At 45.2% G+C, this 109614-nt stretch overlaps 2 protein-coding genes and 1 long non-coding RNA gene across 5 annotated transcripts; 1 reads left to right on the top strand and 2 right to left on the bottom strand.

Annotated features, from left to right (window-relative positions):
• Nucleotides 1-4686: 4686 nt before the first annotated feature.
• On the bottom strand, nucleotides 4687-76612 carry LOC119440532 (tudor domain-containing protein 1). 3 transcript variants are annotated; one of them, XM_049661816.1, is made up of 19 exons: nucleotides 76434-76612; nucleotides 75208-75345; nucleotides 68565-68628; nucleotides 66585-66676; nucleotides 58480-58615; nucleotides 58011-58095; nucleotides 57792-57829; nucleotides 56723-57005; nucleotides 56366-56462; nucleotides 52978-53119; nucleotides 46657-46812; nucleotides 43030-43116; nucleotides 40464-40654; nucleotides 35045-35325; nucleotides 22619-22952; nucleotides 21183-21594; nucleotides 16697-16878; nucleotides 14274-14682; nucleotides 4687-4939 (listed from the first exon to the last, which is right to left on the bottom strand). In XM_049661816.1, exons 2-19 carry the CDS (start codon nucleotides 75336-75338, stop codon nucleotides 4829-4831), a joined length of 3231 nt encoding a protein of 1076 aa, XP_049517773.1. In that variant the 5' UTR covers nucleotides 75339-75345; nucleotides 76434-76612; the 3' UTR covers nucleotides 4687-4828. The 3 variants fall into 3 exon arrangements, with proteins under 3 accessions (XP_049517773.1, XP_049517774.1, XP_049517775.1); XM_049661817.1 differs by having other exon boundaries at nucleotides 35045-35315; nucleotides 40457-40654; nucleotides 76434-76610; XM_049661818.1 differs by lacking the exon at nucleotides 75208-75345 and having other exon boundaries at nucleotides 76434-76611.
• Nucleotides 65161-66456, top strand: LOC125943200 (uncharacterized). Its single transcript, XR_007465644.1, has 3 exons — nucleotides 65161-65591; nucleotides 65770-65831; nucleotides 66009-66456. It is a non-coding gene; the product is annotated as an uncharacterized LOC125943200 (long non-coding RNA).
• A 10231-nt stretch (nucleotides 76613-86843) lies between the features above and the next one.
• Nucleotides 86844-100641, bottom strand: LOC119442031 (methyltransferase-like protein 25B). Its single transcript, XM_037706746.2, has 12 exons — nucleotides 100494-100641; nucleotides 100295-100407; nucleotides 99835-99959; nucleotides 98285-98400; nucleotides 97426-97590; nucleotides 96085-96213; nucleotides 95190-95234; nucleotides 94919-95046; nucleotides 92452-92588; nucleotides 90691-90820; nucleotides 89697-89884; nucleotides 86844-87001 (listed from the first exon to the last, which is right to left on the bottom strand). Exons 1-12 carry the CDS (start codon nucleotides 100602-100604, stop codon nucleotides 86886-86888), a joined length of 1503 nt encoding a protein of 500 aa, XP_037562674.1. The 5' UTR covers nucleotides 100605-100641; the 3' UTR covers nucleotides 86844-86885.
• Between the last annotated feature and the right edge of the window lie 8973 nt (nucleotides 100642-109614).

Below are 109614 nucleotides of genomic sequence, written 5' to 3'. Positions count from 1 at the left end.
TAACAGACCGTTTCATGCCCTAGTGACTTTAAAGCAGCACTGACACAACCTCTTTGTTCCTCATTTTCTTGGCTTTGATCAGCAGCTATGTTAGTAGCTAGGTGCCCACTAATCGTGAAGTTACAAATTCTCTGTGCCGAATAATCAATGGAAGTGCAGCACAGACAGCTTATAATGTAAGTCGCCAGAATCTTAAATATCCGCACTATAAGCAGTGCCACACTAAATCCAAACATTTTTTCTATGGCTGCACACATGCAATCCAAGAATATGCACAGAATTCTTGGATATGTACGCATGCATACATGGAGTTATATGGGAGGGTAAACAGGAGTTGGAGAAAACCATGTTATAGCGTTCTGCACTATAGGCTGTTACATTATAAGTGATTTGAACTGTATCATTAATTATTAATTATGACCTGCACTGGCTTAACTTCAAAATGAGTGTCAAAACTGGTAGCCCGCTGAGCACCAAACAGCTATGATCACTGCCAATCACGTGGGCTCACAAACCAGTGAACCAATCGACAGCACCAGTTCAACTACCATGCCACAGTCGTGCCAAGGAATCGCACCAAACACCTCAAGTTTTAAATTCTGTATCAGTACTCTCTTAAAATTCTCAATGTAACAACGCAACAACTTTTGCATGCGAGACAAGGTTCCAGGCATTCTCGGTGCACACATGCAGCCAGCATGCAAATCGCATAAGTTGTTGCCACATCAGCTTGTTGGGCTTCCTAATGGTCTATTACTTGGCAGTTCACCTTCGACCGCCTCGCAGGGTTGCAAGAACATAAACAGCGAACAAAGTGAACGTGCAACCACAGAGAAACAATAGCAATATTGTGGTGCACTCACTAGGCTGACAGAGGCGCGTGGCAGAGGAAGTGTTGAGGATTTTGCTTCGACGCAAATGCAATGCGTGACATCAGCTAAGTGCCAACAAAAAATAACCGTATATACTTACGTAATGAACGCACTTTTTTTCCCCCAAGAATCGAAGCAAAGTTGGGTGGTGCATTTATATATGTGGGGTAAATTTTATGGGAACTTTTTTTGAAACAGCAAAAATTGACAACTGAGACCGTAATTATTTGAAAAATGCACAAGATAACTTATCCTTGCATTAAAAATAGATGTAAACTATTTGCAAACTGTAGCAGCATTTGTATTGCCCTTCACTACGCATCGAAACCACAACCAGTTGTCCAGGTCACTGGCCGCTTCATCCACATAGTGGTTCCTCAACAGTTCCTCCTCGCAGTCGCTTCCAGCCGTCTGCCCTTATCGGAAGCATCACGTTGAAACGCTGCTTTTCAGCAACTGTTTTGACAAGCTCGCAAGCACCGCGACCTGCCGCGCATCGCGCACGCACATTCTCCTTGTCAAAGTAGAGTCCGTAAACAGCGTTAATTACTGTTGCAGAGAGCCAGTTGCCGGTTTTCTATCTCTCTCTCGAGCCTCCGTGGTGCCTTTGCGCTGGCACTGGCGGCAAGTATGCGAAGAGCACGCTGAGCGTTATCGCGTTCGCTGCTTCCGTCAGGTCCCAAGCAACTGTGATAATGCACAGCCTTTGCTTACCGCATGCTTCTCGCCAGTGTTCTCTCGTCACGACTTTGCCATGGACGGGCATCGAGATTAAGTGTGCTTGCTTTAAAAACATGCGCGGGAAAAAAAAATCTGATTTTTCACGACCAATTTGGGGGTGCGTTTAATAGGCGAGTGTGTTCATTACGCGAGTAAATACGGTATTACCACTGCCAACATAGTAGCTGTCGCAAAGATGTTCTTTACTTTATCAATCACTAAAAAGCCACTGCAGAATGCTTAAGAAATATAAATATCTAAGCAAGCATCAGCACCCAAGCCACTCACTCGGTGATTTTTAACCCTCCTGTTGCAGTAACATTATGCAAAAATTCATTATAAGTTTAACTGTACAGTCTGACCCAAGCTTCTTTAGTTCTGCTGTCGTTCTATCAGACAGAATCTTCCAGGAAAGAATGGAATGTCTACCTCGTAAGCTGCTGCGGCAAAGAGTGACAAGGCATTGTTACATTTCCTGAAAACAAAAAACCATAAGCATTATTCCGTGTTAACCGATTCCTGTGCTGCGATTATGAACTTCTGTGGTTGTTTGTACCTGTGTAGTATGTGTCTATTTTATTATTTACATCTCCCTCCCTTATCCCCTAAACCGGATTTCTTATTCTGATAAACTCCTCTGCTTGTTTGAATTTTGTTTCTGGTCTCCATCTCCAGAATAGAGCCCTTCATATGGAGCTTCACAAATAATGGGCAGTAGCAAAGATCCCAACGTAAGGGGGGACATGGGTTTTAAAGCAATCTTCCCTCATTTTTGAAATGAATTGGATAATAGTTGGCATGCTTTTTTAGTTTCTTCTGATTTTAAAGACTGTATTTTTTCTGTAGGTCCTTTATTTCATGCGATAATTAAAAGAAAATTTCTTGCTTAGAGCAATGTACAAATAACCACTGCACACGTACATATGACAGATGGATCAATACTAGAAAGCATAAGACACACAATGATGGAAGCGCTTTCATGATTGGGTGATTATTTCTTCTTTTATAGCAGCCTGAACACCAGTGTTTTGAACATGGCCATGCAGTGGTCACACAAAATACAAATTTTAAGAACAGTAAAACAAATTTTTAAAGTTTGCTCCCATTGTCGTGTGCTCCAAACATTTAGCCTCAAGCTTCAAAAAGAATTTGATTCTATCTGCGATAGGTACGGCTGTATGAAAGTAAAAGGCTTGCTGGGTGGAGGAAATTAGTATATTGAGAAAATAAAGAAAACAAACTAATCACACACCCTAAGTAATAACATTATTATATTACAGTTTAAATATCGACATACCGTGCTAAGAAACTTGTCAGATCAAGAGAATAATAGATGCAGAATCCAAAAATATCAATTCTACAAAGCCAGATTTTTTGGTGAATGTTATGCTAAACCCCTTAATGTGGTTTGGAGTCCCCTTGGTTCACCTTAGGGCGGACGCCTCGAATGCATTCATTGAGGCAGGTGCCATCCTTGCGTTCGAAGCGAACAATCGGCACGCCTGCGCGCGTCTTGTCCACTTGCACAGCCGCAAAGGGCTCCTGCTCCAGCAGGGCAGCCAGTCGCGGGTCAGCCGGACGCACATTCTGTGGTACCACACTGATGGCAAACAACGGTGCCTCCGCAAAACGTGGCGGCAGTGGACGCAGCGAAGACACTGGTAGCTGCTCAGAGTTACCAAAGTCTATGAAGAGCACCATGTACTTGCCGTCAGGAGACCTCTCAGCGACCACCTGCGCAGAGGAGCACGCCAGCACGTTGAAGCATTCCCACACACACCCAAAAAGAAAATCAAAGTTACTCAGATCCACAAACTATGTTCCTTAAACAACAAAAAGTGAATGTGTTCACATCTTCAGCTGCTTGACTACGCTGTCTACTGCTGACTTCTCGCTGGCAAGCATATGAAGGCAACCTGATAGCAAGAACAGCTATGAGTGCTGTGCTAGACTAGTGGCAGAACACAAGACTATACTTGAGGCTTAAATTTTTTTTATTTGTGCCAATTTTGCATGCCCTGAATAATAAAATTAAATGTGCTAGTTTGACTCTTACGTGCACAAAACTCTGACAGGGCACTATAAATGCAGGGGCAGACCAGACTGCAGGGGCAGTAATTATGACCTCGTGCAATCACAATAACTTTGCATCTACCTACTAGGATTTGACCAAAATGAGGTAAAAGGTAACGAAATCTGATACAGAAAGCAAAGGAAAAACTGGTGCAGAAAAGGATGCCAGTGCAGGCTAACGTCATGGAAAAAAATAAATAATAAGTAGCGATGTCAGGATGCAGTGGTAATCAGCATGCAGCAACTGTACGCACTGCATTGGTTGTAGATTCTAACACTGCAACCAAGGGGCATTCACGTTGCGAACTTTGAATATCAAATCAAATACCGAGTATGTCTAATTTTAGGACAAAGTTAAACATAAACGAGTCTATTTGGCAAAAAAAGGGTTGCTTATGCCATGTGATACATCTAATGCCAGTTAAGGGCGGACACGGGTCTTGAGAACCATGAAGTCGCGATAGAATCTAGATTTTGGAAGTGTTATTTTCGAAATCTACAGCTATTTTTACACCTATCCGCCAAGTTTCTCGTTTCTAGAATCAGTATTTTAGCCGAAATAATAATTTGCACGATGAGTTCCGGCTGCCGTGTCCGGCTGCGTATCGCTGCCACCTCGGTCTCATTTTAAAGAGCCGTCTTCCTGCTTAAATTTCCTGCCACTGCCGCTCAGTTTCGTCCATTGGTACATGAAAAATAAATCAATAAAGAAGAGCACAGTATTTGTTTCCTATTGGCTGCTCGAGCACAGGTGAGAAGACCGTGCTGACCGGATTGGCGGAGCTGGCTGGTGTCGTCTGCAAGGCGAGCCGGCCCGCGCGCTGCCGTTTAACATTTGTTAGTCGGTGAAAAGCAGTCACCGGTGAAAGATAAACATGTACACGTGTCAATACAGTCGGTTTCATCTGCACAGAAGTCTTTACATCGTCCATGTTAGCCGAGTCAACTAATACTATAAAGAAGCACGGCTACCTGGCCTCGGTACCAAGTGGCATCCTCGCTGAACAGTGCGCAGACGTAGTCCCCCTTGGAGTACTTTGCGACAGTCGAGTGAGGGCTCTCACTCTTAACCCAGGTGTTCAGTGCCACCATCATGGCCTGCAACTCCGAAACCAGATCCTGCTGCTGTAGGTACAGCACCTCTGGTGTCTTCCAAACGGGTATCATGGGGCACTTGGTCGTCGGAAGCTTCCGCTGTGGCACATGCAGAACCTTGGCGTCCATCTTGGGTCCGATGGCTTGCGAGTAGGTGGAGCAGGTGGAGAGGTACTAGGCTGTGGGCAAATTGAATGCATAACAATGAATCAGAGCAATCATTGTATACAAAGAAGCAGCGTGGCAAGTGATTCGTTCATCCTACCCAGCATATTGCAGCTATGTTCAGTCTTTGTGCTCAGATAGTTCCAAAAACCTCCCGAACAAACTACCGTTCACAAGTTCCAGCATACAGATACAACAAAAATTAAAAGTAGTTGCCAAGAGACAGTGCACATCCTTGGCACTGTGACTAACGGGCTTGCAATCAATGTGTTACAGTCCAGCTACAACTTAATGAGCACTTCTGGAAGTAAAAGATCAAAATGTGCAAGGAAGCAGGCACAAAGCACACAAGCCAATGCAGAGCTGTCCTTTGGCACGGTGATAGGTGGCTTGTACTTTTCCAGTACGAAGATGGCAAGAACCATTGAAGTTCATACAGAATGTTGAGCACCTGGTAACACTAATTTGCCATAAGAATTTAGCTGCAGTAGCAAATGTAACACTTCGCAACCATGCCTGCAGCTCATATACCGTATTTATTCGAATATAAGGCGGTCACGATTATAAGGCGAGGGGGGAGTTGAAGGACCGCAAAAAAGGAAAAAGGTTTGCACACTAATATAAGGCGAGAGATTCCGCCAGAAACTTGATTTAAATTCCCACCTTTGAAGTTCGCGAAATTCAGCCGTGATACCACATAATCACGAGCTGTCATCATCTGAAGCATCACTGCTTTCCTTGTTGCTGGTGCACTCCCAAACTTCGCTGTCGTCAGTGCCGTCCAGCGAGTTGGAAATGCAGCACTTCTTGAAAGAAGCTGCCACCATAGCGTCGGGTATAGCTGCCCAAGCGTCGGCTATCCAGCGAGCCACTACCGACGGAGATGCCCGCTTCAAACGGCCCGACGGTGTCAAGGCCGTTTCGTCGGAAGCCATCCATTCGTTGTGGAGGCGTCTTACATGGTCCTTAAAAGGCTTGTTAAGACACACGTCCAGTGGCTGCAGCTGGCTCGTCATGCCACCGGGGATGACAATCAGATCGGTGGCTTCTTCCTGTAGCTTTTTCTTGTCCCCCTCGCTCAGATGTCCCCGAAAAGCGTCAAGGACGAGCACCGATTGGCGAGCCAACAGTGCCCCGGGGCGCCGGCACCACACAGTTTTAATCCAGTCCATGACGAGTGCCTCAGTCATCCAGCCTTTTTCTTGGCAGCGGATGTGCACACCCTTAGGAAAATTTTCATTTTTAGGCATCGTTTTCCTCTTCAGCACCACGTAAGGCGGCAGCTTGTGCCCGTCGGCGGTGCACGCTAGCATAACGGTGATCCGCGCTTTTTCGCACCCTGCGGTACGTATGTGCACTTGGCGATCACCTTTCGTGTGTACCGTTTGCGCCGACGGCACGTCAAAAAAAATCGGGGTCTCGTCCGCGTTCCCGATCTGGCTGAGGAAGAAGTTGCGCTCTCTTCGCAGTCCTATGACATAACGTTGAAAAGACAGCAGCTTTTCTTCGTAGTCACGGGGAAGCTTTTGCGTAATGGAAGTCCGTCTTCTAAGTGAGAACCCAGCTCTCTTCATGTATTTCTGCACTCAGCCTCGGCTGGCCTTGAACTGCGACCCGGAGATGCCGCGATCTTTTGCGAACTCTCGGGCCTTCAGCTGTAGCATTTTCGTCGTCACAGTCAAGGCGCGGCTCCTGGTTTGTCTGACGAATTCAGTCAGACTTGCCTCCACTTCGGGAAACACACCCTTGCGCGGTCCCCGGAAAGCTTTCCGCGTCGCAGCACAGGCAAAGAGGGCCTCCTTCTCTTTTCTCCAACGACGCACGTTGTTTTCTGGGACGCCGTGCTTTCGACCTGCAGCGCAGTTGCCCAAAGCTTCGGCATCGGTTATCACGTTTCTCTTGAATGCCGCATCGTAATGACGACGACTTGCCATGATCACTAGTCGCAACGGAAAGGTTCCCGTAGGTAATCCAGTCAAATGCCACTGCCGAACGAAGGTAGCGTACACTCTTAACAAAGGTCACGGGAGGCTGCCGCTACACCAGCGAGGGAACACAAAAGACAAGCGCGTGCAAACGCACATGGAAAAGTGGCCGAATAGCTGGCTGCGGTTTTGAACTCGGCTTGTGGATTAAAACATACTGGATTTTCGCTGGCTGTTTTTTACTTTTTATGACTTCCCGCGACGCGCCGTTGCTGATCTCGGAGCCCGCGACATTCTCGGCCGTTGCCTTTGCGAAGGCAACTGCCGTCAGATCGTTTTCTTTTTTTCCCCCGTTCTCACTGACGATGACCCATTTGATTGCAGCACAAACATGTAATAGCGTTATAATGTTAAATATTCAGAATTTTTACATTTTCATGCAAAGAAAATATTAGTGTGCCTTTCCCGACTGTGAAGCAATGATTGATGTTTACCTCGAATATAAGGCGGGGGTAGACTTTGAGGCCGCAGTTTTCGGAAAAAAACCTCGCCTTATATTCGAATAAATACGGTACTTTGGACATAGTACAGTGTAGACCGCTTATAACGTAAGTCGCCGGAGTCGTGAATATCTGCACTATAAGTGGCACCGCACTATAACCAAAAATGATTTTCAAGCCCAGCACGTATGCAAAACATGTAGACCAAGCCGCCGCGCATATCCGAGAATCGAAGCGTGCGACTGGGAGTGGAGTTTTGCATCCGTTTAAATTCACGAACGTTGAAAAGGTTAATGTCCAAGTACCCATGATCTTCTCATGAAGCACACAAAGTAATAAAAAAAAAATGTCTCAGTTTCGCCCGAAAGGCAAAGCATCAATTGCGATAGCAAATTAGTAGAGAGCTAAGGAGTAGCGATAGTAGTTTTATTGGCTGCATAAACTTGACACATTAGCTTACTAACTGAATTAACAAGCGTGGTGTCAATGCGCACAAGCAAACATGAATAGACTCGATGACCGCAGACAACCACTGTCAAAACGTGGCCGCCACAGGGAGCGAAGGTTGGTGCAGTCTATCGCTTAAACGGAAACTGAGCGGCGTAAGCACAACGCATACAAAGGTCAGAGCCGTGTGGAGATTGCTTTCAAGATACGGTGTGTGTGGCGACAACACCGACCGGCACAGGCGCGAACGCATTTGTTGGCAGAGTAGAAGCCTGCCCCCCCTCCCTCCTGCGCTGCCTTGCCGCTTTGCTCCTTTTCGCGTGGGAGATTGCATTGACAGTTCCGCTTGCGCCCGGTTGAAAGATACGCATTTGGTGCCGCAGCACAGCGTCGCCCCCCCCCCCTCCCCCCTCCCCTACCATACCCTCACGGCCTTTCGCGCGATGGAAGTCGCGTTTGCTCTCCGTGAAGGCACGTGTTCCCTGCGCGCTTTCGCTCGCACATACGGCGCGTGGCAACGATTTTGTCACCCCTAGACTCACGCTCCACGTCTCATGCTCCTCCTCCGCATCGCCTTCGTTGATCTCCTCTCCCATCGGTGAGCGCACCTCGTTGAGAAGCGCGCTCGCTACCGTCCTTGCCGGCGAGATTTTCCCACGGAAGCCGCATTATAACCGGTATTTCGTCTCACACGGCTGCACTGTAAGCGGTATGCGTATACATGGAGTGCTATGGGAAAATTAATGGGAGTCGGAAATGACCGTACTATATCCCTGACCTAAGCGGTTACGTTGTGGTTACGTTATAAGTGGTCTATACTGTATTATCTTGAACGGAGGAGCAGATAGGTGAAGATGATTATCACGATAGGGTTGGCGTCGTCGAATCATAGAGGTGCGCCTGTCAATGGCTATGTTTCTTGCCGAGGCCAGTATCCCACCTCAATGCATTTCCAATGCTTATTTGTATAGGCACTACCGCACCCGCACCAAAACTGGAATCATTAGGCATGTTCAATTAACTTGCACCACCTGAACCAGTTCACGAGGTGCTGCACCCAACCACTCATTTCAGCGGTGCAACAATGCCACCCACTGAACCAAGCCATTCCTTTCAAGGTGCAGGATAGTGCAGGGCTGGTTCACAATGATGCTGCACTCTCTCAACCATCAGTGCCGACTTGGTGCGAAGCAGACACGTAGCATACAATGCAGCACAAGGGCGCAAGCTCCATTAAAACTTTGCTTACGCACATCTGATGTGTCTATGCAAGTTTGGGGTGTATTTATGCCTCAGAAGCCAATCATACCTCCAGTTCAAGACCGTCAAATTTACACACTCGATGCGCATTAGTAGTCAGCCAAAACATAACGCACGCACTGCATTTACACCTCGGCATTCATTTTGAGTGTCGCGTTGTGCCTGCACAATAGAAATCAACCTGCACAATTTTCTAACTTCTCGTGCACCGGCGTGGACTGGTTCAGAGTGCTGCAGGCGAAACGAATGAACCCAATGGTACACTGTTCTCTGCGCTTTCCGACGAGGTGGAAGATCTTATGCAGCACAGCATGTCAGCCACACCGTGAGTCCAGGTGGTGCAGTTACCAATACACGACAATAAGTCATCATTGTAAGCATCAAACGTAGGCATTCAACAAGCCACTACAACTTGTAGTGGCTTGTTCCAACATATAAGGTTCTATGGAGAGTAATAAGAGTGTCCCACAGGCACTTTTGATTGCATTTCCAGACCGCAATGGGCCCTCATAAGTGCCTTGCACAAATAAACCAAGCACCAATAAGAAATTTGATGCCAAATGGGCTCGATCGCGATCGAAAGTGCACCCATATTATAATGACTAAACCCAGAAAATGACGAGAAATAATGACTGAATTTTAACTATTTTCCTGATTTGACAATTTCGGGCAGCTCAGCCTAGAAAAATAACACTTCCACAGAGATATTGTCGAAACTAGCCTCCAGTGCCCCAGCACTTGCATGGATGGATGGATGGATGTAAAACTTTAAAGTCCTGAGGTACGCGACTCAGCGGGCTGCTCCCACGTTGGGACAGTCAGGCCATGCCCGACCGCCACATCGTGGTCCCTCTGGAAAGCCCATAGTTGCGCCCCGGCATCGGGGCTCTTGATAGCACTTCAATAAAATGACAAAATTTACTTTGGTCGACTCTGCAACATAATTTTTAAATGGCTGCAGCAATGAAGACAGAAGCTTCTCTTCGGTTGTCTAGTTTCTGATCCAACGTCTGGGCTGCTTTAACAATGTCTCAAACAATGGCAGATGCTCATGAGTGCGTGTTATGTTGATAATTGTGTTCCAACTAATATCAAGTGCAACTTTATTAAGCCAAGCTATAGGCAATCTACCAAGCCAACGGCCGGTATATGTGAAGAAGGCACACCTGAATCATTGAAATGATATCTGCATATGTACAGACTCAGTATAAACAGCTTGGTTCATCTAATCAAGAAATAATGTGTCACGTACAAGCGAACCGACACGGATGATCGACATGTACGGAAACAAATACACTGGGTACCAGGACATGCGGGTATTGAGGGAAATGAGGGGGCACAGGAGGTGGCAGTGCATGAAAGCAGTACCACCTGCGCCGCCACTCTGACCCTGCCTGACCGCTTGCCACACATGAGCAAACGAAACGCCTTTGGACCAAATCCAGATGTATGACCCTCACCAGGAAATGCGGAAACTTGCTAAAGAACGCAAGGCTGCTATCCGTGCACTATAGTAGTACCCATTAATGATTGTCCGTTACCATCGGGATTGCCAGGAGTCGTAAAGTTACTTCTTCACCGCCTACAATCAGGGCTTGCCCTAACATCCGATGTCAATTGGCGGCTGTAAGTCCTATATCCCCAAGGGAAGATGAGGGACCCACAACGAAGACAAGGACACACCAATGCAATTCTACCATCAGTGCCCCGACTGCCGCACAGCATGCTGTCCCACAGCCAAACACCTCTCCTGGGAATGTCAGGCTCATGAAGAGGCATGTCACAAATACCTAGACAAGACGACAATTCTGAACTACGAGGCCTCGATCCGACCAGTGGATGCGCTCAATAAGCGTTCCGTGTACGACTCACTTCTGGTCTTCGCTGGAGAGTCTGGTTTGCTGTAGCTAAGGCACATGAAGAAGGACAGCTGACTGACCATCACAATTTGCTTACCCCTCCCTTTCCACTCATTCCCAAACCTGAATTCCCCCCCACCTGCCCCTCCACTACAGGCCAAAGAGCCAGCCTTTCAATAGAGATGTCATTCATTATTTTTCACACCATGGGTTGCTTTTATCCATCAGCATTTTAACAGCCTATGTACAACGGTTTACGAGCAATCCTTCCCGTTGTGTGGGGTTATTACTCATACAAGAGCACCACCAGTCAATTTAAGACCGACCTTTCACTGAAGCTTTACTAGCAATCTAATCTCTTACAATCTGACCACCACCTGAGCAAGTGCTCTTATTCATGACTGTACAATATTGTGCAACACTCCAATTTACTATAAAGAACAGTAGAGGAACTGAACAAAGCACGTGGAGGCTCCAGATACAGTTGAACACACACTAGACATCCTTGCTTGCACAGAAAAGCTTATCGAACGCAATAATCAAGTATGAGGAGGCCTGACAACTATTGCTTCGCAAACCTAAAGACTGCAGTAAAAAGCAAACCAGGTGCCTGCTGCAATGAGTAATAATAAGTGCTCCCTATACAATAGCAAGTGAACCTGTTTTCACATTTGCGAAGCTACTGCTTTTCTGCATAGCATGGGCATCCCTATGACTAGTATTGACACCAACAAATCCCCCCCCCCCCCCCTTTTTTTTTACACGATCTGACTTACAAAAGTTAGAAGCAAAACGCCAGGTGCATATTTTGCGTAGTTCAAAATTTTTTTGCTCTCAGTACTTGCCCTGCAAATAGCAAAGTGTTACTTTCATTCATGTTCCTTGAGGTGCTTCTTTGAAGTTCCACATTAGAGTTCTAAAAAACTTACTAATTATTACGCCTTTACATCAATTAAAAGCATCAGTGATCAGGCTGTAATTTTATGAATCGTGGTATACGTTAAGACTACTCTGTCGTAAAAAAAAATGTTAAACATAAAAGCACTGAAAATTATCACATTTCTAGCAATAACAAAAGAGTTAACGAGGTTTTACCATAAACACCGCAACATGTCTAAGCAGAACCTTTGTAGATTGCACAGGCAAAGTTTCATGGCACTACGTACCACTTTAAATCTTTGCACGACACATAGCTTCAAGTAAGCAAGAAAAGTAGAGCGCCTCACATGCTTCATGAAGGTCCACACAATTCGTGACCTGCCTTAGAATGTACGAAAAAATTTCTTCGGAAAAGAACTTTGCTTCATAGAACAGTTGATATTGAAACAGGGTAAAATAAAACTCTTTTCCTCGTTTCTAACTACCGTTTATGACAACGACAAGTACAGTAAAACTTCTATAATTCGAACTCAGTCAATTCGAAATTTCGGTTAATTCGAAGAACTTGAGTGGTCCCGTCATTTTCAATGCAAATTCTAACAGATAATTTGAATAGCCCGCACAGCTCTATCCGGATAATTAGTAATTTCTGGAGACTCTTGGGTTAGGGTGCTCCATACAGTCGCCAACCGATTTTCCGCACCTCGCGGGGACCGAAAAATCGTCCGGAAAACTCGTTCGGCAAAAAATTCTGCTGTTTAGCGCGGCTTAAAAAAATCTCTAATGAGGCTCTGCCTCATACTACACTTGGAGGGTATCAGACTTGCTTGGATTTGCGCAAGACTTGCGTCGTCTCAGTGTACAGTCGACACGAGCGTCAACCACATCGGCGATCTCCACCAACGGAGTTCGCCATGGAGATCTAAGAAACGAGCTTCGCACCATTTGGCTCTCGCAAAGGCACAGGAGGTGGCGCTGATCCCCGAGAAGCGTCTCCGAGACACCTGCTCAGTGTACACACAACATTCAAAATAAGAACTGATCCCACATTAAATGATTATGATGATCGTGCTGACAGCTAAAAGAAAGAATAAAGTGCCATCCTCTGGAGCGTTTCGTCAGCCAAGGAAGAGTGGGCATGGCCTCCGAGACTGGAGGATGGCGTGTGCTCTCTATTGATAGCGTGCGCCTCCCAATATTGGAGGCTTTACAGCGGGCCACTGGAAGCCAAGCAAGTGAAAATCCAACATGGCGGCCTCCAAGATCAAGTAGCGTGGCTCGGAACGAGCGATTGCATACGAAAAATCAAACTTTGGGGCCTCAATTCGTCCAAAAAATCGGTTGCGAAAATGCATTAGCTCAATGGGACCCTGATGGTGCATTTTTGAAGTCCAGAATACCCAGCAAGTCCGAATTTTTGAAGTCAAGCACCAGCGTGCCCGCATTAGCGGCGGTTATTGATTCTGTGAACATCGTCTGCAGCTTGAGTGCAGCGGGGGTGATATTTATATGCTACGTGTTGTGAGCCAGCTGGAGAACATGGCACTTGGGGCAGCGAACTACCCCGCCAAGCAATGCCGCAGCAGTGATTACTTCAAGTAACTTTTCTCGAACATGACAAATAAAGGCGATTTCTTCCTGCGGCAAGTTCTTGCTTGTTTTCGTTTTTTATTCATTTCGGTTAATTCGAAAATCCGCTTAATTCGAAGAATTTTCATGGTCCGGCGGCCTTCGAATTATCGAGGTTTTACTGTACATACCTATTGCATAGTGAACAGGTAAAATGAGATTTCCAATCTTAAAACACAAACCAAATTGGTTGAAAAAGCTTTAGGAGGGTTTTCGAAGGAGTGAAGTTAGAAAATAGGCCATAAAATAAGAAAGCAAAATTAGGTGACTTCTGGTCAATATAGTAAAACACTTGGGGGGTAATGAGCTTTCGTAATGAAAGCGGTGGGTTGTCATCGCCATTTGCGAGTCACTGGCCACAGATATAAAGCACACGGGGGCAGTATTCTCGAGCGATCACTTGATATACTGCTGTCACTTTTGCTGTCACTTTCGCAAGACTGCATCGGACTTGTGCGAAGTACATGCTCGACAGCATTCCTGGCACTGTGTGTAGACAGCGAGCTTGGCACAGTGCCAGGAATGAAGGTGGACGATTACGCTGAAGCATTCGATGCCAAGTCGTGCAAAATCTCGCAAAAGTGATAGTATCTCCGGAAATTATCGCTCAAGAATACTGCTCTAGATCGTAGCCGGGCACAAAATGAACCAACAGCAACCTTCGCAAAAACATTCTCTGTTCCAAAACCGCAAAGGCAGTTTTAGTTTAGCATCCAACTGTAACACGCAGGGAGCCATTTTCATGGAAAAATGTGCGCGTTACATTTGCGTAAGAACGGTACTTTTTATTTGGTTACCTCTGGTAAATAAGCGAAATGAATGGTTTGTGATAACAGAGAATTGCCTTACGGGAGTGGCTCGACCAGCTGCAGGTTTTTGTGGAGAAGGCGACACCACAGGTTCTCCTGCGGCGGCGAGACCACAATTCCAGGGAGCCAGAGCAAACGTGCCCATCTTTGTGCCATCTTCCTCTGAGGTGGCAGTTCCTCGTACTGTGCCGCCATCTATAGACTCAACTGTGAAATTGAGCAGCAGCCCAACTCTGAAGGATGTGGGGTCTGATGCCAGCACGGAAACAGCTGCAGCAGGTACCAACAAATGTGTTGGTGCAAGAGGAAGAACGTCCGTATTGGACTCATCGTTCCCGTAATCCAAGTACCGTACTGAGTGCCCACTGGCAGTCTTCTCAGTTATGTAGGCCCGGTACCAGCGCTTGTCTTCCAATGATCGGGAAGCAACGAAATCACCACAATTCACCCTGAAAAGGCAACATAAACGTTAAAATTGTGTGACGACAACAGAGCAAATCACTGCATTCAAGGTGAACCAATTAGAAGGAACATTCATGAAAATGTGGGTTAATAAACAGACTTATGAGCCGCTGCCGTTATTTACATTGTACATCATACCTATGAATCGTGCAGCCTTCATTTAACTTGACCCCCACCCTATCAGAACAAATTTATGGCCCCACAGAGAACAGCAGGCACTTACATACCATTGAACCTTAATACATATCAGGTGGGAATGTGGTGTAACTACACACTAAACGTTACTATGCACTAAGTTGCAAATATACTATAATTTGCAACTCTTTACACATGCCACCATAAAAAAAAAAAGCGACGCTCCATAATGTGACTTTCAATTTGCACAAGGTTTCTTTTCTTTTTTTTTTTCCAAAATGCAGTTAAAAACAATGCCTGCTTCCTCGCAGTAATGCGATTAAGCACAGGCTTTTCTTTGTGGGTGACACCTTTTATCTGTTGGATGATACCAAGTAGCTTAAGAAACTTCGATATGGAGCACAGTGGCAGAGTGAACAATGCACCAACTTGTTCAGATTTTCTTTGCATGTGTGTAAGTTGCAGTTTGTACATTGACCTGCTGTGTGAGAACCAACGCAGCTTCACTGAAACACTGTAACCGCTGCTGGATAATGCCAATCATCCTGTGCAATTTCTATGCGCCATGTCATCTACTAAACACACACTGGCCTTGTGCCAAGATGCTTGCTGTACGCGTGCATTTGCTGGCACTATGCTCTGCGTTTCATGTCAGTGTCTGTACAGTGAGCTGCATGTGTGCTTGCACCCCTCTTGGCCATGCACACAGTGCACGAGAGCAGTGGGTAGCTTGTTAAGCCAATGCGGCAACTGCAAGCTGCTTTCATTTCTGCTTCTGCAAGTGAGGCACACTTAGATCAGCCCCGCTTGAAGAGGCAGCCGAAAATGGCAGCGTGTTTGGTTTACCACCCATTAAAAGTGTGCAGTACACTTGCAACAGCAGATAGATGAAGATACTCATTGCCATGGGGTTGTTGGTGATACATCACACAGGCGCACCTGTTGGCAACTACATTCTTTGATGAGGCTACCACAGTGCCATCACATGGCCACGGAGCTTCACACCCGTTGGACTAAGCAAAAGAATGAAGTAAGACCACCGAAATCGGAGCAGCCAAGTGAATGCGGAGAGAAGAGACAGCCAGTCAGGACAAAGGAAGGATCCTAGGTAAATGTCTAGTTCCTTCATCATTCCCTGCCTTTGTTTGGCGTACGGCCAAGGCAAATGTCTCCGCCGCTACCAGACTGCATTCCAGTAAAACCTCTCGTTTGCAATAAACATTGTCATTTGTACAAGCATGTTGTTGTGTTTGCTGCTTGGCCTTGCACTGCCGAAGCCTGGTCGTGCAAGGTGAGTGCTCGGGAGTTGGCCATCAAGTCTATGACTGGTATCATGCGGTGCACTTTAGATTGCGACTGAGCCCAATCGGGATCAAATTTGCCCCTTGCGATTGGCTACTTTGCACAAGGTGCAGGAGGGAGCCAATTGGGATCGAGCTCGACTGTGTGACACCGGTATAAGCCTTTATGTGGAAAGGCAGTTAGCGAGAACCCCTCCACAAAGTTCAGGACAATACTGACAGCATAAATGTAACCAAATCAACGAATGTTCATTCCTGCTTTCAAGCACCAAACTAGTGTCGGGGCAAACAAAGCAATTGCCACATAAAGTCCCTGCAAAACATTGGGGCAGTACCAGCTGTCTAAATTCCCCATAAGAACCCTTCCCTTTTCTTTATATTTTTATTCTATTGACAGTACCGCCAAGTCTAAAGTGCCTGCAGAATCTGCAGCAGCAGATTCCGCAGTGCATGCCACCACATGACAGCAGAGGGCCATTGAGAAAAGTGAGTAGGCCCTAGGGAGTTATTGCCCAAAGCCCCGGTCACTGAATAATATAATTCCCAGTTGAGGCAGTTCACTTACTTTTGAGTCACACTGTCACCAAGCTTACTGCCCTCATCCTGGAGCCTTTGTTCAATTTGGAGCAAAGGACCAGCAACATTGGGAGTCATGGTGAGGCACCACACCATGTTTTTGGCAGACACAGTCACTTGCATGGGCAGGCTGTCGCCAGGCTTGACATGGCTCAGAATTGACTCCAGGCGCTGGGGGCAGCATAGGCAAGACCACGATAAGACACGTAAAGGAGCATCTCAATTCATGCTGGCACTGACATTGCAATGAAGGTTCATACAGAACATATGACTCAAAATTCAAGGACAATTCAAGCATTTCAAGGATGCCAAAGGCCGAAATTCAAGGAGAGGGAAACAAACCTTATTCGTACACATACACTAAAAAATATTGAAATCTCCTTTTGTTTAGCTGCTATTTCTTTCAGCTAAGCTGAACACGCCCTTCAAGCTCCTAAGGTTGCTTTTCTAAATCGAGATTCCCATTGCAATGATGTCAACGCATTCTCTAATGAGGCCCTGCCTCATACTACGCTTGGAGGGGATCAGATTTGCGTGCATTTGCACAAGACTTATGTCGTCTATGTGTACAGTCGACACGAGCGTCAACCACGTCGGCGATCTCCGCCAACAGAGTTCACCATGGAGATCTAAGAAACGAGCTTTGCACCATTTGGCTCTCGCGAAGGCACAGGAGGTGGCGCCGATCACCGAGAAGCATGGCTTGTAGTGATGGCTTGTAGTGTCAGACTTCAGCCAAAGATACTTATCGTGTTAAAGCCAAATGGCTGAAACTTACTTTCCACAGGCATTTCTAGAGTCTAGGGCATGAAAACTGATTTTTATTGGAGTTTTGTCTAGTCAACCTGGCCCCTATTGTGCAATCTTCCTATTCTCTCTGTTTGCATCTTTCTCCTGTCTCTTTACTGCAAGGACTAGGCTAGTTTCTTAAGGGGAAGTTTTACATCGGGCCCAACTTCGATGCCGCATATTCAAATACAGGTAAAACGCAGAAACGCTTTTCTGACATAACCACTTGGCCAATTTAAATGAAATTCGTTGCATTTGAGAGAGAAAGTTAAATTCTAGTGACTGTTGGAAGCAAATTTCGTTTTTAGGGCCCGAACTTTTTTAATGAAATTTCTAAAAATTCGTAGCTCTGCATCTATAACAGATATCGTAGTTCTGTAAACTGCATCCATTAGAGCACCCAAATTGGACAAATTTGATATGTCAATTTATACCTTACGTGAATTTTTTAGATCGTTTCTACTCACAAGTTAGTGGTCTATTTGAGAGCCATGTATAACATACCAATTTGGTCTGCTTTATATGTACCATTAGCCGCAATTTACACAACTAGGGATATCATTTTTCATTGCTGAGTTAGAGTTGTAAACTTGATAGTTTCGTTTTCTGAAAATTTGCAATCTTTGTCAATTTTTATAGAAAAATTGACAACCTAAATCAAAAATTCGCAACCAACAGTCATTTTTTATATGCTTAACCGCAATATTTTGCAGTTGCTTCCCCGCATAACACACCTCAATCGCAACGAAGCCGACTATAACGCAAATAAGATATTTGCAGGTAGGTTTTAATGGATACACACTTTTTTTATGTGCTTCACCAACAGCTCTGCACACATTTTTTCCCTTGCATGCTCAGCGCCTGGCTTGTGAAACTTCAGTCGCTTATTGCAAGCTTCGGTCGCCTGCTGCAACGTGCGAGAGGAAATTTTCCCTCTGCATTGCTAAGTTCACGTGAACGCCGCATTGAAATGCAACGTAAGATGAGAGAACATTACAGAATGGCAACGTATCAAATCATAACATATTACATGGGAGCCAATGGGATTTATGTCTACAAAAACGTGACATAGCAGCCGGGAAAACACAACAGTGAGAAACGTATCATAGGGGTTCCACTGTACTTGTCATTAAATCCACCATTGTCTGCCGCTACTGGCACACCTTTGTCATCCTTACGTAGTCATCGTGCAGTCATATTATAGAACAGTGTAGCATTGTGCTTCTAGCTTACCAAAGGCCACACCTGGGCTACTAGGGATGCTGTTAGCGGAGAGCTCCAGATTATTTGCAGCCTGGGGTTCACACACTGAAGTCTCAATACACAGAAGATGTTGCCCTCTTCACCTCCTTCAGAATGCGGTCGCTCCAGCCAAGAATTGGACTTGCAAATGCATGCTCACCAATTTATCAAGATGAACAGGTTAACGCCTCAAAACCTCAAAGATGGCCAAAAAGAACCCCTAGAGGGGCTACGTGCAACCCATGTCCATTTGCGTAAATTGTTTTGTGGCAGCACATCATACTGTACTTAAAGGCCATATACCGACCCCGCCTAATTTTTCAGACACCCGATTTAAAAAAAAAAAAACTACTAGATTATTCGGACTTTCCTGTGCCGCCACTAACAATTTCGTAGAAACAATCTATAACAGCATCAGAAATTTCTGATGCTATATAATGTCTCACTCAATTTTTCAAACTGATCTGCATGCGCAATATTGAAAACATGACAGCTGCAGGCATTGTTGCCACCACTAAGGCTGTCACTCGTGACCTCACTTTCGTAAATACCGTATTTACAAGATTGTAAGTTGGCTGGAATGTAGGTCGAGCCCCCCAAATTGCATGTTTCAAAAAAAAAAGGGGGGGGGGGGAAGCAAAACCACGCGAGTGCATTTCACACAAGGTACTGTGCATTTCACACCTCACTGGTACTGCTGCCATCATAGCTGCTGCAGTCCCACAACACGTCGTCATGAAGTGTGAGTCCACACTTCACGTACGACCGCACCACGACATTGCGCGGTACAGCCGCCCACGCAGAAAGGACCCACCCGCACACAGTAGCCAGGGAGGCCAAATTTCCTCGCGCTGAAGCCGCCACTGACGCACCACACGTTCACAGACTCCAAACTTGTGTCCTGCTGCGCTGTTGTTAGTTTCCTCGGCATGGAGGATAGCAACCCGTTTGAACGCTGCTGTGAACGAGCGCCGAAAGTTCTTGGCACTCATGACAGGCACAACGATTCAGCACAACAGCAGAAGTGACAGATTCGTGCGGCCGTCGAAAACAATCGTATCTCAAAGAAAAGCTCTCCGCCAACTACTAATACCCCCCAAACGACGGCTCTTCCACCAACTACCAATACCCCCCAAATGGCGGCTCTTCCAGAGCTGCGCGCTCGTGGTGTGTGGAATAAAAATGTATGCAATACGGTAAATTAATACGCTACGCTTCTACCGTAATCATGGAAGCGTAGGTGCAAAGTTGTAACCACGCCGTAGCGCCCCTGATTTCTTGTTTCTCTTGCCGTTACTAGCAGTACACGGTTCGGTTTCGATTCTAAGTCAACCCCCAACACATTGGATTGTCAAATTTGAAAAAATGGATCGACCTACAATCGTGTAAATATGGTTATGTCTTCCTGTGATCGTAAAAGTTCAAGTTCAACAGGAAATGAACAGGAAGCACGCATTTTTTTTTTCATTTGCCTTGAACACAAACCTTTTGTGGGATACATAGGCACTTTGTTAGCGATTGCTTACCTATAAACCCAGCACACAAACAGCAGCAAACTCGCAACACTAAATACTGAGTGACTTTTTCAGCAACATTGCTGGCGCGGATTTTGCCTGCTTCAGGAAAGTATTTGTATGACTTTGATCAAAGCAAGTACTATCTGGTTTATATAACGCCTTGCACAGCTGCCACAAGAGGGCGACGCAGTTACAAACACAACTTCTCTTTGAATGCCTTTTCTCTCTCTCTCTCTTTTTGTGACCAGCTGCATGTCTGTTACAATAATAATAACATGCTATCTAATCAGCCGATTGTCATACATGGGCAACAAACCAGGGGGCTTGTTTTTGTTGTGTTGAGTTTCGAAACAGACTTCCTGCTGGTTATAGTCGCTTCTCAGCCGCCCTAAAAGGTCAGCGCGTCTCTTCTCGCATGCCGCTCAGCGCTGCTAGCACCTCGCAGCCTTGGTTATAACAATTACCAGTTATAACAATGGAATTTTTGTGCCACTGGGATGCTGTTATAAGTTGGTTGGACTGTAATCATATCAGCAAAGTGGCAAGATTCTCAAGGCGGTTTGCCGCCCTCCACCACACTGTCCAGCTGCGAAGTTTTGCCACAGCATTGGCCGTCACGCCTAACCAAAGCTGCTTTGCCGAGCGTCAACAACCAAAATTATGATTTGGTGCTTAGTTGATGCAGATCTGTTCACAGCAGTAATACGGCTCGCCGAAAGCACGTGTGATAGGTGCAGTTTGCGATAAGTTTCAAAACTGCTGAAGTTGTAAAAAACAGGAAAATCTATTTTACCTTCAATATTTTGTTTTTAACTGCTTGGTTATTCAGACATTCTGGTGGCCCAACCCGTGTTCGAAAAATCGACCAGCAAATGAATCGCATTTTGCGCGAGTGTAGTGTGGGAGAGATACTCAGAATTTTCTTACCGGAAGAGCTGGAGTCGAGACAGTTGCAGGTTTTAAAGCAGCTGACACCACAGGTTCTTTAGTGTCCAGACCAGAATTCCATGCAGCCAAAGCAAACGTGCCCATTGTTTTGCCATCCTCTTGGGAGGTGGCAGTTCCTTGAACTGTGCCATCATCACCAGCAGACTCCACAGAAAAGCTGAGCAGTTGCCCGACTCTGAAGGACAAGGGGTCCGAGGTGAGCAGGCGCACCGCTGCAGCGGGAACTGCCAGGTGTGCAGGTGCAAGAGGAATTAGGTCTGTGTTGGACTCGTCATTTCCATAGTCCAGATATCGCACCGTGTGCCCACTGGTGGTCTTCTCAACCACATAGGCACGGTACCAACGCTTGTCTTCCAACGATTGGGAGGCCACATAATCCCCACAAGTCACACTGCGAGGATGATGGAGAATACTGGATTATCGCAAATGCCTATTTCTTTCCACGCATCACGGACACACCTGCTTATGTAGGTGTAGGTTTTGGACTGTTTCAAGTAGCAGAACCTACACATCTATGGTACATTCAGCTGATTACTAACGTGTTTAACCAGATTGCAGCCAGACAAAGCATGCCTGAGCCGAACATGCAGCCACTTACCAGAGCAATCCGAGGCTGGAAGAGGAAACATCAGCACTTCTGTTGAAAACAAACAAGGCATGCAGGTGCCGTGCTTGGCATCGAGGCATCCATCCGCCAACTAACACAGGGCAGATGCCACACCAACAGTGCAAGCTGTAGGAGCCAAGCGGCTGGAACTCTGCCAGGTAGAAGGTAAGAGCCCCTACAAACGCTCTGAGCTGGAGCACGAGGCTTCGAAAGAACCAGCTGAATGCTTCCCAAGTGCTCAATTTCAACCAGCTGAACCTAACTGAGCGCTCTGGAGCACTAAGAAACGACCAGCCGAATGTACCATTAGTGAAGTTCAAGTTCTGAAGTTCAAAACTTATTCAAATTGTATGAATACATGTACACTTCAGGAGAAGGGCAACAGACAAAATGCCTGACGAGGCCCATCCCTTACAAACCGTCAACTCAGCAGCAATGCCACTTCATAATAAATCAAACATAATCTTATGATATCTAGATATGGAATCGCTTTCTAAAGGCTCAGATTCAGCATCGCCACCTAGCACCACTTACACTGAATATGTTTGCTACTTCCCGTTATTCTATGACACTTTTTTTTTTGTATGGCTTAAAAGAAGTGCATTTATAAATAAGATTTTAAGTGTGTTTGGTAATGTCAAAAAAATGTATTAACTGGAGTTGAACTGTTTGCACACCATAAATTGTAGACCGCAGTGCCTGAACATGATTTCGAATGTGACTTTAGGTTTGAAATCATTTCACTTTTATTATCAGCTGCTTAGCTAGATATTGTTGCTCTTTCTACCAGAGGCTGGAGTCCACTTACCCACAAGCAGCGGCCTTGTTGCCAGGTTCTTTTCCTTCTTCCTGAAGGGACTCCTCCAATTGGACCAAGGAACCAGCAACTTCCGGAATCATGGTGAGACACCATACTACATCTTTAGCAGACACCGTCACTTGCATGGGCAGGATGTCCCCAGCCTTGACCACATTCAGTATCGACTTCAGGTGCTGTGGACGCCGCAAGCGCGAGGCCAATGTATCCGCAGCTGGGGCTACAATCGGCGTAGCCTTGGGAGCAAGTGCTGCTGCAAGGGCAGCTGCCGCTCTGCGCTCAGCAAGTCCTTTGGCCACTAGCTGCTTGTTCAAACTCTGTCCACCTATAGCAGGAAGATGATGATTAATTAGATTTTTTTGGTGTAGCTGCCGTTCAGGCTATAATGTGCCACACAAATTTGTTAAATCTCTTAAGAATGTGCCCACCCTGAAGCACAATTCTCAGGCTCAGTCTTAGTCTTAAGTCATGCTTGATTCTGTCCAACAGTCATCGCCAACACTATCCGTTACCTGCCCTGGTGCTCTTCGCCAAAAGGACACCACACCTCCACCAAAAAGGGGCACAGTCGAAACCACTTATAACAATACCGGTTTTAACAATATATTGGTTGTAACAAAGAAAAGCTGCTGCACCGTCAACATTTGTATGTTTTCTATGGTGAAATAACCAGCTTACTACAATGCCCCCATGCCACGTCATCGGTTATAACGATAAAGTCTGCCTACTGGGTGTTCGTGCCGAAAGGGAATGGAATGTGAACTCCTTGAAAAGAAAAAAGACAAAATAAAAGAAATTTGAGCCGGTGCACACCGCCGCATGTTTTTTTTATCCTTCTCTGCATCATCAGCCCCGCGCGCCTCTTTCCCGTTGCCCTTCCACCCCTCCGAACACGAATGGGCTGCGCCCATAGCTCTAAGCCGTGCCACCCTCTGAAACACAAATGTACCACACCAACTGCGCTGGGCTGGCAAAGAGCCGCAAATGTGCGATGCAATAGAGCCAAAACGGCGTTGGCGTCCACCAAAACGAAGCGACAGAGTTCGCATCACCATAGTTACCTGTGAAAATCGTACTCGAATGACATCAATGCCGGAACGCTTCGTGCCTATTTGTAACTTTAACGCCTTTATTCTTGTGTTTACCGCCATGTATAGCACCACGTTGGCCGCGTGCTTTTATGACTGCATAGTCATATCCATGACCGCGGCAATAGCGGCCGCGATTTCATCCGCAGCAGTTGCGGCAAACAGCAGTTTCGTTTTGGCTTGGTACGCGCGTCCGCCGAGTGCCTTCATAAGTGAGTAGTCGCTATCTATGATAGCGTCAACAGCAACCGCAGTTTCGTCTGCAGTTGCAGCAAATGGTAGTTTCGTTTTGACTCAGTGCGTGCGTTGGCCGCACGCCTTCAGAACCGCAAGGACACCGTTCATTATCGCGTCGACAGCAGCCGCGGTTCCGGCAAACAATAGTTTCGTTTTTACTCAGTGCAAAGCTGACGAGGATGAAGAGCACCGTCTACCTCACCACACAGGCGAAAGAATAATCGGGATGTGCGCGCGGCAGTGAAAAGCGTGTCTCAGATAAAGACGCGTGCCGCGGTCACGAGGCCTTTGCCGCTGCAAGTGCAAATCAGTCACGAGATGACGAGAATTGCAGCTTCCACACTGCTTTTGTGCAAAATAGAAACAGGATTCTGCTGATTAATTCAGCAAATAAAAGCCTGCTAAACAATTATATGAGTCAACACAATCAGCAGCCGGATGGAGGAGGGGGGTGGGGAAGGGCACTGCCCTCTCTGCCACTGTAGTTTTCTGACAACAGCTCTGCCATTCCCCCCACCCCCCTTTTTTTATGCAATTGGTTATAACAATTATCAGTTATAACAATGGAATTTTCGTGGCACTTGAATATTGATATAAGTGGGTTCGACTGTACATGGCAGACGACACAAACCAGCAGTCATGCGACACGCAGTAGAAGAGCTAAAAGCTCAAGCGTCTGACATTCATGCCAAGCACGGGCGATCTGGCTGGCTCAGGCGCTGCACTACAGGAAAGGGCAATTTGGCTGGCCTTGTGTGTGCAGTATGCTGTATATGGCTGAGCATAACAATGGAAGCTTGTGCGGTTTCTGTGGCCTTTGGGTATTCAGAAGCATCATGTGGGGCAAGAGGTCCACTGACCAATATATGCACGGAATGTAAAAAAATTCTGTACTATTTATAAAAAGGTTTAAGATGTACCTATTTCTACTTTGCTGATACTGGACATGTTTTAAAATGTGCAGTACAGATAAAACCTCACAGCAACTCTGTCATATTGGCTGTGGTTTATGATTCAGAAAATATCTGCACTCTACAATGGTGTGGCCAATACCTAGTGAACAAAAGCACATCACAAAAGCTCTGTGTGAAGACAACTGCAACATTCTCATACTACCGATACTGTGACATAAAGCTTATTTTTCTGCTGGCCCCACAGCTCCTGCCAGTGACTGCAAATTTTAGAATGTGCTTTCAATCTAGCCAAGGCAACCAAATACTGTCAGCTGTGAAGTAATCTGCTCTGTTATTCTCATGGATTTTAACACAACCAGGAACCCACCAAAAAAATGACATCTCAGCCTACATTATGACATTCAATACATAATTTTGTACTTCTTTCAGATAGTTTTTATATGATTGGTTAGATATCACAGCAGATAATTTAGACATACAGTAGCCTCTGTGAAAAACTTTATGCTTCAAATGCGAGTGGGTGCGTGACAAAATGCCGACAAAAATTGTTGTTTTTCATACCGAAACTGAAAAGAATGCCGCTGTAATGACTTGCCGAAAGTGACATACAACTTAGACTACAGAGCAGCACCACCCATGTCGTCTGCTTCCCTAACTTGTACCGTTCCCATGTATCAGCGAACAGGTCCCGCACGTTTGCTAGCCACAGAGCTTTGCTAGCTGCTTCATATGCTGTGCCCATGCCTTTGCACACCCACAATGTTCTTTTAATGTGAAGCATTTTTTTTCGAGTCAAGCTAGTTTTCTGTATCTGGTTGTCTACGTTCAACGAGCAGAGCCTCGATGAGTTCTCTCTCTGCTCCGAGATTAAGAGCGAATTGGGGTGACTACTATATTTACTCGAATCAAACCGCACTTCTTTCCGATAAAACGAGTCCAAAAATTGTGTGCGTGTTAGAATTGAGTACGAGCCTAAATCTGCGTTACCATATCGCCATCGGTATTTCAGGATGGCCGCCTCATATGTGCTTCGAGTCTAGCCGCCGTAGTTTCCTCCGCGTCGTCTCCTTAGGCGCTATTTAAAGACTGCTAATAAAAAAATTTGATTATTTCTATCCCTGTTGTTTTGCCAAGATTACAAAGATTACATTGACAGTACAGTCGAACCCATTTATAACGATCTATCGGTTATAATAACCACATTACAGTGCATTTACGATTTTCCAACCTTCCCTATGGAAGCTGCTTCCAGATATCAAGAATGTTTTTTAAATCGCTGTAATGCTTCAACGAACGCATCGTACCTGTTCACTGTAAAATGAGGGCACATAAGTGTCAAAGCACGGAAGCGTGACCAAAGTGGGCGCATGGCAGCGAGCGCCCTTCTCCAGTCCAAGTGCGACGATCATAAGGCCTTAGAGATGAGCAAACGACCGCCTCGTGTGGATTTCGGAAGCCGCGAAGGAAGTCTTGCATGGTCACGCGTTTTGAAGGCACGCCTCCAGGGCGAAGGCGTGCATAAACAGCACGGCGCGGTGCGTGCGCCAGTGTGATATCGGATGCCACAACGGCGTCACTCTTATTTTCGTGGGGCACCATATGCATTACGCCCGTTTCATTGATTCGGAACGACCATCTATGTCTTTCCACCAGGGGAACAACGGCCACTCCAGCGTTCCTGTCGACGCAGCGCGAGTTGCCAAGAACACTGCACCACGTGCTGCCGCCACGCAATGTTGCAAAGGGTCGACGGTAGCTACGCCGTTATCAAGAGTTCATAATGGTTGCGCTGATGTTAAGGTTGGTATAGTTGTTTTTTGAAAGTCTAAACCGAACAGTTGACGATGCTGTGCAAGAAATCTAATGATGCGATGCGGCGACATGAATAGAGCGAAGTTAAATTCAAGGAACAAAGTTTACAAGAGGGTGAAAAGTCACAATCATAACGGTGACATATAGACCTTGCAGCTTTTTTCTGAACTGCTTCCAGTCTGTTAAACTCGCACTGCTTATAAGGGTTCCAAACGACAGGTGCGTAGTCAACAACAGGACGGATTAGCGATTTATATCGGGTGTCCCAGTTAACTTGGACCACGATTTTAAAAAAGACCAAGAGCTCTAGAGAAATCTTACCGACTGCATAGTAGCAACAGTCGTGTGTACTTACAGACAGTATTTTTATTAGCTTTTAATTAGTGAACTTCTTAATTATTGCTTGAATCACAAACATGTAAATTACAAAGTTGTAGGGCACCTCAAGAAACCTCCGAATCAAGCATTTATTTTGTGCTGAAGTGTGCCTAGTTGTTTTTTCTAAGAAAAACAAAAGCCCACGAAATATGAAATAGATGCGCGCTCGCGCGCCGCTACTCAAGTACCTCCAAGCAACCTTTCAAAGCTATACGGATGCATTCACTTATCGCCGCATCGTACAAGGCTTCGTCATGTAGAATGGCTCGAGAGGTATCGCGACCTAACTAGTATGGTGCGCGATAAGCGTCACATCTGCGCTGTCACTGTTTCCCGGCTTCAAGATCCCCCCCTACGGCTCCGCTACGCTTATCAATGCGTCAACGGCGTGTTCTCATGATGCCGCGAGCATCAAATAGTGTGAAGCCCTGTATCAAGCTGCCGCCGCTAGCAAAGTCGTGTATCCATGGCTATTCGCTTGGGAGCGCCTGAGTAGCGGCGCGCAAGCACGCATCTATTTCATATTTCACGTATTTCGTGAGCTTTTGTTTTTTCTTAGAAAGAACAACCAGGCAGACTTCAGCACGAAATAAATGCTTGATTCGGAGGTTTTTTGAAGTGCCCTACAACGTTGTAATTTACATGTTAGCGATTCAAGTAATAATTAAAAACTTCACTGATTAAAAAAATTATTTAATTGTTACTTCGTGATGAAAAAACACTGGCAGTAAGTACACACGACTGTCGCTACTATGCAGTCGGTACGATCTCTCTAGAGCTCTTGGTCTTTTTAAAACCTTGGTCCAAGTCAACTGGGACACCCGCTATAACAGTAGCTTAGTATCTTTTGCAGAGTTGGATGCGTAAAAATGACACCAAGATACTTATTCTCGGAGATTTATTCTTAAGGCATAAATACATGTCATATGCAATTATGAACACCATTTGATCGGTCTACACAAATACCAGCGCGCGAAGTAGTACGAATGACCCTGCCAAGCAGTATCGCAAGCAGTTTCCAACGGCGCGACCTTGATGCCGCCCAATCCACTTCTATCACAGCGTTGTCACAGTATTTTTTCACGTCGGGCACTTCACTGCAAAGCATGCGCCACCCCAGGCGCTCGTCCCACTCAACCGTATTCTAGTACACTATAGCCAAAGCGCAGCCACGACCGGTCGTGAGCGCATGGATGAAGTAAATGGAAAAAGAAAGCTTCTCGTTGCTCCATGGTGCAGCGTAATGCGCTGCGGCTAGACGGCCGGTTAAGAACATGCGCGCAATCATGGATGGACGCAGTGCCATATTTCAGCGGCATGACGAATTATCTTTTCTTACCAGTCATCGTTTTACCAATTCGCCTTTGAAGAATCGGCAAGTCGCAAACGCGCTTGCACCGCGCTGAAAGCATTAATTACATTGATTTAAGTAAGGAATACAATGGCATCCTTTGGTTTGAGGCGACTTCGGTCTTTCTGGACTTTTACGTTCTGTTCAAACAGCGCAAAATACGACGGAAGAAGAAAATGGAAGTGCACAGCAGTAGCACCGCTAGCTTCCAGCTGTGCCGGGGCAACAGGTTTTTCAGAGTCGAGACTCACGAGGATAACTCGCTGCACATTACATGCACACCACCAGAAATTCCGAGCCTGGACAGGGCCCGTGTCAAAATAACCGAGCCCCGCCCAGCCCGGGCCCAGCCCAGGCCTGGCCCCGGCCCGTGAAAAAAAAATGTCAGTTTCGCCCTAAGGGCGAAGCAATGAATGCGATAGCAACACAGCAATGCCATACGAAGTAAGGTGAGCGGCTTTGGTAGCAATATGAATTGTAGTAAACATGAGCTGATTAAGTAAGCAGGTGTGCTGCGCCGTAAGTAGACCGACATGACGAGAGACTCGATGACCACGAGAAGGCGCAAGGTCGATTCACATAGGTCGCGAAGCTTCGGGCGAAAAGCGGTTCAGAACGAATTGTCACCGACATCAGCAAGGGTGGTTATGGGAGCAGCGATTAAAGCGCGACTATGTTTGGAGGGAACAAACATTGGGAAAGAAAAAAGTGTTTTTTAGGTAAAGCGAGACACAGTTAGATTCACTGAACGAAAATAAAGTTCCTTAATCAATTTTATATACGCATGGCGAGAAAAGAAGAGACGATTTGGTTTTACTTGGTCATTATTAATAAATACCTTTTTTTCAGCGCCCACCGTAAGAGCGCCCATTGATATAGCGGCGGGCGTTCACGCCGCTATCACTTGCAATGCAATGCAGCTCTTGAAATGTGCAGAAAGGCGCGCTCGTAAAGTTCACCTGTTAGAATACGCCCCCTCACATGTTGTGTTGTTTTGCTTGCCGACGTTTATCTAAATTTGGTGACGCGGGTAGTTTCATTCTTTTTTAACCTGTTCAGGCAAAAGCACTAAGTTGCGACCGCCAGATAATTGTTTAATTTAGTTGTTTTCGTGCGACAGCGTTGGCCTACGGGCTTGGCGTCCGACGAAAGGACGAGCACTCTACGCCCAAAGCGTTCAGCGGCCTCCAAAGAAAGTATGTTCTCTGCAGGGATGCGATTTCGACACCCGTACGGCTTACCTTTTCCTGCATCGCTTTCCGTGCTGAAAGCTCGGAACGCCCATGAAGTCGTATGGCGGGGCATTTGAATATACAGCTGTAATGGCAGACATCCAAAAACAAATTTCGCGCCTTGGAGAACAAATGACGTCACTTCTGTTTTTAACGGATATAACGTCACATTATTTTTTTTTCCGCCGGAAGTCTTCCCTCCCTTCCTTCCTCACATAGATGGCGCTAAGCTCCATGAACCGGCGATGAGCCGCCATGTTTTGAACGTATGGGCTTCTATGGAAGCTTCGCTACCAGGTATATCTACCTTGGAAGGCGCCTGTGAAACGGTGGTGTTGATGAGAAGCGCTTCCCGTGGGCAGCGCGTGCGAAGGGACACACCTGTAGCGCTGCACTGCCGATCCGGGTAGCATTGCATGTGTAGCGTGCGTTGGAAAATGTGGCCCGACTATTACTAACTGAATGAACAAGCGTGGTGTGAGCGCGCACAAACAAACATGAATAGATCACACTGAATGACTGCAGACAACGACTGTCAAAACGCTGGCAGCAAGCAGCGGGCGAAGGTACGTGCGGTCTATCGCTTCAACGGAAACTGAGCGGCGAATGCACGGCGCATAAAGGTCAGAGCCGTGTGGAGATAAGCGACGGTGCGAGCGAGCGACGAGCGCGGTTGCTGGCAGAGTAGAAATGCGCCCCCCCCCCCCCCCCTCGCTCCCTCCGGCGCTCGCTTCCCGCTTCCTTGCTTGCGCGCAGAAGATTGAGTGCGTTCGCTCTCCGTGACAGCGTGCGTCCCCGCACGCTTCCACTCAGGCATACGGCGCGCGGCGAAGATTTATCTATACGGAACCTCACGGCGACGACGACGGCAACGGCGACGGCAGAAATCCGGTGGAAGTGTCCATATAATTGCTATCGCAATAAAAACTACCCTACCCACGGCTCGGTTATTGAAGGAGTAATCAAAAAAAGAAGATTAGTTATAGAAGGGCATAAAGACGGTTTTATCAAAAATAATGTTTATTTGCCAGGTATTGCACCAACAGTAAAACCTTGCAAATGACTCCTGGAGGTGGTAATTATCATTAGAGCAGTTAATCACTTCATAAATAACACAGTCATCAGCGTAAAGACGAATGTTAGAAGAGATGTTAACAGGCAAATCATTTATGTAGATTAAGAAAAGCAGTGGACCAAGAACGAAGCCTTGGGGCACTCCAGATGTCACATCAATAGCAGTAGAGTCGGTCGAGCTGTGAGAAACGAACTGGGAGCAAAGTGAAAGAAAGCTTGAAATCCAATGAACCAGTTGAGGATTATTTAGCACAGCGATAAGTTTAGCAAGGAGTTTAGAATGTAATACTGTGTCAAATGCTTTCGAGAAATCTATAAATAGCGTCAACCTGGTTGCTAACATAAAGGTTAAAGAAAATGTCATGCGTAAACTCAACTAACTGCGTTGTCGTACTAAAACCGTGCCTAAACCCATGCTGCATGTTAGATAGTAGATTATGCTATTCCATAAAAAGCACGATGCATTTTTGAATGATGTGTTCCAAGATTTTGCATGACTGTGATGTCAATGAAATCGGTCTGTTGTTTGACAAAGACTGCTTATCACCACATTGATAAAGAGGAAGCACTTTAGCTAACTTCCATGAGGAAGGAACAGTGATAGATAAAGATTTGTTGAATATGGCCGTCAGATATCTTGATGACCAAAAGGAATAGCGAACCAACAAGGCATTGTGTATCTCGTCCGGACCGGTGCATTTCTTGGAAGCCAAGTTTATTATAGGGCTAATAATACCTTCATTGTTTATGTCAACCTTACTGATTGCTTCAGAACAAACTACATTGGTGAGAGAATGAATGAAGTTGTTATAGGGAAGAAACACCGCCTGAAAATATTTGATCAATCCATATTATCGACGAATCGCTGATGACGTCATTGTCAATTTTGAAAGGAATGGGTGAAGCATCGCGAGGTAAAAAAGAAGACCAAAATTTACAAAGGTTAGTTCTTATCAGATTAGGCAGTTGAACGCAAGAAAAGAAATCTTTAGCCGTTTGCAGCCTAAAATTAAGCTAATTCTTGGCCTTGTGAAACCTGTCCAGGGTTATGGGAACGTAGGTTCGTTTAGAACGGACACGATGAGATAAATGCAATATGTTGCAAGTGATCCAGGGAAGGTTAGCATTACTTTTCTTAGTTTTAATGGGCACAAATCGTTGGATACATGACTTGCCAAGATCCTCAAAGTAATTAACTAGACAATTTACCTCCTGTCTATCTGACAAAGATCAAAACGTATCGAAATGATCAGCTAATAAGTCCAGGATAGAATTTCAACTAGTGGCACTAGAAACAACTTGAGTGAGCCCAAAGGACAAGGAATTACTTATTAATTCATTACAAATGGCCACATCACGACCTGTTGCATTTAGTGATGGCCAGTGGATGCCAGGAGTGTTGAAATGACCCCTGCAGATAAATTGTACGTGAAATTTGCAATAGTACGCAGGACATTAAGGGAAGAACCGGGCAGACAATATATAACGCTAGTTACAATAAACTGATTATTCAGTAAAATTTGACACGACACGGGTTCTGTATCTGTAGCAAAGGCAAAACTTAGAAATGAAGATCCGCACGAATAAGCAGTGCGCCGCCGCCGCCAGTTCCGTGAATCCTGTCTAGGCGCATGGAAATAAAACCGGGTGGTCGTAAGTACAGTAGAACCCCGCTGATACGTTTTTCACGGGACCGGAAAAAAAAAAAAAAAGCAAGAGCCAGGAAAACAGGAAAAATTGAGAAATGGGAGTAGTGTTAAAATGCACACAATATTATTTTAATTCTTACGTGTGAAAAAAAGTCGTAGTTTCGCCCGACAGCCGAAGTATCGATTGTGATAGCAAATTAGTAGTCAGCAATACAAAGTAAGAATAGTAGTTTTATCGTCAATATCAACTTGTCAACATTTGCTTATTAAATATATTAACAAGCATGGTGTCAGCGCCCGCAGGCAAACATGAACACATCACACTCGATGAGCGCAGACACGCGCTGTCAAGCGCTGGCGTGAGGAATTTAAGCGCCACTGCAGAAGCGAGCGAACTGACTTTCGTGCTGTTGTCTATCGCTTCAATGCAAACTGAGCGCCGAGAACACACAGCACGCACAAAGCTACGAGCCGCCAACGCACCTACACTGCGTAGTCTCTGGCCCCAACGCAGATCGCTTTCAAGATACGTCCCACGCGACCACGCAGTACGCAGTTGATGCCAGAGCACAACGCTGCCTGCTATCCCTCCCCCCTCACTGGTGCCTCGAGCGTAACGGAAGAAGGCGCACCTCCTCCCTGCTTTTCTTTCTTTTGCGCGCGAGATTAGGCGCGGTCGTCGGCTTTGAATGAAAAGGAGGACTTAGTTTTGACGTATTTGTGCACCATAGTGCTACGTACGAACGGTGCGAGTCGTGAAATATCGCGGCGCGCAAGCACATAGCGAGAGAGGCCCCCGAAACTGCCTACGCCGGCCAACACTCGCATCCCAATAGCGCCTCGTCCTCTTCGCAACCACAATCTCTCTCTCTCTCGCATCCCAATAACAGCAGTGAACAAAACTTCAGGGAGCGGCCCGCGTCGGCACGGCGACGCGCGTGCGCGTGTCGCGGAGACTGTCGAAGGTGAGGGAAGAGGGCGGCAGGTAAGCGCATCAGGCCTCGGCAACCCCGTCGCTTCGGTGGCTCCCCTCGCCCTCCCTCTCAACTCCCTCATAGCTCCTTCACCTTCGACTGTCTCCGTGCGCGCCCGCCGGCCCGGCGCCAGCTTAGCCCACTCCAATAAGTTTCGTTTTCGGCCGTTGAAGCGAGCATTGGCCGATGTGGGCAGTTTCGTTGACCGGACTGGGCCTCCGCGTTGCTTCCCTCTGCGCTGCAGCCGCTGCGTTGGCTGAGACGTCGGCACGTACACGCGTTTGCCGGCGCGACGCTGAAACGGCGACCTTACCATTTGAGAGAGCAAATTTTCGCCGCGGTATTTTTACTTTCTTTTTTATTTCTCCGCGCGGTGTTGAGGGGTCTCTCCTAAGCTTTTGCTTTATGGCGGTGTAGGAGGATTGCCAGTCAGAGGCACCACCACGTGATTTGGCGTATTGCTGAGAGCATTGTCAGTGCGCGGTTATGTTCGAATTAACCGTTGCAAATGCTTTCGCGTTCGAATTACCGAGCGTTCTCGCCCATTGGAATACACATAACTTTGACGGGACCACATCGTCAGTTCGAATTAACGAGATTTGACTGTGACTATGTTTTGCAAGAAATGTTTCTGCCCTTCCACCTCAATATGGGCTTGTCAGTTTCAATTTTTACTGGATTTGGATCGTACGTTTTCACGGATCGTACGTTTATTTTTCGCGTATTTTTTGAAAACATATGAACGAGGTTCTACTGTATGTAGCCATGATTCAGTGCTGCCAATAACAAAAGAGGAATAAACAGAAATAAGAGAAATTAGGTCTGGAAGTTTTTTAACAATACTGCGAGCGTTGAGGTTAACGAGATGGCCAGAACGTGGTCAGGTAGAGGGTGAGCCAAAAGTCAGACACAGGCACGTAACGTAATGCTTGATTAGATACTTTTACTAATGTGTTTTAACAGTCATCCCAGTTATATCGAATCATGTCAATCAACCCATGATTGTATCTTAACTTGACGACAGAACTGTTATTACGAAAAGGAGTTGATGCTTCCCAGATTTTTTTCTGCACAGGTCTAATCCTTGCAGAGAAATCTTCTGTAATGAAGAAACTTGAGCCTTGAGTTCATAAAATAAATCACAAGCTCTCGAATAAAAAATGCCGGCTGCGCTTGCAGTTTCGAAATGACAGCTAGATGATCGGAACCCGGTGCCATATTGAAAGAGCTACACGACACCGCATTTCGTTCTTTAGATGGACGTTTTTAACGGAAGTTTGCAGCTAGGTGCAGGGACGCACCAGGAACACCAGGAAGCGACACTGAAAATGTGGTTTTCGAACCGTGCTACCGAATTGTAACTGCTGACGCCAGCTTCAGAGCGGTTAATTTCTTAGCACGTTTAAGGGCGAGTCCATATATAACAAACTAAACTACTGATATAACGACCACTTTTCACAGAACTATCGAGTTCATTTTAAACAGGTTCGACTGTTTATGCTACACATTCACACACAACTTAGCCCAAGTGAAATTTCCTTGTCGCTGGCCTTTACCTTCAAATGCATTACTTGACTTCGATAAAATGTGGTTCGGAGCACTCTACCTCTACTGGCATGTTTCCCATTGTCTGGTAACATAAAACCATTTTCACTAAGCCAAGATTCACACTGGGACTAGCTGGGGAAGGAAAATGGCCGGCACGCACCTTTACTTGGCTTCAGTTCCACTTCATGAAAGCCCTCCGACAACCTAGACACATTGGCAACTATTGTGCCTTCTTGGATCATGGAACCAAGCAGGGAAAATGCTTCTTCAGACCAGCCAGCCGATGTAGATGCTGGACGCAAGTCATGAAGCCGACAGCGCACTGCCTGTGCTGGCAATTTCTTGCACTGCTCCGGAAGTTGGCAAATGCTTTCAGACGGCACTTGGGCCACATTGCCATAGTCAATGAAGTATACTGTGCAAGCAGAGTCCTGAAAAGAAGTAAAGTAATCAAGAACCATAAAAACAGCGCCACACCTATATTGGAACAAATAAAAATCACAAGACAAGAGCAAATCTCTCGAGCTATGTCTGGTAATCTAGTGAGGCCAAACGGTAGCCACGGCTCGAAAATTTTACCATTTAACAAAAGTAGATTTTTTTTATACAGAAACAGAAGAGAGAGCTGTCATTACTGCTCACTGGTAGTGTCGCAAAACTCGGGATGCACAATTCCTCTGCATTACCAAAATTAGGTGGCATCCATGGCTGTCCACAATGTGCTGAAGAATCTCTAAGACGACGTGCTGGAAATGACATCATATTTGCTATCTACCACATGCATGTCAACTGCTTAGGTGCTATTTAGAAGCTGCTAATAAGAAAATTATGCAATTCCCAGCCCTGCAGCTTAAGTAGCATACACAACTCATTTATTACCTAGGGGGGGGGGGGGGGGACGCGGCTTACACATGACGAAAAATGGCCAAAAATACATTTTTTGAAAATCACATTTTCAATTTCTATAACTTTTTCTATCTGATTCCGAAATATCATCACTATCAGCCAGGGTGGCGAAAAATTTCGCAGAGATCACCAAAGAACAGTGTTTTTCAAGCCACAATATCTCTGGAAAGGCAAAACTGAGCGCCGCCGCCATCTTGGTCTCGTCGGAAAGTGCATTTCTCCGTCTTTAAATCTGCCCCTGCAGCTATCTCCTACATAAAGAAACAAGTGCACAAAAAGCATATGATTGAAGGTCGTTCCGGAGTCTCCAACTGACCGCGAACGTCACGTCAAGTCAGCGCGGTTCGCCATTGGTTCGGTTCTCGCTCCAGGATGGCGTCGTCTCCTCGGCTCGTTGCGGTCTTAGCACCTTGCGAGCTCTCAACGAGCGTCAAAACAGGCGCTACGAGGATATCGCGGTAGCGTGGTTGATAATGGCCGATCCTTCCGTTTGTGGACATCTCTGACCTGCGGCTAAGCATCCCAGGCATTGGTTGGCGAAGCGGACTTCGCGACCAAACCTTGGGCACGGAATCCTCGGACACCCGTACGGTTAAGGGGGGAGGCGGGGATGAAAATTAACTTTTTTGTTTCTTGGCAGAAAGGGCTGAAATTTGGCACACACACTGTACATTGCAATAGAGAAGCAAATCTAAAATTTCATTACGATATCTTCATTAGTTTTTGTTTGATAAGAATTTACAAAAGTTTACAAGTTCCTTGCTCGTGGAAAGCCTGGCACAGTAACTAAACATGACAGGGAGCTGCCTTTAGTTTTAATCTTTGCTCAAAAGAGCACTACAGGGTACAACAGTTTCAAAATTTTTTTAATCCCTTTATTTTTTTTTTACACAGAACATCATGTTCACCTTCACTAACTGTACCAGAACTTGTCACTCACAAAATAGCATGTAGAAAAAAAAGTAAGCCATCAACAAGATATTGAAGACTGTCATACCCTCAAGCACACTTCAGGGAATACATAAAAACAAACGGGATCAAAATCGGTCGAGCTATTGTTGTGCTATGCTTTCCACGAGCCTGGCGACCGACAAAAAAAAAAAAAACACACAATTGAGAAAACGGGCTGCAAAGTTTTGCAAGCAGCGCAGATTTATTAGAACGCATCAAGGCTGTAATATTTGGCATCATTGCTGTCAGGCATCTTCTTGTACCTTTGCCTCGTCGTTTGGTGGGCGTTTAAAATTTCATAGCCTGGCTGGTCCATCAAATTGAGCTTCCGTTCAGTTGCAGACAACGCGCTAAGGGAGTCGCGAACGCTGCATGCTCGCGCTTCTGCAGTCACCGCTGACACGAAATACGGCTCGAGGCGCATCCGACTGGTGCACCGTTCGGGCGACTATTGGTCTAGTGAATCTTCGGTTATCACACTGTAGCTCGTCGATGGTTGGGGTTCGCTCGGAGGCGGCGCGTCCGTGTCGCACGATGCATCAGAAACTGAGTGCACCGTCTTTACCGGTGATGGTGACCTTCGACTCGCGTCGACACGATCTCGGCTGATTCGCGTGGCCGTACGCCGAGGCGCGGGAGCCTCCGTTAGCACGTCTTCCGTCAACTGTGTTATCAGTGCCGATCACACAGGGCGATTGTCGGTTTCGCTGCTCTAGTCACACGGTGCAAGCACGTTCAGTTGGGTGCTCCGCCGCTTCTCCCACTAATTGCCCTATTTTTCTCGCCGTAGGAGGCTCGCGCTTCCGTATTATTAAGGCGTGCTTCGTCCAAAATCTATTCTCGAATGAGCGACGATCCATCACTAACCTGGGAGCTCTCAGAAATCCGAATTCTGCGTGTCAAGTGAAGACGCCGGCGTGGTTTGCGAAGCGGACAACTGCGGTCACCATCTTGCCCGCTGCCACAGCAGTAACCAATGGGGAGGCGCCTTTCAGCACGGCAGCCAATCGGAGGCCCGCTTTCATTGGAGGGCCTGTGTGACTACCTTCAGCAGACCGCGCTTCTTTTGTGTTTGTGCGTTTGTTACAAGATGGCAACAACCAACGAATTGAGAAGCGGAACGGCAAAACTTTGAGCTTTCAAACGATACCAAGATGGCGGCGCTCGGTGGCGGGAAATACGAGATATGGCTCCGTGAACTGCGGTGATGTTGCGCGATTTAAAGCTGTTTTCTCGCCCTGCGCACTGACAAATTAATTTTTTTCGGGCACTTTTCGTGCGTTTTCAGCCAAACCATTTTGATACAGCATAGATTAGGCGTTGCAGATACCGAAACGCGTGGTTTCCAAAAATCGATTTTTGTCGCGATTTTCGCGATGACAAATTCCCGAAAAACTTCGTTATAAAGAGGATTTAGTTATATGCAGGTTCGGCACGAAAATTCGAAAACGAAACGCTTACCGTATGTACTATCGCTCAAGATTCAGTCCCAATACACTAAAGTTTATGAACAAAAAAGTCCCAGTTTCGCCTGCAAGGCAAAACATCGATTGCAACGGCAAATTAACAGACAGCTATATGAAGTAAGAATAGTACAGTCAAACTTCGTTAATACGTACCCACTTAATGGGTAATTGCGGTTTAAACGTAGTTTCGAAAATTCCCCCACCCAGCCCCCATTGAACCTCATGTATTGGCTGACCGCTTAAGCTCATTGCCCACCAAACGGTTAGTGCGTACTATTTTCCTTGTTCTACACGCACAGGCACAAAATTGGCAAAATATCATGTGTGCAGACGTTCGATTCTGGAGTTGCGATGCCCGGACGACAGTCGCCAGCGATAGTGAACTTACAACATGTCCACCATGACGCATTTCCTGCTCGTACAGCTGCCGGTAGGGGGCACGAATGCGCTGTCGCTGTCGGAGAAGTAACCGCGCAGAAGCACATTGTATTGCGAAGCGCATTTGTGCCGTTACCGTGGACGTCGCTTTGAGGTTCCGTGTAAAGTCCAAACACGGCAACATCGTCACCGCGCGCCGTACGCTATGTGTGCGAGTGAAAGCTTGCGGGGGTCAACCAACTCAATCTCGCGCGCGCGAGGGAGAAGGGGGGTGGAAGCGCGCTTCCATGCTAGGCACAGAGGGGAAGGCGTTTACTTCAGCGGCGGCCGGCGTGTCTTGAAAGCGATTTGCGATGTGGAAAAAGTGTGTGCCCACGCGGGCTTATCTTCAAAGCGAACTACAGACAAGGTCAATATCTTGCGTTTCTTCGTTGCAGCACTCATCCTTGGAATGCCATACCAGGTACTGGATGCGTGGATGTGTGTCTTTTCGCACAAGCGCGAGGCGTCGGAAACTAAGAGCGAGCGACATGATGGCGTCGTAGCGTCGTATAGTGTCACCTAGTGTCAGGTTAGTGAAGTGAAGCGCAGAGACTTGCACAGTAACCAAAAAGTGGCGCTGCCAGCGCATAGAAAAAAAAAACACTTTTTTTCCTTCGCCCACATCAACAGGAAAATGAGAGTGCCGGCTCGGCGGGCAAGGCCAGCTGCAGTAAGCGGCGGGATCAGGTTTGAATGAAAGGAGGGGGAAAGGTCACGCCTGCGACGCCAAGATAGGGATGCAGGCCCGCCTCGCGGATGCTCGCACGCACGCACATGTGTGCTCAATCTCGCCTCGCAGTCGCAGTGAAATAGAGCGCGCCGCCGCCGCTTCGCATTCCATCGCGGCGGAGAAGGTGCTTCCGGTTGCTGCTCGCGCAAAAATGACAAAATTTGGGTCAAAATTTCTAGGTTGTTGGCGGGGAAAATTCGTTATTTCGAGGGGGTCTCCCGCTGCCGCCACATCGTTACGTAGAGGTCTCAAATACATGTGCTTCTATGGAGTTACGGTGGGGAATAGAAAAACTTCCTTATATCCAGGAATTCGTCATATGTAGGTTCGTTATATGCAAGTTTAACTGTATTATACACGAAGGTCAATTCGCTCGCTGCAGCTGCTCCCACACTTCCTCACTGCAGCGTTTTGAGAGCGAGTTTGCGCGATCATCGAGTGAGATGTGTTCATGTGTGCTTGTGCGCACGTGACACCATGCTTGTTAACATAGTAAGCAAATGTTTACAAGTTTATATGGCCGATAAAACTACTATCCTTATTTCGTATAGCTGTATACTAATTTGCTATCGCAGTCGATGCTTCACCTTGCGGGCGAAACTGCCGGCTTTTTTTTTTTTTATTCATCGCCACTTCAGTGCACGGGAGTAAATCTGTTTTTCTAAATTGAAATAAATGAAAGAAATAATTTTTTTTTTTGTCATGGAAAACAGGCGCGTTACAATCGAGGGTGTGTTAGAATCGAGTAAATACGATAACTCAAAATAAGTGACCTGCAAAAAAACAAAATATTACTTGAAATCAGTATGAAAAACTGAACAAGTATGCATAATGTCATCAAGATTATTTGAAAAGTAAAGAAAAAAACAGCTTCAAAAGCAGGCTGCCCTTGCTGAGAAAAGAATAGTGCTTTGAGACAAGCACGTGCACTCATCACACCAGCTATATGTCATATTTAGTTAGTAATCGAATGTTTACTGCAATTTATACTGTCCAGAATATTAAGAGCCTTACTTTATGTAAGATTATACCTTGCTGTCACTGTCAGTATTTTGCGCTTAAGGTAAAACTGCAACATTTTTTCAGCTGAGTAACTTACCAGTGAGGTGACCCTCGCGCGATACCACTGGCCATCATCAGCAAAGAGTGCTGCACAATATTCTCCCTTGGTGGGCTGGAGCCTTTCGCTGGTTGCACACAACGTCTGCAAAGTGGCCTGCAGATGCGCCAAGTCTTGCATCTCGGAGACATTTTGAAGGAAGAATTCAGACAGGCTGATGCCATAGGAAAGGGCCACCTAAGCAGTAGAAAAGAAGACAACTCTTTGAAACATCAGTGAAAACAGGAGACTTCCATACTATCACTTTAATAACCTGCCCCTCTATATACAGTCCCAGACATAATTCGGACTAGACGGGGACCGCCAAAACATCCGAATACAGTGGAACCTCGTTGATACGATCTTCGCGGGAACCAGACGTATAATCCAAAGCAAGCCCCAAAACTTACTTGGTAACACTCGCTAGCAAAGCTTCCTATGGGGTCGAGTGATACTACTCCAGAAAATAAGACATATAATCCAAAGCAAGCCCCAAAACTTACTTGGTAACACTCGCTAGCAAAGCTTCCTATGGAGTCGAGTGATACTACTCCGCATAACACGCGTGCTTTGCGGCGCAGCAACACGACATTACACGAACCGCAGCCAACACACTTTTATTGAGCAACTTTAAAACAGCTCATCATTTTTCGCTCGACTTTCTTTTTTACAAAGTCCGTAAACAAGTTCTTTTGAAAGATAAAAAAAGCCGCCATTTCCTCACTCAACTGCGCATTTGCGACGAAGCCCCAAAGAGCGTCTAACACTGCGAGTGCGTCACCAGCAGTTGAGCACTAGTCGCAGCAGCTGTCAACCCCTCCTTCGGTGCAGTCATCTTGGTCGTCATCACTGCCGTCTTTGGTGCTTTCATCTTGGTGGTCGGCATCTTCAGTGGTCGCCTCTGCAATAATGTCTTTCACACAGCGCAACTCGCATGTCGCCAGATGGTCATCCGCACACACCAACTCTGCCGAAAACCGTCCGCATTCAAGTGATCCCAATCCGAGATCTGAAGCATATTGTCGTCTTCCTGGCCGCTCGGTGTGTCGCACGCATAGTAAAATCCACATTTTCTAAAGCAGTTAGCGATGCTTTCTGGCTTGACACAATCCCACGACATCGCCAAAAAGTGAATGGCATCGAGAAGGTCAATCTTCAAGTTGCTGTCCTTCCTCTGGATCTTGGCCAAAAGCCATCGCACCAGCAAGCTTCGGAAATAAAATTTTACATTTCAAATAATGCCTGCATCGAGGGCCTGCAAGTGGACTGTGGTGCTAGGTGGTAAAAAAATCACCTTAACTTTTCATAGCCAGCCGCCATCAACCGGGTGCACGGCACAGTTATCAATAAACAGAAGACTCTTTCTGTTTTTAGCAGACACCTTGGCATCCAGAAATGTCAGAAATTCAGTAAAAAAAAAAAAAAAAAAGCACCAGTCATCCCCACGCCTTCTTGTTGGCTTTGTACGTGACTGGAAGGCTTGGATTATGCGAGAAACATTGTGGCTTCCAGAATTTGCCAATAACAGTAAGCTCAGCTTCTCGCTTCCGTCAGCATTGACACAAAAAAGCACTGTCACCCTTTCCTTGCTCTTTCCTCCTTGGCACGTCTCGCCCTTTATGCCAAGACATTTCTCAGGCTGGAGGTTGATGAAGATGCCAGCTTCGTCAGCATGACTTCATGATACTGAGATATCAGGGCTGGCAAAGTTAATACCCAGTCTGATATGATTGCTGTGTCGACATTTTTCCCTTCGCTGAAAAATGTCTTGTAGACCAAGCCACGTTGTGACTTGAACAGATGAAGCCACCCATTAGAGGCTTGGAAGCTTTGCACACATAAGGACAGCGCGATGTCATCGGCCTTCTCCTGTAAAACTGCGATCAAGTTTAACACCTGCCGCTCTCACCTGCTTAAACCAAGCCAGGAGGATGTCTTCCATTTGTCCATGTTGCGAACTTTTTATCTGCTTTACGCTAGCGCCGAAGACTTATACATTTCTGCATTTCTCTTCACACTTACAGATGATGGTGTTCAATGTTGAAACCGGCAAACCAAGTTCGCTTGCCAGATCCACACGCTTTTTTTTTTTTTTTGAACTTGCAGATGATGTCGAGTTTTTCTTTCGCACAGATCCGCATTACACCAGTTTCCTGCGCCAGGGCCAGTGTAGAGGCGTGTGCTTTCTTCCTTCTTTAAAGAGCGAGCGCGCCTCCAGACCGGCCATTACCGCGTGTACGTCACTGAAGGGAGCAGCTCTGATTGGTTCTGCTTTCCTCGCGGCTCGTTTCCCGCCAGGGTGTGCGGCAAATTATACCGTGTGTCTCTCACTTGATCCGGCACTATGGCATGGCAAAACGTCTCGCATGCTGCAACCGTTCTGGTGTGTCAGACGCCATATGGAACACCGAATTGCACCGTACGTCTCCTACCTCACAACAGCAAGTTTGGCATGCAATCATTATGCGAGTAAATACAGTATAAAACAATTATTTTGTCAACTGTTCTCTGGTACCCTTCTGAGAATACACTGTCAGCTTCTCAGTAAAGACATGACAATGAGATGGACTCACCTCAACATCCTCTCCGAGCGGCAGGGTTGGGAACTCCAGGTGGCGTGTGCTCACTGGCTTGTCGACTCTTGTATGCCCTTGCGGATGCTGCAAAATTTCAGAAATAAGCTTGCCAGAATCTGGACAACTTGGGCCAGCTACAAATTGTGCGAGACTTGGAATTCCTAAAGCTAGGTGAACATTAGGTCAACATTCTATTGACTAAAAGAATTTTTTTTTAGTACGCTTATGTAAGAACAATAAATCCCGACATATTACTTGCTCTACTTAATGTCGGCTCACATGTATCGCTAAAGCCCATATAAATTTTTATACAGTTGCCGACTGATAATTCGAACATGCACAATTATTCGAACAGCTTTGCGGTACTGCACTGGCCCATAGATATAATGTAAAAGGATGTCCAAAATTTCGGACACTTTATAGCATAATGTTCCATAATTTGAACTCCACTGACATGATCCTGAGCTAATTCAGCCACAGAGTCAAGCAGGAAGAGCTATATTTTTGTTACGAATCATCTCCAACCTAACACAGGCCATGTCACACTAGCACCTTCTCAATACCAAAACTACCAAAGCCTAGTCAATCCAGTAGTTGTGAACCGTACCCAAACCACAAGACAAAAGGTGATAGGAGAGAACGGATAAAAAATAGAGTGAGAAAAACATTAACACATTAACGCGATCATCCAGCATGTCACAATTTCAGAGTCACCTGTACAAATCACAAGTCCTTAGATTATTTCTATATTCTAAACACCGAGGTTGGGTTTTGAGTTTCGATGCTAATTACTCTCCAATCTAAGTACCTAGCTTTTATTACAGCACTCTATAGTACAACAATGTACAACAACTATTTGTCCTAGAACCACAATAATTGAGCTTTTGGAATAGGCACATAAATGTATAGATAAACCACCGTAAGCTGCAGAACACAGGCTTAGGTGTTTGAAAAAATATATTACTAAAAGGTCGCCCCTGGACTTGTGTACTGTACCGGTCCTTGACACAGTCTGAATTGTCATCTGGCAACACATGGTAGTCGCATGCCTCTTCGCATAAGCATCGCCATCACCTCATAGCGGACCAATGCTATCCGACCGATGCTACCGACACCATCTACTCTCTTTATTCGGCTAGCATTCCGGGCATTGTTAATTTCACAACCTGCTGAAAAGGAGTACTGGTACACGGCACCAGTTCGTTGCTGCATTTAAAAATCTATGGAGTACGCAGAAATGAACGAGAAAAAGTTCGCCCAGTGGGACCTAGGCGTCTCCGGGGGGGGGGGAAGGGCTGGTACTGGCGAACGCAGAAAGGAACGATCACTGCATGCAACCCACGGAAGACGTCCTTTCACAGGCACCGCAGAGTGCACCCTAAAATTGAGGACAAGGTGGCAGATTTTGTCCGCAAGCATCGTGCCAGGTCCCTGCTGGTGACAGCAGAGCTCATCTGCAGCAATGCCATCGAGCTCGCCAGTGTTGGCCAGGCTGTCAAGGGAGCAATTTAAGAGCTCCATCTATACCGAGTTCTTAGCTTCATGCGACGCAAAGGTTTAGCCGTCATTCGTCACAGCCTGCAAACACGAGGCAAAAGAAGCGAAACTGCTTTCATCAGGGAACAACCATTCGCGCTTCACAGTGGGCCTCTTTGATTATGCTTTGACAGTCCTGGACTGTCCGCAAACCGTCTGTGGCTTCGGGTCTAACTAGCCCCGACGGAAAAGTGCATCACAGTCACGTGTTCTAGCCGTCCGAGACTGTCCGTGGCTTCGTTCGAAAGCGCCGTGACCGGAAGTCACTTTCCTGGCTGCCATCGTCTGCTCTTAGCTACTCATAGATAGCCCCCCATCCAGCGAATTGATTAGCGTGGCTTCCAAAATCATAGTCTCAGAGGCCACATCGCCAACTCAATCATAAAACTTCATAGTGGAATCGCAGCCCGAGCACGCATAGGACGTGTTCGCAAAGCGCAGTTTACGTTGCGCTCTCGCACTTAGTACCTCTTAATGGCTGTATTTAAGCTAGCTCAGTGCCTGCAAAATAGCAGAATTCCCACACAGACATAAGCATAATCGTGGTCGTGCCACGTCGCTGTTCATGCAGAAAGCAACCGCCAATATCCTGAAAGCTTATGAAACCATCTACTAATTAAAGGCTTGATGCATGTCTGGACAGAGCGCGTGTACACCATCTACTAATCCTGATCGTCAAAAAGTAAACGCTCAAACTTGGCAACAGAAGGGATCAACATATATGTCAACGGCAATTGGTGAACCTCCGATTGTATACAACCCTATCAATAGCAATATGATATGCTTCCTTGCACACCAGTTTCACTCACCTGAAAAGTGAAATTTAGCTGTTTACTACACATATAGCAATGAGCACGACAGATTTCACGAAACGCAGTGCTTCTCCCTGAGCGCAGTGCTTCTCTCTTAGAAAACACGGAGACTAAAGCTCCAGCAATTAGACTGCTCATGAAAAACTTGCACGATGGCACACAAAGCACCGGTATAACAGAAGCGATAGCTCAGTGCACAGTATTTGCCGTCTGGAATGCGCAATGTACGCAGAAACACACAGCATCTTTCACAACGTGGCATCAAATGCCACGCGCGTCTTTTTAAGACAGCCGTCGCCTGCCAGCTGCTTGCGTTTGTGCGAGCAAAAATCTGCTGACAGCTCCAAGAGTTTGCGGACACTCCGCACACAGTCCGCAACTCCCAGTCCATGAAAAACTAACGCAATTGTGGCAGTTCCTCAAAGCTGTTCCAAGAAAATCGACTGTGGGACAGCAGTCCCAAGCAGTCCAGGACTGTCAGGGACTGATAATCGAAGAGGTCCCAGTGATGCTCGCACGCACTGCTGATTGTTGAAAGATGCCCCATTTATCGTTTTCAAGTGAAGACGCTACCATAAGAGGTTTTCACGAGACATCATCGTACGCGTGACCGAGTGGACGTCATGCTCGACAAGCCTTTTAAAGATTGTCTGCACAAACTGTACAACCAGTGAATGGCCAGCGACAACCCGAGGACCCCAACCAGCAGGCTGTGCAAGCTGCTTCTCGTCACTGTGTGCACATGGGTGTCCCAGGCTTGGTGCTTGCGGCCCGACGACATGGTAATGTGCGCAATCAAGAAATGCTGTATTAGCAACTCCCTGGACAGCACGGAGGACGACATGTCATGGGATGCTGCCAGCAAAAAGCATATCGTCTTTGGACGAGAGTTTTGACAGTTCGAACGAGTGAGCAGCTAACGAGTCGAGTGCCACCAGTGCATAAAACAAAGTTTTGTGCGTAATATTTTTTTCGTTGACTTCTTTACCTCAAGGTAAGTGTGTCGACCTATAATCAACCTCGACCATATTCCGCATTATACAGCATGTTAACTTGGTGGAGATCTACCTATCTATGCACCGTCTCAAACTTTAAGCTTTGTCTGTTAAGTGGTACCCACCGCCTCCACGCCTCCCTGTGAGGCTCAAGAGATCCATTAAAATGATAACAAGCCCCATAAATTCAGGCATTATACACAACTGAGGAGCAAATTTTTCTCATATTCAGTAACTGCCCAACTTTTCAAAATTAAGATAGATCCAAAAATAATGCACACCTCTGCAACAGCAGACGGCGCCGGAGACTGCGACTGCGGTGGGCTTGCTTGAGGCCTGTTTGGAGAGTGGGGTGCTGGTTTGCCTTGGGGCCTTCTGAGCGAACCAGCATGCCCTGGCTTTCCAAAGGCCTTGTCCTTCGCTCCACCAGAGAATGCCTAGCATGAGAGGAATGGGAAATAAAGGCAATAAGTTTGCTATGCACAAAAAATGGATGGAAAGAGCTGAAAGGTTACTTCGAGAGGACAGCTAAGGAACAAGCAAGTTAGGGGCGGCTGTGTAGAAATCAGCACCACCAGTTGCCGACTGATTTTCCAGATTTCGCGGTGACCGAAAAATAGAACAGTTCAATAAACTCATTCACCCGAAAAAATGATAATTTATTAGTCTTAGAGTAGCATAAAAAAAATCTTTATTAATGCCCTGCCTCATACTACGCTTGGAGGCGATCAGATTTGCTTGGATTTGTGTAAGACTGACGTCGTCTCCACATACAGTCGACAAGAGCGTCACCGCGTTGGCTATCTCTGCTAGTTAGAAAAAACGATCCCCGTTACTTCGCACGTGGCCTCCGTGATCAGCTCCGGCAGCGCGTCATCCACTCCGGCCTTCCCATTCGGCAGGACCTTGAATAAAGTTGATTTCATTCATTCATTCCTTCATTCATTCATTCATTCATTCCCATTCGGCGCGTAGCCCAGCGAAGAAGTGTAATCTTGCCTACTCCGTAACGGCTCAGCAACGGCGCGCTGCCAGAGCTGATCGCGGAGGCTACGCTTTGCACCACTTGGCACAGGAGGTGGCGCCGATCCTAAATGCGAAGCCGCACACGTCTCCGAGGTGCGCACACCACGTGCAAAATAGCAACCAAACTTTTAAAAAATAATAATAATAAAAACGGATTTCCCGAAGTGATTATGACACTAGTGCTGACTGAATAAATGGAAAAAGTGCCATTCCTAGCGCGTTTTGTCAGCCAAGGAAGAGCGGGTATGGCCTCCGAGACGGGAGGATGGCGCGCGGTCTCGTGCATCTCCCAATCTTGGAAGCTATACAGCGGGCCACTGGAAGCCAAGCCTGGGCAAGCCGCGGAAAATCCAACATGGCGGCTTCCAAGAACAGGTAGCATGGCTCAGAACGAGCGATTTAGTCCGGAAAATCGAACTTAGGAGCCTAAATTTGTCCGAAAAATTGGTCACGAAAATGCATTAGCTCTATGGGAACCCTGATGGCGCATTTATGAAGTCCGAAAAATCGGTCGGCGACTGTAAACAGGTCTTCACAGTGCATTAGAGAAATGGACCCAATTTGAGTGCTGAGATATAATAATGTCTGAAAAAATAACTGCAGGTTGGCATTCGCATAACCTGGGGCCGTATTCTGTAACGCTTTGGTTTTCGAAGGATTTGGTTTGGCGGTGGTGTCACATTGGGGCGGTCCATTGACGTAATGAAAACAAGTGGGAGGACAGAGGCCAATCGGGGTTTTTTTTTTTTTTTTGTGGCAGTGAACGTCACAAACCGAGTAAAAATATAGCAATTTACGAGCACTTCTTGGTAAATAAAGATAATTTGTTCATGGTATTGATGAGGTTTATATTTTTCATTATGAAACGTGTGTGAGTTGTACTGGCAGTGAGTGACTTAACGAATTTTGTTTACTTCGGTTGACCCATTTATGCCACTAGGTAGGACGTCGTATGCTAATTTCGCGTTGTGGATCCAATACACATTCAAGTTCCTCAGCACAGGCGGAGCGCTGTCTCTTTCGAGAGTCTGAATTGTCGCCTGAATTCCTCGTCCGTCATCTCAAAGGCCTCTTGTCGGTGTCGACGTCGTCGCTGTCTCTCACACAGGCTCGCTAAAAGCGCGAGAACAGGCGCCACAGACACCGGACACGCTGCCATTTTGCTCCGAGTGCCGCGATCTCGCCCGTGCACACGGCACGCACAGGCTCTGCACACGGCACACCACGCTTCAAATCAGACCGAAGCAGCGCGCGCGGCTTCAATTCGTAGCAGACGACAAATTCGGTTTCCGCGTGATTGACATGTGCGTGACGTCATCACAAAATGCGTTTGCGCCCTAAGGCGATGGCGTCACCCAGGCGGCGACCAATCGCTGCACGCAAACCGAATTCTTCGAAAACCTAAGCGTTACAGAATACGGCCCCTGGTTCCATCTACTATGCAAGATATTTATATTCATTACAGTCCAACCACATGAGAGACTAGGCAAAGCAAACTTGAAGCATCTGGCGTCATTTTGTGCAAGAACTTACGTAAGATGCTGCACTGAATTTGCATAAATTTGCAATATTCAGCATTCCTCACTCTGCCATCTACTAGCTTCCTGGTTAACTCACGTGGTACCAGCGACAGTCCAAGAAACAAACCACTCGCTAGTTGTATTCCCAGGCCACAGCAAACTTTTTTTTTTCAACTACAAAGCTTTCTTAATGAGAAATCCATATGCATCTACTTTGTAGTTTTGTTCTACTTCTGGGTGGATGACTTTATTCTACAATATTGCATGTCATTTGATTCTTTTTGTGCTCCTTTTAATTAAGGGTACATACACAACAGGGTACATACAGTGTGCACATAAGGTAAGAAAAGTTTTATTTAAATTTTATGATACATAATCTAGCAATTATCACGCACAATGTGCTAAGCTAAACTGCCACAATAGAAATGGTAGTCAAACGATTCTGCAACTTCCTTTCTCCCATAGTATCCGACACAGAATTTTGATCTCGGAAACATTTACCATATAGTACTTTGCCAAGTATTGACAAAGAACTAAAGAATCTAATACAGTAGGACCTTATTAACGCCATTTACTCTACACAAAACCACTGCTTCTGCTGAATTCCTATGCTTGCTATGGCAAAAAAAAAAAAAAAAGCCAATCTAGCAAACAGTCAATACCTGCCATATTAAACACAAATGAATACCTTCCTGGCCACGGCCATCCATGCCTTCCCAGAGCAATTGCAGGGCTTGGAGGGCAAACTGAGCTTTGCATTTTAGGCAACACTGTGGCCGAACTCATAAGGTGGTTTTGTGAAAAGTCTGTTTAGTCGCCATCTGCAGCTTAAATCCACAATTTTCACCACTGCGTTAACTACTTAAATGCCCCAACATAACCCACAGCTTTTCTGGTGACCCTTTTGTTTAACTGCTAACAACACCTTATAAATTGAAGTATTTAGCTCGGTCACAGATGTTTTATTACAATGAAATTCTATTGCACTAAAATGTCTAGGTACAGTCGAACCCACTTATAACAATATTCAAGTGCCACGAAAGTTCTATTGTTATAACCGGTAATTCTTATAACCGGGTTGCATGAAAAAAAAACCCCCAAAAATAGTGGAATGGCAGAGCTGTCGTGAGAAAACTACAATGGCGGGGAGGCCAGTGCCCCTCCCCACCACCTTCCTCCGTCCGGCTGCTGATTGTGTTGACTCTAACTGTTTAACTCTGCTTCCCACGCGCTCTGATCACATGTAAAGAGTCGCGGCTGTCGGCGTTCAAGAGTGGCACTGCTCTAGTAAAAGCTCGTTAATTCGTATTTCACGATACCAAAAAAATGTAATTATTCGAATGTCGAGTTATCGACGGTATCAAGAAAACAACAAACAGATGCTTTCTATGTCAACACACATTTATTTACTGAATGAATCAGCAGAATCCTGTTTCTATTTTGCACAAAAGCACTGCAGAAGCTGCAATTCTCGTCATCTCGTGACTGATTAGCGCTCGCAACGGTGAAGGCCTTGCGACTTCTGTCACAGTGCAGCCGCTGCACGCGTCTTCATCTGACACGCGTTTTTTCACTACCGCGCGCACATCCCGATTATTTTTTCATCTGTGTCGCCAGGTCGCCGCCCATCGCGATGTAGACGGTGCTCTTCATCCTCGACAGCTTTGCACTCAGTAAAAACGAAACTATTGTTTGCCGCAACCACGGCCGCTGTCGACGCGATCATGGACGGCGAACCTTGCAGTTCGGAAGGCGTGTGGCCAACGCACGCACTGAGTCAAAACGAAACTACCATTTGCTGCAACTGCGGACGAAACCGCAGTCGTTATCGATGCGATCATGGATGGCGACTACTCGGTTATGAAGGCACATGGCCGACGCGCGTACAGAGTCAAAATGAAACTACTGTTTGCCACAACCGCTGCGGACGAAATCGCAGCCGCTATCGACGCAATCATGGATGGTGACTATGCAGTCATGAAGGCACGCGGCCAACGCGATGCTATGCGTGGCGGTAAACTAAAAAGGCTTTAAAGGTACAAATAGCAACGAAGCATTGTGCTGTTGCTGTCATTCCAGTACAATTTTCACTGATGATTATGGCAATGCGAACTCCGTTGCTTCGCTTCTACTGCGTCGCACATTTGCTGCACTCCACCAGCCCAGCGCTTTAAAGGGACACTAAAGAGAAACCGGAAGTTGAGCTTAAATGGTAGATTATCCTTTCACGATCACAGCCATACCATTCTTACTGTAAACAGATGTTTAATAGGCGAGAAAATAGCGAAAAATTGAAGGATAGGTGCTGACGCCCCTTCGAATTTCCCGCACTACATGTTCTGACGTCGGAGATTACAAATGCAGGCCGGTCGCGATTGGTCGAGAGCGATTTATCGCTGTTAATAAAACAGCAAAATGAAATACACCTTAAACGTACATAAACAGCATTTGCCAACTTTTTAAACCGTTTCAAGCGAGGAAGTACAAGTTTAGCACAAAATTAAATAAATAAGAAAAATGGCATGGCGATACATCCGGTCGTGATAGTTTCGTAGTTTCGTTTTTGGTCAATGCATCGTCGCGCGCGCCTGTTCCGCTCTACGGTGTTTGGTTGCGTGTTGCGTGGCTCAAAAAACGTTGACTTCGCTGGAAACAGCCAGAAAATGCCTCGTGTGTGTAGTGTTGAGGGCTGTATAAATGGCCCAAGGTGCTTGCTCAAGAGCAGCGGCAGTGTTTACTCGATTGTGTCCTTTCATGTGGTGTCGCGCGGTGAGCCCCGGCTCCCCGGCGTTCGCCCAGTGCTCTGCCGATGATAAAACGGCAAAAGAGCCAGAGAAACCGATGGTGTGCTCTCTGCATTTCTCGCCCTCGGATTATGTGTATAATCCTGCCCTCGAAAAGTATCTTGGCGTGCCCCAGAGGCCAGTCCTTTCTCGAGCAGCTGTTCCCTCAATGCGGCCTTCATCAAACCCCCTTCCGGTGCCCCTGCAGCAGCAAACTGGCGGCTCGGTGAGTGCTGAATGTAATTAAATAAAGCCACGAAATAACCATACCGATTATGTGCGCAACTTTCTACGCTTGCTCTGTCGCGAACATCGTCGCCTGGCGGACCGGACGCTTCGCCTTCCGTCGACAAAAACGAAGCTCTCCGCCGGCGCGGCCGGCGGCTCACCGCCATCGCACGCGGAAACACCTACCGCTCGAACACGGAGGATCATTTCCGCGCTCCGTTTCACTGAATATCGCTGAAATGCAGTCCTACTTCCCTGGCGAGCTCTTCGTTGCAAGGTTCAGCTGCAGCAACGATATCCATCTCGGCGAACGCAAACGCAGCGACCATGCATGCAGCCATGATGCATCCAGTGCCTCGGCCGTTTACGCAAGCGCTGACGTATCATGGCGCATTCTGATTCGCCGAGAGCAATGAAATCTGTGACGACACTGCTTCAGCGCCAAATATGGGGTGAGAGAAATTGAGGAAGAGATATTTGGTCTTTGCTTACGAATTTCTCCGCTAATAACTCATATTTTTGCACCCAACAAAAACTGCATGCATTCCTGAAGGTCCCTCTTTTATTCCAGCTGAACTTCCTGTTTCTCTTTAGTGTCCCTTTAAGTGCGGTTGGCGCAGTCCATTCGCGTTTCGGAGGGTGGCGCGGCGTAAAGCTATGGGCTCAGCCCATAAGTGTTCGGAGGGGTGGAAGGGCAACAGGACAGAGGCGCGCGAGGCTGGCGATGCAGAGAAGGATGGAAAACAGAGCAGCGGCGTGCCCAACAGCTTATTTCTTTTTTTTTTTTCTTTTCAACGAGTTCACATTCCATTCCCTTTCGGCACGGACACCCAGTAGCCAAACTTCATCGTTTTAACCGATAATGCAGCATGGGGCATTGCAGTAATCGGGTTATTTCACCATAGAAAATATGCAAAAGTTGACGGTGCAGCAGCTTCTCATTGTTGTAACCGATATAGTATTGTCAAAACCAGTATCGTTATAAGTGGGTTCGACTGTAGTTGACAAAAGTTGCCAGTAGGACTGTTCGCACAAAACTACATACGTTGCCTTGTTGACCACTTGGCTTTTGAGGGGACGAGACTCTCTCCTTCTCAAGAACATCACTGTTTCTCTGACCACCTCGTTTTGGTGACGATGTGCCCTTATCCTTCTCAGGCAGTTTGTTTTGAGGTGTAGGCAGCAAACTGCGAGAAACACAAAGAAGACAGGTGAATAAAAGGCAAGAGTCACTACACAGGAGCAGACAACCAGTTAAAACAAACATGATGTTTGCTGCAGCAGCTTGGACTGGCTTAACTCCTTATAACACCACGGGATTATCTGATTGCCATAGTACCAAATGGCCGTTCATCTTGCAGTGCTTCAATGGTGATCATCCTCAACGTTTTTCAAAGGACCACTCTAAATCTCTCCCACGCAACTCAGCCAACCGTCACTCTACTCATTCTCTATTAAAAACAGACTGTCCCAATGCGACTTTCATATTTAGAGCAGCCTGCCCAACAATAAAATGTTTTTCAAACCCAACAGGAAGGCAGTACAAAGCTGTGTCTCATACTGAGCACGAAACTGACTACTGGCAAGGTAATTGACGCACACAATCTTGTCACCTGCAGCTGTAAACTAGCCAATGTCTTTTTGAGTGCAAAAAAACATAACACACGGTACTACACAAAGCTGACTGCCATCTACAACACAAACCCCAATCTTCACCACAAATTTTTATTGAGTAACACAGAATTTTTTGATACTCCCCTATATATTCCTCTTTTCTTTTTCTGCTAAATATATGGACACTAAACAAAAGCACTAAATCAGTTTAGACCACTAAAGTATGCTTTTTCACATCCATCCATCCATCCATCATCTATCTATCTATCTATCTATCTATCTATCTATCTATCTATCTATGTTCGTTAATTTCATGTGATATGTTTACTATTAAACGAAAAAATGAAAGTCACATTTTGATTTAATTTCACGTCGAAACTCCAGCACTGGTTCTTCATTGTGACGTCATGAACTTCAGTGTACTTCATTTTATGGCCATTGTGGCACAGTAAATGTTCTCAAAACTAACAAAATTCCCCTTTGGCTTCTTTACAATACTCAGTGGTGCTACAGCACAAAAAGGAGTTGGAGCAATCTTGGCAGGAAAATCTTGCTTTTGGAGCAGGAATCCAAATTTGGAGCAGGGGAAGAAAACACTCCGTTTTGGTGCACTAAATCCCAAATTTGGAGCAGTTCCACAAAGAACACTTACTCATAAAACGCCATAAAATTTACCCAGCATAATAAACGCACCTGCCAACTTTACATTGGATTTCTGGGAAAAAAAGTGTGTTCATTACGCGAGTAGTACATATACGGTAATTCACATTAGTAGCGTAGGTGATGGCAGGGGTGCGCGTGTTCAGTTTTGCCATACAGGGTTGACCTAGGCCGCGACCGGCGAATTTGAAGGCGCGCTCCAAACAACGATCTCGATCGCACCCCAGCAGTGCACTGCTCGCAACTTTTTCCGCCAAACATGTGGAAAGTACACAAGTACGCGAGTAGTTTCCTTTTGTTTTTTTGTTTGGCAATGTGTCGCGACGTTCCGGCGGTAGTCGAAACATGCAGCGACTGTTTGACAATCTATTGGCGTTCTGGCGGTGTACAGCGAAAATCGGCACCGTTTCATTAACGATGTGCCTGCTGCCACATGGAACCGAACCCTTGCAAGTTTTGTGCATTGCGTCGCCTACAAAGCTGACGGCGTCAGTGCCGGGTTGCTTTCTGTACCGTACAAGCGAGTTTCCCGCGGAGCATTCGTAACCGCTCCACTCGTGACCGCGTGCACAGATACAGCGAGGATCTTGTTGAGTTGACGCGGCTTATGGTGAACTGCTTTCGTTACTGCAAGCAACGTGCACTCCTTGTCTCCACGACATTTTACTGCATATACAACACGCCGCATTGCAACCAGCAGCGAAAATATTCTTCGGCACCCACCACCAAACACGACAATGTCTCGTATGGGCATGTGCTTAGATATGGTGGCTACCGTAGTTTAGATCTCGCCTGCGCTTTAGATCTCGTCTGCGCTACTGGATCAGACTGGATTGGATGGCGATGTCCAAGCTGCAGGTTGCCAACACGGCTTTTGTTTCCCGCTAAAACTAGCATAACCGAAAAATTTAGAGGCTGGTCGGGCGTTTTGGCGCAGCGTGGTGCAATTACAACATATACCACGGTTTTGGCGCAGCTCCGCGCAAAAATACGAAATTGTATCAAAATGGCGCAATTGGCGCAGATGTTGCACCCCTGAATACAGTGTAGTCTATCTTTAGCGATAACAAATCAACTAGACTCAAGCTGGAGCCTTCAAAGTCCATGACAACACGGAACTACAAAGCAACGTCCCCACCAGTCTTTTGGTTCTGCGTCTTTTCTGGCCTACCAAGCCTCCTCTCACTGTTAAGAGTGGCTTTTTCTGGTAGGTGCAGAAGCACAGTTTACCAATACAGTTCAAGTAATTTTCCTCTTTGGTGTCTCTTCAATCATCGTGCCACAGGAACTTTTCGCATTTATAAGCAAACTTTCCCAAAATTCATTTTGCCAACCTACTGGGATCAGAGCCAATTTTCACAGCAGCAAATAGGACATGTACAGCCTGTTAGTTCATCTGTAGAAGGTAGTGTCACCACAACTGTAATTACAAACTGTAAGCCGCTTCCTTAAGCCTTTGTTTCATGTTTATTTTAATGATCACCACAGACATCATCAGTTAGACTAAGTGCAATTAAAGACAGCAGACTACACAAGTAGGACCATAAGTTATGGTTCACAAAGTAAACAGCCAAAGTAATCTTCCGGCCTAGTAAAAGCTCAAATGGGATTAAATGAAACGAGTGCAGTATCCATACATCAAACTATGATACTATGTACAAGAAACATTTACATTTATTGCATTCGCACACCTTTATTTTGAGAAGAAATTGTTTACCCTGCTAGTATTACAAATTTATGCAAGAACTTCAAAATTGTGTCAACTCTTGCGAGTGATACAAACTTGCAATCTGTCAAGAGAACCTGCACAATGCACCAAAATGGTAAATGTGGTCGTGCTGCACTGCAGCACCACCACAACGTGCATCTCTTTATTGAAATAAGCTCACTTAGGACACATCTCAATTATTTTGTCATCAGGTGAGCTGGCCACAAATGTAATTGTCTGCTGTGTTGTGGTCGATGGATCCTATGCTACCAGGTTGGCCACAATGTCCAATGCCTTTAAGATTAATTCACCAACAGATTGTAGCGGCAAGCAGCTGATTGCCACTACATGACATAGTGCACATCAATGTTACAACAATGTCAAGCGCGCACACACACATTTTTTGCAAAGCTGTGAAGCAACTACCAAGTGAACTTTATAATCAACATACCCTTTCTTTTGGCAAATCCCCTTGTGTGAAGGCCAGTCCTTCAACTGACATTTTGCTGAGCAGTAGTATACCTTGCAAACGTGACACAAGAATTCAGCTGAAAGAAAAATGCAACCATTTCACTACAGATGCTTTAAATTACTACTTTGTTTTGCTTCATTCCCTCAAATCAAATGGATGAGCCTAGCCAAGATGTTGCACTAAAACAAATAAAACTGCAACCTTTAATATAAAAAAATACTTTGAAACACTGGCACTTACGCAATTTTTGATGAGAGGAAAGCTTAGTGACACACAAGATAAAAGCAACAACTGTCCATATGATAAGTAGAGAAACAATAGAAAACCAGTACTCACCAAATTCACCGCAGTAGGCACACTTCTGATCGGGCAAAGTGGTGAGGTCACGGACAATCACTGTGCGTGTCTGCTCTCCACTAGCATTGCCTGTAATGACGACCTGCAAACTCTTATCAACAAGATCAGTGTCATTGCACGGATACGATCGGCAGGTCTTAAAAGAGTCATCAGATGAGCCGCTGCTGCTGCTGCATTGACTACTGCAGCCACTACTGCTGCTGCTGCTGTAGACACGCCGCTCGCCTGGGCGTGAACCCACGTCCACGTGAATAGTTTTCAACTGCAAAGGAAGAAAAAGTGCAGAAAGAAAACCCTGTGAAGCAATCAAGACAGCAAAATGTACTATATTGGCAGAAATATTCAGCATTTCTCTTTTGCCATTACTGCAAAGCCCATCCCATAAATTATAAAAGACCCATGCTGGTTTTTGTAAAGTTTGTCCAGAGCCTGAGCACATCTATCCATCCACACCTTGAATGTTTCCTAGGCATGCTTACTGTATGTCATGTCATGGTTCGTTCAATTTGTCCTATGAAAGTCCGAGCTTGCAAGTTAACAAACGCAAGTTAAAATTTCATAAAACTTTATGAAGCATTCGTAAAATTCGATAAGCCTAATTGCGAAACTTTATAAAGAATTCTGGAGAGCTGGCAGGTAAAAACTAATAACTGCTAATAACTGTGTTAAAAATTACCCATGACTGCCAGTTCTCCCTTAGGTCTACCAAGTCAGGGGCAGTGTTTCCCTTCAACTGCAAGACCTTTCCCATTAGGCTAAGCTTCAAAACTTTCCCATTACACTCCCTCATAGTCTCTCTCCTTCCTCCATGCATAAATGTGTTCTGTTGCAATCTTGTAACCATATAACTTACGTTGGCTCTGATGCTAGGTGGTTGCATATACCCTAATGTGATTCTAGTTTCATGTCATGCAGGAAAACCCATTTTCTCAGAAAAAATGCTGTGCTTTAGAATTGGAGAAATATAGTAACTTCAGGAAATGTTTCCAGTGGCAATTTTAGGTGAAATATATTAATTATTAAGATGGTTTCCCACAAGTATACCTACATCTTCAGGTGGAAAAGGTGAAGATGAAATCCCTTGCCCTGCAAAAGAAAATGTAACGAAATAGGCAAGTGAGCAAATGCAGCAATGTAAAGATTTTACAAGTGCGTTTTTCCACACAAATTTAGAAGAACCGAGTTCCCGCAACAATTAGCACTTACGAAGCAAAGCAGCTGAGGACACACAAATTACCAACAGAAAAACAGCCCAATTTTCCCCTACCTCTGCCAACACCTGGTGGAGGACTGATGTATGCAGGCACACCGTATCTTTCCTCAATCCTTCGACGTACGTCATCCAGCTCTTCCTGTGTGAACACAATGAAAGAATCTAACACACATTGTAGGCATGACATAACCATAGTTGCACTGCTGTAACTGTTGCCGTAATCTACAACTGGCATGTTTTGATTCCATGAGATCCCAAACTAAATGTGCAATGACCCCCCCCCCCCCCCCGCCCCTCATCCCCCATCACAGCTGAATCCAGAGGGTGGAGGGCACTAGGGCTCAGGCCTTCCCCAGGAGATTAGCACTTATGTGGCTTCAAAATGAATTTAAAGAGCAATGGTCCAAAATTAAAAATATGATTATCAATGAAGTTTAAACACCACAAGTTTAATGTACAACAAATGCTGAACTAGGCAACCAACAGCTCAGTTCTACAAAGCAACCTCCGTGACATCACCTACCTTCTTCTTAGTGTCAAACCTAAACCTGTCCGATAGAGACATGCTGGCAATATTCACTTTCAAATGGAACGGAGGTTTTTCGTGAAACGTTGAAATCGCAACAAGCGCTTCTCTTGTTGAGCGGAAATCCACGAATCTACAAAGAAAAGAAAAAATGTTTGAGCCTGAAGCCTTTCACACCACTTTCCTCAGTGACGAGTTCGATCTAACAATCCACCAAAATTTGCGTTTAAGAGGAAGCTTTAACTCATCAGTTCCTGTCTAAATACGTGGGAATGCAAAAATATTTTTTCTCAGCAACCACTACACTGATTTTTAAGGTATGTTGCACTTAAGAATAAGTGAAAATCTAGTAACTATCAGCTGTATGTAGAAAATTTTTGAAAAAGTCGTATACATTGTAACAACTTCCGTAAGCTGCAAATTCATTAATCAAAATTGTCAACTTGAGATGCTCTTACAGATGCAGTTTACAGAACTTAGATATGCATTTTTAGTGCAGAGTTATGGATTTGTAAACTTTGTGCTTCCATTTTTTTAGAACTCGCCGACTTTCGGCAATCTTTCTAAAAAATTGGAGTTTCTAAATAAAAATTTTGCTTCTAAATGTGCAGATTCACAGAACACATCATAGGTGCAAACAAACACAAATTGGGCGACACGACCGTCCAGGATAAGTCGAGAACAGTCTCCAGCTCGCGCTTCTTGCATTGAGCTAGCGATGCAGCTTTGGAGCGTGCATCTTCTTCGCTGAGCGTTCATTTTTTTCGCTACACTTCCTACAGTTTCTAGAATATAACTTTCTCAAGTGTAACAAATTTGATTCAAATCAGTCAAGCCATTGTCAAACGAAAGCATTTCTGCATTTTACAAGCATTTGGATATGAAAATATAGTTGGCCCAATAAGCTAAAGCTTCCTCTTAAAGGCCAACTACAAAGAAATTTCGAACCACGTAAAATGCGCAGTTTAAGATAATATATGAAGCAGCCTATAATATAGATAATATAGGTATTGTGTTCATAATACAGTCAAACCTCGTTAATACGTAGTCGGCCGGGAACAACATTTAGGTGTGCAGTAAACGATGCACGGATTAACCACCGATGTCAGTTTAGCAGCTACAGTGAAATCTCGAAGATACGAATCTCACGGGGTCAAGAAAAATATTCGTATTAGCCGAAATTTGTATCATCGAACCACAATTAAAACTAGCTAAATTAAAGAGTCTGAGGTGAACTCACGCAGGCACACGCACATAAAAAGCATTTACAGTATAGACCACTTATAACGTAACCTTTTGTAGTGCAGAACTGGCTACAACTGCGGCCTTTTCCGACTCCCATTTACCCTCCCATAGAACTCCATGTATACGCATACCGCTTACAGTGCAGCCGCGCGAGATATACCAGTTGTAATGCGGCTTCCGCGGGAAAATCTCGCCGACAAGGGCGGCAACGAGCACGCTTCTCAACGAGGTGCACCACCGATGGGAGAGGAGAAAACGAGGGCGATGCGGAGGAGCATGAGACGCGGAACATGAGTCCAAGGGCGATAAAATCGTCGCCGCGCGCCGTATGTGCAAGTGGAAGCGCGCAGGAGGACGCACGCCTTCACGGAGAGCGAATGCACGGCGGAGAGCCAACGCGATTTCCGTCGCGTGAAAGGCCATGGGGGTATGGGAAGGAGAGGGGGGGGGGGGGGCGAAGCTGTGCTGCGGCACCAAATGCATATCTTGCAACCGGGCGCAATGGTAACTGGCACGCAATCTCCCACGCGAAAGGAGCAAAGTGGGAAGGCAGCGCAGGAAGGAGGGGAGGGGGGGGGGGGCGGCTTCTACTCTGCCAACAAATGTGTTCTTGTACTTTGCGTCTGTGCCGGCTGTCGGTGTTGTTACGCGCACCGTATCTTGAAAGCTATCTCCACACGGCTCTGACCTTTGTATGCGCTGTGCTTACGCCGCTCAGTTTCTGTTGAAACGATAGACCGCACGAACCTTCGCTCGCTGCGACGGCCGCGCTTCCCCACGCGGACACAAAAGCAACAAAAGCGCCACCGCTTCAAACTCTTAGCGCCCAGTCGCGGCCTCCGCGCTGTCCGGCGCCGCGTCCACGCCTCCGAACCAAAAGAGAAAGGGAGAAAGCGCATGACTGCGCGCTGTTCTCTTTTGCAGCCATCGGTGGGGCGGCGTTTATTCGTATCAACCGACGCGGGTCGAAAATCGATTCGTAACAACCGTTCTCTAGCACGTTGCAAAGTGATGGGGCTCGGCCGGGACCACAGAAAAATTTGTATCATCCCTAAATTCGTATTAGCCGTGATCGTATCATCGAGATTCCACTGTACTTACCGGCCAGAAAAGAACAATGTCACGATGCTCTCAAACACACATTCTCAGACAGGATTTATTTGCGGGTAGGCATCAAAAAATCCGTTATCTTCACTTGTCGCAACGACGGCATCTTCAAACAGAGCCCTACAACAACACCACGACAGCAAGCAAACTGGCGAAATGAAAAAAAAAAAAAAATCTCGCAGTTTCACTCGATAGACGGAGCATTGATTATGATTGCAAATTAGTAGACAACTATACGAACTAAGGATAATAGCTTTATCGGTCGTATAATGTTGTAACATTCGCTTACTAAGTTAACAAGCATGGTGTAAAGCGTGCGCAAGTAAATATGAACACATCTCTCTCGATGACCACGGAAACTCGATTTCACAACACCAGAGTGAGGAGGCGCGGCAAGAGCAGCAAGCAAATTGATATTCGTGCCGTCAACGCGAACTAAACGTTGAAAGCACAGCGCGCACGAAGCTACCGGCATTAGTTGCACTTTGTTCACATCGCAGATCCCTTTGAACATGAGGCCCGCGCGGACGCGCACTTTCTCCCCGTCGCAGATCGCTTTCAAGATAGGTGCCCGCATGGCCGCCGCCGAACGCCCTACTTTCTCGCCTCCCCCACTATGCCTCGCACGTAACAGAAGCACGATTGCGCCCCGCCTTTCTCCCTCGCGCGCGCGAGATTGGATTGAGCCACAATCGTACGGCGTATGGAGCGTGGCGACGATGTTACTGTGTTTAGACTTTATACGTGACCGCAATGTGACGACCACAGCAGAAATGCGCCTGAAGCGTCCATGAGATTGCTATCTCAATAAAATGTGCTTCTGCGCGGTTACTACTTGAATTGGATTGGATTCGACGGCGACAGCGAATTCTCACCTCCTACCGGCAGCTTCTCCGCGTTACCATAAGCCAATCTCGAAGGCCATGTTCTTGTGCGCTTCATTTGGCAACAGCTGTATGAGCAAGAAATGCGTCATGGTGGCCATGTTTTAAGGTCCCTATCGCTGGCGGCTGTCGTCTGGGCATCGCGAGAATCGAACGACTCCGCACATAATATTTTGCTGATTTTGTGCCTGTGCATGTAGAATTAGAAAGCAAAAAGTACGCACTAACCATTTGGTGGCAAATGAGTGACTACGGCTTAATTGGGAAGGTAATAATACATGCGGTTCAATGGGGGCTGGGTGGGGGAATTTTCGAGACTACATTTAAACCGCAATTACACATTAAGCGGGTACGTATTAACGAGGTTTAACTGTATCCAAGAAAAAAAATCTACACTGAAAGAGTTAAGGAAGTAACTGCAACAACACGATGCAGAAAAGAATGTTAAAAGCACAAGCAGAGATGAAGCACAAGAGGGTATGAACTTGGTATCCCAAAAAACAGGATAAAGAGAGTACAGTGGAATCTCGATGATACGATCATGGCTAATACGAATTGCCGGATGATACGAATTTTTCTGTGGTCTCGGCCAAACCCCATTACTTTGCAACGTGCTAGAGTACGGTTGTTACGAATCTATTTTCGACCCGCGTCGGTTGATACGAATAAACGCCGCCCCACCGACGGCCGAGAAAGAACAGCGCGCAGTCACGCGCTTTCTCCCTTTCTTTTTTGGTGCGGAGGCGCAGACCTGGCGCCGGACAGCGCGGAGGCCGCGACTGGGTGAGAAAAATTTGAATCGGTGGCGCTTTTCTTGCTTTTTCCTCCTTTTCGGCGGCCGCCCATCAGACGGAGTGGCTGCTGTGCTTCGGGCCGCGTTCTTTGTGTTTGCGCCATTTTGCCTAGTCGCAGCGAGCTATGTCTACCGAGATACGATCTCGGTTGATTCGCGCGGCCGAACGCCGAGGCGCAGGAGCCTCCATTGGCGCGACTTCCGTCGACCGCGTTATCGGTGCCTATGGCACAGGGCGATTGTCGGTTTCGCTGCCGGAGTCACACGGCACGTAATCCACGGTGCGAGAGCGCGGCACGTAATCCACGGTGCGAGGTAGCACGGCACGTAATCCACGGTGCGAGGTAGCACGGCACGTTCAGTCAGGTGCTTCTCCGCTTCTCCCGCTAATCGCCGTATTTTTCTTGCCGTAGGAGGCTTGCACTTCCGTATTCCGAAGGCGTGCTTCGTCCAAAATTTTTTCTCCAACGAGCGACGATCCATCACTAACCTGGGAGCTCTCAGTAATCCGAATTCTGCGTTTCAAGTGAAGACGCCGGTGTGGTTTACGAAGCAGACAACTGCGGTTGCCATCTTGCCCCTGCCACAGCAGCAACCAATGGAGAGACGCCTTTCAGCACGGCAGTCAATCGGAGGCCGCTTTCATCGGAGGGTCCGTGTGACTACCTATCGCAGACCCGCGATTCTTTTGAGTTTGCGCGTTTGTTACAAGATGGCGACGACGGACGAGTTGAGAAGCGGAACGGCCAAACTTTGAGCTTTCGAACGATACCAAGACAGCGCTCGGTGGCGGGAAATACGAGATATGTCTCTGTGAATTGCGGTGATTTTGCACTATTTAAAGCTGCTTTCTCACCCTGCGCACTGACGAATAAATCTTTTTCGGCCACTTTTAGCGCGTTTTCTTTATTTTATTTAGGAATACTGCAGGCCTTAGAAGGCCCAGGCAGGGGGGGAAAGGTACATACAAAAATGAAAATACATTAGATTGACAAAGGAGTAGAAAAGCTCCGGAAAAATGTAATACAAAGTAGGAATGCATGATGAGTGAAGCGCCTAAATAACGCATAGAGGGAGACAAATACAAATTGAAACACTGTTTCATAAGCCCATTTTCGAAGCACTGGAATGTAATGAGAAGGAGGAGTATATAATTCAAAATTATTACAACGCGTACATCAATAAATAATGCATAACGATACAAAATTCAAACAATATTCCGTAACAACAAGTAGTAATTTTAGATTGTAATAGACGCTATTGAGTCAATGCTGAAAAGTTTGCTATAGGGTAGGCTGTTCCATTCCATTACTGTGCGAGGGAAAAAGGAATACATAAAGACGTTGGTTCTACCATTATAAGGCGTTAATGAGGCAGCGTGTCGATGTCTCGTTCGGCGGGCGGTGAGGGGTGTTATATAAGGTTCGGGAGAAAGAGATAGTTTATGGTTACTCAGAAGGAAGAGAAATTTAAGCCTGTGAATTTTTCTTCTTAGTTGCAATGACTGAATATTGTGTTCAGCCATTAACTAACTTGGGGAATCACTTGAGCAATATTTCAAAAAGATGAACCTTACTGCTTTACGTTGTATCATTTCTAGCGCATCGATGTTAGTTTTAGTTTAGGGATCCCATACAATAGCGGCGTACTCGAGTTTAGGACGGACAAGAGATGTGTAGGCGATAAGACGGATTTCAGAAGGAGCGTGTTTTAATTTATGCCTCAGGTAGCAAAGCTTTTTAAAAGCTGAGTCGCAAAGGTGAGAGATGTGTGAGTTTCAACTAAGGTTACTGGCTATTGTAACACCGAGGTACTTATATTCATTCACCTCCGTAAGAGGTTCGGATGCTAGGCTATAGGTAAACGATAATTTATTAATTTTTCTAGTGATCTTCATAAATACTGTTTTATTAATGTTAAGCTGCATATCCCAGCGCGCACACCAAGCTAGTATGTGTTGAAGGTTAGAGTTCAGAGTAACTTGATCTTGTTGGCAGGTGATTTCATGTAAGAGCAGACAGTCATCAGCAAATAGTTTTATTTGTACGGGTTGAGTAACAGTGTCTACAATGTCATTAATATATATGTTAAATAATAATGGTCCAAGAACATTACCCTGGGGAACACCAGAAGTGACAGGAAGGATACTGGAAGAACAATTATCAACTACTACGAATTGCGTACGGTTGGAAAGATAAGCGCGAATCCAATTTACGAGATGTGAAGGAATGTTGAGATGTTCAAGTTTTTCTATCAGCTTTGCGTGCGATACAAGATCAAATGCTTTCCTGAAGTCCAAAAATATCATGTCTGTTTGCCCCGATTTCTCGACAGTGCTAGCGAGACTGTGAATTACAGTGGTTAATTGGGTTACAGTGGAGAGGCCCTTTCGAAAACCATGCTGCATAGGAGATAGAATGGCTCTAATTTCGGAAGCAATAATGTGTTCTAAACGTTTGCAACAAGATGAGGTTAGTGATATGGGGCAGTAGTTTGCCACCAGTGATGGATCGCCTTTCTTTAGTATTGGAACAATACGAGCAGAAAGCCAGTCGTTGGGAAGTACAGACGATGAAAGGGATGCACGAAAGATAATAACAAGAAAACCATCTCAGCCAAACCATTTTGATACAGCGTAGATTAGGCGTTGCAGATACCGAAACGCGTGGTTTTCAAAAATAAAATTTTCTCGCGATTTTCGTGATCTCATGCTCTCATCCCCCAATAATTTAGCTAGTTTTAACCCTTTAAAGGTTTTTGCCGTATCTGTACGGCGGCGGTTTTCTGTCCCGCAAGGTCTTTGCCGTACGGGTACGGTTTCGATCCTCCGTTTGAAATTTCGGGCCATAATGACGATGCATACTCACCGGGAGGTGCTGCCACCTTTTAGGAATTACAAGAAGCGTTTGACATTTGTGCTACCTTCTTGCGGAGATAAACAGAACTGATTTCTAGTTTCAGCGCGTGCGTCGCGCAGACTGCGGCAACACCCCTTTTGCGGTTTCGGTTTCGCCGCGTGATCGCAACGGAGGCGCGCCAAACGTGAGTTTTCTCTTTGTCGGCACTCTCTTGCAGGGGCGGTGGAAGTTGATTTCTATCTTGATTGGCGCTGCCTTAGCTTGTTTATCAGCGCCGCTCACGAGGTATTCTCGCTCTCTGCGGCAACGCGCTTACGCAGTTTCGGTTGCGCTGCGTGATTGCAACTGAGGCGCGCCAAACGTGAGTTTTCTCTCTGTCGGCACTCTCTTGCAGGGGCAGCGGAAGTTGATTTCTATCTTGATTGGCGCTGTCTTAGCTTGTTTATCAGCGCCGCTCACGAGGTATTCTCGCTCTCTGTGGCAACGCACTTACGTGGTTTCGGTTGCGCCGCGTGATCGCAACGGAGGCGCGCAAAACGCGAGTTTTCTCTCTGTCGGCACTCTCTTGCAGGGGCGGCGGATGTTGATTTCTATCTTGATTGGCGCTGTCTTAGCTTGTTTATCAGCGCTGCTCACGAGGTATTCTAGCTCTCTGCGGCAACGCGCTTACGCGGTTTCGGTTGCGCCGCGTGATCGCAACGGAGGCGCGCCAAACGTGAGTTTTCTCTCTGTCGGCACTCTCTTGCAGGGGCGGCGGAAGTTGATTTCTATCTTGACTGTCGGCGTTTTTGGTGTGCAGACTGCGATAAGGTGCTGTGCGTAGAACCGTGTTTCAAGGAATACCACACTCTGAAATATTATTGAACATTTGGAGTTCTGAGTGATTCCGACATTAAAATACTGTTTCTAATTTTTTTTCCCTATTTATTCCCGACTTTATACATTTTGTACATTCCATATCCGCAATAAAGTAATTTGACCATCTGGGAAAGTTTTTTTCAAAATAATACGACCTTCAAAGGGTTAATTGTGTTTCGATGATACGAATTTCGGCTAATACGAATACTTTTCGTGACCCCGTGAGATACGTATCGAGATTCCACTGTACAGGAGTAGCGCCTAGTCCTGGTCCTCTTTCTTTTGTACCATATTTGGCACACTTTTTTCCAACGTGAAGGCTGTCATTAAACTCAACAAAAGCAAGCCAGCACTCACCCGATTGTCTTATCTGGGTATTCTGGCTTTGGCTGGAGTCTCTGAGCACCAAGCACTTTTCCACAGCCAGAAAACAAGTTCCTAAGGCCAGCCTGAAATGAACAATTTCTACGCATGAATGAAAAATGCACTAACCTCAATTTTTGTCAACCGAACTTTTTCTTTCTTACTAAACAATGAAAATACATTGCTAAGGTCAATTAGGTCAACTGCAGTCAGGTATACACAAACTTCAACTATTCCTGATGACCACAGGAGTCGGCCATTCCAAAATACCATGGTCACCACCATATGACCTAACACCTAACTATGACCTAACAATACTATGCCTCAATTATTCTTTTTCTTTTGAGAACTTCGAGCAAATCAAACAAGTACCAAACAAGTACACGCAGCCACAAGGAGCATGAATTACCACATATTGGACAAATTTTATCTTACTGTCAAAGGTCGTTTAGATGCCAAGTTCCCATAAGCAAGACATTCCCTTGTTCATCCGAATTGCATATAGGTACTTCATGGAGGTGTCTAGTAAATGACTCATTCCAAACTGCCTTTTTTTCCCCCATTTCCTTCAACTACCCGATCAAAAATTCATACGTGCCAACTTCAGAACTTCATTAAAATCATTAAAATCCCGCAGGCACTACAGGAAGGAGGAGTGCATGCAATTTTCTTTTAGTTTGATGTGTGCACACGCCTTTTGTTGGAGACATACACACTTTAATATGTCTTATTTGTCAGACATTTTTATATCATGATGATTTTACATTAAATCTGTTATTAAAGATGATTTACCTTTAAACGCAGCACACAAGCAGCGGCAAACTTGCGACAGCTGAGGTTGGTAACACTTGTTTTAAAACCAGCTACCTTTTCAGTGACTTTGCTGGTGCCTTTTTCACCTGCTGAATAAACTACCTCAAAGCAGGTACCCCTCTGGTATATGGCATATTGTGCTGCTACGAGAGGGCAGTGCAGTTATCAATATTTCATTTTTGCTTGCATTTCCTCCAATCTTGCTCCACCCCATCTTTAAAGTTTAAAATATTTTCGTGAACAGAATTTCTTTTAGTAAAACTTGACAACATTTGCCAAATCATAGAACGAGCCTAAATAACTTCACGCAAATTCTTCAAAATTTTACTTAAGCAATAATTAACGAAAAATTTAGAAGACTTGGCAGGTACATTTATGCGTGAAAAAGTGGCAAACTCTCCTCCGTTGCTGAAGCCATGCATCCATGACTAGTGCTTTCCTGCCGAGCGCTCATGTTTATGAATGAAAAGTAATCTGTTAGAAGAGTTTTCTGGCCGGAAAAAAAAAAAAAAAAAGCACTCGAAAGAAGCAAACAAACAGAATTTTTTAAAGCTGTCCATTTCCCAAGGCCGTATTCCCTGATGCAGTATTGACCTTTTCCCCCCAAATGTGCGTAGTTTTTCTCAGTGCTTAGTATTTCCCAAACCATTACCAGCTTTCCTTGTTTCCCAGGCAGATATACACCTGCTCTCACATTGACCAATAAGGTGCCTCGACACAGCAGGAGGCAGAGGAGCCTTAAAGCTGTGTTACATGAAGGCGTGATCCTAATTATGGAGCGGACAGATAATGAAGCCAAGGAATGCACAAGAAAATTTTATTTGTAGCTTTTTTAATTGAAGTGCTGAAATGATAAGCTGTGTGGGTTTGACTCCCACTGGCGGCAAGTTGTTTTATCGTCTACTTTCATTTCCCTTCATCATTCCTACAATTCAATTCGAAAACTTCAGATTTTTCCCTATGCTTTCCTTGGCTTCATAATTATGGTTGTGACCAACAAAAACTGGGCCCCTCGGTTCGCCTTCTTCTTGTTCGAGTTTAAATCACTTCAGGCATGTGCAAACAGGCAAACAGAATGTGCATTGACTAGTCTACCCAGTCGAAACATGAACAAATAAAGCACTAAGCAAAGCACAGCTTACATGCACAATATTTTCTTACCTCGGTTACCTCCACAGGTAGATTTTTGACACACAGTGTCCTCGATCTGACAAGCTCAGCTTCTCTGAAAACAAAAAGCAAGGCATCACTCATACGTGGTCATAACAAATTTGTGGTATCCACATAAAAACATCACTCTTTTTTTTTTTATTAAGTTTATGTAAAGAGATGTTGGTAACCCACAGAGGCACAAGTTATTCCTCTACTCCGACATGCAATAAAAGAATGAACACTCGAAAATGAGCTCCTGCAAGTAGTTCTGCAATGAGACTCCTGCAAGTTGTGACACAAAAACTACTAGTTCATATTTCAAGTTCACAAGCTACAACATAAGCGCAATACAATCCGCGTTAAAACAAACACTATGAAAATATGGCATACACCGCAACATAAGAACGTACAAAAAACAATGAACAAACAAGATCACATCTCTGGAATCTATGTAGTAACAAGTGTTGCAAACATCGACGTACATGTCTGAATTAATGTACATAAAACTCTAATAAGTTCTACAGCTACCAAACTGTATGAAATCCAATTTTCAGCAATGCCCATTTAAAACTAATAAATTCTACAGCTACCGAACTGCATGAAATCTAATTTTCAGCAATGCCCATTTCATCAAGAAGCTATACAAATGCACGTGCCGCCCGTATTTGGGATGTTTCTCTTGGACACATACCCTAGAGTTTCTCCACAAGTAAATGACAAATATGTCACCACAAAGGCTATTCAGCAAGTCAGTTTTCACACAAAGGTGACAAGGTTGCTCCGTCAGATAAGATCAACAAAGTGTGTTGTGCCATGGCTAGGGTTCAGCATTTCCAGTTTAAACTCTTAGGACCCCTTGTACAATACATTGCACATTGCCTTCAACATTTTTTTCAAAATTCACTCGGAAGTCATTACACACAATATTCATTCTGTGTATGAAGTACAGTGCACATGTAACTGTAAAGAAGTGGTTCACTTATATTCCTGTCATCCGCTTTCGAGGAATTTGACACTCAATTGATCTAGACCTCTGTGTCATCCCAGACGGCCAAAAGCAATCTCGAGTTGCGTATCGAAATCACTGAAATTCCGTGACAATATCACACACAGCAGCAACATGGCAATGTTGCTGCCACATAGTTCCATTTTCATCTCTGCGTCTAAGCAATAAAATGCTGTTTTTACCATAGCAGGCATGAGGAGATGATGCAGTTTTTTTTTTTTTCCGCGTACATAGAGATGCAGTATTTGACATCTAACCGTGGTTTTAAATTTCGAAAATTGTTTTTCAAGTTCGTAACATAACAGTACACAATAAAAAACCACCTTGAAGACTGATTACATACCATTAGTTGTGTTCAGGTTTATGAACGCTAAACAAAAAATAAATAAATAAAATTAAAATGGCACACCTCCACTTTAAACAGGCCATTGAAAGCAAATTTGCCAGAGAGCTAAGATAGTGATCACTTTGGAGCTGCAAACAGACATGCACTCCGATGCAAGGAGCCTGGGCAGAGTCAAGGCCCCCTCCAACCCCACAAATTACTATTTTTCTTTATTTGTAGCCATTTTGCCTTTCACAACAATGAAATCTAGAAAGAGGGAGCACACAGAGGAGTCGTGGGAGCCTTGGCCTGGGCCTATGCAGTCCTTGCATGCAGTGGTTCAATTGGGTTCAATGACGGGTCCCCCCCGTACCAACATTCTCTTTTTTTTTTCTTTTCTATATTATTTACTGGACCTCGGTACCCATATAATACAAATAAAACCTTCTATTAGTGCTCAAATATCACATGCATTCTCCTAACTCCTGCACAGTCCCATCATCACATGGTGTACTGATACCTCTTGAACTTTGGATGGAACTACAGTGTTGAGTAAAACGTGCACTTGTGCAGTCTGTTGCAGCTTCAAAAAATTTTTGAACCAGATATTCACTGAGGGGATGCGTGACTCTCACACGTCCCCTGATGTTGTTTTCCCCGCATGGCTCCTGTCTCCTGTAATCCGGCTTCGCCGGGTAGCTTTACGGCGGCGGAGTTGCAGCGTATTACTAGAGATGGCGCTAGTGTTGTGCTGCTGACGTCACCTGACGGCGGGGGGTTACGCGAGCACAAAAGGGAGAAGGCTGTTACTCTTCGGGTTGGGGTCGGTGACGGATGCGAACGTCCCGCGTGTGCGGCGATCCACGCTCGCGAGACCGTCTCGCGTGGCTAGGAGCAGGGCACCGGTATGGACGAACACGGATTGTTCGAACATGCCACCGTTCACGTGACCGTACATGTGAACGACTAGACGATGGTGTCATAGCATTGGGCGTACATATTCGCTCGCTATTCGGTCGCGGTGAGTCTGATTTCCTTGACTTTCTTGAATTCGGCTAGCATGCATTAGTGTATGAAAGGTGCAATAAACGCCCTTTTGATTGTTTGCACTACTGTGTTGTCGTTCCTTTGTGCCAAGAGCACGTGTGAGACTCCACATCACAGAAAGATCCACATTTTTGGTTGTAAATAAAAACTGAACATGCTACACTGCAGCCTTGGCAGATCTTAATGCATCTGTTATGGCTGCAAACGAGAAATTATAAAATTTTTCTGAATGTGTACGTGTCAGTGTATTTGAACACAGGGCCAGTATTTTGTAGCGATGCGTTATGCTTTATTCTATACTAGTCTCATCATCCACCGCTCATGGCCAGCTGATCTTGTTGATAACGTGAGCAGACCGTCGCTGACCAAGCACGAAAAGGCATTAGCATCGGAAAGGCATTGCTACAAAATACCGGCCTAGGTGATTTTCTTCTGAATGTGCACTTTACAGAGGTATTTGCATGCAGTGATCTTACTGATGTATTTGGAGGAGTGAAGCATCTTACAAAAAAACACTACACCTCGTGCTGGTGCTCTTGGCACTTTCTTACACACACACTTGACAAGTTGGGTGTCACATCAGCAAAGTGATGCCAAAAAATGACTATTCTAAACATTGTATGGATGGTGCTAAAGTCTTGATGGACACCATGTTGAAGCCCAACTGCAACTTTACTTCACTTTGGCTAAATTGGTTTTAAATGAGTAGTATATACAGTCGAACCTCGATATAACGAAGTTGTACTTGCAGCAAAAAACTCCGTTAAATCGTGTATTTCCTTAATCTGAGATGTGCATGTGTTGCGTCGCACGGCACCGTAAATCTAAGCGAGGGCGCCCACAAAGTAAAAGCAAAAGTGTAAAAAGATCCGGATATCGGTCCTTCTCCCGAAAAAAAAAAAAAAAAGTTGATGGCGATAGCAAAGAGACAACTACACAAAGTAAGGTTGCTTGTTTTATCGGTGTCACGCACGCTCAAGCAAACATTACCAGATCTCACTCGATAACCACGAACTGCAGTCACAACGCAAGTGAGCGCTTCGCACCGCGTCTCGGAAACTTGAGATTATGCGACTGCCAACACTAGACGCGCTGGGAGAACAAAATGTGAGTGAAGGCACCAACCACTTCGGCACCGGCCTTTGCACTTGCCGCGGAGAGATGACCTCCAAGATACAGCGTGTGGCCCACGCACAGAAGCGCGCACGAGGAGAAGAGAGAGAGAGAAATGGTTCTTTATGAAGAAAGGAAAGATTGGCACTAGCAGATAGACGCGCATCCCTGCCCCCACCCCCAAGCGCATGCTTGGTGATGTTACCGCGCGTTTACTTGTGCAGAAGGAATCGTCAGCTGTCGTGTTTCTCAGAGTTGTTTACCAACTCAACAAATGGCACAGCGGTGTTTCCTGCCCACCACGTCCCGGCGCGTGCACTTTGACAGTGGTTTCGCCGCTCAAACGTTTGATGCAGAAGATTTAAATTAACTTTTGCCTCGGCCAACATAGTTTTTGCTAGATTTACTAGCCATAAAGGCTCCAAGTACATGCTTGAAATGGGCGAAAACTTCGTTAAATCGAAACAGCATTACGAAAGTTACTTCGTTCAATTGCGCAGAAAAATACACGGTTTTCAATGCAATTAAGATCAAGAAATGAAAATAGTTCGTTACATCTCGAATTTCGTTAAATCGAGGTTCGTTATATCGAGGTTTGACTGTACTACTGAAGTAATCTTGGTAGAGCTGGCAAATGTCTAAATCGGCAGCCTTTGAATAGCACCTCAGCAGGTGAAGTGTACACCTGGCGGTTTGCCGATATAATGCAATTCCCAGTATTTTGTCTCCAAACTTTTTCTGTGAGCTGTGCAGCCGTGGAAAATCTCAGGGGCTATGCATCACTTCTAGCCAGCTTAAATGGTAGCCATTTTTCTTTTGGTTTCGTATCAAAAGTGCTTACTTTTGTGAGCTTTCGCCAACTGACATAGTCATATCACCTTCAGTCATGAATTATGACCATTATGAATAAATGTATGAAATTTACTTAATTTTATGCCAAGGTGCTGCGGATTCTATTAAGAGCAAGTCAAGGTGGAAGAATGATCCTTTTTCATTTCATGATGAGTCACCATAATTGCAGAGATTTATTATCTAATTATTGTGCACTCAGTAATGATACGCATCTTCATAAAAAAGAATTAAATCACTAGCGCAAATTACTTGCAAAAGGTAATTATTGGTTGTTAGCATTACTAGAAATAAAAAAATTATTTCACAATTGTTACAGGCACGTCCCACATCGCATCTCCCATCAAACACAACAGTGCCTTCTCCAAAGCAATCTTCGGTAGCGATATATTTCCCTCAGAAGTAAAATGAAGGTACTTGAGGTAAGCAGAATGTTCATTTTACCCTAAACTTAATTTCTGCAGCCTATTCCTTGCCACAACTGCAGAGAAATGGCAAGTCACGTCCACAAATGTTTACACCGTGACTGAAGGGGATATTTCAAAAGTTAGCTTTTTAACGGAGGCTGCTCTATATCTACTGTATGAAGCTAGCCCTTCTTGTGCGGTCAAAACTTTTATTGCAGTTGGCTTTTAAGAGCACTACTAGAAAAGCGAGCAGCTCTACATCTAGCCAATTAACTCATTTTGATCAAAATTATGAAATATTCAAAAGTGCAACAATAAGAAGCAAAAATCTGCACGGTAGCTGGAGATTCATGAAGAAAAAAAAAAGAAACTAGCCATTAGGTCGACGGAAATTTTTTTACATCCACGATGCCACGTACAAGCAGTATATTACTGCCCACATGGCAAAAGTCGAATTTTATTAGCTTCAACAAGAGCTAACTGACATGTGGCTGTTCCCCCTGCACATCTCAAAGCAGAAGAAATCATGCTTCGCTCACATTTTGTAATTGTGTGCAGTGCTAGCTGCAATCACAATAATGCTGCCACAAAAGTTTACTCAGTTCCAGGCACTATGCAATTTTGGTAGGGAGAGCAGCAGCATAGCAATAAGGACAAACGTGAATAAAGCAATGCCTTCTGTCGTGTTGCTCAGTTCAATTACAGCGAGGGTCTATTGAAATTTCTTGTAAAAGCAGTTTCCACTCTCACATGCCATGATCTCCCCTGCTGCTGGGCAATAGCGAAATGGTGCAGTTAAATCACTACATTTAGCTGCAACTGCAGCTTCAACTGCAACATCAGTGGGAATTGGCATGTGTCAATGTCGTCACTCCGTGGCAACTTTCCCTCAATGCCATGCTCATGTCGGTCGCATAAAGTTCATCAAAGTATGCCGATCCCAAAGAGTTCTCCTACATCATGTTATCAACCCGGAAATGCAAGCCGAGGTAAACAGTGCATACAATCCATTGCATGGTCGCCACCCATCACAGTGGCTCAGTCAGCTAAGGCGATGCGCTGATGAGCACGAGATCGCGGGAACGAATCCCGGCTGCGGCGGCCGCATTTTGATGAAGGCGAAATGCAATAACGCCCGTGTGCTTGCGTTGTAGTGCACGTTAAAGAACCCCAGGTGGTCAAAATTAATCCGGAGCCCTTCACTCCGGCGTGCCTCATAATCAGAACTGGTTTTGGCACGTAAAACCCCAGAAAGAATCGCATGGTCGAAAACATGACACTTGCTCATCACTATCCCCACAATGCCAGTGGCTTATCGAAGGAAAACAAGTGGTGCAAACCACTGTACAACACAATCTGACACAAACTTCTTGTCCCCATCATTTCACACTGTTCATATTCCTTTGATAAGCCATTGGCACAGTGAGAATAGTGAAATGTGCCAGGCGGTGATCAAGTGACAGGAACTGACACGTGAAGCAACCTACGTATAACATACACGTACGTAACAACCTACGTACGTATAACCTACATAACATGCACAAGTGCATACTTTCATAGTCATGGTAGGATATTTTTTTTTTAGGTGTCTTTATAAAACTGACTGGGAAAGCAGTGCACTGTGCTTATTTGTACACTAAAGTGGTCATGGCCTTTCTTTTTTCCTTTTTCGTAATAATGCACTAGTCCCCTAAAGACAAGGCTAAATAATAATGTTCTTGCACCTTACTGTGCACAGCTTCACTCGTTTTAAGTGCAAAATAGTCATCATCGCAAGGCAAAGGTTAGCGAAAATGAGGCTAGACTATGCCGCTTGGTCTAAAACATGACGGGAGAGTTGTCCAAGGTAAGCGCTCCAATCGCTGCACTGTTTTTAAACTACAACAAAGTTGGCAATATCATTACTCAGAAAACGCTGGCAAGCACTCAAGTGGTAGGTTGACCCCAGGGCCTTGGTTGTAACTGTTGAAAGAGACGGAGAAAAACTCTTCGCTCAGTGGGTCCCAATCGTCCAAAGTACTTAAATCACCAGACATTACGCACCTGAAATAAAAGGTACGCTCGTTGTAACAAAGACAGTGCGGATAACACCAACGCGCAATTTTACTAAAAGACTGAACTTCTGCTCAAATTACTTCTTGTCAGCAACTTACCTCAATTAAGTCCTTCCTACACTAAAAACTAGGGCAGCAGTGTTATATCATACTACTGGCTACAACGCTTTCGTGGGAGGGCAGGCTTATTTGCGTTCTGAATTGTTCGTATCGCACACCTGCAATGATCATCAAGTTGCAAAGCGAACCAAGTCCAACGATAAATTTCAGGAACGTATTTCCCGTGATTTCTGGAAAATCGCATGCCACGCCAAACAATGGTCTCAATCGAGCAGTAAACTTACGGCAGTAGGCAAGATGCGGCTACTCAGCGTCAATGAGACGCTCTCACTGCAGCTACCCTCCTCAGTTTAACTACACGCTGCAAGCCGCGTTTTACACTTTAAGCGACTGCCTGACACCGCTTCACGGCATTCAAAAGCTTTGAAGCACACATATGCACTACCCTGCATGCTGTCAATAGACCTTATGAACCATTACAGCAACGCAGCCACGATTTGTCAACTCGACGCCTAGACTGCTTTGACAAACGCTCCGAAACGCGCCGACGTTGAGCGCTACCCAGCCAGATTATTGAAGTGGACATCCATATCCGGTCACACGACGTTTTCGGAGCGAAATTCACGATTGCCAACAGTGTGCTACAACGTTACGCACGCACAACGCGGTTTCTGCACGAACAATTTAGGTACGGAGTCTCGACTTACAATCAATAACCACTTGTTTCTGCGGGGGCGGATCGAGAATTAAACGGCTCATTGTGCTTACAATTTCAAAATTAAGCTTATGTCCTTGCACGAGCTCTAGAAATGCCCGGCTGCAGAGTCAAATAGCAAATGTTGCGCCAAAGTCCCGAGGCACACGCGGGCGAGTGATCGTGCTGTCACACAAAGCACGTGCTTTCGTGCCTACAATAAGCAGGTAAAAACGCACCAAAAATGTCGCATTTGTAATTTTACGCAAATGATATGGCATGCCGAAAACAAACCGCATCCGCGGTTACTAAAAAGCGCTTACCACAAAGAGTACCTGCGGAAACGCACGCACGCTCTTTCATACGCATGGAGATTGTGTCAAAACATGCGCGGAGTCCTCGCAGTCGTTGCAGCAGATGCGACAGCTGAAAGCATGGGCAATGCATGGGCGAAAGCAACGAAGAATGCAGCGCGCAGGCGCAGGCAGAATACACGCACTACTGGAGCGCAGAGCGAACTACAAGTGGAATGGCGCGATAGAAGTGGTAAGCAGCGCCACCGCACTTGCTCGATATCACGGAGCATAGAAGGTTTTGTTTCTTCCCTCTATGCTCGATATCGAGCGGTCGTGTGGAAGAATATGCTGCCTTACGTTGGCTTTCGTTTTCTTTCCGAATGATCATGTACAAACCAATTTAACTTGAAAATCTGTGGCTGAAACTAACCCAACACCAAATTACCTTTCCTCTGCCATAGGCACCGACTACGAAAGGGGGGGAGGGGGGGGGGGGATTTGGGGCCCGAGCCCCCTCCACATTTTTTTGCGGGGGGGGGGGGGGGGGGGAAGGGGGGACTCTGCTTCACCCCCGGTCATGCCGAAGCCCTCGCCCCCGAAGTGTCATTACTGCAGAGTTCTGTTAATTACATCATTTAAGGTTTCTTTTGAGCCGCCTCAACTTACTCAGTTAAAATTTTATTGTGGCTAAAAGCTTAAAATTTTGACAATAGGAGCACAAGCGCACTAGAAGCACCAGCTGCGGCTACCTTAATTATGCGTATTGTTTCACTGCAACATGTTTTTGTTTTAATTTCCACTGTGAACACCATGCACAGACACAATAATATATTTAAATGTATACACATAGACAAAGTTTATTATATTTTTTAATGAGAAGGGGGTAGCTAGCCAACTAACAATTATTTATAATGGTATGGATAGTCTATGGGTAGAGAACGAATATGTTGCTACCTCGCTTTGCGGCTTTTCTGACCCTGAAAAGACCTGCAGACTTGGGTTACCCCTTCGGCAGAGTTTTTTATCAACGGCGTGTGAAATTTACGTGGACGATGTGTGTCTCACTATTGCTTCTAATAACATGTGGTTTTTATTGGCGCAAGGGCCAGATATGGCCAAAGAGCGCCATGACAAATGATGATAGTTTTCCTATGTACTATAGAGTGGTCTATGAATTATAAATGGTTGATGTAACATGGCTGTAAAAAGACCTAAAGGCAAGTCGCTGTAAATTGCGTAAAATATATTGGCATTAAAATAATGGCAATGACTAATGATTAGAGTTTATGACTATAAAAATTCCGTTACAAATTAATGATGTATTAAAACGTATACAATAGCACTAGTGACTCAAGAGGTTCCTTGAAATCAAGGGCTGAGAGGCACGTGCTGTACAAACTTTTACACTGCAGCTGCAGCCTGCAACACGAGGCTGCGCGCTACAGATACCCTGGCCAGATTATTTGTAAAGTGTTTGCATCTGCTAAAAACTTTAAGACTGTATTAAAATCAAAAAGCGGTTCATGGCTAAGAAAGAATGCTGAGTGAAGAGGGATATGCTTACGATATGCGGGATAAAAGTACTTTTTACGCTGGGCTTCTATTTCAGGGCACTCGACAAGAACATGGAGGACTGTAAGAAGGTCGCCACACCTATCACATTTTGGAGGATCACTTCCAGAAAGGAGGTACGAGTGTGTGCCAAAAGTATGGCCTATTCTTAACCTGCAAAGAAGCACTTCCTTGTGTCTTGCCATTTTCTCATACATCCATTTCCCTATTCTTGGTTTGATCATATGTAGCTTGTTTGACACTTCGTTGTCCCACTGCCTTTGCCAACATCTCCGCAACTGATGGCGCAAGAAAGGCTTTAGGTCTGTGGGAGAGATAGCTATGTTTGTGTCTGTATACTTAAAAACTACTGACGTGGCACTTTCGTGTGCAGCTACATTGCCTTTTATGCCTCTATGGCCAGGTACCCAGCACACTATGACCATTTGATTGCCCATGTAGGCTGAGCATAAGCAGCTGTAGAGTTCGTTAAAAACTGAATTCTTGTATTTTCGTAGACTCATTAGAGCCCTAACGATGCTCAATGAGTCTGTGACCACAACTGCTTTGGTAACATTCATTAGCTTTATGTGTTTAACTGCCGAGAGGATTGCGTATGCTTAATTCCGCTGTAAAAATACTTGTATGTGGATTTAGTGTACCAGATGTTGAAAAAGACGGTCCCAGAGCTGCGTACGCAACACCAGCAGGAGATTTGGAAACGTCTGTGTAAAATTCTGCACATGAGTAATTCGCCTGAAGCTTGAGAAAGTGTGAGCGTATATGAGTCTCGGGTGCGTGCTTGGAGATCTCTATGAAAGAGACATCGCACTCAATAGTCTGCCACTCCCAAAGTGGTGGAAGCCGACTGGGTGCCGTTAAGACATTCTCCTGTAGTAGTATGCCCGTTTCTTCAGCCGACGCTTCTAGACGCATGGACAAAGGAGTCCTCACAGACGGCCGGTTTTGATACAGCCTGGCAGCCGATATGTCGCTTATAGTGGAATGGCATGGGTGTTCTACATCTGCCTTTACCTTCAGGGAGTAAGATAGACCTAAATATGCTCTTTGGAGATACAGGGACCATTCATCCGACTCAACATACAGGCTTTCTACAGGGCTAGTCCTGAAGGCGCCTGTAGCAAGCCGAATACCCAGATGGTGAACGGAGTCTAACATCTTTAAAGCACTAGGTGTTGCCGAGTTATAAACTATGGCTCCGTAGTCAAGGCGTGACAGTAGAAGGCTTTTGTATAAGCTAAGGAGGCATCTCCTGTCGCTTCCCCATGATGTGCATGACAAGAGCTTCAGCAGATTCATAGCCTTCAGGCACTTTGTTTTCAGGTACTTGAGGTGCGGGACAAAAGTTAACTTAGAATCTAAGACGAGGCCTAAAAATTTATATTCATGACTCACAGATAGCCGTTCTCCATTAAGGTCAATAGCAGGGTCTGGTTGCAGACCTCTTTTGTTCGAGAAGAGGACACACATGCTTTTTTGTGGGTTTAGTCTAAATCCATTCTCGTCCGCCCATTTGGAAATTTTTTTGAGGCCAAGCTGCACCTGTCGCTCGCAGATAGCAAGATTACAAGATTTGTAACCGATTTGCACATCATCCACGTACACCGAATAAAACATTGTGCGTGGTATGACACTGCGGAGAGAATTCATTTTTACAACAAATAGAGTGCAACTCAGCACACCTCCTTGTGGTACACTAGTCTCTTGGGTGAATAGACGAGATAAGACGTTACCAACGCGAACACGGAATGTGCGGTTCGAGAGATAACTTTGAATCACGTTCAGCAAGTTCCCTGGGATGCCCATTCCTGCCAGATCCCGATCGAAGGATTCCAAAACACCATGTGGTGTCATAGGCTTTCTCCATGTCTAAGAACACCGACAAGAAAAACTGTTTATGCACGAAGGCATCCCGGATATTTGTCTCGATGCGGACAAGGTGGTCTGTTGTGAATCTACCTTCCCTGAAGCCGCACTGTAAGGGGTCTAGTATTTTGTTACTTTCAAGAAAATGGATCAGGCGCCGGTTAGTCATTTTCTCAAAGAGTTTGCACAGGCAACTTGTTAGGGCATTAGGATTATAACTACTGGCCGAAGAGGGGTGCTTGCCCTCTTTGAGAATGGGAATTATTATTGCCTCTTTCCAGGCAGCTGGGATGTACCCACCACAGAATATGGAGTTGAATATCGACAGAAGTGTTTTGTGGGCTTCAGGGTGTAAGTGTTTGATCATGTCATAAGCTATTCTGTCTCTTCCTGGCGCTGTCTTATTACAGCAACTCAGTGACGCCTGAAATTTCGCTATGCTGAATGGACGGTTGTAAGGTTCACTCTTTGTTATTTTCTGATCCAGGGGCAATCGCTCTGCTTGCCGCTGGTACCGTAGAAATGTATCTGTGTAATGGGCCGAACTAGAAATGTACTCGAAGTGGGCACCTAGAAAATCAGCCTGGTCTTCAAGAGTGTTTCCCTGGTTGTTTACTAATGGCAGAGGATTAGTTTGCCGGCCGTTTAATTTGGTAACTCAGTTCCAGGCTTTCTTTCCGTCTGTGTAAGAGTTTATGCCTGATATGTATTTTTGCCAGCTTTCCCTTTTGGCACGGCGGCGCGTTCTTCGACCCTCACTCTTTACTTTCTTAAAGTTTATGAGATTTTTTGTTGGAGAGTCACGAAGGCGTCCCCAAGCCTTATTTTGCTTTCTTCGTGCTTCCCTAAAGTCACCATTCCACCAAGGAACACGTCGTTTTGAATGCTTTCCTTGTGTTTCTGGGATGCATAAGGAAGCTATATTTACAATAAATGCTGTGAAATATGCTACGACGTCGTCTATGTTAAGATTACAGATGTCATCCCATGTTAGGTGGGTGAGCTCTCTGTATTGCTTCCAGTCGGCAGAATCAATCTTCCACTGGGGAACATGAGGAGAGTTTTCTTCACTTTTTGTCAATGTTAAAATGATCGGGAAGTGGCCACTCCCATAAGGGTTTTTGATAACATTCCACTCCAGATATGGCATGAGTGTACTTGATGCGATGCTTAAATCTATAGATGAATATGTTTTGTGTCCAACGCTGTAGAATGTGGGCTATTTTTTATTTAACAAGGACGCATCAGATGAGAAAAGAAAGTTTTCAATTAGGCGCCCTCGCGCGTCACAACGAGAGTCGCCCCACAGGCTGCTATGGGCATTTAGATCTCCAACAACGATATATGGTTGGGGAAGCTGAGCGATAAAGCTTAGAAACTCTTATCTCGAGAGTTCATAATTCGGAGGGATGTATAGGGAAGTTATAGTGACCAACTTCTGAAAGAGCACCGCTCGGACTGCGACTGCCTCAAGAGGAGTTCGGAGAAGTAACGGCTGACAAGCAACATCTTTGCTCACTATGATTGCGACGCCGCCCGAAGAGGCGAGTGCGTCATCTCGATCTTTTCGGAAAATGGCGTATTTCCTGAGGAAGTTACTTTGTGTTGGTTTTAGGTGTGTCTCCTGAACACACAGCACCTTTGGATTGTATTTGTGTAGAAGTTCTTTAACGTCATCGAGGTTGTGCATAGGACCTCTCACGTTCCAGTGTAATATTTGTGTATCCATATTGTTTGTGTTCTTGTGCTGTGTGCCAAGAGGAGTCCAGTTGGCTTACGGAGCCTTTCCAGGCCCCGTAATCTGTGTTTTGTCTTTCTTGGAGCGGTCACGAGATTCGCACCGCTCAGAAGGCGCTGGGTGCGCCTGCTGGCTTGTAGTTGTGTCCATAGACTCCTGGGAGCCGCTGGACTTCCGCTCATTCGAGCGGGGTGTTTTCAGGGTAGGCCTTGCCTCAGAAAGCAGGGCCTTGGAGGCCACCAACCCAGAGGTCGATGGGCCCTCCTTAAGAGATGGCGCAGAAGTGCTGGCTGCTGTCGCCTGGAAGCGCTTTCGCGCTTCCTGAAAGAAAATGTTTTCTTTGACCTTTAACGTAATTATTTATTTTTCCCTCTTCCAGGAAGGACATGAGCGGGAGTATGCAGGGTGATCACCGTCGCAATTTGCGCAGTGTAGTGTTTCAGTACAATTGTCAGCAGGATGATCGTGCGACGCACACTTTGCACATGTGGTACGGCCCCGGCAGCTTTGAGAGCCGTGACCAAACCGCTGGCACTTAAAGCAGCGGCGAGGGTTTGGAATGTAGGGCCTAAGTTTGATTTTCAGATAGCCTGTTTCAATATATTCCGGTAAGGTACTTGTGCAAAACGTCAAAATTAGGTGTTTAGTGGGGATCTCTTTGTCATCCCGCCTGATCTTAATTATTTGGAGATTTGTCACATGCTGTTACTTCCAGCCCTCAAGGAGCTCGGTTTCACTCAAGTCAAGGAAATCTTGTTCCGATATAACCCTGCGTGAACTGTTCAGAGATCGGTGGGGGTTCATCGAGACAGGGGTATTGCCAATTTCAGCAAGTCCGGACAGTTTCTCGACCTGATTCTTGTCACATAGTTCTAGCAACAGATCACCGCTGGCCATTTTTGTGATCTTATAGCTGGGACCTAGTTTCTCAGTGAGGCATTTCGCAACAAATGGTGATAGTGTTCTTGCAGTTTTATCACTGTTTTGACAACTTAGCACGCGGTACTTCGGGTATATTTCTTTGGTCTGGACAAAAAGCTTCAGAGAGTCATCGGTGCACCCTCTCTAATAAAGAGGGCGATCGGGAAGTCGGGGAAACGACGAAAAAGCCATATAAGTTGCTATAATTTCGGTAGCTATGCCAGCCGCCCACCACGGAGCCCAACAAGGGGACGCTACGAAACCCGAAAGCCACGAAAACGCCAGCTGTACATAGCCATCTATGACCTAATATAGATATCCTAGGTTGGATAGAATACACCAGGTTAACCCTTGCTGCCTGCGAAGTCGGAAATAAGAGGAAGAGAGGAGAAGACAGGAAAGATTGAAAGTAAGAGTGAAAGACGAAGGTTGGAGAGGAGGATAGGAAAAGGCAACTACCGATTTCTCCCGGATGGGTCAGTCCGGGAGTGCCGTCCACGTGAAGCCGAGGCCAAAGGGGTGTGTTGCCTCCACCGAGGGGCCATAAAGGTCCAAACACCCGGCATCGGCTCAAACCCCAAGATCCCCTTTTCCCCGGACACGGCTAAGCCGCGCACGGTTAGACGCGGGAGGGTCCGACCCTCATGTGCTCGGGTACGTGGTGTCGCAGCTCACCAAACGTCTGCTTGCGCAGACGCCCCTGCGGGGCTCAGTATTGCTTCTATTTCCAGAAAGCAATGCTAATGACTCATGAAAAAAAAGAGAGAGAGAGAGAAACTCTTCTAATAATTTAAAACATTTATTAGGGTTGGAAACATCGCCACTTGCATGCAGAGGTCATAAATACATATAATTCACTCAGTAATCCAAATTGAGACCCAGCCGGATTCACTCAAAATCAGAATAAACGGCAGTCATGCACAGTACTTGCTCGTACTCGGACTCTAAAAAAAAGGTAAAAAAAGGGGGAGGCGGGGGGCTGCAGTTTCGCTGGAAAGGCAAAGCAGTATTTGTGAGAGCGAATTAGGTATATAAGACAATTCTTCAGAGCGAACAATTTTTTGTGGTCACACAAAGTTTATTAAAGTGCAATTGTTATTAAAGGCTATACATATTGAAATATATGTTTCAGCGAACACTTTCAAAAATTCTGAAAGGTTGCCTGTGGCAGATAGCACAATTCTAGTTCATGAGCTGGTCTACTCAAAGAGGCGGACATTACTTGCACGAGAAATTGAAATGCATAATCGAATAATTAACAAAAATCCACTAATGAAGTTTTAGCTAATTACCTGATGGTAGTTATTACAATTTACAAATTGCAGCTGTGGATTTCGCAAGGCGGATCCACGCGTACTTGGAACGAATTCTCGGGATGACACCAGTTTCAAGATATTAATTCCCGAACACTGCGGAGAAATGCAATGCCGTTCCAATTAGTTTCTTAACAAAACGTCACTTTATGCATTGAAGCACAAAATTAACTGGAATGCCTATGCAAACAAGAAAAAGTGATCACACAAGAATGGAGATGAATTATCAACAATGGGTGATCAAGGGAGGCCTTGTCAAAAACAAGTCACCTTGTCGAAATGTTGGCTTCAGTTTATCTTCTTTTGTTTGTGAAATGATGATTCAATAATTACCTGTGGTATACTAATTATGGTGTATGTTAGAACTAGTCTCGAAGAATGCATATTTAGCATCTGTTAAAATTGCACTGACGCAAAAGAGGGCAGTGGCTTCCCTTTTTCGGCAGAACTTGCTGCCAGTTTGACACTAACACAGTAACTGGAAATCTAGCTACATCTGCAGCAATTAAAACTTAGTTTAGTTTACATTTGTATACTTCATATTTTCGTATTGGTGAAAAATTCCCACCAGCATACTTCGTTTAGCCAGAACCAATACATGGAAGCAACAAATTTAAGGTAGATTTCACTGCAAAATGCTTGTTGCCACGAGCTCCATGACTGTGGCTGAGCATAAACAATACATCTGCTGGATCAAGGACAATTAACTCGGTTGTCATCTGTAAAACAATGCACTCCAAGTACTTCGGTATTGAAATCTTGCTGTTCTCTCTCTTGCAATTAGAAGGAACATAACTACCATTCAAGGAGAATAGTGTACTCTGAAAAATAAGGCAAACATCAGAAAAACAAAAGCTACTCATTGATACATTATCTAAAAATCTTCACATGCCATCTACTGCATATTCCAACAGATGTGATGCACAGAGGCCTTTGTCCTGCTGTGGACATAAAAATTGGCTGCTACTGATGATGATGATGAAAGCTATGGATGCACAACATACAGTTACAAGGGACAATAAAAGCGAAATAAAATGCCCTAGTAGGCTGGACTCATTATACAGATATGACAGAAATCAGTCTCTTGCACAGTGTATGCTACGATTAGCAGTAATCGAATTCTTCCAAATTTCTGTTATTTCAATGAAAATTATCTGGAAAGTCGTCACGTTTTAATTTCCAGAGAATTAAGTTGTTCCAAAATGCCAAGTTCATTGCGCCAGCCATTTGTTTGTATTGATTACTACCATGCAGACAGTCATCTTTGGATATTATGCTGGATTCAACAGTGCACCACGGGTGTCATTTCTAGGATTCAATTTAATAAATATTACCCGTTTCCGGTGTCCTTGAATGAGAGCAACAAAGATGAAATTTTTCTGTCATTCCAGAAATACCAAATTTCCTCTCAAGTTTTCTACAATGATAGACATAAAGCTAGTTCTATGAAAACTTTATTTTATAACAGTGGCACAGATTGTTTGAAGCACAAGAATAAAAAGTAACAAGTACAATAGTACAGTTAAACCTGGATGTAACGAAATTGACGAATTCCCGAAAAACTTCGTTATAAAGAGGATTTCATTATATGCAGGTTTGGCACGAAAATTCGAAAAAGAAATGCTTACCGTATTTACTCGATTCTAACGAGCCCTCGAATGTAACGCGCACCCGTTTTCCATTTTCGTCGAAGCACTCAACCTTGGAATGTCACACCAGGGCCGCGATTTTGTAGCAAGGCATTATGACTTATTCTACTCTAGTCTTATCATCCACCACTCACGGCCAGCTGATCCCGTTGATAATGCGAGCGAACCATCGCTCCGACCACTGACAGAGCGCAATAAGCGCGAAAAGGCATTATTACATTAAAGGCATCGCTACAAAATACCGGCCCTGATGCTGGATGCGTGGACGCGTGTCGTTTTGCACAAGCACGAGGTGTCGGAAACTAAGACCGAGCGACACGATGGCGTCGTAGTAGGGAGCCTACATGCACGGAAGTCCCGTATGTAGGCTCTCTACGTCGTAGCGTCGTATAGTGCCACCTAGTGTCAGGTTAGTGAAGTGAAGCGCAGAGACTTGCGCAGTAACCAAAGAGTGGCGCTGCCAGCGCATTGAAAAAGAAAATCGTTTTTTTTTTTTTCGGCAACATCAACTGGAAAAGGAGAGTGCCGGCTTGGCGGGCTAGGCCAGCTGCAGCAAGCGCCGGGATCAGGTTTGAATGAAGGGAGGGGTCACGCCCGCAGCGGCAAAATCGCCGGGTCGGGGGATGCAGCCCGCCTCGCGCACGCTCGCACGCTTGCACACGTGCGCTCGCTCTCACCTCGCAGTCGCCGCAAATTCGAGCGCGCCAAGCGCGCCGCCGCCGCTTCGCATTCCGTCGCGGCGGAGAAGGTGCTTCCGGTTGGAATATGGAGGTTCTTTATAAGCAGGTTTAACTGTATTATTTAATTTCACAAATTGCAGTGAAGTTGGTGAACACATTCCACAGCCCAAACCTCGTTTTAACGAGGTTGGCTACCCTCCCCAAGCATGGGGTAGCCAACCGTGCCCGTCCTTGGCTAACCTCCCTATCTTTCCCTTTTCGTTTCTCTCGCTTTGTTATAACACTGCGTTGGACACGATAATACCTTTGTTGCGTCCAATATTCGTTACAAGGCGCACTGCAGGTATTTTTTACATGTTGGCTTTGATGAGAAACATTATATATTTAATACATTAAATCTGATAAATCATTCTAATTGCAATTCGACTATATTAAAACTCTCACAACAAATTTGAACTGATAGATTATGTAAACATCATAAATTCATATGATAAAACTGAGTCTTCGAGAAGCGATACATAAAAAACTTTTGAGCTGCGCTTCCTCTTGACATCTGGTGAAAGAAGAATCAGAAATAAAATTTTCGTTTTTAAGACCAGTTGCGCTGGCACAAGCATAAAATGGATTTTTTGCAATGATCGAACATGGATACAGCATAGGAGCCTGAGATTTAAGCATCATCGCAAGAAAACAGAGTATCACCCACAATTTGTAAAAGCTTTATTTTATTATCTGTACACCTATAAATCTTCACAATCCTGCTCGCCTTTACGACTACTTTCTTTGAACGCCAGCAACACCAAGTTCCTTGGCGAGAGACACGGGTCAAACAGGGGCAAGAGGCTGCTCGGTATGCCTGCAAAGCAATTAAATAGATCACAGTAACATAAAGACCGCACAATAAGCAAGTACACACGTGCAATAATGTTGACTTTGTCTTCTGCCCGAGAATGCGACTTAAAATTGAAGAATACAGTCCAAACTTAGCATTGCGAACTTTCCAGTGCTCTCATCAATTTCAGTTTACGTGCGTTAATTGCGATGAAATTCAGTTTTTCCAGCGAACCTGTGGTCCGTGTACTTTTGCTCACAGGTGTACATATCAAGCCCACTTATCATCAAGTGCAGCAGTGTCCACTGCCTCTGAATGCAATATGGCTACGTGCAACAAGTAACACAACACAGAAATCTAGAGTCTTCGTCAGCCTAATCTCCAAGGTGGGGCAAGGGCCACTCCCACTGATCTCATCTTGCATCTCATCCTTTAACAGCTGACTTCGTCATGTGCCTGCACATTTCCTAATCTCTTCAGTTCTCCTAAACCTCTGCCACTTTGGACGGCCTTTCCTTTCTCTTGGAATCCATTCTGCTAAATCTTCAAAGAGCACAGGTTATCTGTTCTATGTACAGTATAGACCACTTATAACGTAACCGTTTATAGTGCAGAACTGGCTACAACGCGGCCTTTTCCGACTCCCGTTTGCCCTCCCATAGAACTCCATGTATACGCATACCGCTTACAGTGCAGCCGCGTGAGACGAAATACCGGTTATAATGCGGCTTCCGCAAGAAAATCTCACCGACAAGGGCGGCAGCGAGCACGCTTCTCAACAAGTGCATGCTCCCGGCTGGTGTATCCATTATTCAATGCAATCAAATTCTCGTCAATTCGGACTTATTTTCGGACTACTTTCGGAGCTTGGTGAGCGAGGAGCGCCGCAAATATGCGATGCAAAAGAACAAGAACGGCGCTAGCGTCCAACCGAAACGAAGCGGTGGAGTCCGCATCGCCACAGCTGAAATCGTACGTGAATCACAGCAACGCCGGAACGCTTCGAGCCTATTTGTGTTCTTAAAGCCTGTATTCTTGTGTTTACTGCTGTGCATAACACCGCGTTGGCCGCGGGCTTTCGTAACTGCGTAGTCGTCATCCACGATCGGATCGATAGCGGCCTCAGTTTTCTCCACAGCGGTTGTGGCGAACTGTAGTTTCATTTTTACTCGGTATGCGCGTCGGCCACGTGCCTAAAAACTGCATAGTCACCATCGATGATCGCATAGCGACCGCAGTTTCGACTGCCCCTCAGTTGTTGCAGCAAATGGTAGTTAATTCGTCCAGACTCGGTGCGTGCGTCAGGCACGTGCCTTCAGCACTGCAAAGTCGCCGCTCATAATCGTGTCGATAGCAGTCACGGTTTTTTCCGCAGCAGTTGCGGCAAACAGATATTTCATTTTGACTCGGTGCAAAGCTGTCGAGCTTGAAGAGCACCGCGTACATCGCGATAGTACAAAGCGTGTCTACATGCTTGGTCTAGATGTTTTGCATACGTGCAGGGCTTGAAAATCGTTGTTTTGGTTATAGTGCGGTACCGCTTATAGTGCAGATATTCGAGACTCCGGCGAATTACGTTATAAGCGGTCTACGCTGTACTCCCACATCGGCCTGACTCCCCTATTTTTTCCATTGAATTCCAACTACAATATCTGTTACATGCATTTTCGCTTTAATCCAGACTCTCATCTTACATACTCTTCATGTTACATCTATCATTTCTTATTCCATTACATGTAACATAATCCTTAACTTCTTTTGTTATCTTTATTACCCATGTTACCTTACTATCTTTGTTATCCTCCAAGTTGCAGCCCCATAGGTAGAATGGCAGAATGTATTGACTAGCGGATGTGTAATGCCGACTGAGTGCAAATAATAAGTCGGGGAAATAATTATCGGGGAAATAAAAAAATACATTCTGGCCTTAATCGGAGCTATATTTTAATTCATTCTTCTAGGTGGCAGTTTGTAACTAGAAATCGCAAGAGTTCCCTTTATCAAGTGGTTACTGAATATCATAACACTATGCCTCTCAGGGATTTGATGTGAAAAGAGCACTTGCACTTTAGAAAAATAATTTACTCAACCTGCCTCAGCAGTTGTGTCCGGCCTGAGGAAATGCAGAGTGCTAGCCATAACATGAAGGCTTTATGAAATGTTACTGTAGGCACACTAACACACCAGGTGCTTCAATGAAGAATTTTAGTACTTCTTTAATGCACTGCAACAGCAATACAGAGCTGGTTTTTCGTCACTGTATAATTTGCAGTCGCACACACGACTAATTGTGTGATAATCAGTAATTACCCAGTACTCCATCTTGAATTTTACATAATTACTTTTAAATGAACGGCCATGTTTAATGAATGGCGATATAGAACACTAATGCATTACTCCGTAAGTTTGGTAAATGCTGGCTCAACACTGTAGCTTGTCTCAGAATTTCTATTAAGCAGACATGCTTCTGGCACTGAGCAGTTGCAATACCACAACTGCAATGTGTCCGCTAAAGTAGTGCGAAAGGTTTAACTTATAACAAATAATCAATTAGTTGATTATCACACAGTTCCTGATGTTTGCAGGAGCAAATAATGCATATATGCATCCAATATTGCTTACTTAACTCCACTTCTTTACTTGTAATCTCAACCAGAATATCAGTTACCCAAGCATTTATACTACGCAAAGTCGCAGTGCAGTCAAGGACAAGACTCACAACGATCCCAGAGGTACAACATGCGGTCAACGAGGATCAGCGATTCAATGACAGGTGCCAGGAGGAGGCGTAAGGAGTAGAACACGACGACATGCTGCCATTCATCCATTGCCAGCTCCAGTTCAGGTGAATCCAGATCTTCGTCAGGCAAAGGAAATGGGAATTTCTCCAGTGCTTTCCTTGCATACCTAGAAGTGTGGCCATGCAAATATAATGGCAAATACACTTAGATCGAACCTGAATATCTTGAATGATTCCCTATGCCAAAAGCTTATTTTCCTGAAAACTGAGCATAAAAGCATGTGTGCGCTTTCTTTATATATTGAAATCCCTCCCACTAGTGCGTTAAATGCATTGAAGAATGCGACATGTCACACCACAGTACCATCTTTAGAAATTTCTACAATGTGACTGCTATAAGCTTTTACACATGGTTGGTGCCATCAAGTAACATTGAAGCCAGACTTGTCACATGGCTGGTGTTATGTCTTATTTAGTTTCTAACCACACATAGGCAAGAAAAGTTGCAAAATGTGACAGTGACAGTTATAAAATGAACGTCAATGTAATTGAAAACAATACACTGAGAGTAACTCCCTGGCTACTGCCTCTCCAGTCACCTACAGTCACGAACAGTGCACCGTACAAACAGGGCTGCAATGGGTGCGCACCCACGCTGTGCACATATGCATTAAATTCCATTCTGGAACCCAAATCTCTGCAGATTGAAATCATTAGAAATCTCAGACCTCTCACTATATCCAGCAATCATCAAAGGTGTGTGGAAGGTTGTGGGCAGCATCATATTTGCATATTCTTACTTATCCCTTATTGGGCACCTTAGCAATTACTTGTCAGCGCAGTAGCACAGAGCATGCCTTTAAGTTCACACTTCAATGAAAGTCCACGGCATCTGCTATGATGGATGGTAATTTTAGGATTTGCATTTTATAAAGAACAGAAAGCTCATGCAACCAAGTGAGCAGATACCTACTGTGAAAACGTCAAACTAGCAGCATGCTTGACAGAGCCCAACCCACAGTGCCTCTGATCTTTGTAGTGATTCGCAATCAGTCTCTCTAGCAGGGCTCGGTAGCAGTGGATCTTCAGTGCCAATGGTGACTCTGTTCAGGTGAAATGGTCAGCGATACAAGACACGTCACTGACAGCATATCCCGATTACTCTGGATCCCAACGCTCCATGTGGTGCAGCTTCCTCAAGGTGCAGTATTGACAACAACCCCTCGTGTCCAATGCCCACACATCACGCATCATACATGAAATAATTAATTGACTTTAATAGATGTCTGCAAATACATCTTGCAACAGGTGCCAGAAGCCAATGAAGTGTGCAATGATTTGCAGCTTTTACATTTCAAGCGAGCTATGTCAACATAGAAACCCTCCACATTTCAGCGTGGCAGTTTCCAGGCAGCATAGCAAATTATAAATCTTTGTTTTAAACCATTCAAGGTGATCAATCATCTATATGCATCATCAAAGCAAAACTGGTTAGCATGTTCCAAGCAGCTGTATGGTATTATATAATACTGTTGATGCATTCCTAATTCATATGACCTTTTATATGCTCACAGTTACTTGAAGGGTCCTGAACCACTTTTTATCGAAGTGGAGAAAGACATTTGAGGTGAAAATAGGCTATTTCAGAAATACTTTGACGCAAAAAGTACTTCAATGCGTTCAGCAGAAGCGGAGTTATTGGCAATCAAACACAGCCTCCGCTGTGCTCCTCCTTCAATGCCTTGCACTGCGAAGGCTACGGCAGAGTGGGGCGGGGCCATAACGCTCCGCCTTAAAAACGTCACCGTGGCGCGCAGTTCAAGTTTCCAATTTTGGTGCTGACGCCACGCTAAACGTAAGCCAAACGCAGTTGTCCTCAGAGAGCCGCAGTGCACTTAGCCAGCGGACTCATGACGGCAACCCACGGTGGCCGGGGTGCAACCGACCGCAGCGACAAATAGCAGCCGCATATTGGAATGTGCTTTATTGCGCAGTAAAGCACACAGAAGAGAGTGAGGATCATGGCTTTCTTGAAATGAGAGCGTTTGAGAGAAAGGTGACTTTGCGCACTGCTTGAGAGCTCCACGCACCGCGTACGACAACAAAACTTGGCTGAGATGTTCACAGCAGCGTATGCTACCCGCGGACTATGTTATTTCACCAAGCCCGAGAGGTGGTTCAGGGCCCCTTTAAGTGCATTGAAATTTTCTGTTTTAATTATACAATTTGATGCACAAGTTTTCATGAATGATGTTTTTTCCCCCCTCTTTTCACAAAAAGATCAAGCACATTATCCAAAGTCTGAATATTATGTAATAATCATACAGCCAATAGAATACCTATACTAAGTGTCAGGAAGATAATCACACTATATGTTGGCCCACTAGTAAGATCGGCACAAATATAGAAACAATAGGATGTAGCATTCAGTTAAGGAAACATGTAATGTAAAACTATACATCCCCATAAAAGTGAAAATGTGAAAAAATTTCACCAAATGATGTTTTCAAATCTAATCATTTAGCTTGAGAGCAAGAATATCTTTTCCCTTCTTAACATCTCCACTTACACCACTAGTTTTCCAATTTAGTGCATGAAATGTTGCTTTATTACAAGTGTCCGAGTTGAACTATGCAAACTTGCCTGCTTGGGCCAGGTTTGTCTTTCTACGTGTTGATACAAAATAAGAAGAAAGATAAATATATCTTAGGAAACTGTGCAAGCAAAACTTTACCTTTTAATTTCTTGGTATACACTTCAAACGCATGACAAGCAACCTCTCGTGCTTGGTAGCTGAGCGCAGCAACATTCCCCAGGGCACAGACATGGCTGCTCATAGGGTACGCCATTTTCGTTTCCATTTCATCGCATCTGGCAAAACAAAGTCAGAAGCTGATGCCAACAAAACCTCAAAGAGCAGCTTTCAGACGTAGTGTACCTTAGCAAGTACACTGGTGAGTAAAATTATACAGACTGGAGGCTACGTGAAAAAAATATTAATTGCATCATGCCTTGTATGCGCAGCCTAAAACTGACAAGGAAACAATGTGAAACTCTGTTCTCTGTGATACCCTAACTGCAACACTCTATTTCAGACCTACACATTTTTTTCTTTTTTTTCCATGGAAACCATTGTCTCTTGTTTTGCTCATGGGGGTACCATTGGTAATTTTTAAAATAATGTCACTAAATATTTATTGCTTCAATTGAGGTGACACGATGAGATAGAGTATGCAAGAGGAAAGCCATGGATACTACTAGAGCTTAAATTATGGGGTTTTACGTGCCAAAACCAGTTCTGATTATGAGGCACGCCGTAGTGGGGGACTCCGGAAATTTGGACCACCTGGGGTTCTTTAACGTGCACCTAAATCTAAGTACACGGGTGTTTTCGCATTTCGCCCCCATCGAAATGCGGCCGCCGTGTACTACTAGAGCTCTTAAATTACTTCCTATTCAGTTATGTTTTTGAAGCCTTCATGCCATATCTACAACACCTAGGCTGTGGAATGCCACTCTCATGAGTAGCTCGTTATATCTGCATCTGCAGATGGTAAAATAGCCAATTTAGCTAGCAGAAATGGTTAAACAACAATCACAAATCAAGTACGGGGAGTTTTACCACCCTCATTTATTTATAATTATTTGCACACCAAGATTCTGTAGAGGCTAAATAAATACATATGACTCATATAGTCATCATTACATCTATATGAATAAAATCAAGAGTTTCGTCTAGCTCACCAAATAGAATTTTAAACCTAGCAAAAATGTGTTTGCTTTGTACACTGTGAAAACTTAAAACACCAAAGGAAGTTTTCTGTCAGCGTGTTAAGCTTTAGCATTAATGCACCACAGAAGAACAGCAGAACAGTGTGTCCTGATACTTGGCAGTGCTTTAGGTTATGGTCCAATAATGTATTTGATAGGAATACTTTCAGCAGAAATGGAGTTGCTGTTTACTGTTAGGTACTGTTTTGCGAGACTTACAATGACCGCATATTCTGCATCAAGAAAGCCTATTTTCCTTAGTGGCTTTACTCCATCCTGCCAATGCCTATTTTCCTTAGTGGCTTTACTCCATCCTGCCAATGCCGACCCAGTGGTTGTGCTTGACAGCTTGGAGAGGAACTTGTTCCCCGTACCCCCTTTTCTCACCAGATCTTCTCAGCAGCATTATGATCGGCTTGAACTTTCATAAATTGTGGGAAACCAAACCGGCGCACGTTCCCGTGTCGGGGCAATTATCTTCATCCCCAAGAGGCAGTTATGATCTTCCTGGAAACTCTACCTCTCAAATGTGGGAAACATGCCCGAGCGCTTTTCCCGTGACAAGATAAAATCACCTTCATCCCCAAGAAAGCGTCACCCCTCTACGACCTGAGCAGACACAAAGGCGAGCAACCAAAGGAGAGGACACGAGGGGGAAGAGGTCATCAACTTGACAACCCGACAAAGGCACTGACACTTCCACAAGTTCCCTGAAGGAGACGTCGGCTACACCACAAGACTGTGAGGGGTGATTTAAGGCCGTCCTGGTCCCCTCGTGTGAGACAGAACTGCTCGAGACTCGGATAGAGTCACAACCATGTACCAATGAAGTGAATACAATCTTTTCTATTTTTCATCATCACGATGCCCGCTTTCGTCACTGTTTCCTGATTCTTGCGGTGCCGACCCACCTCACCCAATCGAGATCGTATCAGCAGGAATACTAAAGCAAGGGCAGTGATTGTGGAAAGCCAAAATCACTGCCCTCTTGGTTGCTGAATCCCATGTTTTCTCTACAAGGCAAAGCAAATGTTGTTCTTGACAAAGCATGGTTGTTCTTTGAAGCGTGCAAGGTTCTATGGCACTAGCAGTGCTGAAAAAGATGCCACTGCCACACAATGAGAAGAAAAATTTTTTTTCTTTTTCAGAACTATAACAACCTTCTGGAGGCACACTTGTAGTTCCTGCTCCAATAACATTGGCAGAAAGCATGTCAAAATGTTTTCTGTTGTTGCATCAACAGAAAACACACCAAACACAATTACCATCAATTAATGATCATCCCAATAGTAATAAACACAAGCTATGCGCTCTATAGTACCTTCACAAGCCTTTAATGGCTTTATATGTAAGCACTCCTTTTCAAAACTATTTCAACATGCTGACTCATGACTGAACATAATCTGAAACACAATAAAAAGATCACATACTTGTCTTCGCTGAGCTTCATGTAACAGCAGCCAACAGAAACAAGGCCCCGAGCAGCAGGCGAGTCAGCAAAAAGCTGAATCATGGATGGGCCTAGATTTCCACACGTATGAAGACCGACAAGTACAAACTAAAATTGGTAAAAGAACAGAAAAAGAGAGACAGAGTGAAATTTGCTTAAAAATGCTGTTCCTGCAAGTACATACCAGCAGCATGATACGGGCCATTTACGCATCAAGTTTTTGATAATAAGGTGATGTTGCAGGTACTTACATCTTCTACACCAGACTTTCCTCTTCCCCATGCTTTCTCTGCCACCTGAAAAAAATAGACTAAAGTTGTCATATAATGAAATTAAGTTAAATGAGTATAGGGCAACACAATATGCTTGTTTGATATGTATTGTAAAAAATGGCATAGATGTTTCATTTAAACTGTAATTTTATTCGTTGTGAAATACTACAATGTATACCCTGAAGGTAGTAACGGTAGCAGCATAAGCTTTTGGAGTGCAAAAATGCAAGAAAAGAACTAGTATGCATCCAGTGCTTCTTCCTTTGAATTGAAATATTCATTCTATAATTTTCCGTGCAACAACCACCACATCGCTTACCTAAATTCCAGGCGGAGTTTGAAGTTGCGAACATTTTATGCAAATTTGGTGCTCCAAAAAGTTCTGCTGTACCTTCATGCTTTACATGTACAATAAGAAGAGCATGCATATCTGGACAGTTTTGCACTCTCGACACATTCTGTCACATGAGTAATTCTGATTAAACAATTTTAAGTTAAATAAAGAAGCAATAAAGCACACTAGAGCAACACATGGCCATGGTTCTGTGTCATCAGGACATGTCACGAGACCTGCCTTACAATGAGGCCGCAAAAGACTGACACAGACTAAAATATAGTATAGTGTCTCATAATATCCTATATGCTGCAAGACGGGGTAACTAGAATTCGCTGGGAAAGGCCTTTGTCTTGCAGCGTACATAAGTAGGATGATGATGATGTGTAGCAAGAGACAGTAAAGCAAAGCAGCTTTGTTCACGGTAGCAGAAACATGAACCATAAAACAATCGTGGCAGCAAAAAATGTGCACGCTGCATTCACTAAGCACACTCACAAAAAGATTCAAGAATGAAAGCAATAACAGCAAGGGGAGCACCTGTTCTAGTTCGGCAGGTGTCGTAGCCATAGAAATTTCTAGCTCGACGTGCCGAGGGAGATGGCAAGCTGAATCTGTCACTTCTGCCTCTATTTCCATTGCCTTTTTCTTCTGGACATGAAGCGCTGCCTGTGCAAAAAAAGAAAAAGTCATACAGATTACAGTCTCACGAAGCCAGGGACTACTTATCACCATAGCCTACCAAAAATACTAAATTTTCCTAGACATGCATGGCTGGGCCTGCCACTAGAAATGTTTTTATCTTTATATCTTAACTTTTAATGCAGGGTTATCTTTGCTACTGCAGCAACAAAATATCTGAACACTGGATATGGAACAATGCTATTCCATACATTATTTGCTTATTCACTTGAATATGCAAATGATGTTTCTGTAGAAGGATTTTTACAACTGCAAGTAAGCAGAGTTTCATTTGCTGCTCCAAATGTATCGTAGACCTCTCCCAAGTGTGTTCCACTGCTGTACACAGAAAAGTATGCCACTCTTATGCGTAGCTCGACACCCAACCACTAGCCGTTCTCGATATGCTGATCACCGCACTGCAGCTACTTCTTGAAACTTTTTACTGCAGTAGCATTATAGGAAAAATAGATACAAATAATAAATCAGTTGAGACTGATACAGTGTCCTTTGAAAGCTATTTTTATTAGTTTTGAGGTAATAGGTTGATTATTAAAAATGCAAAATGAAGGTCGAAGGTCAATTATTAAAATTTCGTGTCCAAACACCTGGCCAGAAAGTCAATGCTATGTCACTGATTCCAAAGTATTTTTTTATATTTGGGCTGTTGTGGCTGAATAAAAGTTCTTGAAACTTGCAAAGTTGAGTGTTTGGCTCTTTTGGAATACAGTGTAGTCCATCTTTGCTAACAAAATTTAACTAGGTCACAGGAGACGCCGTCAAAATCCATGACACCACAGTGAGCTGGTGCGGGAATTTCGAGCCAGCGTTGCCACCTGCCTTTGTCTTTTCTGGCTTATAGAGACTCCTTCCATGGTAAGAATGGGCTTTATCATATTGCACAAGGGCACTTTACTATTAGTACAGCTCAAACTATTTTTCTTTTCAGAATCTCTTTAAAGGATGTCACCTTCACCAGGCGAGCACTCCATGGCTTGGAAAGCACAAATTTTGTTGAAAAGGAGTGATGCATCTTCTAAGCAACTATATCTATTTCCTCAACATCCCAGCAAACTGCTTGGTGCTATCATAAAAACTGAGGCATCATAGGTCCTTCCCTAATTGTGGCAGCTCTCCGAATTTGCAAAGGCAATGCTTGCGGCAGTTGTGCGCCATGAATGGATGCAAAGAAAGGCACACCTGCTGGTCAAATCGCTGCGCTGACGTCAAGTGGCTGCCAACTAAGTCCACAGTGGCGACGTGCAGCTTCTTGTCGAGTGCCAACAAGCGAGCCAGATGGCCTTGCCCAGACCCGACATCTAGCATGTGTGAGCAGTCACACTTCTGAGCAAGCAACTCAATCACCTGGGTTGCAAGAACAACAGTTGATATAGACAAGCAATAGCTAGCAATGGGGCTAAAAGAAGTTGCAAAAAGGTCCATGCTCCCTCCCTGCCTTAGCTTGGACTGATCGGAGGGGGGATGTAATGATTTGCCTCACAATGGAATACATGAATGACTGAAGACAACTACAAGTGCTCCAAAGTAGCCAGCTTTCCCAGCCATTCATGTACTCAGCATGAAATAGCACAGAACAAGAGTTTAAAAGTACCCGAAAGATTGGACAGTTTCCGACTGGCACCGCAATTTTTTTCACATGCCACAAAATGCATGGTCAACCTTTACATCAACACATATTTGTCAGTTTTCCAGAATCCCCTGACTGAATGTATGAAGAGCTACAATGTCATTGCCAAGTTAACCACTACCAAAATATTCATGCTGCTTCCTTAGCAGAGATTTCGGAGCAATAAGCTCAAAAGGGGCAGAGTAAAATGTTGATTCTTTGTTTCTTTTCATTTACTGCACCTTTCTGCTCCTGTGTATAGGAAAAGTTTCTGTATCTTACTGCAACTGGGGTCCCAGACATAGAAATGCAATTTTGAAGTAAGTAAGCACACATCAAAAATACTACATATGCTATGATTACACGGAGTGTCATCCATTCCCATGCGACCATCAGCATAGCATTAATAAGGTGAGAAAAAAGCTTGCATACCATTGCCAACCTAATGATTTCATGCTGCTTCTTTACTTTTACATGCTTCCTAAAAGCATGAGTCAAATTCCTATTGCCACAGAGGTGAAAGGCTGGCCACTGCAGATTTTTCCCATCTGATGCAAGAAAGAAAGAAAGATGGAGGTGAGGCACTTCCATATTTTAGTGACTACAAAGCAAAAGCTCCAAATGCAAATTGAATAGTTTCCCCCCCTCAATTTGTCATTGCCACATCGCTGGGTAAGCTTGGTGGCTAAACATTTCTGCAGAGTAACCTGTTCATTTTGGTTTAATTTCTAATGACCTGAACAATGCTTCCAACCACAATTGGTTTCAGAGCCAGTTTGGCTTCTTCCTCATGGGCTGAAGATGAGATTGGAATAAGCCCAGCTCAAATGCACATGAGAAAGGAAGCAGGCGCTGACAGAAGTCCCTGCTCATTCTCCAAGCATAGTCTTCCATATCTGGTATTACTGATGAACAGGAAAAATGAAAAGTGGGACAGGAGGCAATAGTGCAACTGAGGCCATACTAGTGTTTTGCATCAACAATTAATTGCAATAGCGAAGCACAGGCTGTGAAGATTCATAAATAATGAAGCCATGTATAAATGGCTCACCTGGCTCAACCACTGGATCGCTCACTCTCGAATTTCCCAGAAAGGTGGCCATTCCACGATACTTTTCATTTCGTACCATGTTTGTGTGTAATATAGTTGCCTCTTTAATCCAAAATAAGTCTGAAGTTGTGGGTTGTCCGTGGCAATGTCGCTAAACATTGCATGTTTAGTAATGCCACAGCACCACTGTTCCTATCACTGAGGCAATTACATTTTCTACGTTTCCCTAGGTTTATTTTATTCCAGACAAAACAGACAAGTGAAAGACGGCATCAAACACAGTGCACTGTGAGGCGCCACCTCTCCTACAAATCTGAATGCAACCAATCAAACAGTTTAGCCTGAAGACCTATTTATACCATAGGCTCCTTTGTTTACGCAACAACAGCAAAATTATCTTTCAACTAATTTTTACTTCTCATCAATGTTTAAGGCTGCTCTGATGCACTTTGTCAATTACCTGAGGAAAAAGTCAGGTGGGCTCTGAAACAGCAGTACAAACCATGAACAATATAGATTACCGTTTAAAGATTGTTTTTCATCTACATATAAAGCTGCAGCGACTCTGATCCGTCATCAATAAACTATGAAGAAAAAGATGAGTTAGCTGTGAAAGGTTTGGCAAAATTGATACAATTTTGGCTGGGGACGATGTGCCGTCCACAACGTTTGTTGACCTTGATCTTTTAATACTTCACGCCACAGGGCAACAGCTTATTTTACTTGTACCTTTTAGAGGAAAACTTATCAATGCCTCTTTTAAAAGGGATGTAATAGTCCTTAGTGGACTCATAACTTTGAGGGGGGAAATTAAGATGTATTCCATTGAGAAATTGTTTAACATCGTTTGACAACTCTAGAAGGATGTTGCGAGATTTCGAAAAAAAAAAAAAAACATCTTCTTTGTGTCAAACACGCACAGTTCACTCACCGGCGCGCTCATTTGGTGGCAGAAGAGGGATGTCAGCTGGTGATGCGACAGGGCTCCGGTTGAGCGCAAGCAGTCTGGCTACTGGAGCAAGACACATCAGCGACAGCGGCCATACTGAGTGCTTCCTGGGAATAAAAGCAAGTTAAGAGGTTCGTCAACGCTCGTACTGAAACGCGAGCTTTTGCAAATACGCGGGAAAGCGTGGATCTACGCGGGGTTAATTGTTTGCAGCGCGCACGAAGAGAGGATCGTCCAAGCATATGTGTTACTACGCTTCTCAAATAAGCGTCGCACCTCAAATAAGCGTCGAGAAAAGGGACGCGCGCCAATAGACAAACAACGAGAGCAACAGTTAGCTGTACACGGTCGAGAAAATTAAGTCGGATAAAGATCAGTGGGATAAACACATATGGTGCCTCTGTAAAGCGACAGACATAAAAGGGTTAGCTGGTGTACGTACTGTGCAGGCAGTCCCGTTTCTAGCCAGATGGAAAGATCGCTCAATTCAATGGTCGACAGTGTCTTCTGCCACGAAGACGGTAGTTTGTGCCACTGCTGTTCAACGAAGTAATCCTGCGAGCACGCACGCATTGGCATCCACGCAGACGCCGAGAAAAATACTCGGGGTTGCTAAGCGCGAAGAGTAGTTTAATACTTACCAAGACATAGGCGTCGTTTAGCCAGGAGTACTGAGACAGAAAAGTGCCCAAAAGTGTAGCATACTTTCTGACATCCGAAACATGCTGCGCGTCGCAAACAAGCGGGCACATGGCAGACGTAAACACGAACTGAAATCTGCTGATGATGATAGTACCGTAATGATAGCAACAATAATACGCGTCATAATAATAATAATAATAATAATAATAATAATAATAATAATAATAATAATAATAATAATAATAATAATAATAATAATAATAATAATAATAATAATAATAATAATAATAATAATAATAATAATAATAATAATAATAATAGCACATGTTCTGGGGGCCACTTTTTCGCTCGCTTTGCTGGCGCATTTATGGGCACGCACGGCAGAAGTGCTTTATTTCGATGAATATATGTCGTTCGCCTGCTTAAAACAACTCTACTTGGTTGGAGGAACGTCCCTTTATATTTCTGCCGACAATCCATCGACAATCCGATTGACTCCGACGCGGCGAGCAGCGGTAAGCGCAGCGCGCCGTCTGCTCGAGCAACGACGCGTTTCTCTCGTGTTCGAAATGACGGTATTTTGACTGTAAGTGTCATGAAACCTTCTACCTGCTCAGGATTTGGCGTCTAAATAACAAAAAATTGCACGAAGCTCTCTTGCCCCAGCGCAGGTACACTGTAGCGCAGGCGCGCCGTCGGAGGACCTTACACCGTGTAATAATAATAATAATAATAATAATAATAATAATAATAATAATAATAATAATAATAATAATAATAATAATAAACGAAAGTGCAACAAGGACCCTGAAAATGAGCAGCGTGTCTATTCGTCATTCGCACTGCGACTCACGTGACTTCCGCTTAACACATGTCATGGCTGGTCATGACTACAGTGTACTAGAATATTCTAGTACACTATACCATGACCAACGCCTCCTAAAAAAGGAGGCATTGCCCCAGAACACCCATATAAACCACGATTGCCATGACATGGCAATCGTGGAACTCCTGGGTGCTTAGGGACATAATCGCTTAGGGACTTTTGAGGCACTAGTCTGGCACGAGACGGTCTTTGGAGGGACTGCCAGTCGTTTGTGTGCAAGCGCGAGGACAAGCGGGTGCGAGAGAGAAAATTGCGTCCGCGCTTGCGCAAGCGGATACTGCTCTCGTTTGTGCCCCGGTGCCGCGGCGGAAGCCGCGGTGCCGGGCGCCGACGCGAAGCGGCGGTCGTTGGGGTGTTGCGGAGCGCAGCGTACCAACACCCCAAATACAGAAATACTGCTCCAGTCAGGTAGACTGCTCGCCCACCAGCACACAAAGCACTGAATAAATCACAATCCACCACTTGGCGACTACTTCAGACGCGAACTTTCCCAAACCCCGTGCTATACCACCGAATTTACCCCGATGCATACTCCCCACTCTGCAAAGCCTGCGAGGCCCGCGCTGACCTCGATCACATCATCTGGGCATGCCCGAAAGCTACACCCACCAACACTCACTGCACTAACACTACACACATCATAACTACGGCCGAGCAGTGGGAGACTTTGCTGCTCAGCTTGGACCCAGAAGAGCAGCTCTGGGCCGTCCGGATGGCCGAAGACGCCGCCAGAAAACAAGGGCTGGCCGCCGTCTGAGGAAGGGGAGGCCTGGGGGTTAGTCTCCCAACCCCCGCCGCCCCCAGACCCCATCATGGACAAAATAACGTTTTATCTCTCTCTCTCCCTGATAGTGAGATTATATTTGGATCATCAAAACAGTGATGCGTTTATTTAGGAATACCATCGATCCCTTAACAGCAACCACAGTTGTGCGCCTATCCACCAGCCTGCAGCATGTTCTCCGTTTCAACGCCGGCGGCAGGAAGCCAGCGTCGCGTAAACAAACCTCAAGTCTCGGAAGCCAACGTTATGGACAAACGCCATAGGTCAGCAGTGTAGGAGAATACTCACTGACACTCACTCACCATAATTTTTTCCAGGCCCCGCACTCACTCACGTTCACCTCCACTCACACTCACAGCATTCACTCACTCGCACTCACTGGCGCTCACTCGCACTCACACTCACCTCCACTCACACTCACAGGCACTCACTCGCACTCACCTGCACTCGCACTCACTTCCACTCACACTCACAGCACTCACTCACTTGCACTCACTGGCGCTCACTCGCACTCACACTCATTGGCACTCACTCGCACTCACGCCTTTGAAATGAGTGGGAGTGAGTGTGAGTGGGTGCGCCAACCTATGACAAACGCATACAAAACGAGCAAAGGAAGTTCTCCACCATAGTACCTTGAATAGTTCGAATGTCAGCATCACTGAATTGTTGAGAAATACGAGTTTTACACGACCAGAGTTCACCGACATCGAAAGCTGTCATCCACACCACCACTACTGCAAGGATTTCCGCCACTAGAACAAACGCTAGAATAATAAAGCGTGGCCCAGCGTGGGCCACACACTGCCAGACATTCAACGCACCTTGTAAAAAGTCCCTAAACGATTCGGTCCCTAGGCACCTAGGAGCTGCGCTCCACAAGGTCGCTGCGTCTCCACGATTGCCATGACAACATGTGTTAAGCGGAAGTCACGTGACCCACAGTGCCACGCCCCTGCTGTACCTACTAGCAATTGTAAAGTCGCAGACCGGCTAGACCACACGTGGGCAACACGTGGGCACATAGGATCATGATAGAATCACGAGACTCTGCGGCATGCCAAATGGCCCAGAAGAAGCATCGCGGTAACATTCCTTTCTTGTTTCCGGCTCACAGGTCGTGGATTAAGGGTAGTCATGGTAATAAGAACAGAGGCTTCTTCGGGTTTTTGACGGGCTACTCATTAATACTCCCCACCATAACATACATTTCACAAATCGCTGTTTTATCTGCAATTGAGCTATATGGTATCTACATGAAACGTGCCTCGATACATGTTTACACTGTAGGTCCTGTAGCAACCCACAGAAAAAAGAAAAAAAAAAAAGAGGGGGGAGGGGAAGAAAGAAAAGAACACTTGGGTGATCCCACCATGCATGGAACCAATGCAAAATATCCTTGTCACAGCACACTCTTAAATGCACTTCAGTTGGCACAGTCAAGTGCTGTGTGCATTACACGTTCCGTTATTGAAATGTCGAAAGTCAGGATGCCGTGACGTAAAATTGCGAAAAAGATGCGCCGGTCGTTGTTGGCAACGGTAAACCGAATCTGCCAAGCCTTTGCCCAAGAGGGCCGCCTCCACAACGCCCCACGTCTTCTCAAGCAACAACAACCTGCTAATTGTCGCGGTATGTGTTGCGGGCCCCTTTCAAACGGCAAAGCAGATTCGCGACAACCTCGATTTAAACGTGAGTGCCGGCTGATTAGGCGTCATCAGGAAGAAGCAGGCCTCTACAGCAGCATCGAGCTTCTCACGGGAATCAACAACACCAAATGCAACTCAACCCCAGGAATGTTACAGACGGCATTACTGTCAAGATGCTTGCCAATCTACCGGCACAACAACAAAATAGTCTTCTGGAAGACATAAACACAGTTTAGAAAACAGGCCAGATTCCACCCAGCTGGAAATACACCTCTGTTATACCGATCCCCAAACCTGGCAAATCACCCAACAACCCAAAACATTTCTGACCTATATCACTGACCTCATGCGCAGGCGAAGCCATGGAAAAGATGGTTCTCGCACGGCTTCACTGGCTCCAGGAACAAGAACAAACATTAGACCCGAGAGCCATAGGCTTCAGCCCTCATATGAATACACAAGACGCTATGAATATGATCTACCGAGATGTATATGCCACAGAAAGTACCAACCAACTCAGAGCAATGGTGGGACTTGATGTAAAGGGCGTCTTCGACAATGTCACCCACACAGCTGTACAAGAAAGCCTCCGAAGACTTAAACCAGGCCCGCTCATGACACAATACATACACAACTTTCTTCACGATCACACAGTTAGCATTAAGGTAAATGGAGAGGAATATCAGAAGCGTTATCTCACGCGAGGAGTCCCTCAGGGATCCATCTTATCCCCAATTCTCTTCTCCATGGCCTGAAACGGTGTCAGCGCGCAGCTGTAAAACATACCTGACTTAGGATACGGCATCTACGCAGACGACATTACACCAGAATGAAATAAATGTTTCTCTCTCTCTCCCTCGGTCCAAAAACCCCTTCTCTCCGCTCGACACTGCCAGCTTGTTCGCCGAGCAACATCTCGATCACCTGGTCGGCAGCTGGCTGGAACATAGTGGTGTTCAGCGACAAGAGCACCATTCTGCACACGTTGGGATCAGCAACAACAAGTTTGGCGGCCTATCAATTATCGGTAATCTTTATCTTCCTTGATGTTCCTGGATGAATTTCACTCAATAATAAGAAGCTGCTGGTTATCACCAAATAATTTATAAAAGCGGGTCTTAAAAACTAGCAACAAAAATTTAAGAGGCTTATTTCTTTATTCTTTACAGGTATCACCAAGGTTATGTGCATGGTGTGCAATGCAGTGAGCGCTGTGCGGTGAACATGTGGGGCATGTCGTGGGAGGGCTTGGGTTCCATAAAAAGGATAGAGAGGTGTTTCAATGCCGAGTTTTACTGCGGCGTCATAGACTCCGTAACGATGCCCTTTAATCTAAATAGGCCATTTCCGGATGGGTGTTTTGTATTTCAGCACAATGGAAGTCCCGTGCACCGCTCTAAACAAGTTAAAGCTCTTTTGGAACATAGAGGACCTATGATTCTTGACTCGCCTCCAAACTGCCCTAATTTAAACATAATTGAAAACATCTGGGCACTGATGAAAAAATCGCTGGCAAAGAAACGCTTGCACAACTGCAGTGGTGATGAGTTGTGGGCGGCAGTCACTGACGAATGGGAGCGGCTGCGTCAAAGTGACGTGGTTGCGTCCTTATACGCCTCATTTCCACATAGGATCCCTAGCGTAATTACAGCCAACGGAGGCTTTGGTAGGTACTAAAATAAATTTTAAACGTGAAAATAAATGTGCGAAAATAAATGTGTTTTTCTTTTCGTGTGCTTTTATTATTTGATGCTGACTGTGTGCACGCTCATGTCACCACAATAACTAAGGAAATCAGGGCTAACAAAGTATGACACAAATCTGTTCACAAAAGTATAGTTGATTTCGTCACTCAAAGCGCCGCCGATCCAGTGCATCACTTTGAAACGTAAGCGGGTTTCAAAATAGTAAATTTCCAGATAAGCGAAATCAGAAGAAACACACGTGCACTAGCAGAACGGTCTATTATGCGGCAGACGAAACTGGCTGATTCACACGGCAGCAGCGAAGAGCACTTTGGAAGACATGTTTTATCTCGTCGCAGCATTCCGTTCTTGCGGCTGGGCCGCGCCACCAGTATCTGTCGTCTGCTGTTATTTTGTTTCAGCTTAGGCTGTCCATGACTGTACATCAGGTTTCAAGCACTCTTGAATTACTTTGCTATGCTCATACATACACTTTGTGCTTCAAACATGCTAGAAAAGTTAAGTGCAGGTTGACTTCAATGCTGTCAGTGTACAGGATTATAAGCATACGGTTGTGACAAGAGCCTATAGAAAAACATATATATATATATATATATATATATATATATATATATATATATATATACATGGTTATAATTTCTGTTAATTAGAAACCAGGTCGTACCCCAGCCTTTGCGAGAACTGCAGTCTCATTGGTGTCAGCATTACTAAGGGCAACAGCAACATAGAGCAATAATTCAAGATGCCCAAACTTGTTTCGGAGCCTTAGCTTTTAATATACTTGTCATTCAGGATTTTTCCAATACTTTTTATGAAACATTGTATGAAACATTGTATGACACACCTTCTGCCATGTATGTTGCTCACACAGGTTCTTTACATATACTTTTTTGCTTGTACATGCAGCCTCCAACCCCTCCAACATTTCCCACAAATCTATGGAACGTGCCACTACCAATGCATATTGTCATTATTGGCCTGACGCTTACAACTGCCAGTGTCACTGAGATTGGCCCCTCCCTATGATGGACGATAGGAAAAAGAATGGAATCAAAGCAAAGGAATCGTTACATACAGCAGCCCCTAGTCTCTCTATTTTGGTCATACCTAAAGACATGTGGAAGAAGAATGAAAATAAAATCATGCCTGCTATAAGATTTCTCAATAAACACACGGCTTCAAAGTTTTTAGCACCGTGCTCCTGCGTCATTTTACATAACGTGCTTCTAGAGATATGTTCTAGAAAGATCACTGCCACTGCTTTTAGTAACCCATCCTATAGCAAGTGCATTGTTTGCCATCCCTTGTACCTTCTCTTTTATTCCCCTTTGACAATGGGGCATCAAGGTTGCCATTCCAGTGGCACAGAGGCCTATTTTATGCAGCAGTTGAGTACTGTTTGCTCTTCTCATGCCGTTCAATGCCACTTAACTGTTCAGGTAAATTTCCACAAGTTATGTAATAGATTATGTGCGATACTCTGTGATAATTCTTCAGAAAGGGCACGAAGGTAATTCCTTTCTTAACGAAGTCAATGCAAATTGTTTTTTTTTCTCCTCCTTATATTCCTCTCTTTCTTTACATAGACTGTGAGAGGGACAAATCCACATTGTCTAAAAAAAAAAAGAAGCGCAGAATGGCGGAAATAAATATCTTATTAATTGCAATGCATAGTTTATTGTAATGCCTCATAAGCCCCCAAGACCCAGTCTGCTTTTCAATATTAACTGGGAAGTTATCATGTAATCTACATGCCTAGATATAAGTCGGATGGAAGGGAAACTGTATGAAGGTGATTTAATCTAGGGGTGTGCAAATATTTGAGAATTTATAATATTATCGAATATTATATTTTTTAATATTCATATTGTTACGGCGCAACCGAGAGTGGCGCCACTCAAAAGGAGACGATTTGACATGTGGATACAGTGTACTTAATGTGGAGGCGGAATCGGTCTCGACAGCCATCTTGTTTATGTATCGTTGCCGCTCTTGTATATATTGTAAATACATCTTTATCTGTGACTCCCGCATTAATTGTAACATATTCAATCCGAAAACTATAGTATTCGAAAATTTTCGAATATCCGAAACAATTGCCGAAAACACAACGCAAAAAAAAAAACACGGACACGAGAGAGCGACACGCACACAGCGCTGACTTACAACAGTTTAAACTGTTGCAAGTCAGCGCTGTGTGCGTGTCGCTCTCTCGTGTCCGTGTTTTTTTTTGCGCTGTGTTTTCGGCAATGAATCACCAACACGCCCAAGCTTCCACGCTAAATCCGAAACAAATCCTATATATTGCTGGCTGTGCGCGAGCAAACACGGCTCTTAGCACTTGCTTCTATCTAATCTATAAATATGTCTCTAAATTGGTGCTGAATTTTCTGATAATTTCGTAATGCTGGCGAAATTTTGCCTGTAAATCACGCTTAGCCACTTCACGCTGAAGCTTGGCGAAAAAGCCAGCCTCTCAGTAGCAAGGAGCACGGATTTGCGGACAGCGAGGGTGCACTCTTTTGCAGCGCCACCCACAATTCTGAGCTTGTTGCTTAACAGCAAGTGCGATGAGTGACGACTGGCACAGAGTCTTGTGCCTCCGAGTTTACGGACATTTTATGTTGTAGAATAAGACACAGGTAGGCGAGAACAGTGGGAATTACTCATTTTGCCAAGTAAACATAAGCCAAATACACAATATTTTAGTATCAGTGCAATCTCAATGGTACGAATCTCACGGGGTCACGGAAAATATTCCTATTAGCCGAAAATCGTATCATCAAAACACAATTAAAACTAGCTACAATAGAGAGTCAGAGGCGAATTCACTCAGGCACACACGCACGTAAAAAGCATTTACAGTATAGACCACGTATAACGTAGCCGATTATGGTGCAGAACTGGCTACAACGCGGCCTTTCCCGACTCCCGTTTACCCTCCCATAGAACTCCATGCATACGCATACCGCTTACAGTGCAGCCGCGTGAGACGAAATACCGGTTATAATGCGGCTTCCGCGGTAACATCTCGCCGACAAGGACGGTAGCGAGCACGCTTCTCAACGAGGTGCGCCCACCGATGGGAGAGGAGATCAACGAGGGCGATGCGGAGGAGGTGCACGAGACGCGGAGCATGAGTCCAAGAGCGATAAAATCGTCGCCGCGCGCCGTGTGTGCGAGTGAAAGCGCGCAGGGGACGCGCGCCTTCACGGAGAGCAAACGCGACTGCCGTCGCGTGAAAGGCCGTGGGGGTATGGGAGGGAGGGAGGGGGGCGACGCTGTGCTGCGGCACCAAATGCGTATCTTGCAACCGGGCGCAAGGGCAACTGGCTACGCAATCTCCCACGCGAAAGGAGCAAAGCGGGAAGGCAGCGCGGGAGGGAGGGAGGGGGGGGGGGGGCGGCTTCTACTCTGTCAACAAATGCGTTCTTGTACTTTGCACCTGTGCCGGTGTTGTCGCGCGCACCGTATCTTGAAAGCGATCTACACACGGCTCTGACCTTTGTATGCGCTTTGCTTACGCCGCTTAGTTTCCGTTGAAGCGATAGACCGCACGAACCTTCACTCGCTGCGGCGGCTGCGCTTCCCCACGCCTACGTGGGGAAAAGCACGAAAGGAAAATCACAAAAGCAACAAAAGCGCCACCGCTTCTAACTCTTCGCGCCCAGTCACGGCCTCCACGCTGTCCGGCGCCGCGCCCGCGCACCAAAAGAGAAAGGGAGAAAGCGCGTGACTGCACACTGTTCTCTTTCGCGGCCGTCGGTGGGGTGGCGTTTATTCGTATCAACCGAGGCGGGTCGAAAATCGATTCGTAACAACCGTTCTTTAGCACGTTGCAAAGTAATGGGGCTCGGCCAGGACCACAGAAAAATTCGTATCATCTGGAAATTCGTATTAGCCGTGATTGTATCATCGAGATTCCACTAATGGCTCACTAGACAAATTTTTTACCATTGACAATGTAATTGCGATGCTGCAAAATGTTAAAATAACTCAACTAGCTAATAAATGCAGGTGCATATTATTATTCAATATTCAATTTAACATTCAAAGATAAGTATTCATATTCGATTTGTATCCAAAAAATTTTAT

The sequence above is a fragment of the Dermacentor silvarum genome, chromosome 2 (genome assembly GCF_013339745.2).
Source record: "Dermacentor silvarum isolate Dsil-2018 chromosome 2, BIME_Dsil_1.4, whole genome shotgun sequence".
Lineage (NCBI taxonomy): Eukaryota > Metazoa > Arthropoda > Arachnida > Ixodida > Ixodidae > Dermacentor > Dermacentor silvarum.
This window is presented reverse-complemented; position numbering and strand designations above follow the sequence as displayed.

Excerpts from the sequence above, each read along its gene's own strand:
- LOC119442031 (XM_037706746.2), bottom strand. The coding sequence starts at position 100,604 with ATGTGCCCGCTTGTTTGCGACGCGCAGCATGTTTCGGATGTCAGAAAG. Across the intron at positions 95,235-96,084 it reads CACCTGCCGAACTAGAACAG|GTGGCAGAGAAAGCATGGGG; the intron begins GTGCTCCCCTTG and ends TATTTTTTTCAG. Across the intron at positions 92,589-94,918 it reads ATGAAGCTCAGCGAAGACAA|ATGCGATGAAATGGAAACGA; the intron begins GTATGTGATCTT and ends TTGTTTTGCCAG.
- LOC119440532 (XM_049661816.1), bottom strand. The coding sequence starts at position 75,338 with ATGTCTGGTGATTTAAGTACTTTGGACGATTGGGACCCACTGAGCGAA. Across the intron at positions 68,629-75,207 it reads TGCTTGCCAGCGTTTTCTGA|AGAAGCTGAGCTTGTCAGAT; the intron begins GTAATGATATTG and ends TTTTGTTTTCAG. Across the intron at positions 53,120-56,365 it reads GGGATTTGCCAAAAGAAAGG|TTTGCTGCCTACACCTCAAA; the intron begins GTATGTTGATTA and ends TGTTTCTCGCAG.